Here is a 144,179-nt window from a genome sequence, read left to right as displayed (position 1 = left end):
ATAAGATTGAGGCAATACAAAACTGGCCACGACCCCTGAATAAAAAGCAGGTGAGAGCCTTCTTAGGGATCACTGGGTATTGTAGGAGGTTTATACCCAATTTTGCCACCATTACAGTCCCACTGACTGACCTTACCAAAGGAAAACAGAAAGTCATGGTGGAATGGAGTCCTGAAGCAGAGAAAGCTTTCCAGGAGTTAAAAATAGCATTATGTACACAACCAGTTCTGATGACCCCTGATTTTGACAGAGAGTTTGTTGTACAAACTGATGCATCAGATGTAGGCATACGAGCGATCCTGTCCCAAAGCAAAGAGGGTGAAGTACATCCAATTTTTTTCTTAAGCCGGAAATTAAATGTACATGAGAGAAACTATGCTATGGTCGAGAAAGAAGCATTGGCCATAAAATGGGCATTAGAAAGTTTCAGGTACTACTTGGTGGGAAGGAAGTTCAGATTGATCACTGACCATGCCCCTCTGAAGTGGATGTCAGATAACAAAGACAGCAATGTGAGAATAAAAAGATGGTTCTTGGTGTTACAAACCTTTAAATTTACAGTAGAGCACAGGCCAGGAAGCCAGCTGGCCAATGCAGATGCTTTGTCATGTATCCATTGTTATGAAGCTGCAGTTGTTCTGCCCCACAGGTCGAAACAAAGGGGGGGGATGTGTGATAGAAGCACTGGAGAAGTGTGGAATGGCTTCTATATTTGTCCCAGATTCCTGTCTTATGTGTTTTAAAACCCCCAGGAGAAGTCTGTTAGAAAAGCAGACTAGTAATGTCGGCTTCTGTGAAAAGCCGGAATGGGTCCTGGTGGTGTGGATGTGAGGAGAGGGAGGGCTCCATCCACAGGCCATTCCAGGTCTTGGGCCTTTCAGCCTTGTAGCAGGCTCATCAGGACTTGCACCTGGATGTGGCTAATATATGCTGGGTCTAGTTAGGGCTGAGTGTCTCATACCTGGAAGAGTAGGCCTGCAGGTTAGCTTGCTCTCAGACACTGCTGGCTACAAACCAGAAGGTACTGTGGACAGAAATTTATTTAGTGTTCCGTTAGTGAGGGAACTTGATGTCTAGTTAGTGCCCAGCCGGGCTAGGGTTTATTTTGTGTTTTGTTTCTTTGATTCTTGATATTGCAGAATAAAAACTGGCGCCGACCAGCTTGTACGAAAACACACGAGTGGAGTGCTATTTCCTGGCTGCTGTGTGTAACGTGGTGTCAGTCTACTCCAGGAGAGGGACCCCCTACCCCGACCTTGCCATATATATATATATCTCTCACACACACACATACACACATATATATATATATATATTTATATATATATATATAAAAAATTAGGAATGTGCGCCAAACCCCATGTTTTGATTTTGGATCTATATCTCCTCGTGTTGCCAATATCGCCCCACACGTGTTTTGATTTTGGTTTTGGATTTTTTTTTTTTTTAAATTATAAAAACTGCTAAAATCACATAATTTGTTTGTTTGTTTGTTTTTGCTCCTACAGTATTATTAACCTCAATAACATTAATTTCACGCATTTCCAGTCAATTTTGACCACCTCACAGCTCACAATATTGTTTTTATCCAGTTTAGGCCCAACATTTGCACCAATCTAGCTGGCTGACTCAGCTACGTGGCAGCAGTGGGCGGCACAAACAAGTGGCAGTTCAACTTCCAACATGGCACATCAGGAAACATATGTTTTCATTAATCAAGAGGCCTGAGGGAGTTGGAATATGTATGTAGTTGAAGGCAGGGAAAGAAAGATTTGATTAGTAGTAAATTTTATAAATTTTTTGATTCCAAAGCAAATTTATGAGGGAAGAGGGGAGGCATTTACAAAAAATAAGAAACCTTGAGCGCAATGCCTGCTGCTGCTGCTGGGAGTGGATTTTCATCCCAGAAGGGGACCAGGAAGACTACTAATAGTACTTTAAAAAATAATTGACTGGTAAACAATCATTTGCAAGGGGAAGCAAGTATGACAGCATTCACTGTTGCATAGTGGATCACCGACGCCATAACAGCTATGTTGGTATTAGATGTGCGTCCAAAATCCGCCAATAATGCAGTGGGTTTTAGACAGTTAATTGAGGTCCTGTGTCCCCACTACCAAATCCCATCAAGATTCCACTTCACTAGAAAAGCAATTCCCAACCTATACAGGGATTAAAAAAAACTTCATTAGTGGCTTCCAAAATCCGTTGTACCCACTGTCCACTTAACCACAGATATGTGGACAAGCTGAACAGAGTAAATGCAAGATTTAAGATACAAGGTTTAAGTCATACGTTGTGTCTGTCCAATGGAAACAGATCTGAAGAGATGCAAAGAGCTGTTGGTAAGCAAATTGTCAGCACAAGTGGCACGTGATGCAGCGATGGCTTCTCCTTTAGTTTCTCCAGCTAGTGCATCTGCCGAGAATAAAATAAACTTTCCCAAAAGACCCGCTGGTGATGCAGATGAGTCAACACAAAACATAAAAAGTTTTTGGATGGATACGCTGCAGATGATGTAACAGGTAGGAGATTCTTAGATGGTTAAAGTTCCTACCTCTACTTACTCTGGCTTTACAAAGGATATAAATGACTTGACAATTGTTGTCCGGATTTGGGGAGAAATAATTCCACACATAAGAAGTGGATTTTTTTGTTGACAATAGGCTTTTCCTTAGGGATAAAGGAAGAAAACACCAGCGCTCATAGTATGTGACACATTCAAAATCATTGTTTCGAGAAAAATGCAAGAGTAACTGAATAAGAGTTGTAGTATTTCATGATATTGAAAAGTAAAATCTAAAAATTGGTTACAATGAGGTAAAAAAAAATAGGATTTTTGTTATGATGGGCAATAACTATTTCTTCCACTGGTGTCTGATTTACACAAACAACATCCTCACCAACAACATCCTTATTAGCGTCAGCTACACAAATATCCTGCTCATCCTGGTGCACTTCCACAGAAGCATCCTCGATTTCTATGTCAGCATGTTCACTTGTGCTTACGTCATCATAAGAGGCAGAACCACCAGTCATAAAGGCCAAGGCCTTAGCCTTTCCTTGCCACTTCATGTGGTGAAAGGCATATTGCCAATTTTTTGTCTTTCTGCACTAACTTTCCCTTTGATGTTTTTTCTTTACTACTGTAAAAGATTGGTTCTTTATTTTAGATGCCCTGACTTATGCCCTGTATGCCCTTGGGCATCGGCTTTAGTAGATGATGTAGATGGACTAGAATTGTCTTGACTGGTGGCACCGGCAGCAGCTCCAGCACTAGTATGGGGTTCCTGCTCTCCTCTCATCTGATCGTTCTCCATATCAACAAACATGAATGAACTGAAGTGGGGTACGGCACACACATCAATTTGTACTAATTACACTGCGATATCAATGACCAACAGTGTCACAAGATTTTTTTATGAATAAGAAAAGAATAACACACTGCGATGCCACTTAGTGTCACAAGATTATTATGAATAAGAAAAGAATAACACACTGTGCTGCCAATTACAGTGATGTCATTATGTTTCATATATAACGCATGTTATTTAGCACTTTGTTGTGGTCTTGTAGTCGGCGTGTAGACTAATCATTTATTCACGATTGAGGAAAGAAATGAAAAGTTGAATATTAGACTGCGCTACCACTTACAATGTCACAATATTTTTTAATGAATAAGAATAAACACACTACGCTATGACTTATAGTGTCACATTACATGGACAATAAACTGTGGTCTAGCCTGCAGTGTCACCAAACAATCATAGCACAGCTAAGCTGCTAACGCACACATGCAAGATGGAGATGAGCACCCCTGAATGAGACAGCAGCCCCTTGATGAACAACACAGACAGTACCCTTTCTTTATGGACAACAATGCACCCCTGCTGAGTGCGGACAGACTACCTGCAGTGCAGAGTCACAAATACGTGGACGACAAACTGTGTATCACTAAACAATAATAGCGCAGCAAAGTTGCTAACGCACTCACACAAAAAAAAATATAACTTTTTTTTTTGTGGATTGATATTAATTTAATTTCACCTTTTTTTTTACGCTGGGGAAGAGCACCCCTGAACGAGGCAGCAGCCCTTTGATGAACAACACAGACGCGAGTGCGGACGGACCATCTGCAGAGTCACAAATACATGGACGATAAACTCTGGCAGTGTCACCGAACAATAATAGCGCAGCTAAGTTGCTAACGCACACACACACAAAAAAAAGAAAGAAGGAAAAAAAGTACTTTCATTTTTTTTTTTTACACTGGGGAACAGCACCCCTAATTGACAGAGCACCCCCCTTGGACAACACAGCACCCCTTTATGGACTGTAGCCCTAGCCTGAAGGACAGGACAACACAGCAGCAGCCACAGTTAATTGACAGGAAAAGTGAAGTGACGCAGCAGCTGCAGCACCCACAGAAGGAAGCCCACCTTTATATACTGTAGCCTAAGCCCCTTTATGGACAACACAGCAGCAGCCTTCAGCCCAAGATCCTACACGTCTGCTAGCTTCTCTCTCCACAGCCGGAGTGAAAATGGCATCGATCGCAGGGACCTTTATATAATCCAAAATATGCGAGAATCCAACAGCGGGAGGATGAAGTTTTGCCTCATTTTGAGATCCGAGTCATGCGGGAAACCTCGAGCCACGTTCTGATCTCGGTCCGGATCTCAAAGTTCAGGTGGGAATATACTGTATATATATTGTAGAACGGGTACTTGAAATGAGGACTCCAGACAGGCAAGTACTTGGTAAAGCAGTGGCTTTTAATGGCAGCAAACACTGCACCTTGTCTGAGAGTTTTAAACCCTTCCTGTGCTGCTCAGTGATGAGTTGCAGCTGGGCCTGTGCAACTGTGAAAACATGGAGTTCCACACCTCCCTTGCTATAAACTGGACAGGGTTCACTCCAGACTTCCTTGGAGAGAGCTGATCCCACCAGAATGGGCAATTCAGGTGAGAGACAACCCTTTGGTGATGGCTGACACCCTTCAGTCTTCTAACTTCCTCCAGAGAAGAGGTCCATGTTTCTGTGTTGACCACCCGACTGATACTTAATGTCACCCTTCTCAGATGTATATCCTTTATTTTCCCTGAATGTGGCATGCACTGACAAAGGGACAAATAGTCTTAATTTCCTGTGGACACTGGGTTGTACTTTTCTCCGCCACTCAGTGGACAACATATCCCTCAAAGAGCCAGTGCAACATCCGAGCGGTCTAGCGAGAAGTACAGGGACCGGACTTTCTTCTTGCCAGATAGCTTGTCGCCGTGCCTCACGAATGCGATTTGGTCGCTGCTTTACAAACACTCCTCCAGGTGTATTTATCTTGTGCTCTATTAAGGCAGTGCACCCTGGCAGGGAAGAAAACGCATCCTGGATATTGGGAACTTAGACTTCCAGTTCTTTTCACTGTTTTGCTGACAAGGTGTCCACCAGTGGAACTTTTGTAGGATCAAGCGGACTAGAGTGGCCCCTAGGAACCTGAGGGGTGGCAGTTTCCAGCACATCTATGGCAACATCTGTATAGGGTATAATACCTCTGCCAATATTTTTGTCTGGCTGTAATCGGGCAAAGTGTTGCGGATTTCTTTCCTCAGACATTATTTGTGCAGAGGTTCTCCAAAGAGGACTGGCCATGCTTTTCCACTCTTCTCCCTTTTTTCGAGGTAGTGCCTTGGAGACTTTACATTGGTGTTGACTCTGTGGTTCCTTCACAAGCTCAACAAATCCTGGGAAATTGTGTCCCAATATGATAGGATAGGGGGGCTTAGGACCAACTGCTGCGACCACCTCGAAAGTGCGCCCCTATAGGGTGAGACTCACTCGTACCCAGGAGAAGTTTTCTGTGGATCCATAAACGCAGAGTACTTCAACTAACCCTGGCACCTTTTCCACTGGCCTGGGCAGGACAGCCTCTGAGATCAGGGTTAGCTCTCTCCCAGAATAATAGCTGGGAGTTCTCGGCCATTCAGTAACACAGTTTCCCACATTAATGGGGGTCGGGAATCTAGGGGTACCATTATTCAAAAAAGGTACGTAGCACCCATACTAGCAACCCCACACTCCATAGGCTCTGTTTTTCTGGTACAGTCCTGCCTTATATGACCTGGCTCTCTGCACTCATAGCAAATTACCCTAGCATCTCCAGCGGTGTTTCCTTGAGGAGGGGTGACAGTCGGTGTCACAGGCCAATGGGGTGCCATCTTAACGTGTCGCCATTCCCTGGTGTCTTTTCTGGCATTTTTGTCATATTTCCTGTGGTGTCATACTGCTCCAATACTGTAATTAATTCCACTAAATTCTGAGGATCAGCGTGTATGACCCAGCGCTGCATATTCCGCCCTAGGGTTCTAATACACTGGTCAACAACCACCGTCTCTACAGTCTTAGCAGCAATGCGGCCTTCTCGCTGGAGCCAACTTCCCCCTATCAGGCAAGTTCTGCAGCCTGCTTCCAAATAGGGACCCTGGTAGTAGGGCCCATTCATGGAAACCCTGCGTTTTCCCAGAAGGAGTGAGACCTGACCTAGCTAGAATGGCACTTTTGACTAGGTCATATTTCTCTGCATCGTAGAGGACAAATCAGCATAGACTTTCTGAGCCTCACCAGTGAGATAGAGGGCAAGTCTATCAGCCCAAGTATCTGCTGGCCACTTTAAATACTGTGCCACCCTCTCAAATATCAGCAAATATGCCTCTGGGTCATCTGAGGCAGACATTTTCTTTAGATACCCAGCAGCTGTTGCCTACCCCCCAACATGACCCGTTCCATTAGGTACAAAACACTCGGCTCCTGGACTTTCAACCTGTGTTGAACTAGGTAATTGATGAGACAGGTGTTTCACCACAGGTGTCTGCAATCATAAATTAAGAGGGAAGTCCAGGAGCAAAGCATTTTGGACCTCATTCAGAGGCGGTCGGAGGATGCAAGCGGTCGCTCAGAAACTGGGCGGCTGCTTGCATCCTGACCGCCCGCCTCTGTTTCGGTCGTTAGGCTGTGGGTTTACACCCACAGCTCTAACGACCGCTCGGGTGATGGTCGCGATGGTCAGAGGGTAGGGTCTCACTTGTCGTAAGCCCCGGAGAGCTTCTGGCTCTTTCAGAGCCGGAAGCTCTCCACTGACATCACTTGTGATGTCAGTGGGGCCTCCCCCAAATGGTAGGCGTTCCCATGGGAACGCCTCAGTTTGGGCTGCCACCCCCCCGGCCTGCCTTCCAAACGGGGCGAGCTGTCAATCAGTATCGACAGCTCGCCCCCTTTGGAAAGAGACCCGCTACGACCAGCGCTGTCAGTCGTAGCGGGTCTCACGCATGAGCATGAGGGAGCCAGCTCCCTCGTGCGCATGCACACTGGCCAAACATCGAGGCGGTCGTAGACCGTACAGCCGCCTCTGAATAAGGTCCTTTGTACCTAATAGAATGGGTCATGTTGGAGGGTCTGCTGTTGTGCCCACTGACTGGGTCACTAACTGTAACATTTGTTCCTCTGTCTTTTGGTGAGAGGCCAACAAATTTACTATAGTGTGGAGGGGTTAAACAGAACACAGGAAAAAACTTTTTTTGTCTCTTTCTGCACTGCAGTAATTAAACCTCAGGATGTGTCTTGCTTGTTCAAACAACAGGTGAAATTAATTAGACAGCATAAACACTAGCTGGTGAACACACTAATCAGGATTTTGATATGTCATAGACACCTTAGTAAAAACAAACAAAAAGAAAAAGTAACTTGTTTCCCTCAGTATACACATAAACTGCTTTTTTTTCACTGCAAAGCAGGTTACACAATGTCCTTATTATAACTGCGTTTTTTCTGGTTTGCCAACCATATAATGTTTTGCCTTGTCAGTTCCTTTGCTACGCCATAGGTGTTTAGCGGTTGCACTCCCTGTACGGGCCACCAAATGTAAAACAGGTACTTGAAATGAGGACTCCAGACAGGCAGGTACTCGGTAAAGCAGTGGCTTTTAATGGCAGCAAACACTGCACCTTAGCATATGTGAGCATAGGCCTGGATACACACAGGCACATAACAGAAAATAAGCAAACATAAAAGGTTCCAGCACTCCTTGTGCTTAGCAGTCAGCAGTGGCTTGCAGCCACAATTGGCCATGCTCTCCCAGCAAAGCCTTTGGACCCTGGTACTACAAGACTGTAGCTAATACCTGGCCACTAGTCAGCATCGAGGCCATGAGCAACAGGCGTGTAAGAGTTTTAAACCCATCCTGTGCTGGGCCTGTGCAACTGTGAAAACATGGAATTCCACACCTCCCTTGCTGCAAACTGGACAGGGTTCACTCCAGACTACTAGAATGTGTGTGTGTGTGTGTATATATATATATATACACACACACACACACACACACACAGCAGGTAAAACAAGTATTGAACACATCAACATTTTTCTCAGTAAATATATTTGTAATGGGGCTATTGTAATGAAATTTTCACCAAATGTCAGCAACTACCCATGGAAGCCACACATGCAGAGAAATCAAACCTTAGATGTCCATAAATTAAGTTATGTGTAATAATGTCAAATGACACAGGGAAAAAGTATTGAACACGCTTACTGAAATTTATTTAATAGTTCATACAAAAGCCTTTGTTGGTAATGACCACTTCAAGATGCCTCCTGTATGGAGAAACTAGTCGCATCCATTGCTCAGGTGTGATTTTGGCCCATTCTTCCACACAAGGAGTCTTCAAATCTTGAAGGTTCCGTGGGCCTCTTCTATGAACTCTGATCTTTAGTTCTTTCCATAGATTTTCAATTGGATTCAAGTCAGGTGATTGGCTGGGCTATTCTAGCAGTTTTATTTTCTTTGTCTGAAACCAATAGAGAGTGTCCTTGACTGTGTGTTTGGGATCATTGTCTTGCTGAAATGTCCACCCTCATTTCATCTTTCACATCCTGGTAGATGACAGCAGATTTTTATCAAGAATGTCTTGGTACATTTTTCCATTCATCCTTCTTTCAATCGTATGAAGTATGCCAGTACCGTATGCTGAAAAACATCCCCACACCATGATATTCCCACCTCCAAACTTCACTGTTGATATGGTGTTTTTGGGGTGAAGTGCAGTGCCATTTTCCCTCCAAACATGGTGTTTTATGGCATCCAAAGAGTTCAATTTTGGTCTCATCTGGCCAGACTATATTCTCCCAGTATGTCACATGCTTGTCCAAATGTTGTGCAGCAAACTTTAAACGAGCTTCAACATGCATTTTCTTCAGCAATGGAGTCTTGCGTGGTGATTGTGCATACAGGCCATGGCGGTTGAGTGCATTACTTATTGTTTTCTTTTAAACAATTGTACCTGCTAATTCCAGGTCTTTCTGAAGCTCTCCACAAGTGGTCCTTGGCTCTTGGACAACTCTTCTGATAATTATTTTCACTCCTCTGTCAGAAATCTTGCGAGGAGCACCTGGTTGTGACTGGTTTATGGTGATATTATGTTCTTTCCACTTCTGGATTATGGCCCCAACAATGCTCACTTTTAGAAATCCTTCTGTAACCAATAAGGTTGCGATGGTCTGGAGAAAGCTCTTTGCTTTTACCCATGATGAGATGTTTCTTGTGTAACACCTTGGTAATGAGACACCTTTTTAAAGGCCATCAGTTGGGACTGAACCAGCTTATATTAATTTGCACTGACAAGGGGCAGGATTGCTTTCTAATTACTGATAGATTTCAGCTGGTGTCTTGGCTTTTCATGCCTTTTTGCACCTCCCTTTTTCATGTGTTCAATACTTTTTCCCTGTGTCATTTCACATTATTACACATACTGTAACTTAATTTATGGATAGCTAAGGTTTGATTTCTTTGCATGTGTGGATTTCATGAGTTGTTGCTGACATTTGATGAAAATTTAATTACAATAGTCCCATTACAAATATATTTACTGAGAAAAATGTTGATGTGTTCATACTTATTTTACCCGCTGTATGTGTGTGTATGTGTGTATATATATATATATATATATATATATACATACAGTATATCTATTCAGACCGGCACTCCACACAATAAGTAGGTTCTGCTCCTAACGCCAGTGCCCTCAGAAGCAATGGACACCAACAATCATCTGGACTATTTAATGGAACATGTCACAAAGAAAGATCAATGTTTCTGGGCCCACTTGCTTACTTAAATAATAAGAAGCCCGCCAAGATTTAAGGCCCCACAGCGTTATGGCTGGTGTCCCACTGGAATGATGTCACTGCTCTGCCTCGTCAGCAGAATGTAAACAAAGGAGAATAGTGCTGTGCAGTTTAGAGAAACAGACCCAGGATACAGAACAGAGGAAAAGTAGGGAAGGTTAGACTGGAAGCAGTGTTAAAATACTTAAAATATACTCTGCTTGCTGAGGTGAATGAATAAACCTCACAAAATTTTTAAGCAATAGAACAAAGGGGAAACTAATGTCCATAACGCAGATCAATGTGCTCCTGCAGCCTGACCAAAGGAGCAACCAGTCACGATGGATGTGATGGTGATCCCAGCCTGCAACATTGGTTTCAGTGCTGGGATCGCAATTGCAGCAAAAAGGTGTCTGGCACCTCATTCTGCATTTGCATTGGAGATGGATGGATTTGCACAGCCATTTGTGTGCGGCTCTACAAATCTGTCTATCTCTGTATCAGGCCCATAGATCAGTGGCGTTCCTCCCTCACTCTGGGGACAGTGGCAGGTGGGGTGTTTGACTGGGGTGGTACACCTGTCAAACCGGAATGCAGGTGTCCTAAGGCGAGCTCAGGGAGGACAGAAACCTACCGTGGAGCAGAAGGGCTATGGTGCGGGGAGGGCTAGAGTGCACGCGGCAAAGCCACATGATGCAATAAAAGAGCGTGACCTCGTCGGTAATGGGCATGGTCTCATGGGAAGGGGTGTGGCCTTGCAGCCGAAACCCTGTTCTGCGTTCTTATCGCTCAGGGGTGGTGGTGGGTGCCGGAGGTGAGGACTGCCCTGTGTGCAGTGTAGGATTCCTCACTGTGACAGGAGCCGAGTGCTGCACTTAATGCTACCTGGCTCCTATCATTGAGGAGGAGTCAGCACCTTGGTGTCACCCCTCAGTGGGTGACACCCGGGTGCGGCCCGCACCCCCCTTGTGACGCCACTGCCATAGATCGTTTGATCCTTTTTAGATAGACACTAGTTAGATAGGATAGACAGATATAAAATACTAATATTTAAAGATAGATCATAGATAGATCAATCGATCATAGGGCCTGCTTCAGAGATGTATGTTAATTCGATGATGCACGTACATCTCCGATTGTCAGGGGTCTGCACCTGAGCAGGACCCGTTTTGCGCATGACCCACTTGGTGCGGCTCTGCAAATCTGTACATATCTGAATCAGGCCCTTAGATTATTCGATTGATTATATAGAGATACACATCAGTTAGATAGATTAGATAGATAGACTCTACGTCTTTTGCTGGGTTGCTAGTTATCGTGCCTGGCGTTGCATGGGTTTTCTACCCCACCTTTGTCTCATCTCTGTCCTCACCCACACCCCACCCCATATTCCTGTCTCACTTCTCTACCCCTCCATCTCCATGGTGCTTACCTCCCCCTCACGGTCTATCTCACCTCCCCCTTTGTCTAACTCTCTTTCTTATATAATAATATTCCATTGGATGAGGAGCACCCTCAGCATGTTTGGGGGGGCACAACAGTGTTGAATGGAGAAGACAGAAAATAAAGGTGCCCATTCATTAACAATAAATAGGCCCATGGTCGGATGATCAGCAAAATGCAACATGTAAAAAACCATTGATTTGCCGATTCTGACCCAAAAATGATTGGAAACGGTGAGTTATAAATCTCTAACATTGGATTTTACTGATCATCGAGAGTGGGAGATCGCCGATTTGGATTGCAACAGCTATTTGCCTTTACTTTTAGCGCCATTAGGTCTTTTCTTCCTCTGTTTTTTTTTTTGCCGATATCCTGCTTGGGTGTCGAAGGCATAAACAGCATTGCACTCACATTTCTTAAACATGAATCTTGTGGGTTTTCCAAGCACCTAGTGGTTGAAGTTGAGAAATGTGGATTTGTAATTATACTGTTTATTTCCTTCATTATAGTGCAAAATCACACTACTTAAAATCCTACTGTCATAGTGCAAATTCACACTGCCAACAAGGGCGGGCACAACTGAGATATATGCATGTATAGAGTATAGCAGGCACATATTATCTTGCCTCTAAATTATTTCCAGGTGGGCCTTCTCCATGAAACAAAATGTGAGGACAACAGCTAAGCAAACTACATTAACTACCTTAACTACAACATTCTACTCATGGCAATGATTAAGGATGAACCAGAAAAGTAGGAGATCCAGGACAGGTAAATTATTATTAATTACTGGAAATTATCAGGCTAGTTCTACACCTTAGAGGCATGATAATATGTTCCTGCTATATATTGATACCTAAAAAATATGTATATTTACTATGGACTCTTCTACTTATGCGACACTGTGATTTGTTATTGTCAGATACAATAGGGTGCAGTATAACTATCTGTCTTTAAATATTAGTATTTTGGACACGTCATTTGCCAAGTTAGTAGTTATCGTGCACAGTCCTGCAAGGATTTTTCTCACGTCTCTCATCACAAGTCCCCTTCAACGCTTTGCCGTTTTACTGTCTCTCATATCTATCCCCTCTGTTTTCCTTGATCTCATCTCTGTAACCCTCACCCCTGTCTAGCAACTCCCTGTTTATAATAGCAATTCCTCTTACCACCCTTCACACTGTCTCCTATCTTTATACCCCTCCCCCATCTCACAGTCACCTCTTCAGGTGAAGAACCACAGTCTAGCCTGACAATTACCAAAAATGAAATATTATTATTACTGACCTGTACTGCGTCACCAATTCTAGTTATTTATCTTCTGCTCCAAGCTTCGCTCCTCTGCTGTCACCAGAGGAAGATCCAGCTCACACTGACATTGGGAACAAATCTTCTAAACAAAAGAGTCGCATTGTTCTAACATGAATCCCAGGTGATTGGAGAACTACCCCCAAGATTCTAGGTTTTGAAAAGCGAGAGCAATGCTGTTTTTGATTTTGACAGAAAAGAAGGATTTATGGTCTACCTTGTTAAATTCTTTTCTTCAACTCCATAGGGGGCACATGGATTACTCTGGGAATAGCCTGGAGAGAGAGAGTCTGGGCCCCAAATAGTTACTCATTTTCTTCCCAGCAGCCCCCAGGCTCCCTCTGCCCTATACCCAGCCACCGGCCAGCCAGTTTAAGTTAGCAAGCCAATGGCAGGAGCGAGGAGAAGGAAAACTCTCACACACACAGAACCCACATCAGAGAAAGGTGCGCCAAGAACCGGCATCAGATGACATAAACCTCCTAAGCCAAGTGTGCCAGAGTGGGCGCCCTGTGCCCCGTATGGAGTTGAAGAAAAGTATTTAACAAGGTAAGACCATTAATCCTCCTTTCTTCTTCCTCCACTTTGCTTTTGCTATTCAAAAAACATGTGACTAAATCTGTTCGGTACATTGTAATTTTGTCTCCATAATACTGAAAATTCTGTTTGCATTGCCTTTTTGCTTTGCTTCACATTTATCCCCTTTAAACATTCTTTATTTTAGTAATTAATTACTGCACCCACTTCTTCTCAAACACTTCTCTTTATATTTCATTTGCGTAGCTGTACTCATACATTTAGCAGCCCTGTTCTTTTACCTGTATTTTTGAACATTTAACTACACTGTCTCTATACCACAGGGTTGTCTTAACAGCAGTGTGGGCCCTGGGCAAATCAATGCACTGGGGCCCCTATCCACCCGGGAAAAAATGTAAATGGTCAATAAAATTAAATCCTCCTGCATGCCCATCAGACCTTCCACACATGCAGAGAGACTCTGTCTGACTGGTCTGAAGCTGGTGGATGAAGTGAAAATGGGGACTGAGGTGAGTACTCGCAACTGTAGGGGGGAGGGTTAGTGGGCCCCTTCAAGCTTCGGGCCCTAATGGATGAGATGGCCCTGCTATATCACCCAGTCTCCACTCCAGTTTTCATTCCCCTTATTCCCTCATCCACACAATGAACACCTTTACTTCAACCACCCCCTTATTCACTGTCTATATAATCCTTTACTTTACCTATTTTTTCCACCCCTATCCTCCTCCTCTAGTCTCCTCCACTTGTTGTTCCTATTTATCCTCTCCTCAGTCTCTTTTCCACCACTCTGCTTCTCTCCCCCACCTTTCCTGTTCCTCCATTCTCAACCACCTCCCTCCATGGCCTTGGTACCCAACCATTCAGCCCAACTGCCGGGATGTGTTAGGTTTAGGGTGCAGGAAGGGGGAGTTAGGGTTAGGCACCACCTGGGGAGGGGTAGGGGGGGAGAGGGGGAGTGTTAGGATACTTACCAACCCCTGTCGGGATATTGAGGATCGGGGTGCCGCTGTCTTCTGACCATTGACATCCCGTCCAGAGGTATATCATAACAATTCCTGGTCGATATACCGACCACAGGGATTCCGGCGCTCAGAATGTTGGCGCCGGAATCCCAACACTTGTCAGAATCCCAGAGCCGGCATCATGAACGCCAGAATCCCGAAGGTAAGTTGGGGGGAAGGTTAGTGTTAGGGGTTGGGTTTAGGCACTAGGGGGAAGGTTAGGGTTAGGCACTAAGAGGGAGGTTAGGGTCAGGCAAAGGGGAGGGATGGTTAGGGTAGGAAAGGGGGAGGGTTAGCATACTGACCGACAAGTGTCAGTATTTTAACCCAGTCGGGATGCTGGCGTCGGGATTCTGACTGCCGGGATCCCGAGTGTCGGCATCCCGTACCCATCCCCCACTCCCTCCTGTCTCTGCCTGTCACCTCCAGGGCTGCCAAGTGAAGTCCCGAGCCCCAGTACGGCAACCTCACGGGGGGGGGGGGTCTAGCATGTGAGAAGCACCTATTCACAGCAGCATGGCATAGCTCCAAGCCGCTGGGACAAAAGTAGTCACTATTCGGATGGTGGGACAGTCCTATCATAGCTGCATTTTTAGCTGAATGTATTTACTGTAGATGTTATAATGAAACAGACAAAAATGAAAGTGCAACACCTTTATTTTATACATTTCTCATGCAAATAACATAAAAATAATTTTTTGTGTTATAGATGTAGATGAACATTTAACTTAATGTTGACATAACATCAGGTCATTTTGAAACACACATTCCACAACATATATATATATGTATAATACAAGAGTTCGGCACTCAGACGAAAAACGCAGAGTGTGGGGTGCCTTCCTAAACAGTTAATATATAATACATTGATCTTCCTCACATAGGAAGATCAATGGATTGTATATATATATATATTAGGGGTGTGCATCGGCCACTTTTCGTGTTTTGTGTTTTGGTTTTGGATCTGGATCTTTCTTCGTGTATTGGATCTGGATTGGTTTTGCCAAAACCACCCTTCCGTGTTTTGGGTTCTGGGTTTTGTGTTTTGGATCTGTATTTTTTTTTAAAAAGCATAAAAACAGCTAAAATCACAGAATTTGTGGGTTTTTCTTCTCCTATGCTATTATTAACCTCAATAACCTTAATTCTACTCATTTCCAGTCTATTCTGAACACCTCACACCTCACAATAGTGTTTTTATGTCCAAAAGGTTGCACCGAGGTAACTGGATGACTATGCTAAGCGACACGAGTGGGCGGCACAAACACGTGGCCCATCTAGGAGTGACACTGCAGTGGCAGACAGGATGGCAGTTTGAAAAACAAGGCCCCAAACAGTACATAATGCAAAGAAAAAAAAGAGGTGCAAGATGGAATTGTCCTTGGGCCCTCCCACCCACTCTTATGTTGTATAAACAGGACATGCACACTTTAACAAACCAATCATTTCAGCGCCAGGGTCTGCCACACGACTGTGGCTGAAATTATTGGTTCATTTGGGCCCCCACAAAACAAGCTGGAAATTAATCTGTCCCTGCACAAACTGGCTCTACGGAGGCAAGATGTCGTCCTCATCCTCCTCATTCACCGATTCCTCACCCTCTTCAGTGTTGTGTACATCCTCATCCTCACAGAGTATTAATTCGTCCCCGCTGGAATCCACCACCACAGGTCCTTCTGTACGTTCTGGAGGCTGGTCTCCCTGGAAGAGTTGATAATTCATTTTTATGAACATCATCTTCTCCACATTTTGTGGAAGCAACCTCCTACGCCTTTGGCTGCCAAGGTTCCCAGCTGCACTAAACACTCTTTCGGAGTACACACTGGAGGGGGGGGCAACTCAGGTAAAATAGAGCCAGTTTGTACAGGGGCCTCCAAATTGCCTCTTTTTCCTGCCAGTACAGGTACGGACTGTCTGACATGCCTACTTAGATGCTAGTCGCTGCTGCTTTGAGGATGCAGGTGCGGCTACAGCCCGCACAATTCATAAAGACAGAAAAAAAAAGAAGATTATTTTATTTTGGTTGGAGCGCACTTTGGGAGTTACACCACCCTTTAACAGACAGACCCATGCTTGTCGCTGCTGCTTTGAGGATGCAGGTGCGGATATAGCACACACATTTCACAAAGACAGAAAAAAAAGAATTTTTTATTTTTTGTGGAGCGCACTTTGGGGGTTTACCACCCTTTAACAGACAGACGCACACTTGTCGCTGCTGCTTTGAGGATGCAGGTGCGGCTACAGCCCACACAATTCACAAAGACAGAAAAAAAAGAATTTTTTATTTTTTTTGGAGTGCACTTTGGGGGTTACAGCACCCTTTAACGGACAAGCCAGCCGGCCCTTTACTTATGACACAGGCGCATGCTTGGCGCTGCTCCGTTGTTGATGCACGTGCAGCCACAGTGCACACAATTCACAAACACAGAATATAATTCCTCCACCATTCTGTCAGTGGTGACAGTATCATATGCAGTGACAGTAGACATGTCAGAAATTGTTGGCACGTCCTTCAGTCCGGACCAGATGTCTAAACCGGCCCTTGACTTATGACACAGGTGCATGCTTGCCGCTGCTGCTGTGTTGATGCACGTGCGGCTACTGTGCATACATTTCGCACACAAACACAGAAAAAAAAAGAATTGTTTATTTTTTATAGAGTGCACTTTGGGGAATACACCAATTTTTAACATATGGGACACAGGCGCACTCTTGGCGCTGCTCCTTTGTTGATGTACGTGCAGCCACAATGCACACAATTCACAAACATATAAAATATATATTTTTTTGTTTGGAGTGCACTTTGGGGGTTACACCACCCTTTAACAGACGAGCCAGCCGGCCCTTTACTTATGACACAGGCGCACGCTTGGCGCTACTTTGTTGATGCACTTGCATCTACTGCGCACACAATTCACAGACACAAAAAAATATTTTTTTTTTGGAGTGCACTTAGGGGGTTACAGCACCCTTTAATGGACAAGCCAGCCGGCCCTTTACTTATGGGACACAGGTGCACGCTTGGCGCTGCTCCTTTGTTGATGCACATGCAGCCACAGTGCACACAATTCACAAACACAGAAAATATTTTTTCATTTTGTTTGGAGTGCACTTTGGGGGTTACAGCACCCTTTAACGGTCAAGCCAGCCGGCCCTTTACTTATGACACAGGCGCATGCTTGGCCCTACTATGTTGATGCACGTGTGGCTACTGCGCACACAATTCACAAACACAGAAAAAATATATATTTTTTGTGCACTTGGGGGCAGCACCCCTGATGGACAGAGCACCCCCTGGACAACATTACAGCACCCCTTTAGGACTGGGACACTGCACAGGACTTGGGAGTGGACACAGCCCCTATGGACAACTGACTGCACAACACAGCCCAGCTAGCCCCTATGGACTTTGGAGGAGTGGACACAGCCCCTATGGACAACAGCAGCACAGCACAACACAGCCAGCCCCTATGGACTTTTCAGGAGTGGACACAGCCCCTATGGACAACAGCAGCACAACACAGCCAGCCCCTATGGACTTTGGAGGAGTGGACACAGCCCCTACGGACAACAGCAGCACAGTGCAGCACAGCTCAACACTACACTGCACTACATTACACTACACAGCCCAGCCAGCCCTAACTCCCACCCTCCCTCTTCACTGTCCACAGCCGAGTGAGAAAATGGCGCAGACGCGGGTACCTTATATAGAATCCAAAACCCGCGAGACCCGGAAGGATGGGATGATGACGTTTTGCCTCGATTTCAGATCCGAGTCAGGCGGGAAAAGTCGAGCCTGACTCGGATCGGTCTCGGTTCGGGGGGGCTCGGGGGGTTCGGATTTCAGAAATCCGAACCCGCTCACCCCTAATATATATATATATATATATATATATCAAAGCTTTCCAGCTCTCATCCTAACCCACTGCTCCATGGTCCTTTCTCACTATCTACCCCATCTGTGTCGCCCCTGTCTGTCTGTCCCTCCCCTTTAGAATCTAAGCTCTCACGAGCAGGGCCATCTTCCCTCACGTGCTTCCCATTCACTCACGTATACTATAATTTACTCCTAACTCCACCAAAAGGCACCTAACACTTAGTTGCTGACCCCCCTGCTGATTATTTCTGTGTTATGCAGCAATGTTTATAAACCTGCATTGTTTTGTACTATTAATAACTGGTTTTCTTGTGTGCTAAGTTGTTTATGTACTTTGTAAGGTGCTGTGGAACCTTTGTGGTGCCATATAAAGGATAATAATAAGTATGCCACACAGTAATGCCCCTTACACATTATGCCACACAGTAATGCCTTTTACAGATTATGCCACATAGTAGTAGTGCCCCGTATAACACATTATTCCACACAATAGCAGCCTCTCGCCTCCCCCTGTGTGCCATCAGCAGCCAGCAGGTGTAGATTTGGTGCCATGCCACCAGCTAATTACAGCTGGCGCACCGGCAGGCAATGGCAGACATGGAGAGATAGTGCTTGTGTAATTTCAATCTGGCACTGGTCGCGAGCCAATCAGAGTTTATGGACCATAAGTCAATCAGTATCCGCCACTGCTGATTGGCTGCCAGTGTATGAGTGCTGATTGCCTCATGACCTGTGGCACTGTCTCTCAATGTCTGCCTGCCGGTGCGCCAGCTGTAATCAGTTGGCAGGCTGGCACCAAATTAACGCCGCTGACATTCGGGCCCCCCTCGGTGGCCCTGACTGGACCGGCCCACCTTGTGTGCGTGACTGGGTTCAGAGGGAGCGGCTGCCACAGAGGCCGCTCGGGCACCATAGCAGCTGCACCCCTTGCACCTACTGTAGTTTTGCCACTGTTTGCATGTATGTTAGCAAACAGTGGGGTTCTTTTCAGGATCAATGAAATGGGGTTATAGTCAAGGACAATGCTGCAGGTGTACTTCAGGGTCCTGTCTTCAACCCGGGCAATGCTGTGTATCCCAGCTAGTGTGTGTGTGTGTGTGTGTGTGTGTGTGCGCGCGCGCGTGCGTGCATGCGTGTGTGTGTGTGTGTGTGTGTGTGTGTGTAATAGATATACCACTCTTGGGTGTACAGCCTGCTCTGATATACAGACAAATTGGTGCATTCAACCATCCAAGGTGAGCATATATCAGAGCGCGACCGCACTCCCAAGAGTGATATATCTATCTTATAAAATGATCCCTGTTGTGACCAATCAGTTCTACATGGAGAATGATGTAGGGTGAAACGGATACAGAAGAGCTGATTAAAATAGTTCAGAATAGGCTGTTTAGTCTGTATTATTTGTAATGAATAGACATTTAACTGGATAACAGTGTAAATGAATAAAACTGTTGAACATTCAGAATAGGCTGTTTAAACAGTTGAACATTAATGGCTACTGTCACTTTAATACTGATTCATTTTGGAAAGAAAGCGTGTTGAATTGTACTGGCAGGAAGTGCTTAATATTTCTTCAGGGTCAAGGCTGGCATGCCTACTCACTTTTTGCTGTGCTGGATTCCGAAGTCCTGTACAAGTCAATCTTTTTTGAGGATTGGTGTCAGGTACTTTTTTTAGTTTTTTCTGTCAGAAATGTGTATTTCTGTAAATTGGGCAGTGATGTGCTGCTTTTCTGTGAGCAGTGTGTCTGTGAGAGATGCTATTGTTTACACTTGTGGAGTGATACAGTTTAGGGATGGACATCAGCTTCTGATGTTTCACAACCATTGATGTTTTCCTTCCGATTGTAGTGTGTTCACCATTCGATGGCAGCTTTTGGATGGTTGCCAACATCGAATGGTGTAGAAGCAATTGCCATCTGATGTTAAAATACAGCTGACATCAGCTGTTTAACATTGGGAATGGCTGCAGGGTGCTTTTGTGCATGCGCTAATCATATAAATGTTTTTTTCCATCAAATCCTTTTGATGAGATGGTTAGTTACCTTCGCATCTATAGTTTTGATGGTCTGCATACATCTCCGAAGGTTACTGATATGCGCATGCACATGTGCAGATCAGTGGACACGACAGCGGTCGCAGTTTCCCCTGGGCTGCAGCATGATTGATATGCTGCAGCCATTTGGGGGCGGGGGGAGGTCAGCGACAGTGAGCGTTTAACAACGGAGGAGTCCCCCGTTTTGTATGCATGCCATGGCCACGCAGATATCCTTGCCCTGACAGAGGAGTTCTGGCTGCCATTCTGAGTAAGCTAGGTTAAACACTACAAATCTCGGAACAAAGTCTGGGGTATGCCACATATCTAGAATTGCATTAATAACACAAAATAGCTAATTTTTGTTGCTTATTTCACTATGAATATTCCAGGTAAAATAAAATAAGAAATAAAAGCAATGGAATAGTTACAAGCAAATCTGCTGATGTTTGCTCTTAGCTTCTAGCACAATTCAGCGAAAACAGGTTCAGAAGCTGCCTAAGTTAGCTAAATAACCGAATAACTATGTCATTGTTTATGACGTCTCTATTTGCTACTTTTTTTTGATAATGCTAATATTACATATTTACATTAAACTTTGATATACTAAGTAAATTACTTCTCCATGCTATGGGCCTGATTCAGAGCCGCTCACGAGCGCACAGCGCTCGCAAGCGGCTCGATGTTACCCCACTGTGCATGCGCCACGTCCGGCGTGCGCATGCGTGAGCCCCGTTCAGCGACTGCAGCTCAGTCACTATGGGGCTCGATACAAGACGGGCAGCTGTCGATGGTGAGTGACAGCTCGCCCCGTTTTGTAAGCGTTGCACAAATGCAGGCGTTCCCTTAGGAATGCCTGCCATTTGTGGGAGGCCCTACTGACATCACTACTGATGTCAGTAGTGGGCTTGGCCTTGTGGTAGCCGAGACCCTACCACAGGGTCTCGTCGTAAAGCCGATGGTTGCAATTATCGCGACAGCCTCCCGCCCGCTCGCACAAGCTGTGGGAGGTCTCCCACAGCTTTGCGTGCGGACAAAGAAAAAAAACACGCCCACAGTGAGCGGGTCTGAATCAGGGCCAATATGTATTATCCTGTGGATTTGTGTCTGCATTGCCTTTTCAATATTCAGATTATCTTTTATTTGTAAGGTGTCACAAATGGTTGAAAGTGCTGTATATTGGGAAATAAAAGAGAAAATACTTACCAGTATCTAAAAAAAAAGCACAGAAAACAATTAATAAGGAGGCAGAAACAAAAAGTTTGGCACTAAGTTGGGCGTAGATATGGTAGAACAGGCAGTGAGTCCTGGGCCCCACAATTTCTGATGGCAGCCCTGGATGTGATATAAGAGCTGATAGGTTCGAATAAAGAGGTGAGTCTTATTTATTTTATTTTATATAAGGGCACATTTGAAGCATTAGAGAGTGGAGACTACTAATATGATGTTGGAGTGTACTCTACAGTTGGAAACAGCATGGGCAAAATCCTGGAGGGGACAAAGCAAAGAGATCATGAGGGGGTAACTCAAAGGTGGGAGTAGCTGCAGTAGCATCTTTATGGTAATGCATCAGCCTATGGGCATCCTATTGAGATGCCCACTGACTGTGGTGCAAATCCAATGATGTGCATACAAAGATCAGCACACCACCGGACATTGAACTGGCCTATGGCAGGCAAAGAATGTCTGACTGTGGTCGCCGGTGTCAGTGCAACTGCGCCTTTAGACGCAGTCGCTGACATTGATATGCTCATGACACGCCCGTGTCTGTTAGCCACTCCCCCAGTTGCCACCCAGAAATTGCCATTACTTGCATGTATCTGAATGCAATTTCGATCTGCGTTTCTGTGCTGTATCCATCAGGGCACAACTGCAATGCATCTCAAAGAGAAAACTACTTGCGCCTGATACCGGTAGTGAAGCAGTGGTCATTGGCAGGGTGGAGAAGGTGGGAGGGAATGTAGATAGAAATTAGTTTAGAGATGTAGGGTGGAGAAGAGTGGTTGATGGCCTTGTAGGCCAGCATGAGGAGTTTAAGTGATTGTCAGAAAGGGTCAGGTAGATTGATAAGGGAGTGTAGGATTTATTGAGAATTCAGGTGGAATTTGGCAAGATGTTGCAGAGGTGGAAGAAGCAAGAATGGGAGAGGGACACATTATTGGGAATTAAGGAGAAGGAGGAGTCAAGGATGACACAATGGCAGCAGACATGAAAGAAGGAAGAGAGTGTACTTTGGGCCGTACATCAGCGCCACGATTCCCCGATGCCAATCCAATATGATCAGTGAACAAAAATGCAGATCCACAGACATTGATGATCTACAATCCATCAGCAGATAGGGGAAAAACAGCATGTTGAAAATTCCAGACTCCCCGATCCTGATAATTTTTTGGTCTGGATTGGCGAATCAAGGAGTTCCAACATATTGGATTTCCCTGATTCCCTGACCCCAGCAGAACAAATGGGGCAATCCATTGTAGATGTATGAGCCCCATTACAGATAGAGAGAGGAAAGGGGACATGAGGGGACTCTGGAAAGGGAGGGAAGGTATAGGTAAGAAACCCAGGAAAGGGGAGGGGGATTTGAGATAGAATACAGAAAAGGAGTTGTTGGTGAGGTAGGAGGCAAATCAGCATTGGACAGAGGACGATGGAATTGAGAGTTTGCAAGAGAAGAGTGCTGTCAATCGTATCAAAGCCAGCATAGAAGTAGAGAAGGATAAGTGCGGAAAAATTAACCTTAGACTTAGCAGTGAGAAGATTGTAGATGACTTTGGCTAAGGCCTTTTCCTTGGAGTAGAGAGAGCAAAAGCTAGATTAAAGTAGGTTAAGGAGGGAATGAGCGGAGAGTAAGAAGTTTAGATGGTTGTAAACAACCCACATTAATAATGAGTAAACAGCAGAGGTAAGTATTCACTATTTGTAGAACAATACAGCCTCTTTGAGGCAAAAAAATGTGGTGATGGGCAAATAAGAGCTAAGAGAGCAGAATTAAGTGGTTGGGGCAATGGCATCAAGGTCATGCCTGGTGGTGGTAACTTTAGCAGAGGAGAAAGGCGAGAGGAGGAGATGGCAGTCAGACTTAGGGAATAGGGAGGTGTTGAAGTCAAAGTAGTAGGAAAAGGCCAAATCAATAGAGTGGGCAGTACTCTGGGTAGAAGAGGAGTAGGCAGTGGGGTCAGAAGGATTGTCAAAAGGGATGTTAAAGTCCACTGCAATGAGAGAGGAATGGTACAGTAGGAAGAGTGAGTGAACCAGACAGCGAATTATCAAGAAGTTTGAAGACAGGACAAAAGAGGTGGTAGATGACGACCACGCAGAGGTGGGCCTGGTGGAAGAGGAGGTTAGAGTGGAACTTGAAGAAGGAGAGGGTTCAAGGGGAATAACCTGGAATTGCAGCAAGGTTAACTACTGTGTTGTACGTACTCAGGGCCTGCTCCAGCAAGGAAAACGCAGTTGCTTATACGCACGCAAACGGTCGATTGTTGCATACTGCGCATGTGTATGCATCGTAGTGCGCACGCGAACTAGCAATTGCAATGGGTACTGCGATTGCAGCGGCTACGCAGACCCCCATGGCTGAGTGATTGACAGGAAGTGCCGTTTGTGGGTGGTGACGCGGGGGGGGGTAGTCGGGCAAACGCAGGCGTGCTAGTGCGTTGCAACGCCGTTGCAGGGGCGTGCATTAATTAGCCACTGCAATACCATACACAGCCTGAGGCCTCATAGCGTGTGCTGAGTTAGCAATTCCTGAGTGAGGTCTGACCCGCCTTAACTGTGCGTATGGGTTTGATGTTACTCGATGTCACCAATTGTTTTGTTATGCTGCCCAAGTATACGGATGTGAGTAAAGGGAAGTGGGCATCCTCATGTTAGGCTGAGATCGCATTGCGATTGCAAACATTTGCATAACATCGCTGATATTAGCAAGTGCGTATAAGCATTATAGCGATCCTTGCTGAATCAGGACCTCAGTTCTCCAAGTGCTGGAAAAGGATAGGTCCCCAAAACAGAGATGGTGATTACAAGGGGGTTGAATGATATAGAGATGAAGAGATCATGGAAGTTATTGTGTGAAAGAGCGGGAAATGTCATTCATCAGTTTACAGGATGTACCTACCGGCTCTGGGTTGCTGGTTTTTCTCTGGGCAAGGCTGGTGAGTTCATGAGAGTGAACCCGTATAGGGATGGTGAGGGCTGCCATCTTTCCTATACCTACATGTTGCGGCATATTTCTTATCTTTGTAAGTTACACTCAGCTGATTGGGACATCATCTCTCCCTAGCAGTCAAGCTAAACCTGTTCAGCTGGCACTCCAGTGTCAGATCTCCAGCATCTCAATTGTAGTCCTGTGTGTTGCATTCCGATATTTCCAGCAACTTTACACATATCACCTATATTTCAAGATCTGTGTATGCTGCTCGCGTTTTGGGGGTGGCGAGAGGAAGCTTTACAGAAAACCAGGTAATCTGCCCCATTTATTGGGCGTGCCAAAGCCATTGGCTGTGTCCTTGGACACCGCTTCACTTGTCCCGGCTGTGTGCCTAAGGGTTAATCAGTATGTCCGCTTGGTTTAGCCTGTGCTTATTTTTATTCCTGGGTGCACCTCTCCGTGGATTGGTTATGTTCAACACTATTATTTGATTACTGGGGTAGGATGATTTGAAATTTAGTGGTATATTCACTAAAGTGTGGGTTTACAAAAGTGGAGATGTTGCCCATAACAACCAATCAGATTCTACTTATCATTTATCTAACCTTCTAGAAAATAATAGCTAGAATCTGATTGGTTGCTATGGGCAACATCTCCACTGTTGTAAACCCGCACTTTAGTAAATATACCCCTTCGGATCTATGCGGATTTCTGTTTTTTGTTTTGTTGTTTAACCCAAGGGTTTCTCAGATGTCCAATGGTCACGTAGCGGATCACAGAAGCCGGCAGTGGGAGTCTTTTAACTCAAGATGTCTCCTGTGGCTTTTGCATATTTTAGCACAGCCCTTGCATACAATGATGCGGCGACAATGCTAACTACGTCCATCTCTGAGTCAGGCCCTGTGTGCTGTAGTCCGGATTTCTAGGCTACACAGCTGTATGCTGTGCTATAATGTCTCCATTATGCTTCTGTGAGCTGTACTCCAGTACTCACAACTACACATTTGCTGTGCTCAGTCCAGTATTACTATTCTTGAATACATCTGTGTATTCTGCTAATTTACCATTGTGTGCTGTTTTCCAGTATTCCACTGACCAACAATTTGTGTTCTAGCATTCTGTACACCACCACTAATTGTGGTGCATCAGTTTAATTTCTGTTCAGTCTGTTAATACACTTTGTATTAAGGTTCCATTTCCTACATGGCTACTTTCCAGTAGCCCCCAGCTTCCTACTCAGTCCAAACAGCCATTCTCTAATACCTCATATCTCTGTGATGCCTCCCTCCATTCTCCCTAAAGTCATGTCTGGTGCTCACTTGTGCTCACATGCAGGATATCAGCAGCGTAGTCCAAGCCTCCTTGTGGTAGTCCCTGTCCATTTCTCCACTCTTTTCACTTCTACATACATCTACACCTGCAATTTCTTAAAGTCAGTAGTTTATTGTTTCCTCCTCCGCTCTCCCTGTTTCTGCCCACCCCTTAGACTATAAGTAACGCATGCAGTTCCCTTTCCCCTTTTTATTCTCTTTGTAATTATGAAATAATTATGTATATATGTAAAGTTATGTACATCTCTTTGTATTAGTTTGTACCTATGGGATTTGTTGTATTTTAGCCCCTGTGTATGGCACCATTGGACCATTGTTTCGCCATGTAAATTAATGGCAATAATAATTTTTACTTTGTTTCTGATCCATGGTTCTTAGCAGGTGGGCTGGTTGCACATGCTTGCATAGCAAACCTCTTGTTTTAATAGTTTCACCAATGCCTTTTTATAAAAACTTACTTGCATAACAACTAGGACGGTCTGTCTAGTGGATTCAAACTCATTGTAGGAAATTCAATCGTTTTTGTGCGTGGTTGGTCCTTTGCACGTCAGTCAGAGTTATACAATTGTTTCTGCCGACAGGCGCAATGCATGATTTCTGAGGTGGAGAGCAAAAATCAACGAATAGTCCCTCTTTTGGGTGCCCAAACTGCTGTACAGTTACAGTCAGGCAATGACTGTCAGCATAATGCAAATACACATTGGAAAAGATTATTCATAAATATGGCCATAGCTTAACAAAGATGATCTAGTTACAGCTTTAGTAAGAACATTGGATTTAGTGCTCCTTTAAGACTGTGCTTACCGTACGCCACTATAAGCATGAAACACAGAGTAACTACGCATTCCCTCAGCTTACAGTAATCATATGACGGCCAGCGTTAGAATAAATCTAGTAACTATATATAACCATTTTACAGAGACAAATAGGTGCATTCATAAAAAAAAATCTGACAAATCACAGTGAAACATATAAATTTGTGACTGTATTGCAAAATTTGACCAAGCGATGTCATCTGCACCGTTGTCACACAAACCCTAAACTTTCCACACTATTATTCCACATAAACATACACAAGTGTGGGGGGAATAATTGGATAAATAATGTCCCCACCTTTGCTATCCGTAGATACCTCAAACGACATGTAGGCATGAGGAACGGCGGCTACGAGGCCGCCTGTCTCAATCCCGACACTGGAATCCCGACAAGAGATTTAAGATAGGCGTCGAAATACTGACGCCTATATTAATCCTGACACCGGAATCCAGGAGGACACGTGCCCGAATTAAGGTAAACCGGGGCGTCCTTATTGTTAGCCGCAGGGGGGGAGGGATAGGTTTAGTTGAGTTAGCAGGGTCAGCATTAGGTTTTTTGGGGGGTTACAGTTAGGCACCCCTAGGGGGTAGGGTTGGGGTCAGGCTCCACTGGGAGGGGTTAGGGTTAGGCACTAAGGGGGGAGGGTTAGATTTAGGCACGAAGAGGGGAAAGTTATGGTTTAGGCACTAACGGGGAGTGTTAGGGGGTAGGGTGCGGGGTGGGGAGGGTTAGGGTTAGGCTACAAGCAGGGAGGGTTAGGGGGAGAAGGGGGGAGGGTAAGTATACTTCCCAACATCGGGATGCCGCTGTCGGTATTGTGACAGGAGGCATCCCAAGAGCCGGCATTCCATACCCATTCCCATCACTACGTATCCTACCTATTAACAGAGAAAGTAGAACATTGGGCCTTAAAAAGCCCTGAATGGCTATTTTGTTTTACATATGGTTTTCTGATTATTTCATCTAACACCGCAATTGCACAGTCCAACTACCTCTAACACTTGCATCCTGCTTCACTGCTCTTCCCTTCCCCATGGCTACTCATATAATGAGGATATGCTTCCATAAGGCCTGTCCTGTCTGGGGCTACATCCGTACTGTGGTTAATGTATGTACATTTTTGAGAACTGGACAGGGCATTTTTAAACAAGTTGTCTAGTTAAATGGCAATATGACCTTCCTATTTTTATATACTATATTGCTCTGCTGGTTGCTCACATTGTCTTGTTAAGTTGATATAAAAGATAATTCCCAGGTCCCTTTCTTTGTTGTTATTTACCAATATCATGCACCATACCTTTCCAGTCTAAATGCATGACCTTACATATATAAACAAGCCACCCAGATTGTGGAGCTTACAAGTGTCTGAAATCACTTCTCATGCCGCTAATCACAACCCATATTAAAAAAGAAACATTTATTCTCTTTTGATGCTGTTAAATAAAGTTATAAGCACATAATGTAGAATATAATGATTATAATAATGAACATATTTTCTGGGTGTTATACATTAAGGCAAAATTGGGAACCAGCCCAGTTGTAAATTTACAGAGTAAAAAATACAAAGAATAAACATTGCACATTACACACTAAAGTTTCATAAAGTGAAATAAGTTTAAACAAGTGAGGTTAAAGTAGTATATTGTAACCAATACATATGAAAGATTAAATCAGAGTATTTTGCATTCACTACACCAGCAAACACAAATCATGACAACTTTGGTCAGCCAAGCAGTGTACTCAAGGACAGTGACTATTATTATAATTCAGTTCACACCATCACGTTTCAAAATATTTTGCATTGGCAACAAAATATATGACTACTTTATAGGTTATTTGATCACGTAGAGTTATTGGATTATCAGTGTTATGCCTGATGTACCATTGTTGCCATCATTGCAAGCTGTGTTCAGCAACACTTATTCATTACTAGATTTAGTACATTTTAGATTTTAAATGGGTTGCCCAGTTTTGGACAAGATCTGCGCTTTACTGCTTTCAGAAGTACAAAGAGGGTGATCCCTCCCCCATAGGTGCACGTTTTATTACATGTACCTTGGATTTGGACAGTGTGACTTGTATGCAAGAACTGACAACTGATGATGACACAATCTATTGAAAAGGATAAGAAGGACAAAGGGTATACAATTGGTTAGGGTTAGGCACCCCTAAGGAGGGTTAGGGTTAGGGGGGTTAGGTTAGATTAGTTGATACTTATCTTACCACGATCGGGATTTCAGCGCTGTACGGCTTCCGCTGCCGGCTCTGCTGTTTTGTCGGGCTGCCGGGATTCGAACTCCCGGCCATGCGGCAGCCGGGATATCATACCGATTCCGGACAAAGTCTGTGCCTGTAGCTGCATTTGGTGCAGCCTTTGATCGAGCATTATAATGGTGCCAAAATATATAAATATTTCACCTTTCCCAACTAAATAAGAAGTGACATTCTGAGTTATATGTTAAATAAATCATATAACATTCAGTAAAGTCAGCTCCTTCTGTAAACCATTCAGTCTTACTGCAGGTAACGGCGTGGGTTCAAGGTTATGCTGACCTTCTAAGGGAAAGGCCTTTTGTAGGGAGTTATCCTAGTATATTAAAATGTTCACATAAAATTGCCTATTACAATTATTATAGATGTTAATTCTCCCTATGTTTCTTAAAGTGCAAATATATTATTAAACTACCTAGAAATACGCATGTTTAACATGGGTGATATTATATAAAACTAAACTCAGTTCATGCTGTGTCACAAGATAACTCAGCATGTCCAGATGATTTAATAAAGACTCAAAACACATGATTACAGTGATTATTGATAAGTAAAGGCCCCCATACATCAGAGATTGATTGCAGCAATCGTGCAATTTGCAATCGATTGTATATAAAAATCTTTCCCTTTTTCAATCGATTGTGGCATCTCTGCAATCAGCAATCGATTGTGGCATCTCTGCAATCAGCAATCGATTGAAAAAGGGAAAGATTTTTATACACAATCGATTGCAAATTGCACGATTGCTGCAATCAATCTCTGATGTATGGGGGCCTTAAGTTTGGGTTGGTGATTGAACATTCTGCATGTCTTTTCATTAACTTACCTTATTAAAATGGTGACAAGATGGAATTATTACATTTGTATGCCCTTTTATTCAGAGACTATCAGCAAGCGAGCACTAAAGCACAAAATGCACATTTTCCACTTTTACAAATTATTTTGCATACAAAGTTACTGGCACTTTCACTATTTCGTGGGAGAGATCACTGTTATTTCTATGTGACTAGGGAGGTATTTATCAAAGCTGGGAGAGAGATAAAATTGTGAGAGATAAAGTACTAACCAATCAGCTTCCAGTTTACATTTTGCAGGCTGTGTTTATAAAATGATAGTTAGGAGCTGGTTGGTTGGCAATTTATTTTTTACAATTTTATCTCTCTCCCAGCTTTGATAAATACCCCCCTAGATCACACAGCCCACCAAGAACCTCTGCAATCTGGCTGACCCAATATGCGCTAAGTAGCCCTTATCCTTATGTATCAATGCCTATTTCCCTGTAGACTGTAAGCTTGCGAGCAGGGCCCTCTTGCCTCTATGTCTGTTTGTCATTACCCAGTGTTGTTCTATTACTGTTTGTTCCTAATTGTAAAGTGCAATAGAATATGCTGGTGCTACATAAGTAACTGCTAATCATTTCTGATATGTGCTCATGGCTTTCTCAGGATTACGTCAAGGTCCCAGGTTTTCATGGAATAGGTTTATATTTTTGCAAAGGTTCGTATAAAATTAAGGATGTGCATATTTACCAAGCATTAGGATTATAGGAAACAGTTAATTTATGTTAAGGATTAAGTCTATCAGGCCCTGATAGAGCCTTTCAGAGTCTTCCACATCAAGGTTTCTTTGATAAAAATCTAATGATGGGACTACTGCGCTGATGGTGCCAGGTACAGCTACTCTGTATTATATTCATTTTCAAACAGCATTATTCAGATCTTTCATTTACCAACTACCTAAGAGCAGGAGTATTGCAGTGCTGCTAATGACCTGATCGGAAATTCCCTTCATTTCTACTGAGTGATATATTTATTAAGATCCTGCTTCAAAATATAAATGTCTAACATGAGAACCATCCCATGACAGTGTTGCCATAGGATATTACTACACCATAAAAACTGCTGTGCTCCAAAAAGGGAACTAAGTAATCTGGATGTATTTCACGCTAAAAACAAATCCTTGGGGAAAAAAAAAGTTATGTTTTTTTTTTCTTTTTAAAAAAAGGTTATACAGTTACAGTATTTGTTTCACTATAGTAAACATAATTGAGCTAAGAAACTATCTGTAAACAAAAAAGGGTCCTTTACATATTGATGGTGTTTTATACATTTGTATTGTTCATCTAGATCCCATTCCAATGGACTGCTCAGTGTTGGTTGCCATCCCCTTGAGTGGACTGAGCCATTACGTGTGTTTAATTGAACACATGGTAACTGGTCAGATCAGCAGCATTTGTTTGTGTACTGAATGGATTGTCTTCCAAGTTTCATTGTATCATTAGAACCATTCGGATGAGGATCCAAGGGAGGGATTCTTTGACCTGAAGCAAAAGGTTACAAAGTCACTTAATTAGGTACTTAGAATACTCATGTTCCTGGGTTAATATTCAGGAACACATAAGTGGATACGTCATAGTTACCATGAGATGCTTAACTTTATTATTATGTGACTCTAATTTTTTATATCTCTTCTTGAATACATATTCAATTATATAGCAAAGAGAATAAAAATAGATAGTGAGAAATACATCCAATGTATAGATTTAGAGGAATTGTACTCAATAATAACAAATAACTTTTTCATGGCCAATAGTTGATAATCCGTAAATGTCCCTAGAAATTATAGATAGCTAGCAACTATGATTAAATCTCTATATTTTAAGATGAAAAGTAACAAAAATAATGTCATTATGCTGGCATTTAATGACAGTTGGTATGACCTTGACCCCTCCCATCTGTGTCAGTGATGTCATATGCAGAAAGTACCAGCATAACACACATCTATAGTATGCTAACAATTCTGTTATTTCCCATACTTACTCATCACATTCCAAGTCATGATGACACCACAGACACGATTGAAAATTACCTAATCACAGCATTATCCACAACCAAAAATGTTTAGCAGTAAAAAAGAAAGGAAGAAAACACACAGGGATGCACAGGCCCAGTACAGAAAGAAAAAACACTCTGTAGAGAAGACAAAGTGAGGTTGTCCTAAAAAGTACAATAGTAAGATGAAAAGAAAAAGGTAATACTAATATGTTGATAAAAGAAATAGACAGATGAGGGGGATAGAGAGAAGGAGAAAAAGAGGGGAGGAGTTCCGAAGAGAGAGAGGAGGAAAGAGAGAGAGAGACAGAAGGAAATAGAGAGAGAAAAAAACTCCCAGGCAGAAAAATTATCTAGCTATAATATACAACCATGGTTTTTCCCTCCTGAACTTATGTTGATTTTCACAAATCTTGTCCTGGAAGCTGTTATATTGCTTCCTAAGTCAGGATATAATGAAACGCGGCATGTCTGTGGCATCTCGTAGGGTTGAAGGTGTTGCACCTAGGCTGTGACAAACAGCATGTGGTATTGATGGGCATCGACCATTGATGGTTGGCATCCATCGATGGTTTGCCAATGATGATTGATGGTTTCGCCATCGATGGCAGAGGTCTGAGTGTTCACCACCATTGTTCTCCCATGACATGGCTTGAATAGCTCTACCCTCTTCCCCAATGTCAAACACCAATAAACCTGATATGTTGGAGAGTCAATCTGTAAGGGCTAGATACAGGAGAAGACATATCTGTCATGTATTGTCCTGAAATACCCATAGCTAACACCTAGCAGAGAGTTAGGGGTATATTTACTAAAGTGAGTGTTTTTAGAAGTGGAGTTGTTGGCCATAGTAACCAACAAACAAAAATAAAAATGGCAGCTGCTCAATCAATCTAGCAGTACTAATCAGGTGCATGAAAGGGAGGGGTCATACTAAGTAGAGAAAGGAGGGGGATTTAACCCCCTATTGTACCTCAGCACACTGAATAATACCTGCAACAATATATGAAGACTATATGGTCATAGAAATTCAGAGATATTAGTTGCATGCATTTGCAAATACATGGGAGGCTGCTGGGCCACATCACGGCTTCTCTGTTACCAGCAGTCCCTAACACTAAGGGGTTCACGTCCGGGGCGCAGTGCACCCCAAAAAACGTCCAGCCCAGGACCCCCCCAGGGCATCACACGAAAATGGAAAAAGAGTGACAGTGCAGTGTAAAGTATAGCTGAGTGTGAGTAATCATTAAGTGTGAAATGAGAGGTTAAAATATATGTGAAAAATACATGAATAATAAACAAACATAAAAGGTGATGTGAAAAGCAACTATGTGTATTAAGTGGTGATGCCCTGAGGAGGCCCAGCCAGACCAGTCCCGGGGGCCCTACGCCCAAACGCTTACCCCTGGGCTGGACGTTTTTTGGTGTGCACTCGCCCCGGACGTGAACCCCTTCGTGTTAGGGACTGCTGGTAACAGAGAAGCCGTGACGTGGCCCAGCAGCCTCCCATGTATTTGCAAATGCATGCAACTAATATCTCTGAATTTCTATGACCATATAGTCTTCATATATTGTTGCAGGTATAATTCAGTGTGCTGAGGTAGAATAGGGGGTTAAATCCCCCTCCTTTCTCTACTTAATATGACCCCTCCCTTTCATGCACCTGATTAGTACTGCTAGATTGATTGAGCAGCTGCCATTTTTGTTTGTTTGTTATGAGTTGCATGAAGGAGCCAGCATTAGTAGGGCATGCTGGTTCTAGTAGTGCTAGTTGGAGTTCCCAGGGGTGACTCCCAGGTAAGCTGGCTCTCAATTTGGATGCATTTATGTATGTGCCTTTATCATGAGGCCTTACATTTGACAAAATTATATATGTGCCTTTATCATGAGGCCTTATAATTGGTATATTTTACATTTGGGGTAAGCGTTTGGGCGTAGGGCCCCCGGGACTGGTCTGGCTGGGCCTCCTCAGGGCATCACCACTTAATACACATAGTTGCTTTTCACATCACCTTTTATGTTTGTTTATTATTCATGTATTTTTCACATATATTTTAACCTCTCATTTCACACTTAATGATTACTCACACTCAGCTATACTTTACACTGCACTGTCACTCTTTTTCCATTTTCGTGTGATGCCCTGGGAGGGTCCTGGGCTGGACGTTTTTTGGGGTGCACTGCGCCCCGGACGTGAACCCTTTAGTGTTAGGGACTGCTGGTAACAGAGAAGCCGTGACGTGGCCCAGCAGCCTCCCATGTATTTGCAAATGCATGCAACTAATATCTCTGAATTTCTATGACCATATAGTCTTCATATATTGTTGCAGGTATTATTCAGTGTGGGTTAAATCCCCCTCCTTTCTCTACTGGCCATAGTAACCAATCATATTCTAGCTATTCTCTTCTAGAAAGTGCTAGACAAAATGATAAGTAGAATCTGATTGGTTGCTATGGGCAACATATCCACTTCTAAAAACCTGCACTTTAGTAAATATACCCCTAAGAGTCTATACCAGTGGTTCCCAAACTGTAGGGGTCATTCAGGCCCGCTCGCGAGCAAAGGTTGATGTTGTGCGAATGCGCATGCGCACTCCTGTGACTGACAGCACGTCCCCTTTGGTGGGCGTGCCGGGGTGTGGTGCCGCGGGCCGGAGGGAAGCTGCTGCCATTTCTTTTCTCTAATCTGCATTGCGTATAGAGCCGGAGCGGAGGCGGGACGGCGGTTAGGCACTGTATACTAACTATAGGGAGGGAGGGTGGGAAACAGCTATGAGTGGCACTGGCAATATACTAACTAACTATAGGGAGGGGGTGGGGGAACAGCTATGAGTGGTACTGGCTGTATACTTAGTATAGGGAGGGGGAAGGAGGAACAGCTATGAGTGGTACTGGCTGTATACTAAGTATAGGGAGGGGGAAGGAGGAACAGCTATGAGTGGTACTGGCTGTATACTAAGTATAGGGAGGGGGAAGGAGGAACAGCTATGAGTGGTACTGGCTGTATACTAAGTATAGGGAGGGGGAAGGAGGAACAGCTATGAGTGGTACTGGCTGTATACTAAGTATAGGGAGGGGGAAGGAGGAACAGCTATGAGTGGTACTGGCTGTATACTAAGTATAGGGAGGGGGAAGGAGGAACAGCTATGAGTGGTACTGGCACTGTCTGTATACTAACTATAGAGAGGGGGGTGGGGGAAACAGCTATGAGTGGCACTGTCTGTATACTAACTATAGGGAGGGGGTGGGGGAACAGCTATGAGTGGCACTGGCTGTATACTAAGTATAGGCAGGGAAGGAAATAGCTATTAGTGTCACTGGCACTGTCTGTATACTAGCTATAGGGAGGGGGGTGGGAAACAGCTATGAGTGGCACTGTCTGTATACTTTATACTAATTACGTAAGTTTTACCCAACTACTTGGGTCAAAAAGATACTGCTCGGTAAGTAATTTGGCATAGGGGTGTCTTGAAAAAATGAAGGAGACCCTAAGGGTGCCTTGAAATGAAAAAGTTTGGGAACCACTGGTCTATACTAAGGTGTATATTATTTACTAACATGCACGTTTTTAGAAGTGGAGTTGTTGCCCACAGCAACCAATCAGATTCTACTTATCATTTATCTATCACCTTCTAGGAGATAATAGGTAGAAATTGATTGGTTGCTATGGGCAACAACGCCACTGCTAAAAATCCGCACTTTAGTAAATATACCCCTAAGAGAGAGAGAGAGAGAGAGAGAGAGTCATGGGAATACACAGAGGCTGGCAGTGTAGAAATGAGAGGTCAAGAAGCAGTGTGTCAGAACCCAGGAAGGGAGAATTTCAGCTCTGTTTTCCACACTTGTGTGTCACTGCCTCTTCTCTCCACACGTGTGTGTCACTGCCTCTTCTCTCCACACGTGTGTGTCACTGCCTCTTCTCTCCACACGTGTGTGTCACTGCCTCTTCTCTCCACATGTGTGTGTCACTGCCTCTTCTCTCCACATATGTGTGTCACTGCCTCTTCTCTCCACACGTGTGCGTCACTGCCTATTCAATCCACATGTGCGTGTCACTGCCTCTTCTCTCCACACATGTGCGTGTCACTGCCACTTCTCTCCACACATGTGCGTGTCACTGCCTCTTCTCTCCACATATGTGTGTGTCACTGCCTATTCAATCCACATGTGCATGTCACTGCCTCTTCTCTCCACACATGTACGTGTCACTGCCTCCTCTCTCCACATGTGTGTCACTGCCTCTTCTTTCCACACGTGTGTGTCACTGCCTCCTCTCTCCACATGTGTGTGTAACTGCCTCTTCTCTCCACATATGTGCGTGTCACTGCCTCTTCTCTCCACACATGTGCATGTCACTGCCTATTCTCTCCACACATGTGCGTGTCACTTCCTCCTCTATCCACATGTGTGTGTCACTGCCTCTTCTTTCCACACGTGTGTGTCACTGCCTCTTCTTTCCACACGTGTGTGTCACTGCCTCTTCTTTCCACATGTGTGTGTCACCGCCTCTTTTCTCCACATGTGTGTGTCACTGCCTCTTCTCTCCACACATGTGCATGTCACTGCCCTTCTCTCCACATATGTGTGTGCGCCCAGAGGTGCCGAGAGTGGGGCGGGGCGGGTACTAATTACCCGGGCCCGGGCTGCTGAAGGGGCCCGGCGGGGGGCCTGGGTCAGCGCCACTCCCCCTCCCTCTTAAATCACAGCAGCCCAGCACACGCTGTTGTGTGCTGGGCTGCAGTGGGAGACTGCTCGCAGCCACAGCAGTCTCCTATGCCTGTGGGGGGTAGTGATCACGCTGATTGCGCCCCCCTGTGGCTTTACTCCGGGCTGGGGGCTCACAGCGCTGCAAAAGTCTTTTTTTCATTTAAACAAAACCCAAGTGGACGTGGCCACGGCCCTGTTAATAGACCACGCCCCCTCCTTTTACCCGGACCCGGCCAGCCTCTCAACGCCCCTGTGTGCGTCAATGCCTTTTCTCTCCACACAGGTGCCTGTCACTGCCTCTTCTCTCCACATGTGCATGTCACTGCCTCTTCTCTCCACACATGTGCGTGTCACTGCCTCTTCTCTCCACATGTGCGTGTCACTTCCTCCTCTATCCACATGTGTGTGTCACTGCCTCTTCTTTCCACACGTGTGTGTCACTGCCTCTTCTTTCCACACGTGTGTGTCACTGCCTCTTCTTTCCACACGTGTGTGTCACTGCCTCTTCTTTCCACACATGTGTGTCACTGCCTCTTCTTTCCACATGTGTGTGTCACCGCCTCTTTTCTCCACATGTGTGTGTCACTGCCTCTTCTTTCCACACATGTGCATGTCACTGCCCTTCTCTCCACATATGTGTGTGCGCCCAGAGGTGCCGAGAGTGGGGCGGGGCGGGGCGGGTACTAATTACCCGGGCCCGGGCTGCTGAAGGGGCCCGGCGGGGGGCCTGGGTCAGCGCCACTCCCCCTCCCTCTTAAATCACAGCAGCCCAGCACACGCTGTTGTGTGCTGGGCTGCAGTGGGAGACTGCTCGCAGCCACAGCAGTCTCCTATGCCTGTGGGGGGTAGTGATCACGCTGATTGCGCCCCCCTGTGGCTTTACTCCGGGCTGGGGGCTCACAGCGCTGCAAAAGTCTTTTTTTCATTTAAACAAAACTCAAGTGGACGTGGCCACGGCCCTGTTAATAGACCACGCCCCCTCCTTTTACCCGGACCCGGCCAGCCTCTCAACGCCCCTGTGTGCGTCAATGCCTTTTCTCTCCACACAGGTGCATGTCACTGCCTCTTCTCTCCACACATGTGCGTGTCACTGCCTCTTCTCTCCACATGTGCGTGTCACTGCCTCTTCTCTCCACATGTGCGTGTCACTTCCTCCTCTATCCACATGTGTGTGTCACTGCCTCTTCTTTCCACACATGTGTGTCACTGCCTCTTCTTTCCACACGTGTGTGTCACTGCCTCTTCTTTCCACACGTGTGTGTCACTGCCTCTTCTTTCCACACATGTGTGTCACTGCCTCTTCTTTCCACATGTGTGTGTCACCGCCTCTTTTCTCCACATGTGTGTGTCACTGCCTCTTCTTTCCACACATGTGCATGTCACTGCCCTTCTCTCCACATATGTGTGTGCGCCCAGAGGTGCCGAGAGTGGGGCGGGGCGGGGCGGGTACTAATTACCCGGGCCCGGGCTGCTGAAGGGGCCCGGCGGGGGGCCTGGGTCAGCGCCACTCCCCCTCCCTCTTAAATCACAGCAGCCCAGCACACGCTGTTGTGTGCTGGGCTGCAGTGGGAGACTGCTCGCAGCCACAGCAGTCTCCTATGCCTGTGGGGGGTAGTGATCACGCTGATTGCGCCCCCCTGTGGCTTTACTCCGGGCTGGGGGCTCACAGCGCTGCAAAAGTCTTTTTTTCATTTAAACAAAACTCAAGTGGACGTGGCCACGGCCCTGTTAATAGACCACGCCCCCTCCTTTTACCCGGACCCGGCCAGCCTCTCAACGCCCCTGTGTGCGTCAATGCCTTTTCTCTCCACACAGGTGCCTGTCACTGCCTCTTCTCTCCACATGTGCATGTCACTGCCTCTTCTCTCCACACATGTGCGTGTCACTGCCTCTTCTCTCCACATGTGCGTGTCACTTCCTCCTCTATCCACATGTGTGTGTCACTGCCTCTTCTTTCCACACGTGTGTGTCACTGCCTCTTCTTTCCACACGTGTGTGTCACTGCCTCTTCTTTCCACACGTGTGTGTCACTGCCTCTTCTTTCCACACATGTGTGTCACTGCCTCTTCTTTCCACATGTGTGTGTCACCGCCTCTTTTCTCCACATGTGTGTGTCACTGCCTCTTCTTTCCACACATGTGCATGTCACTGCCCTTCTCTCCACATATGTGTGTGCGCCCAGAGGTGCCGAGAGTGGGGCGGGGCGGGTACTAATTACCCGGGCCCGGGCTGCTGAAGGGGCCCGGCGGGGGGCCTGGGTCAGCGCCACTCCCCCTCCCTCTTAAATCACAGCAGCCCAGCACACGCTGTTGTGTGCTGGGCTGCAGTGGGAGACTGCTCGCAGCCACAGCAGTCTCCTATGCCTGTGGGGGGTAGTGATCACGCTGATTGCGCCCCCCTGTGGCTTTACTCCGGGCTGGGGGCTCACAGCGCTGCAAAAGTCTTTTTTTCATTTAAACAAAACTCAAGTGGACGTGGCCACGGCCCTGTTAATAGACCACGCCCCCTCCTTTTACCCGGACCCGGCCAGCCTCTCAACGCCCCTGTGTGCGTCAATGCCTTTTCTCTCCACACAGGTGCCTGTCACTGCCTCTTCTCTCCACATGTGCATGTCACTGCCTCTTCTCTCCACACATGTGCGTGTCACTGCACCTTCTCTCCACATGTGCGTGTCACTTCCTCCTCTATCCACATGTGTGTGTCACTGCCTCTTCTTTCCACACGTGTGTGTCACTGCCTCTTCTTTCCACACGTGTGTGTCACTGCCTCTTCTTTCCACACGTGTGTGTCACTGCCTCTTCTTTCCACACATGTGTGTCACTGCCTCTTCTTTCCACATGTGTGTGTCACCGCCTCTTTTCTCCACATGTGTGTGTCACTGCCTCTTCTTTCCACACATGTGCATGTCACTGCCCTTCTCTCCACATATGTGTGTGCGCCCAGAGGTGCCGAGAGTGGGGCGGGGCGGGTACTAATTACCCGGGCCCGGGCTGCTGAAGGGGCCCGGCGGGGGGCCTGGGTCAGCGCCACTCCCCCTCCCTCTTAAATCACAGCAGCCCAGCACACGCTGTTGTGTGCTGGGCTGCAGTGGGAGACTGCTCGCAGCCACAGCAGTCTCCTATGCCTGTGGGGGGTAGTGATCACGCTGATTGCGCCCCCCTGTGGCTTTACTCCGGGCTGGGGGCTCACAGCGCTGCAAAAGTCTTTTTTTCATTTAAACAAAACCCAAGTGGACGTGGCCACGGCCCTGTTAATAGACCACGCCCCCTCCTTTTACCCGGACCCGGCCAGCCTCTCAACGCCCCTGTGTGCGTCAATGCCTTTTCTCTCCACACAGGTGCCTGTCACTGCCTCTTCTCTCCACATGTGCATGTCACTGCCTCTTCTCTCCACACATGTGCGTGTCACTGCCTCTTCTCTCCACATGTGCGTGTCACTTCCTCCTCTATCCACATGTGTGTGTCACTGCCTCTTCTTTCCACACGTGTGTGTCACTGCCTCTTCTTTCCACACGTGTGTGTCACTGCCTCTTCTTTCCACACGTGTGTGTCACTGCCTCTTCTTTCCACACATGTGTGTCACTGCCTCTTCTTTCCACATGTGTGTGTCACCGCCTCTTTTCTCCACATGTGTGTGTCACTGCCTCTTCTTTCCACACATGTGCATGTCACTGCCCTTCTCTCCACATATGTGTGTGCGCCCAGAGGTGCCGAGAGTGGGGCGGGGCGGGGCGGGTACTAATTACCCGGGCCCGGGCTGCTGAAGGGGCCCAGCGGGGGGCCTGGGTCAGCGCCACTCCCCCTCCCTCTTAAATCACAGCAGCCCAGCACACGCTGTTGTGTGCTGGGCTGCAGTGGGAGACTGCTCGCAGCCACAGCAGTCTCCTATGCCTGTGGGGGGTAGTGATCACGCTGATTGCGCCCCCCTGTGGCTTTACTCCGGGCTGGGGGCTCACAGCGCTGCAAAAGTCTTTTTTTCATTTAAACAAAACTCAAGTGGACGTGGCCACGGCCCTGTTAATAGACCACGCCCCCTCCTTTTACCCGGACCCGGCCAGCCTCTCAACGCCCCTGTGTGCGTCAATGCCTTTTCTCTCCACACAGGTGCCTGTCACTGCCTCTTCTCTCCACATGTGCATGTCACTGCCTCTTCTCTCCACACATGTGCGTGTCACTGCCTCTTCTCTCCACATGTGCGTGTCACTTCCTCCTCTATCCACATGTGTGTGTCACTGCCTCTTCTTTCCACACGTGTGTGTCACTGCCTCTTCTTTCCACACGTGTGTGTCACTGCCTCTTCTTTCCACACGTGTGTGTCACTGCCTCTTCTTTCCACACATGTGTGTCACTGCCTCTTCTTTCCACATGTGTGTGTCACCGCCTCTTTTCTCCACATGTGTGTGTCACTGCCTCTTCTTTCCACACATGTGCATGTCACTGCCCTTCTCTCCACATATGTGTGTGCGCCCAGAGGTGCCGAGAGTGGGGCGGGGCGGGTACTAATTACCCGGGCCCGGGCTGCTGAAGGGGCCCGGCGGGGGGCCTGGGTCAGCGCCACTCCCCCTCCCTCTTAAATCACAGCAGCCCAGCACACGCTGTTGTGTGCTGGGCTGCAGTGGGAGACTGCTCGCAGCCACAGCAGTCTCCTATGCCTGTGGGGGGTAGTGATCACGCTGATTGCGCCCCCCTGTGGCTTTACTCCGGGCTGGGGGCTCACAGCGCTGCAAAAGTCTTTTTTTCATTTAAACAAAACCCAAGTGGACGTGGCCACGGCCCTGTTAATAGACCACGCCCCCTCCTTTTACCCGGACCCGGCCAGCCTCTCAACGCCCCTGTGTGCGTCAATGCCTTTTCTCTCCACACAGGTGCCTGTCACTGCCTCTTCTCTCCACATGTGCATGTCACTGCCTCTTCTCTCCACACATGTGCGTGTCACTGCCTCTTCTCTCCACATGTGCGTGTCACTTCCTCCTCTATCCACATGTGTGTGTCACTGCCTCTTCTTTCCACACGTGTGTGTCACTGCCTCTTCTTTCCACACGTGTGTGTCACTGCCTCTTCTTTCCACACGTGTGTGTCACTGCCTCTTCTTTCCACACATGTGTGTCACTGCCTCTTCTTTCCACATGTGTGTGTCACCGCCTCTTTTCTCCACATGTGTGTGTCACTGCCTCTTCTTTCCACACATGTGCATGTCACTGCCCTTCTCTCCACATATGTGTGTGCGCCCAGAGGTGCCGAGAGTGGGGCGGGGCGGGGCGGGTACTAATTACCCGGGCCCGGGCTGCTGAAGGGGCCCGGCGGGGGGCCTGGGTCAGCGCCACTCCCCCTCCCTCTTAAATCACAGCAGCCCAGCACACGCTGTTGTGTGCTGGGCTGCAGTGGGAGACTGCTCGCAGCCACAGCAGTCTCCTATGCCTGTGGGGGGTAGTGATCACGCTGATTGCGCCCCCCTGTGGCTTTACTCCGGGCTGGGGGCTCACAGCGCTGCAAAAGTCTTTTTTTCATTTAAACAAAACTCAAGTGGACGTGGCCACGGCCCTGTTAATAGACCACGCCCCCTCCTTTTACCCGGACCCGGCCAGCCTCTCAACGCCCCTGTGTGCGTCAATGCCTTTTCTCTCCACACAGGTGCCTGTCACTGCCTCTTCTCTCCACATGTGCATGTCACTGCCTCTTCTCTCCACACATGTGCGTGTCACTGCCTCTTCTCTCCACATGTGCGTGTCACTTCCTCCTCTATCCACATGTGTGTGTCACTGCCTCTTCTTTCCACACGTGTGTGTCACTGCCTCTTCTTTCCACACGTGTGTGTCACTGCCTCTTCTTTCCACACGTGTGTGTCACTGCCTCTTCTTTCCACACGTGTGTGTCACTGCCTCTTCTTTCCACATGTGTGTGTCACCGCCTCTTTTCTCCACATGTGTGTGTCACTGCCTCTTCTTTCCACACATGTGCATGTCACTGCCCTTCTCTCCACATATGTGTGTGCGCCCAGAGGTGCCGAGAGTGGGGCGGGGCGGGTACTAATTACCCGGGCCCGGGCTGCTGAAGGGGCCCGGCGGGGGGCCTGGGTCAGCGCCACTCCCCCTCCCTCTTAAATCACAGCAGCCCAGCACACGCTGTTGTGTGCTGGGCTGCAGTGGGAGACTGCTCGCAGCCACAGCAGTCTCCTATGCCTGTGGGGGGTAGTGATCACGCTGATTGCGCCCCCCTGTGGCTTTACTCCGGGCTGGGGGCTCACAGCGCTGCAAAAGTCTTTTTTTCATTTAAACAAAACCCAAGTGGACGTGGCCACGGCCCTGTTAATAGACCACGCCCCCTCCTTTTACCCGGACCCGGCCAGCCTCTCAACGCCCCTGTGTGCGTCAATGCCTTTTCTCTCCACACAGGTGCCTGTCACTGCCTCTTCTCTCCACATGTGCATGTCACTGCCTCTTCTCTCCACACATGTGCGTGTCACTGCCTCTTCTCTCCACATGTGCGTGTCACTTCCTCCTCTATCCACATGTGTGTGTCACTGCCTCTTCTTTCCACACGTGTGTGTCACTGCCTCTTCTTTCCACACGTGTGTGTCACTGCCTCTTCTTTCCACACGTGTGTGTCACTGCCTCTTCTTTCCACACATGTGTGTCACTGCCTCTTCTTTCCACATGTGTGTGTCACCGCCTCTTTTCTCCACATGTGTGTGTCACTGCCTCTTCTTTCCACACATGTGCATGTCACTGCCCTTCTCTCCACATATGTGTGTGCGCCCAGAGGTGCCGAGAGTGGGGCGGGGCGGGTACTAATTACCCGGGCCCGGGCTGCTGAAGGGGCCCGGCGGGGGGCCTGGGTCAGCGCCACTCCCCCTCCCTCTTAAATCACAGCAGCCCAGCACACGCTGTTGTGTGCTGGGCTGCAGTGGGAGACTGCTCGCAGCCACAGCAGTCTCCTATGCCTGTGGGGGGTAGTGATCACGCTGATTGCGCCCCCCTGTGGCTTTACTCCGGGCTGGGGGCTCACAGCGCTGCAAAAGTCTTTTTTTCATTTAAACAAAACCCAAGTGGACGTGGCCACGGCCCTGTTAATAGACCACGCCCCCTCCTTTTACCCGGACCCGGCCAGCCTCTCAACGCCCCTGTGTGCGTCAATGCCTTTTCTCTCCACACAGGTGCCTGTCACTGCCTCTTCTCTCCACATGTGCATGTCACTGCCTCTTCTCTCCACACATGTGCGTGTCACTGCCTCTTCTCTCCACATGTGCGTGTCACTTCCTCCTCTATCCACATGTGTGTGTCACTGCCTCTTCTTTCCACACGTGTGTGTCACTGCCTCTTCTTTCCACACGTGTGTGTCACTGCCTCTTCTTTCCACACATGTGTGTCACTGCCTCTTCTTTCCACATGTGTGTGTCACCGCCTCTTTTCTCCACATGTGTGTGTCACTGCCTCTTCTTTCCACACATGTGCATGTCACTGCCCTTCTCTCCACATATGTGTGTGCGCCCAGAGGTGCCGAGAGTGGGGCGGGGCGGGGCGGGTACTAATTACCCGGGCCCGGGCTGCTGAAGGGGCCCGGCGGGGGGCCTGGGTCAGCGCCACTCCCCCTCCCTCTTAAATCACAGCAGCCCAGCACACGCTGTTGTGTGCTGGGCTGCAGTGGGAGACTGCTCGCAGCCACAGCAGTCTCCTATGCCTGTGGGGGGTAGTGATCACGCTGATTGCGCCCCCCTGTGGCTTTACTCCGGGCTGGGGGCTCACAGCGCTGCAAAAGTCTTTTTTTCATTTAAACAAAACTCAAGTGGACGTGGCCACGGCCCTGTTAATAGACCACGCCCCCTCCTTTTACCCGGACCCGGCCAGCCTCTCAACGCCCCTGTGTGCGTCAATGCCTTTTCTCTCCACACAGGTGCCTGTCACTGCCTCTTCTCTCCACATGTGCATGTCACTGCCTCTTCTCTCCACACATGTGCGTGTCACTGCCTCTTCTCTCCACATGTGCATGTCACTGCTGTCATCAGTATTATTATTTTAGAAATTCTAGTTACAGTGCAGTTTTAGCTAAATTTCAAATAGTGATGTCGGCAACCAATATAATGCTAGACACAACCTTTGTTATAAACGGTCCCCACCCGAGGAGTTTCACTGCACTCATGATGCCCAGCTGCCAGCCTGCTGCTGAAATAATGTGGGTGAAGTCATGATTATTTGCTACAATAGATTCAAATTGCAAATTGTGGCCTCCCAGCAGCACTGTCCTAATTCTTCACATGTTGTGGTAGAAGTAAAAGCTAAGTGCCCATATATCAGAGAAATGTAAGATGAAGCATTTACTTATGCCTTGGAAGACTTCTTCAACATTGATGGCATTCTTTGCACTAGTTTCAACAACAATTGCTCCAATAGATTCTGCATATTCCTTGGCATCTTTCATCGGTACCTCCCTGAAAGGAATAAGAATACGGGATATAACAGTTGTCCTGCTTACATTTAGTTTATAGTCACAAAATTTCTGTTTAATTTGAAATGTTTTACCAAATACAAGATCCATTTATTGGGTACCCTGATAGATCTGTGCCTACATACTCCCAAAAATGATTACAAAAACTACCGTGTGTACATTTGTTTCCTAAAGGTGCGTACACACTAGACGACATTTTAAACGATTTTTGCCGATAACACATCGTTACAACAAATTTGTTTTATCATCCAGTGTGTACGCACTAGATCGCTCATGATGCGCGTTCCCGCAGGTCGCTAACGACATCCCCAGTCCTCTGTGCTTGCAGCTTCATCTGGGGATGTCGTTAGCGATGCCATGCAGCATGGCCCCGCTCCCCCCCCCCGCCGTCGTTCCATTGTTGCCGGCATCGGCAAGTGTGTATGCACTTGCCGATGTCGGCACCCTCGCCACGTCCGTCACTGACCAGGTCGCTGGGTACACACATCGTTTAGTGTGTACCCAGCATTAGATGGTTATTGTGCAAAACAGGATAAACGCCAAAGTTCAAAGGGATTTTTGGCCTGATTCAGAGCCGGACGCTATTTGCGGACGGTCGTTAGAAAAAAGGGGCTGGATATTTAAATTGAGCGCTCGCTCTTTGCGGTCTGTTGACGCCTCTATGTCTGAGCGAGTGTTCGAAAAATGCACTCGCTATTTTGTAAAGACGCCCCTTTGCCGTTCGCATCACACGTCATCTCCGGTATTTATTAGATTAATCGGGAACATCGAAAGGCATCTGAACTGCTCGCAGTGCTTGCGGTAGGATTTTCTTACCGCTATCACTGCGAGCAGTTCAGGCTAAAAGACAACCAAGTGACGTGGTCGATGACGCTCCTTTACTAATTATGCACTCCCATTAAACGCCCTTTTGACCGTTAGGCACGCCTGCGTTCGGATCTCCACTCCCCCGTTTTCAAGCACCTTCCCCTGTTACCACCCACAAACGGTGCATTCTGTCAATCAAATTAGCAGCCCCTCGCTGTTTTACAAGCGCACGATTTCCGATCGCAATGACTGTATTACGCATGTGCATTACGACCCATACGCATGCGCAGTTTTGCGAACATCGCTCAGAGCGAACGATCGGCCGCTTACGAGCGGCTCTGAATCAGGCCCTTTGTCTCTCAAACCATTTCTGTTTTCTCTTGTTGGAATGTAACCTTACATTCTACTAGTTGAAAATATAACGTAGGGATGGGCATATATATCTAAATATTGATAACTGCTCCGAAATCTTATGCTCCTTCCGGCCACTCTTTGGTACGATTTTGCAACAGGGTAATCAGGGTAGTTTACCTTTGCCCTCGTTCTAGGACATCTGCTCTGATATGCAGCTGTCTCTGTGAAGTGTAACCGCTAAACTTTTGTCGCTAATAGTAGCAGCGAGACTTACACTGCCTGGTAACGTCCCAGTAGTGTTTGCACTCCAGACCCTCTTCCAATAGGTAGGAGTTGATAACAACATCTGAAAGTGCCATTTGCTACCGAAGTCAAGCTCCAAAAACCTTATTTTTTGCAGCTTCATAAACCCATCCACACCATCAGGGCCGGCTCTAGGGGTGTTCGACCAGTGCGGTCGCACAGGGGCGCCACCCGTAGAGGGTAGCACCCCTCCCTAGCATCCCGATTTCAGCGGGACAGTACTGTCCCGCTGTTCCACTCACGGGCCGAAGTGGCCAACGGGTGGTCAAATCGGGAGGCTGGGGACCCCCACCGCCGCAGCTGTGCGGCAGTGCTGGACCCCCAGAGAGTGAATGGATGCCGCGCGACGGGAGAAGGCTGGGGGAAGCCCAGCCAGTGACGGAGTGCCGGGCTTTACCCCCAGCCTGACGATATTTGGAGGCGTGCTATGCGGGCACGCCTCCAAATAACGTCACACAGAGGGCGTGACCTATGGTAATTAGGCCACGCCCCCAAATTCGGTTAGGGCACTCTCTCAAGAGCCGGCACTGGGTGCTCAATACCCTGGAGCCGGCCCTGCACACCATCCCCATACACATCTGCGATATCTACTGCCTTACTACTTTAATAAATAGAGATGTTACTTAGAATTACAACTTTGATAAACAGGACCCTAAAATACAATCATCTGTGATGCAGGTAGTTTGTATTGAAAGTTTGCTTTGCAAATGTGAGGCTGCACCTTACCCCTCCATTACTTAGTATGTTGAACAAACTGCTCAAACACCCCCTTCCCCCTGTACCAGCTGACCCAGCATCTCCTACAAAAATTAATTATTTGAAAGCCTGCACACTGTGCACACACAGTCTTGGCCTGCCATCTTAAAGCCTGCATCTTACCGGAGTTTGAACTGGATTCGGACTTTTGCCTAATTTCTAACTTCAAATTAAACAATTTCTGAAGCACTGCAGCTCAGGAATGCTACTACCCCACCCTTAATTCAACTCCCCTGAGACTGGGTTCGGGGGCAGTCTCATGCTGCAGCAGGGTTGGTCACTTTTAGCTCCCTCCTTCCGGGAGAGAGCTGTCGGGCTTCATCAGCGGGGGGCGTGGCCGGGTAAATGATGCAAAAATGGGGGCGGGGCGTGGGCTTGACAGCACGCTCTCGTCATCGCGGTCTCGTCCCCTCTTCACAATGCAGAGAATAATGGCATTGTGAAGCAGGGGGCGGAGCCACAATGACGCGATTCAGCGCGAATCGCATCACCGGCCCCTCCGCAGCCCGGGTTTATATGGTAATTGCGGGGGGGGGGCAGACGGGTCACCAGGGACGGAGAGGCTTGCCTGCCTTTCTGGGTTGCCAGGAGTGGCACCCGATTTTTGGGAGGCTCCCGGCCGAATCGGGAGGGTAGGCAAGTATGTGCTGCAGCCTATTTACGTTTAACAACTGTTGGATGCGACAAGACCGCACACTCGTGCGAGGGAGAGGCAAGGCTCAGGTTGAGTCACGCGGCTTATTGCAGTTTACTCCAATATTTTTAACTTTACCATAGCATTATAGTGCTGTCACCATTGGTTTAATTCTGTATTTTATGAATTTTTATTCAGATTCTATTTATTCTATTTTATTACTATTTTTTTCTTCTCTCTGTCTGGATGTTATACCTAGCTAATTGCACACCCTGCCAGATGCAGTGTGCCCCAGATGGCTGCCTCGGATGGTACTTTCTTGGGATATATTTATTCAGTGCGTATCATATTACACGTTTCAGTCACCTGTATGTCACCTGTATGTCTAAAGGTGGGTACACACCTGACAGATATATCTGCAGATGATGGTTGTTCATGCACACTGAACGGCCATCATCTGTGTCTTGCTGCGGGTCCCGGCGACCAGGGGGCGTGTCCCGGCAGGCGGGGGACGTGTCCCGCCCCTTTCTTGTGACTGCCGCTGTGTTTGTATGGGCGGTTGCAGACCGCCCGTACACACCTTCCGATGGACAGATATGTCTGCAGACTTATCTGTACATCGGCTGTGCAGCACAGCCAATGCGATATGTCGGTGAACGCCGACGTTCACCGACATATCGCGGGTACACACTGCACGGTGGGCTGCAGATACATTGGCCGATCTATTGATCGGCCAATTTATCTGTCAGTGTGTACCCAGCTTTAGTTACTTATATGGCTTATCTCACACATTGTAATGTTTGTAGTGTGCCCAAGATGGCTGCCTTAACTGGTACGCCATGGGTGGGATAAAATATACTTGGAACTGATGGTCATGTAAGGGCTCTGCTTCTACCTTTAAGACGCTGCTACATTCCCATTTTGTGTGATCTCTAGGCATTGCCTATGTACATTGCCAAAATGTCTGCCTCGTCTGGTACTTTTCGTGGGTGGGTTTTGTAACCTGTGGAATTTATTACCCAAAATGGCTGCACCAACCCTGCATTATGTTAATTGTCCCTGTTATGTTCTCTATGTTCATTGTTTTTCGGTTTGTTTTCTACTTGCTGTAATACTAAACCTCTGTGCTATGCCTTGATGCTTGTAAAACGACTTTGAGCCCTGCTGGAGAAAAGCGTATATAAATAAAATTATTATTATTATAGTTTGGCGTTGATCTGTACTGCCATTTTCAGTTACTACACATAAGTAGTAAAGTGATTTTACGGGTAACATGAAGAACACATCACATATTGGTATATATGGTTACAACAAGTAACCTAATGCGTTACTAAAGTCTCATATAGCTATACTAAAATCAAATAATTGAGCAATGGCGAGGTTGTTTCAGTAAAACTTATAGATGACAGGATAAGATAATAGATAGCCTTATATTTACTGATAAGTATTTGAAGGTGCAACAGACTTTAGGCCCCCCATACATCAGCAATCGATTGTGGCAATTCTGCAATTTGCAGATAATTGTATAAATATATCTGCAATGTATGGGCTTCACAGATTGCAGATTGCAACCAAAAAGTGATTGGAATTGTTAAATCAGTTTGTCCAACATGTTGGATTTCACAGATGGATTGGGGCTGTAGATAGCTAGTCTATGGAGATAATCAGCATATTTGCAGACCGTTACTAGTAAAATGATGGGCCTTTCAAGATTGTCAGATCTGTGCTTGCTGACAATGATCTGCAAATCACTGAAAAAGATCTGTAGTGTATGGGTGTAGATTGCTAGATTGGGAAATACTAAAATCGGGCAACAAATCTTCAAATTGTTCAATTGTGGTTTTCAGATTGCTGATGTATGGGGGCCTTAACCTATTCTGTTTTGGTCTATCAGGTGAATCTTGATTGACTTGGGAGAACAAATCAGCATATTTTAGTACTTGAAAAATAGTGTATCCTAGAATTCACAGACAATAGGGGGTATATTTACTAAAGTGTGGCTTAATAGAAGTGGAGTTGTTGCCCATAGCCACCATTCACATTCTACTTATCATTTATCTAGTACCTTCTAGAAGATAATAGGTAGATGCTGGTTGCCATGGGCAACATTTTCACTTCTATAACCCACACTTTAGTAAATATGGGGTCTATTTACTAAAGGCCCCCATACATCAGCAATCTGAAAACCACAATTGAACAATTTGAAGATTTATTGCCCGATGTTAGGATTTCCCAATCGAGCAATCTGCGCCCATACACTACAGATCTTTTTCAGTGATTTGCAGATCGATTGCAGCAAACACAGATCTGGCAATCTTGAAAGGCCCATCATTTTGCTAGAAACAGTCAGCAAATCTGCTGATAATGTTCATACACTAGCAATCTACAGCTCCAATTGATCTGTTAAATCCAACATGTTGGATAATCTGATTAAACAATTCCAATCACTTTTTGGTTGCAATCTGCGATCTCTGAAGCCCATACATTGCAGATTTTTATACACAATCGATTGCAAATTGCACGATTGCTGCAATCCATCTCTGATGTATGGGGGCCTTAAGCCTTGGATGGAGATAAAGTATCAACCAACCAGCTCCTAGCTGTCATTTTCAAACAGCCTCTGACATGGTAGTTAGGAGCTGATTGGCTGGTACTTTATCTCCGTTCACTTTATCTTCATCCATGGCTTATTAAATAGACCCTATACACCGAAGGGAGAAATATACTGCTTTTTACTTAGGCACAAATTTAATCAGTGAACAATATGTGGTAACGATATAGAATTATCACACATTTATCAGATATCATTGTTTGATGAGAACCTAGGTTGGGTATTAGCATTAAGGGTACTGAACATTAACTTATTTTGTTTATCATGCACTTGGAGCAATTACACTCATTTACAACTAAAGCTGGGTACACACTAGGTCAAACGTCCGACCCGCCGACCTGACGATTGGTAAGTGTATACACACTTGCCGGTCATCTGCCTAATGTGCTGGGCTTGATGGCTCAATTGGGATGGCATTTAAGTTGCCCGCCCAGTTGAGCTGTCAGTCACCGCCGGGTTCCTGCAGCATGTGTTCATGTGTTCAGGCAATTGGCGTGTCGCCCGTACACACCAGCAGATGACAGATATATCTGAACAGCAGATCGGATATGTCTGTAAACGATGTAGCTCACAGACATATCCGCTGTACACACCCAGCGATGCACTATAGATATATCTCCTGTTCAATGGAACGGGCAATATATCAGTGTGTGTACCCAGCTTAAGACAAAGGGCCTGATTCAGACCCACTCGCGAGCCGCTGTCCGCTCGCAAGTGGGTCGATGGTGTGCACTGCGCATGCGCACGATGGAGGGAGCTCCGTCGTACGCATGCGCGAGACGCGACGAGCGAAGGACTTTCCTTCGCTCGTTGTGTCTGATCAAAGGGGGCGTGCTGTCGATGTTGATTGACAGCACGCCCCCTTTGGTGGGCGTGCCTCCCAGACGGAGGCGTTCCCAAGGGAACGCCTACCGTCAGAAGCCGGCCCCACTGACATCACTAGTGATGTCAGTGGGAGTGATTTTGGCTCTGATAGAGCCAAAATCACTCCTGGCCTTGCGGTTGAGAAACTCAACCGCAGGCTTCTGCTCGCACTGGCGATGGTCAAGACCATCGCGACCATCATCCTGCATGCTCGTATATGCTGTGGGTGGTGACCCACAGCTATACGAGCGTCCAGGAGGACGCTCCATATTTATGGAGGTGGGCCCTGATTTAGAGCGAGCGCTCTGGTCAGAGCGTCCGGCTCTGAATCAGGGCCAAAGCTCTCTTCTTACTAATGTTTTTTTACATTTTACCTGTAAAAAAAATAACAGTAACAGCAGAACATTCCCCAAAGGGCTAATCCAAAAAGCGATTAGGCTTTTCAGTGGTCAGTCTGATAGGGATAAACATTTTACATATGGAAACGTTTTGTCTACTATGGATATCCAAAATAGTTAATACATATGACTAGGGGCGTTTCTAGAGAGGAGGGGGCCCATGTGCAGTCACCGTCACGGGCCCCCTCCTCTCAGTCCGGCGGCTGCGCAGCCATCGCCGCACTTATAGACTCTGGGCACTAGAGTGTGTCCAGAATCTATAGCGCATGTGCAGGTCACCGGGAAAATGGCCGAATATGGCCATTTTTCCTCTACTGTGCATGCGCAAACGATGGGAAAATGGCCACGATGGCCATTTTCCAGCCAATTTTACAGCGCAGACACCGGCGCTGACGTGGGACTCCAGAGAGGTAAGTATACTATGGGTGCAGCAGGGTGTGCGGTGTGGGCCCCCACTGGACCCAGGAGCCCGTATGCACACCCTGCACCCATTATAAATATGCCCCTGCATATGACCCTTTTGGAATGACAGTATTGCAATCAGGATGATTGTCCCAATATGCAAAGTGCTTGGGAGGTGTTGTTCTGCCACACACTGTGGAGACAGGTCACTTGGCTACACTCATCTATGACATGGCCACAGCGCCAGTCCTGATGGCCAGACCTCTAATGTTGAGAGATACGGTTAATAAGACATGTTTTCATGGGATGTAGTTGGAATCCTGGCGCACACAATGCCGGCGGTCAGAATCCCGGCACTGGAATCCCGACAGCATTCAGAAACCAGGCTCCAGAATCCTGACAGTGAGCATTAGGGTTAGGAGGGAGGCTTAGGTTTAGAGTTAGGGATAAACCTCGCAGCTAATTGCATATACCAGTGGGTCTCAAACTCGGTCCTCAGGACCCCATAAAGGTCATGCTTTTCAGGTCACCCAACAGATGCACAGGTGTATTCATTACTCACTAAAGCATTTTAAAAGATCCACAGGTGGAGCTAATAAGACCTGGAAAACATGCAGTGTTTGAGGTCCTGAGGACCGAGTTTGAGAACCTGTGGCATATACCATCTGCACGGAAGTTTTACAGTTTTTATCTTTATTTTATTTTATTTTGGGAGGTCACAGTTACAATGAACACACAGGGATGTTCTTATAACATTTTAGTTGCCTTAAGATATCATCCATTAGTGTGACTATCACATGCTATATTAACTAGTCATATGATTTGTATTGTAAACGGCATAAATTCAAACCCATGTAATATTTTAACATTTTGTTAATAATGTTTTGGGTGGTTATACAAGTTACTTTGGCGTGACTTTTGAAGGATTATTATTTGTTTGGACATCATCTGCTCCTGAGTACTATGGGCTGTATTTTACATGGACATGCACATTTGTGATTTGTTACCATTTCCATTTGTTGCACAACTGTATACATATTGATTTACTTCATTTTGTGTTGTTACATTTTTAACAATTTAAAAAATGTGGCGAACGTAAATTAGTCAACGCAGCTTTATTCAGAATTAGTAAAATATCTCCAAGTAAATCTACATCATAGTTTTTATTTATTTATTTTTTTCAGATTTTTTTTCAGAAATTATTTGTTTTCCAGCTGCCTATAATAAAGGTTCTGATACTTTGTAGTATGGAATGAGAAATTGTCAGATCTTTTCATGCTCATGATCACTTATTTTAAGCCCTACTTTGCATTACAATAAACACATATAGATGTATAGAGGTGTAGTGCTCGAGAAAATGACACTTAAATACTATGCAGAATAATTCACTACTAGGCATTGCTTAAGCACATAATTACTACGAAATTATACCTAGTACCTGCATAGGTTTTAGCAAAAACAGAAAGGTTTCAGGATTGCATTGCCATTCTGTTACTTTACTCCTAGAAATACTAGTTTCATAGTAGTAAATGTGTATTATGAAAGGTATCCTGTGAAATGTGTGGATTCTCTTTTAATGATATATTGCAGAAAATAATGAATGCTAAATATTGAAAAAGGATTGTCCCTATCCCCACACAATTCCACTCCCCTAAAATGACTTTTGAGACAATTGTCCCGAATGAAAATCAGGTACAGCTGAGAAGTATGCAATTCCGATTCATAGTTTTTGTACTATTTAAGACTCAAATTAAATCCTTATAAAATTTAAAAAAATGTGAAGATTTAGGGCCCTGTTTATCAATATTATTTTTACTAAAAAAATGTGAAAAAGGGTGTTTTCACACCCTTTTCACATTATTTTAGTATCACATAAATGTATTAAAGGGCAATTGGAGTAGTTTTCGTGCAAATCTACTCTAATCCCTTCAATTCGCATATTTTTAGTATGCAGATCGCATTTCCCATACTTGTGATGGGAAACTACGAACTACCTGGCCTCTGCGATCAACTTTGTGGTCTAAATAGACCGCAAGCTGATTAATAAAAAAAGAAAACCCAAAAAATGTTGCTGTATCCAGGGGCTGTTGATCGATGTTCTGGTGAGGTCCTCTGGGGCTGCAGTCAGCTGGTCTCCAGGCTCCTGACCCAGTCAGCTGCTCTATGCCGGTATCTCAGTTTGCAGCATCCCAGAGGACCTCACCGGAGCAGCGATCACCGGGCAAGTAAGTGTAAGCTGAAAAGGGAAGGTGGGATCGCGGAAAACGGGGAAGGGCAAATAGGGGTGATCTCAGTTGGGGGAGGGTTGGTGAGTCGGCGGCGCATGCTTGGACATCTCACTGAATTGTTTGCAAACAATACAGTGAGAAATGTGCGGAGGGGATCCCCAGGGATAGAGCTTTATTGCAAGCTCTGTCCCTGCAAGGGATTTTTTGATGCATTCCTATGATATTTCCTAAATTCACAATGCGAATTTAGGTGAAAATCTGAAACGCGGATTGTAGTAAATAGGGGCCATAGTATACGTTTAGGTTAACCGAGTTTAACATCATAGAAGTTGGTGGCAGCTTAACTAACTTTCCAGAGGTGAATTGTAGTTAATTTGCATTAAGTCACGTAGAGTTCTGTGGGGAAAGTGACAGGCATATTAAGGATTTGTTACATTAGCGACTTTGCTTCCAAAATACAGGTGTGTGTCTGGGTTTATATCAACACAAATATAATATTATTATATTCCAAAGGCTGCAATTCATAAAACATTTATCACATAAAAAAAAAAACATTCATGACTACAGTCAAATACATTCAAAACATCACATAAACAGAAACAATCACCTTTCATACAGTATGACATTATAATTAAGTTGTCAGTCTGCAATTAAAAATAAGTAGCTGAAATGTATCTAATAAAAGAACACAATAATCCAGCAGGTTACTCAAATCAAGCTGCAATCTGCTGAAGTATAGAAGTGAATGTCTGGCATGAAAGTTCATCAGTAATAGTTTGCAGAATAAATAACACAGGGGAACATTAGTGGAGCAATTCCTGGCTTGTTAAAGCACTATTGTATTTAGCCTCCTGTTTGGTCCCCTGAGGGAGCACACGTGGCCAGTGTTAATGTCCCCGGATCCAGTACACTGTGTACAAAGGGCCTGATTCAGTGCCGGACGCAATTAGCGCTCGCTCGTCCAGAAAATAGGGGTGGCTATTCAAATCAACCGTTCGCTCTTTGCGGTCTGTTCACGCCTCTAGGTCTGAACGAGCGAACAAAACGTGCGGTCGTTTTTTTAAAAAATACCCCCCTGGCCGCTCGCATCCTACGTCATGTCCGCTATTTATTTGATTAATCGAGTACATCGACCAAGGTATGAACTGCTCGCTATTCTTGGGGTTGGTTTTTGCTACCACAATTTTGCGAGCAGTTCTGGCTATAAAATAACCCAGTGACGTGGTCAATGACGCTGCTGTTTTAATTATGCACACCCATAAAACGCCCGTTCTGACCTTTAAGCATGCCTGCGTTCGGATCTCCACTCCCCGTTTTCAAGCACCTTCCCCCGTTACCACCCACATACGCCTACTCCTGTCACTCAAATTATCAGGCATTCGCTATTTTGCGAGCACATGAATTTCGACCGCACTGACTGGTTCGCGCATGTGTATAACGATCCGTACGCATGCGCAGTTGGGCAAACATCGCTCGGAGCAAACGAGAGGCCGCTTACGAGCGGCTCTGAATCAGGCCCAAAGTTGTCAAAATTCACTAATCCTTCAAATCAGTGCACTTACCCAGACTCCTTATTTAGGTAATAGAGCAGACACTAGAGTCAGTGGAGGTATTAAATAGCAAATTATATATATTTCTTTCATATAAGTGTAGATACACACTTATTATATTTGTCTTTGGATTTAAGGGTGTTAGCAGGACACCCTTTGTTATCAACTGCTGATCTACCCGGGTTAGCACCTCTACATAAGCGCACTGGAATTTTGCTTTTGAACTTCCAAACACATAACCGAGAGGTCGGTCGCCTTTCTGTCACCTACCCTACCCAGAACCACCATTTCACCTCAAGATTGACAAACTGACTGCTGCCCTGTCCTGAAAGCAGAGCCAAGATAAACTACAATTTAATATTCAACTCCCCACTCTCATGTGTTTCTATGGATGTCATGGTCCATTCTGCATATAGCATTTAGTTGACCCAAGTTCATTTTGAATGAGTGCCTACAATAAGTAATAACACAGTGCATCAGCTGAAAAGAGCAAAGCGTGGGCCTCTTCTAAGTATGCATGGTATGACACATGGGTCACTCAGAAGAGCCCTCTGATCTCCTCTTTAATGTGAATGGTGGTGTGGGGGCCTCGTAGTGGTCATCAGCCACCCTCACTTGTGGCAACATGGTGGCCTCACACCCTACATCTCTGGTAGTTCCACCACTTACTACAATGTACAGCAACTGTATCTTCCTGAAAGGACCATTATATAAGGAAGTCCCTAACCTTTACAGATAAAAAACAATCTTATTTGTGTCATCTTCGTGGCCTCCATTAGGCTATTGCCTACTAATGAACAAGTCAGTTGTTTTATACATTTTGTTTATTGTTTAAAATGTTATCTGTCCTAGCGGGTTGGGTATGAAATCCCAGCTGTCGAAATGCCGCTGGTCAGAATACCATAGGAACGAACCATAAGTGTTTTCCTAATCCCTACCCTAACCTTCGTTCCCCGGTGCCTAACAATAATCTCCCCCCCTAGTGCCTAAGCCTAACCTCCCCCTCCTCGCACCCTAATCCTAACACTCCCCGGTGCCTAACCCTCCCCCTAGTGCCTAACCCTAACACCGCACCCTAACCTCCCCCTAGCACTCCGATACTTACCTTCGGGATGCTGACGGTCGGGATACTGGTGCCGGGATCCCGAACTGTCGGGATTTCGGTGCTGGTATTTAGATCGTCTGTATCCCGCACGCTTCGATGCCAACTACATCGCGTCCTACCAATATACATTTATTATAGCAGGATAAAATACTATTTTGTTTGTATTAACATGTAGTAAAACTGTAAACTGATCACCTCGGACTTTAAGATATTTTAAATTTTTCAGGTGAATTTATTTCCATTTTGTATGGTCCAGCAGTGAAATATACAATAAGACTCCTACAGAAAGGACTTTCCTAAGTATACTAAACCTATTTAAAAGTAAAGACTAATCTTTGTATCAAATCACTCATATTTAAGTATTAGGCCCACAGAGCTAATTCTGGTAACCAGCACACAAAACAGAGGCCAATTTGGTGATCAATTGAGGACCCATCTGGGGACTTATGTGTAATACAGATGGCAACTAGCTGACAACTGGAATTGTATAGAAATAACTGTAGAGATTAGATGAGGTGCACTTAATGCGCTCCGCAGAACACCTTAATTTTGCACCAGGATATATAGTTGGTTCATACAGTGCACTTCAGGGTGCCCGTCTGTCCAAGTAGCAGTGTCCCTTATGCAATGCCACATGTAGCAGTACCCCTTATGCAATGTCCCCAATAGTAGTGCCCTTATGCAATGCCTCCAGTAGTAGTCCCCCCTGTTGTAGTGCCCCTTATGCTGTGCCCCCAGTAGTGCCCCTTATACAGTGGCCCCAGTAATGCCCCTTATACAATGCCCCCTATAGTGCCCCTTATGCAGTTCCCCAGTAGTAGTGCCCCTTATACAGTGCCCCTAGTAGTAGTGCCCCTTACACATAAAACACACAGAACAGAAAACTATACTTACCCGAAACCTCGCTCCTGTACCCGACACCATCCGTTCCTCCCACTCGGCACTATGGGAGAGACGTCATGTCTTTCCCTTCACCCACTGCAGGAGCCGGAAGGCAGAGCTCTTGAGTGAGCTCCAGCCCGGCGCCGGTCCAGGATGCAGCAGCCAATAAGAATCTGTCTGACTCTTATTGGCTGCTAAAACAAACACACCGACGCCGAGTAGTACACTCACTGTCAGTGTAGTGCCACGGACAGCACTGACCTATACAGCGCCCGGGGAACAACACCACCACCCCATCCCCACCCATCCCTACCGCTGCCGGGTCAGACAGAGCCCACTCGACCCCTCTAGTTGCACCACTGAACAGCATATCACATATGGCAGTTGTGTATATACATTTGTTATTACATTGCTAAAAGTATTCCACATCTTTCCTAAAGTGTAACATTGATCCTTTTAAAAATGCAGAACAATAATTTTACCCCACAAAATGGAAACTTGATTTTTTATTACTCCACAAAACAGTACGCGCACTCCACAGTTCAGTAGGAACACCTTGCCAATGCCTTCCCCCTAGCCTGTGTAACCTGTGGCTCTTCTGCTACCATGGTACATAAAAGTATGTGATTTGGAGGTAATCTAAGTGCTATTTGCAACAAACAGTGGATCCAAAGCCACTTTTGCACTGTGGAGCAGCCGATTTGCACTCTGTAAATTACCTCCATTCATGCTAAATTAATTATTACACAGAGTCAGAAATACAGATAGCATAACGCAGATACTGTAACAGTATTCAGCATGGGCTGGTTTAGGCTGGCTATGGGGGTGATAGTGGAAAGCTGCGCTACTTAGTAATAGTGGATTCCCAGCATAAGCTGCTAAATCTCTGTGGGCCTGATTCAGCAAGGAACGTAGTTGCTTATACGCACGCAATTGGTCAAATGTTGTGTACTGCGCATGCTATGCATCGTAGTGCACGTGTGCGAACTAGCCACTGCGCTCGGGACTGCGATCGCAGAGTATACGCAGACCCATGGCAGAGTGATTGATAGGAAGTGCTGTTTGTGGGAGGTGACGGGGGTGGTCGGGCGAATGCAAGCGTGCCATTACGTTTCAACGCCATTGCATGGGTGTGCATAAATTAGCCACTGCGAAACCAGACGCCGCCTGGGGACTCATAACGTGCGCCGAAGTCAGCAATTCCTGAATAAGGTCTGAGCTTCATTAACTGTGCGTAAGGGTCCGATGTTACTGACTGTTTGTCTATGTTGGCCAAATATACAGATGTAATGGGAAGTGGACGTCCTTATGTCAGGCTGTGATCGCAATGCGAATGCAAACATTTACATAGCACCGCTGATTTTAGCAACTGCATTGCGTGCGTATAAGCAGAATAGCGATCCGTAGTGAATCAGGCCCTGTATCTGCATCAGAGACTCTCAGCCCTCACTGCAGCACATACCTGGGCAAACATGCATAGCTCATCTCACCTGTTTATCTAACAACCAAACAAGATCCAGCCAAAGAGCAGGCCATCTGGTGATGACCTATGACAGGAAGGTTCCCACAGTGTAAAATGTTTTAAGATCCATAGAAAATAATTAAGTAAAATAAAGCCTTATAAGCAGGGCCGTTATAAGAGAGGAGGGGGACTGTGTGCACTCCTCATGCGGGGCCCCCTCCTCTCTCTCTGGTGGCTGGCAGCCGACTGACGCGGCTGGTCAGCCACCGGAGCATTAGTAGACTCCGGGCATAGAGTGTGCCCGGCGTCTACTGCGAATGCGCAGAACGCCGGGAAAATGGCCACGGCGCCCATTTTCCGGCATTCTATGCATGCGCAGTAGACTCCGGGCACACTCTAGTGCCCGGAGTCTACTGCGCATGTGCAGAACACCGAAAAATTGGCCGCGGCGGCCATTTTTCCGGTGTTCTGAGCAGCAGTGACACCCGACGCGGGACCTCGGACAGGTAAGTTTAAAAAAATTATGGGTGCAGTGTGTGCGGTGCGGGGCCCCCCTGGACCCGGGGGCCCGTGTTCCCTGCACACACTGCACCCATTATAGATACACCACTGCTTATAAGCCTGTAGCCCTACAAGCTACCTGTGCAGGTGGTGCTATGCCAGCTCGTTATCATGGAACTCTTTCACAATAGGACTTTTCAAACTAGTGGACAAGGATTGTACAGTGACTACATAAGAGACCCCTTAAATGGACAATATCATCGCAGACTTTACTACCTGATGTCCGAGAGATCACATTTGTTTCCAGCAATAGCCATAACAATGTTCTCTGGGCCATGTTCCTTCAGTTCCTTCACCCATTTCTTCAGTGTATGGAACGAGTCCTATATACAGTAAATAAGATCAGCCATTTAGTTCCCTGTTCTCTAATAAACACAAACTATACAGAGTATTAATTGAGAACGAAATTAAAGCACTAATTAAAAAACTTCAATATAGTTATCTTTGCGCAGAAGAAATAATGACAGTGAAGTGGAAATGTAAATAGAAGTTTCATATAACATCAAACAACAATACATGAAAGAAGCCCATAAACAATAATGAATATATCATTATAGATAAAAATAACACATATGAAATTGATGCATGTTCAAGTAAATTCCAGATAATCAGCTGCCCGTAAAACAGTCTTTACACAGGTGAACTAATGATCAAATAACAATTTCTATGAAGCTGAATAATGGGATTATCTTAAATAAATGTTCCAATGATGTAAGCGATACTTACAGCAGTTTGCTATGCTGCTATGAAATCAGTATGATATACCACCGGCTGGTGGAAGCCCGGCAGGGGTGAAGATCCTGAAGCTAAAAAAGGTAAGTACAACTAATCTTATTCTGCCCCTTAACCCTAACCCTCCTTTAGGGGTACCTAACCCTAACCTCCCCCCAAGTGCCTAAACCTAACCCCCCTTCCCCGCAGCCTAACCCTAACCGATCCCGGGGGGCTGCCTTACCCTAAGTCCCCCCCGGGAGCCCCTAACCTAACCCTCTTCCCCCGCAGCTGTCCACATCCGGCGCCTGGCTTACCTTCGATCGGTATGCCGGGTGTCGGGCTCCCGGCGTAGGTCTAATGACAGACGTCAGGATTTCGACACCAGTCATTAGTACCTTGCCGGGATTAGACAGTCGGGAAGCTGGCGGTCGGCATTGCAAACGTCGGCTTCCTGACTGCATCCCGCTGCGATGCATGTCTTCCAGGAACAGTAGCAGCACAGGTATCTACTACAGAATATTAAACTAACCAAATAATAGTTATTATATATTGTAGTTATTATTGCATATTTAAAGTAACGAAGGGATGCATGCCCCAAGCGATTATTTCACAAGGCAAATAGTTCCTGGCGCTAATATAGAATATAAATGATAATTTGTAAAAATATATATTGCAGGTTGAAATAACTCTCATGGTTAAATGTTGTAAAAATAAATTGCAGTACAGCGCATGGTTTGTATACCGCTGCTTAATCAAAATAGTAGTAACAAATAGTAACATCAACGGTAAAAAGCATGAGTGCTAGAGTGTAGATGGTATTCATAAAATAGCCATAAATAACATGTAACACACAGAAATAAACCAGTAAAAGCATGTATTTTTTAAAAATGGCTCCTGATAATTACCAACTAGAATATGTTTATAGTTCTTTTATGAATTGTTGGTGTGTAGCACAAAGACAATTTCAATACACCAGGCAATTGCGGGATAATAAAGCAGGTACTTTCCCTATGTTTACCCTAACTTCAGGAGGGGGGTCTATTTAAAACTTCTATTTTGGACCATGTTTGCTTAAATTACATGCGTGATAACAATCACGATTCTTGGAAAATTCCTGTGTTGTAGTCCGGTCTATGGAAAGTACTTGCGAGTTTGGCCGATGGTGTATTTATTTCAATTTGTGTTTTCACCCATGTTTTGCAGAGAGAATCATGATTTCTCACTCGAGTTTGCCTTTAGTAAATTTGCGAGTTTAGAAAAATGGACAAACACACCCAAGAATGCAATCTTGACTAAACTCAATTCCTAATAATTTTCCCCCAATGGGCTCTCCTGCTCTGGAAAGTCAGAGGTATTGCAAGACACAAATGACAGCTCAGATAAGTGAGATTTTCTTCTTTGTATGGAATTTCATTTAACATATATGATGCATGCAGCTGTGTGAAAAATGACTAATATGAAATCAATTATTTAGATAACTATTTGCTCTGATATACTATATATGATTGTTATAAAATGTGATAGCTAGGGGTAAATTTACTAAGATTCAAGATGATCCCGATTTTCAATGAGATTAATCTCACTGGAACTCGCCAAAACGTGGGTGATTTGATCAAGTTTTATCTCTCAAATTTACAGGCATTGAGGCAAATCGAGTTGGCCGATGGTGAAGCAGAATGAGATATCTCTCCTGAGTATCTCGTTTTGCAGGAGATTACTCACCCAAGATTTCAGTGTTTTCTCTCTGCAAATCTCTCCTGAGCTAGCAGCCTGCACATATCAGTGAGACATGTGCAGGCTGCTTGTGTGCTAGTCCTGTAAAAAACGGGTTAAATAACCAGCCCTTGACTTCTCAGCTTGTCCTGGTACCTAAAATTACGGGGAACAAAATTAGCTTTTTTCCACCATAATTTAGCTACCAGCACCAGGCTGCAGGGTCAGTCCTGGTCTTAAATATAGGGGAAAAAAATTGCGTTAATACTAATTAACACTTTATTACCCCGTACCCACCGCTCCAGGGGTGCGGGGAAGAGCCTCGGGCTTCAGACCAAGCCTGGGGTTTCAGGAGAGGGGGTACCCCTTTTTTAGGGGGTCTCCATCTCCCCTGAGATCCCCAGCTTGGCCTGAGCGGCTTGGGGTGATAATGCTATGGCCCTGGAGAACCAGTAATAGGGTCTCTGGGCTGTGGCATTACTCCCCGGTCGTTTTGGGTCCGGTGCTGGTTTTAAATATAGGGGGACCCCTACGCAATTTTCCCCCCCTATATTTAAAACCAGGACTGGCCCTGCAGCCTGGTGCTGGTACCTAAATTACGGTGGAACCCTACTCGTTTTGTTCCCCATAATTTTAGGTACAAGGACAGGCTGACAAGTCAAGGGCTGGTTATGCTTTTGGGGGGGGACCTCACGTAATTTTTTTTTAAATAATTTAACCCGTTTTTAACTAATTAAAGGCAGAAGCATACACAAATCACAATGATTTGTGTATGTTTCAGGCTAACTCGCAGCTCAGGAGGTGGAGAGTTTGAAAAGTGATTTGGGCAGAGAGTTTGCTGTCATCTCACCCTAGCTTGTCATCCCGATTCTTGGTAAATCTGAGAGATGTATATTTTAGGTGAAAAGTACTTCCGATTTACCCGATGGTGAGTTGATTCGAATTAACTATCTCCCCCGAGTTTTACGAGTGAGAATAGAGAAATCTCAACCAATCTTGATTCTTAGCAAATTTACCCCCTAAGCTGTACAATGTGATTAGAAATCTGTGCTAAGAAGCTGGGAATCTATGGGCCTCATTTCAGAACAAACCTAAACACCAGTAGCATATTTCATTAAGTATCGCAGTGATACAAATTAAGATGCCACTGGTATTCAGCACTACTTACCTTGCCAGCGAGGTCCAGCGACACCACCCTTGCCATCGGTGTGCTCCGCTCAGCTGTTGGTAGCCTATCACTGCCAGCGATGGGCTTCTATGTCATGCGCATGTGCATGACAGTTTCACCCGGTGGGGACCCGCCATTGTCTGGAAGGCTTTGCTGAAGCCAGAAAGACTGTTGCCGGGTCCCCACTGACGGCAACGGGGACCGTATTGCTAAAGGTGTCATGTATCATTGTTAAATGCGGCCCTATGCTATGAGGTTGGGATTCTACACAATGAGACTTGAACTTGAGAATGCACAGAATGTGGTCATTCAATATATTGATGCCAGGAGTTTATGCTATAATTCTGTGAATATGTGCAGTTTGGGGAGATCGCTTGTACAAGCCAGTGGCTGCTGGTGTAATGCTACATTGTGGGGAGGGCCTATTGCAGGAGCAATATCTCAATGCCTTAAGTTTGAATAAAGATAATATAGATTATTAAAGTGCACAATCAGGCATCGTACAGTGGGCATAATTCAGAGACAGACGCAATGACGATTGTTATGCAGATCGAGCGATTGTTTGCCACTGCGCATCGTTATAAGCCATACTGCGCACGCGCTGCAATTGTTTTGCGGTTACGCACGCGCAGAGGATCCATACGTAAAGTGAGTGACAGGTAGTCAGCATCTCGGGGAGGTAACCAGGGTGTGATCAGAATAATGCAGGTGTGTCTGACCATTCATATGCCGTTACATGGGCGTGTATATAAATTAGCCATTGCAATTACATACGCAGCATGAGAGCTCTCTTTGTGTCAGGGGATCTGCAGTGTTTGTGGCTGGTCAGACATGCGGCAAGGCCAAGATGGCTGCTCGATGTGCGTCGATGTTAACAATATTTACGCAGATAAGCTGTGTCGTACGCATATGAGAAGACACCGGTGGGCGTCCTTATGCTCAGATAAGCTTTGGAACTATTAGCATATTTTCGCAGCTGCATTCTGTTTGAAATCGCAGCTGCGATCACATTAGCGTCCATCTCTGAATCAGGCCTAGTGACCGTACATATGATTTGCTGATTTATACATGTTTCCTCCATTATGTTATTAGCTTTCAACTGGTTTGAGCATCACATTTGGGGAAAAGCGTTGAGAAGATAATGTGATCATCAGTCAGACATATCCGTCTCTAATTGTGTTTCTGAACTTTTATTTTAAGATTTTACCCATTTATGTCTGTAAAAGGGCTTAGGGCCTGATTCAGACCCGGTCGCTATCTGCGTACGCTCGCTAGATGCGTATGCAAATTTTTCAAAGTGACGCCACGGGAAGCATCACTTGCCAAGGCATAAGCACGCCCACCATATCTAAGTGAGTGGCCACTTTGTGTATGCGTAGGCCCAATCGCACAGGCAGAGCTGCCCACCAGCAACACGTCATCTCCAGGAAGTGTATTAAAACATTGGTACATAAAGCACCATCGGATGCGAACGCAGTGCTTGAGGTAGCTTTACCCTACCACAAGCATTGCGAGGAAATCAGTGTAAAAAAATGGCAAGTGACGTGTACTATGACACTGCCTGTTAATTATGCATGCCACTACAACGGCGATGAAACACCCAGGCACGCCTGCGTTCGCATCTCCAACCCCCCGTTATTAGTGTCCCGCCCCTGTTACCACCCACAAACAGCCTCTCCTGTCACTCATTACCCTGGGCTGCCTTTGCCGTGTTTAGTTTGCGCACGCTCAGAACGAAGCGTGCGCATGCGTGTATGTAGAATGTTGGGCCGCTTGCGAACGCACAGCACGAGCGAGCGGCTCTGAATCAGGCCCTTAGGTTATGATTCAGAGGCGCTCGCTATTTGCGAGCGCTCGCTCTGAATCAGGGCGGATTTTAAAAAAAAAATCTGCCTCCAGGCCACTCGCGTAGCTGTGGGTGACAACCCACAGCTTGTGCGGGCGGCCTGGTGACCACCGGGCTTGCAATGAGACCCTTGTGGTAGGGTCTTGTCCACCGCAAGCCCCAGTGAACTTCCTGCTCTAATAGAGCAGGAAGTTCGCTACTGACATCACGTGTGATGTCAGTAGGGCCGCCCACAAACGGCAAGCGTTCCTTCGGGAATGCCTCTGTTTGTGCAGCCACCCCACCGACCCGCCTACAAAACAGGGCGAGCTGTCGATCAACATCGACAGCCGCCCCGTTTTGCTGCGAGCCCCAAGCGAGTGAACTTCTCACTCGCTCCGGGGCTCGCGCGTGCTGACTGCCCGACCATCGACCTGCTTGCGAGTGCTATGCGCTTGCAAGCGGGTCTGAAACAGGCCCTTAGTCCCCACATGTTTTGACTCCAGAAAAGTATATTTAGTCTTTTATAAACCATACATATATATCCATGATTACCAATTATTTTATATCAAACGTAAAACAGATTACGAAACAGAGAAAACACAATTTGATAAAACTTACCTGCTTTGTAATGTCATATACTATAACAGCAGCCGCTGATCCTCTGTAGTACATAGGTGCCAATGAGTGGAACTGCAAAAATAATAGTATTGAATTAAGGAATAGATTTTATTTTTTTTAATAGCATTTAAGAGAGAAGTCTGTTTTAGTGTCCAGAGCTGCAAGAAAAACCATACATAAATATTTAGAGCAGTGTGTCTCAAACCAGTCCCTATGCACCCAGGGGCGCCGAGAGGGGGAGGGGCTGGTACTAATTACCCGGGCCTGGGCTTGCTGGAGGGGCCCCGTGGGGGCCCGGGTCCGGCACCGCTCCCCCTCCCTCTTACATCACAGCAACCCAGCACATGCTGCTGTGTGCTGGGCTGCACTGGAAGACTGCTCGTGGCTGCTAAAGCAGCAGTCGGAGCAGTCTCCAATGACTATGTGGGGAGCTGATCGTGCCCCCAAATGGCTGTGCACCAGGCTGAGGGGCACACAGCGCCCCCCTCCCCAGCACGCAGGGGGGGCTACAAAAATGTGTTTTTATTTTAAGGGGGCGTGGCCAAGCCTCCCATGACTAGGCCACGCCCCCTGTCATCTGGGCCCGGCTGCACCCCTGAAAGCACCCTAAAAAGAGCCCGTCCCATCAAAAAGGCTACAATGTGTAATGCCATCTAAAGCTGGTGCTAGCTGAGAGGCCCGCCAAGAGCCGCGGCGGGCCCGGGTAACAGGTTGTGCCCCCCAAAAATAGTATTTTTCTTTGTTTTTCTCTGCTCTGTGGCATAAAAAACATATAACATATATACACTAGCTGAGGGGTGCCAGCTGCAGAAAGCTTGGCTTTCCGGAGCATGAAAAATTGGTAGTCCCCAAAGAAAGCTACAGTATGGGGATTACTTTTGCAAATGAAAATAGAGGGACCGCCATATATTTATCTTATACTGGGGGCAGACACTTTATGTTAAATGACCCCTTTACTAAATAATTAGCCTATTTCTACATTAATAAATAGGTCTCTTATTCTACTTGTCTGGGTCAGTAATTATTCTGTTTCCACAGAGAAATCCTGAAAACTTGACCTGTTGGGGTGCTTACAGACTGGAATTCAAACACTTTGCGCTATAGTTGGGGAAAAGGAAGTTCATTAGCAAAAAAGCTAAAACTGCTATATAATTAAAAAATATATAATACCTCCTTATTCTTGCCAACCCTATTATATTTTTAGTGGGCAATGTTATATAAATGTACTAAAACCACCAATTTCTTATGAAGCATTGTTCATGTATATGAAAATAATTCAATTAAGAGCAATCTTTAAGACATGGTATAAGATTTGTAAGTATTAATTTTTAAGAAGAATACTCAACCCAGACAACAGGTGTTAATGTATGTTATGTGTATATCAATATATAGTATAAAATAAAGTCCCTGCTAGGCATCTGTCTGTTTGTTCGGGCTAATCTCGAGAACCATTGAATGGGTTTTGATTCCGTTTTCACTATTCTATAGAGCATTTGTCGAGGAAGGTTTTTTTCTCATGGACAACTTTACGTGGCCCTATTGTGTGTCACTTCAAAACTAAGGGTCTGACTCAGACCTGCGCGCGAGCCCCGGAGCGAGCGAGAAATCACTCGCTCCGGGGCTCGCAACAAAGCGGGGCGGCTGTCTTTTTGTGTTGACATCAGGAGGAAAAAAGACTAATGTCATCTACAAGGCAATCTTATAAGGCCTATCGTCGTAAATTCAAAATTGCTCCGATGCGAAACCAGGACGGGTCACTAGTTTTAATATAAAAAGGATTACCTATTTTTTTGCAACTAAATTTATTTACTGGATATATAACTGGCTGCGTTACATCATTGCAAAGTCAAAAAGTGGATGTAAAGTGGATTTGATTATAAGTGATAGAGTTTATATCATACATCTAGCCATAAAATACACATGTGAAGGGTAAAATCGAGGTACAGAAGGACCTCTTAGAGGGAAAGCACACGTTCCAATTTGAAGCATTAGAACTGCCTCTATATTCTATAAAAATGTTCAACAAAAACCAGTAATGGTACGTGGGGGAGAGGAATTCCCAGAAAAGCATGGAGTGCTGGGAATGATTCTTTACCATACTTGCCTACCTTTTGGGACCTTCCCTCCAGGAGATCACAGATGGGGAACTCCAAGCGACAGGTACTGGTGGAGTAGCATTGTAAATTGCATCAACCATGGCCCTGCCACATGTTGTGCAATGCAGTGATTCACAGCGTTACACAGCAGGAGGCAGGAATACATTGAGTATCATCAAGCCCCAGCACCGCACACTTCTCATTGGAAATTAGCAGGATCTGGGTGGTTGCAGTGCTATCCCTAGATTCTGAGAGCACTTCCCAACATGAATCTCCCACACATTCTGGGAGAGTAGACAAGTATGTCCTGCACTGAATGAGAGTAAAGCTCACTTTAAAGCTAGAAAAAGAGCCCACAGTGCAAATGTCATTCTATGTCATCATGCACCTATTTTTGTGAAAAGGCAAACGGTTATATGATATAGAAAGCAGAACTGGATCAGAGCGCCTAGAAAGTGCCTCAGAGTATGGAAATGTGTATAAACTGCTAGTGGTATTTAAAATACACATACATATATAACAGATGTATGTAAAAAAGTTAAACAGATATAAACATGCCGCGTGACTGATTTTTAAAAAACTAGATATTGCAAGTGGATGAATACACATAAATAATATAAAATATTAATTTATTAATAATACATTGAGGTAGGATATACACATAAATAGCATATAGACAAATTCGAAAAAACATATAACAAAATCAGACAATAAAATAATAAAAGCATGGGTAAGAACAGTCGCAATAAAGTGCTATAGAATCATGAATGTCTTATCTGATTCCTTGAGAGGAAAATATCGATGTGGTACAGGCTCCTTTATACACATTTCCATACTCTGAGGCACTTTCTAGGTGCTCTGATCCAGTTCTGCTTTCTATACATTTCCCAGGGGCTTACCACCCTTTAGTTTCTATTGGATTGAGCTGACACCCCATACCGGTTGGGGAGTGCCCGTCTTGTGTTTTAACACGTATATCCAGTAGGGGTACCCCACTTTTGTGTTATTGGTGCCCCCAGGAGAATATTTATTCATTTATTTATATATTTATTAGTTTGGAATTTTCACAGTAAATCACAATCACTGGCGCTTGAAGAATTCATTAGCTACGGTTATATGACATATTTGCCTACGTTTGAAAAAGCTTTTCAGGGAAAACGTGAAAGCAGCACTTATGAGCGCGGCGGTAAAGTGGGCATGTACTGTTACATCTGAGAGGCGTGTCATAAAATTGACTTGCATCCAAATGTAAATGAGCCCCAAAGCAGTTAGTAAGATCTACTTGTTGATTAAAACACACTGATACTTTTCAGACAATGCATGTAGCCATAGGGATCATTGTGCATTATAACCAATGCAGGGAAATTATACTATAGATCCCATTTGAATGTATATATCTGTTATATATATATATATATATCAGCTTCATAATGGGTGTAAGATGCAATCAGGGAGATTGCTAGACTCTTCAGGGAGACAGGGAGATTGCTACTATTTCAGGGAGTCTCCGTGACAATCAGAAGGGTTGGCAAGTATGTTACATGGATAAGCAGAGTGAGGAGGATGCACTATGTACTGTAGCATCTCCTATATATTGGACACCTCCTTGGTAAATACAGTATAGACACACACATGCAAGCGTGAGATTTTTTTTGCCGGGGTGTACAGATATTTAAGTGAGATTCAAGGGATGAATAGAGCTCATATTGGTCCCAGTATTGGAGGCTCACACAAAGCATTTTTTCCCTACAATACAGCCTATACTTTTAGTGGGATATCTTAGCAGGTTATCTTAGTTGGGTATCCTTTGTACCCTTTGAGCACATTTTACATGCAGAAGGGGATTTTAAGGCAAATTACTAATGTAATTAAAACTGTACAATAGTGAGACATATATAAAATACATGTGAAAACTTATGAACTATTGGACAAATAATAAGACCCTTCACACATTTATATACCAGAGATACTCACACGTTCCTGTCCAGCAGTGTCCCATATCAAAAACTTGTGCAGCTCATTCCCACAAGGCACCGTTTTAGTCATAAATGATGCTCTGGAGGAAAATAAAAGCTAACATTACTAACAGGTACCACAAGGGAGCAGTCTAATCCTATATGTAAAACTAGCATTACTAACAGGTACCACAAGGGAGCAGTCTAATCCTATATGTAAAACTAGCATTACTAACAGGTACCACAAGGGAGCAGTCTAATCCTATATGTAAAACTAGCATTACTGACAGGTACCACAAGGGAGCAGTCTAATCCTATATGTAAAACTAGCATTACTAACAGGTACCACAAGGGAGCAGTCTAATCCTATATGTAAAACTAGCATTACTAACAGGTACCACAAGGGAGCAGTCTAATCCTATATGTAAAACTAGCATTACTGACAGGTACCACAAGGGAGCAGTCTAATCCTATATGTAAAACTAGCATTACTAACAGGTACCACAAGGGAGCAGTCTAATCCTATATGTAAAACTAGCATTACTAACAGGTACCACAAGGGAACAGTCTAATCCTATATGTAAAACTAGCATTACTAACAGGTACCACAAGGGAGCAGTCTAATCCTATATGTAAAACTAGCATTACTGACAGGTACCACAAGGGAGCAGTCTAATCCTATATGTAAAACTAGCATTACTAACAGGTACCACAAGGGAGCAGTCTAATCCTATATGTAAAACTAGCATTACTAACAGGTACCACAAGGGAGCAGTCTAATCCTATATGTAAAACTAGCATTACTAACAGGTACCACAAGGGAGCAGTCTAATCCTATATGTAAAACTAGCATTACTAACAGGTACCACAAGGGAGCAGTCTAATCCTATATGTAAAACTAGCATTACTGACAGGTACCACAAGGGAGCAGTCTAATCCTATATGTAGCACATGAGTGCACTTTACTGAGAACATATGGTCAGTAGGCTATTATTATTATTATCCTTTATTTATATGGCGCCACAAGTATACATTGCTGCTATAGCGATTAAAACACTCACAATAAGCAGCAGGGAGTGGGCAGAGACGTGTTAGGTGCCCTTATGAGGAGTAAGGAGTAGAAGAAAGTGTAGGGAGAAGCACATGAGGGAAGAGGTCCCTGCTCGTGAGAGCTTACATTCTAAAGTGGATGGGCAGACAGACAGGCGTGACACAGAAGGGGAAGATAGGGAGGAAAGAGCATTATGTGGGTTAGCAAGGCCTTGATGAAGTAGTGGGTCTTGAGAGCCCGTTGGAAGATGTGTAGTGAGGTGGAGAGTCTGATAGGGAGAGGAAGAGAGTTCCAAAAATAGGGAGCAGCACGGGCAAAATCTTGGAGGTGGGAGGAAGTAATCAGTTGGCATGAGAGGCGGCATGCATTTGTTGAGCGAAGTGGACGGGCGGGAGTGTGAAGGGAGAGAAGGTCAGAAATGTATGTGGGAGAGGATTGGGTGAGGGCTTTGTAGGCAAGTGTAAGAACCTTGAGTTGGCATCTGAAGGGGAAGGGGAGCCAGTGTAGGGCTTGAAGGAGAGGGGAAGCAGATATAGAACGTCTAGAGAGGAAGATGAGCCGAGCAGCAGCTATACTTTACCTCTACATACTTCATACATTCTACATGTTAATATATTCCTTAAACCTAATCACAAATTACAACTGCAATTTCTTATTGCATTATCCCATTCACAAGTAGGCAATGTTTCAGACAGACTTTTATCAAGCTATTATATTCCCTTACATCCTAACAATTTCAGGCTGGGGAAATGAATTGCTCTGTAATTTACTTACCCTATAGTAGGGCTGATATTGTGGTCAAAATGGTCTTGAACAAACCGGCAAACTATGCTTGATTTTCCCACCCCTGTGTCCTGCAAAAAACATTGAGAGATTTAAATCAAATTGTATCATTAACACAGAAATATACCGTGTATACAGTATGTAGGAGCGTTAGCCAATAAAAGACTAACAACGCTCCTGCAAAAGGTCGGATCGAGAGGTCGCATCGTATGTGCAGTTTAATATTTAGGGGTCTATTTACTAAGCAGTGTTAGGAGACAAAGTGAAAGGAGATAAGGTGCCAGACAATCAGCTCCCAACTGTCATTTTCAAACACAGCCTGTGAGATGGCAGTTGGGAGCTGATTGGCTGGTACTTTATCACTTTTAAATCTGTCTCCTAACACTGCTTAGTAAATAGACCCCTTAATTATTCATTGAAGAACATACACACAGAGCAATATCTAGCTAGTCCATCGTGCCAGGATGCGAGCCGTCATATTATTGGTATCTCGAATATCCACATGCTTCTTTATTGTATACGTTTACTTAAACTGTGTTAAAGTGTTTGGTGAGAAGTACTGAATCTTTGTCAATCATGTGATCATGTATAACTTCTGAGGACTTCTTAAAAAGACAATGAGAACACTACCTGCTGAAATTAGTGTCTAACATACAAAAACCTCTCTGCACTCCTCTTGCAGGTACTAACATGCGTAGCAGCACCTACTGTACCTCTCCAACTTAACTCACTCTCTCAACAATATTTACTGTGTGCCTCTTATGTCTCTATAATGATGGGGAATACCCTAAAGAAAGTAAATCATACTTGCCGACAATCAGCTCCAGCCTTCCGGGAGGGAGCTGACTGTCGTCTAATAGCAGGGGGCGGGGCCGGGCATTGGGGGCAGAGCCGGGAGTGGGGGCGGCCATTTGGTGGCACACTGGGGGCGGGGACGGGGGCGGGGACGCATGATCGCGTCATCGTGACTCCGCCCCCTCTGCACAATGCTGTTATTTTCAGCATTGTGAAGCAGGGGGCGGGGCCACGATGCGGGGGTTTCCGTTTTTGTCAGGGGGGAGGTGGGGAGGGTCTCAAGCTTCCGGGAGGCTTGCCTGCCTTTCCGGGGGGCCGGGAGCGACACCCGAAAATCGGGAGGCTCCCGGCCAAATCGGGAGGGTAGGCAAGCCTGAAGTAAATAGACATCTGCGCTCCTACTGTTGTGATGTGTGTTGTATAGCTGTTATCCCTACTAATATATAAAAATGAAATGTATGTTTGTTGCTCAATCATGACAAAACCTTTCAATCGATTGACTTGAAATGTGGCATAAGAATAGTTTAGAGGCTGATTCGAACATATGCTATGTGTTTTCCCACTGAAAAGCAATGACAAAAAAAATAATATAGCATTACAAGAATATAGTAACTCTATCTTTTCCCAGTAGAGTGCTGAGCACTTTCCAGTATAGTTTGCTTCTTAAAAATATCAACTTAGGCTAGAGCAGCAAAAGATTGCTCACAGCGGAGAAACTTCTGCACAAACACAAATGAGAGTGCACAGGCAAGCTCAGCAACAAATGAAGCTTCCAGCATCTGAGACTATTATGAGACTATTATGCGCTGATAGGCTGCTGCTGACTATCAAACCTCATTTTAAGCATTCCAATCAGACAAACAGCACGATGCAAGGCATCAGCAGCAATGTGTTACACGCATTAATTTGAAGAGGGCTAATTGGGCTTCTATGCTAAAGGCAGAATTTCACTATGATCCTTTCATTAAATACAGCGCTCATCCTCTAAAAACAATCTGGGAGATGGAGGAGGAGTGCAAACTATGTAACGGCACAAGATTATATACTACCAGTCTCGGAAAAAGCATCAACGAGATGTCCTATGCTACTTTATTAAAAAAAAATTTACACAGATAACTTTTAGGGAACATTCCAAGGGCTGCAGTGTACTTTTTAAAGGTCTACACCCCAAAACCCCAATTCTGCACTTTTTACGCCACCTGTTCTATGTTGAAAAGTTATCCCTGTTTTTTGACAAAGACTTTTCGCACCTGCACCTGAAATTGAATATAGGAAAAAGTGAAAATGACAAAAATTACATCATCGGTGATAAATTATCGCCGATTATGGCTTTTTGCAGCCTAATTGAATATGGCCCTAAGGCGTATACTTACTAAAATGAGAGTTTTTAGAAAATGGAGATGTTGCCCATTGTACCCAATCAGATTCCACTCAACATTTAACTAGCACCTTCTATATCTAGAAGATAACAGTTAGAATCTAATTGGTTGCTATGGGCAACATCTCCACTTCAAAAAACTCTCACTTTAGTAAATATACCCCCTGGAGTGCACTTGATGCACTCACAAATTCATCAAACTAAAGTAAAAAATCCCCATTTAAAAGATTACCCACACACTACAATCAACTAACACAGTGGTTCTCAAACTCGGTCCTCAGGACCCCACACAGGTCAGGTTTTCTAGGTCGCCCAGCAGATGCACAGATGTATTCATTACTCACTAACACATTTTAAAAGATCCACAGGTGTAGCTAATGATTTCACTTGTGAATCTGTGAGGAGACCTAGAAAACATGCTCTGTTTGGGGTTTGAGAACCTGTGAACTAACACAAGCTTTTTCAAACACTGACTGCTACTGCTTGGTTGACAGGTGAAGGGGTAGTCCTAGGCAGCAAATCACTGGAGTCCCAGTTTTGTCTATTACCCAAATCATGCAGACCTGGAGGTTGGAAAGGATACCACTGGTAGGCAGTGACCAGGGCTGGCTCCAGGGATTGGAGCACCCTGTGCCGGCCCTCAATAATGAGCCCTTGGGGGCGTGGCCTAATTACCATGGGTCACGCCTCCTATGTGACATTATGTGGAGGCGTGCCCGCATGGCATACCTCCAAATAACGTCAGGCGGGGGTAAAGCCCAGCACTCAGTCACTGGCTGGGCTTCCCCCAGCCCTCTCCCATATGCGTGCGGCATCCATTCACACTCCGGGGGTCCGGCACCACCACACAGCTGCGGAGGTGGGGGTCCCCAACCTCCCGATTTGACCACCGGTGGGCCACTTCAGCCCGCGGGTGCAACAGCAGGACACTACTGTCCCGCTGAAATGCGCCCCTATGCGACCGCACTGGTCGAACACCCCTAGAGCCGGCCCTGGCAGTGACGTAACTAGGGTGTTTGAAGCCCAGGGCAAGTTAAAAAACAGAGGCCCCCCCACCGAAAAAGTGGGTGTGGTCACATGCCACAAGGGTCATGGTGACTGGAAAATAGGGGCGTGGCAACATGACACCACCGTTTATCTTCACTCTGGGAACATTCCTTTCCATTCCATATGCACCTTAATGTAACAAGTAGTAAAGCCCCTGTAGTAGACCCAGTAGTGGTCCCCCCATGCAGTGCCCCCAGTAGTAGTCCCCCCTATGCAGTGCCCCAAGTAATGGTCCCCACCATGCAGTGCCCCTTATATTGTGCCCCCCGTAGTAGTCCCCCCTATGCAGTGCCCCCAGTAGTGGTCCCCCCAATCCAGTGTCCCCAGTAGTGGTCCCCCCTATGTAGTGCCCCAAGTAGTGCCTCTTATAAAGTGCCCCAGTAGTAGTCCCCGCTATGCAGTGCCCCCAGTAGTGGTCCTTGTATAGTGCCCACAGTAGTAGTCTCCCCTATGCAGTGCCCCTTATATATATAAGGACAAAGACACACACACACACAAAAAAAAACACTTACCTGAATCCCCGCTCCTGCGCCCGCTGCCATCCGCTACTTTGTCTTCCAAGGCAGGCCTGCTCTGCACTATGGGAGAGATGACATGACGTCCCTCCCATCACCCACTGCTGGAGCCGGAAGATGGAGTTCATGAGTGAGCTCCATCCCGGCTCCGGCAGTGGATGCAGCAGTCAATTAGAGTCTGTCTGACTCTCATTGGCTACCAAAATAAACACACTGACGCCAGGTAGTACGAGTGTACTAGCCGGCGGTGGTGTTTGTTACTGTATAGTGCGGTCCGCACTACACTGACCAGTGTCCTGGAGCGTGGCTGGTGGCACCCCCATCCTCCGCCGGTCCGATGGCGCCCAGAGCATGAGCCCTGCTTGACCCCCCCTAGATATGCCACTGGTGGTAGGGTTGTTATATTTAAAAACTTAAAATCCAGGACACATTAATTTATACATATAAAATACGACAGAACTCGTCAGGATCCTGCCAGTGTAGTCAACCTATTACATAAACCCCATAATATAGGAATAAGATTATCATGAAGGCAAAATACAGGCTGTACAGATGTGTCCTCATACATTCTTTGTGCAGTCGAGCCAAAAAGCTCCTCTTGGCATGCCAGGTTCCATACGACTCTGCTAGGACAGGGTGTTTCGCCTGAAAATAGAGTTGCAGTGCTATTTTTTACTTGTCTACTGCACTGTACTATTTTACCTTGTACTGTGTTATTGTTTTGCCCTCTGTACGGCACTGTGGACCACATGTGGTGCCCTATAAATGAAGTGTATTATTATTATTATTATTAATAATTTTGGTTTTGATAGGAGTATTTGCATGAACCATGAATTTATTGCAGCATTCTTTTGTTCTGAAGAATCTTGTGGTAAAGCTGCACACAGGACAGTTTTAAAAAATGAGTCTTCTCTATTAGACTGGCTCCTACTGTATCAATGTCTCATATGTTTCTCTCATCTGTCCATAGTGAGTTCATGGTGAGATTACACGTTCCACTGAAGGGTTAGTTACTGGCAGTGAGAACTGAAATTGCACCACAGATAAAAGCACTGTAAGATCAATTCCTTTCACAATGAATGTGTTGAAAATATGAACCCATTTATCTTGTAAGGATAGACTGGCTTCTGCCACTTTCATTTAATACACATTTCAACTATTTGATACTGTAAAAATATTGTTTTTCATCAGTAGTAATGGAAGAAATTTGCTGAACCACTGCTAAAGATTATCTAGCGCCAGACCAACCTATATTTTCCTTTGTGGTTAGACCAAGCCATGAAATATTACCTAATTCCTCTGTAGAAATTTGAGCTACCCACTTTTCAGTAAAGGGCCTGATTCAGAGATGGACGCTGTTAGCATCACTTGCTAACATATGGTAATGCAGCAGGAGGCATCTGTAGGAACAAGACACCTCCTGCCAATATCATCAGTTGCAATGGCCGCAGTAATCGCCCATCTGAGTAAGCTTAGGCTTACTCAGAATGGGCAACAGAACTGCTCAGCCAGGGTCAAGCAGCCTGCGACCCTGGCCCCAGCATTCCTGTCTGGTTTCACTCTCTTGTCCCAAGTCCTGGTGCTAGGCCCACCTGCCACAATGACTTCTGCAGCCTCTAATACACACAGGCAGACACAGTACTCACCAGCCTTTGCCAGCTTTGCTTGCCACTTCACACTGTCCTCACGTCGCATGCAGCTATCTTGTTCTGACTATTGTAGTGTCACACTGCACGCTGTCAGTCCATCCCAGCAGGGCAGGCATGTGGTGTGGACTATGCAGTACAGCAGCAAAGATTTGGTGGATAGGAAAGCAGGCAGCGCAGAGGGGGCTTCACTAGTCTAATGCATGCCTGGGTGCAGGGGGGAAGACAGGTTCAGGAGGCGATATGGACCCTGTAGCAACTGCACTTCCTGCACCCACAGCAGCTTCACCCTTGCGATGGATGCTCGTTCCATCTCAAGTTGTAAATCCTGTGATTTGAAGGGTGAAAAGTGAAATCACTGACAAATGTGTCTTGCAAACCATGTGGTTTAGGCCAAATCACTTGTGGCTTAGGCCAAACTGTCTGATTAAACCATATGAGAAACATCTAGTTTTACAGCACATTATGTAAGAACCCAGTGCATACTTACCTACGCTCCCGGAAGTTGCAGGACACTCACGATTTTTCAGGTTAGGATGGGGAGATAATACTGGGAATCGTGGTCCGTATGGATGGGGAGGAGCTAAAATGATATATAATTTTAGCCCCGCTCTCTCCCCACAGGCCTAATGACGTGAGAGCCCAGCTCCGCCCCTCTCCACTTCTCCTGGAGAGGTGATAAAGCAGTAGGCAAGTGGGGTTCCATCTATTTTCCTATAATTAGTACCGGGCTGAACCAGACAGGGTGGTAATGCTATAGCAGGAAGCGTGGGGTCCTCCTGACAAAGCATTCACCAGCCTCAAACTGGTCAGAGCTGGCAATTCAGATCACACTTTAATAAATCTAACGTTTTTTCACAAATTCAGAGTTGCATGTAAGTCAACCACAATGGCACCAACATTGCATGCATGGCAACAAATGTGCATATTCACTCGTATGTAGAGTTGTACACATCTAAGCGACTGCACCACCTCTGTTCATACACATGGTTTTGACATGCCCTCAACAATCCCTTGCAAATCTATACTGATATAATAAGAACGCTGTGCCTGTCGGTTTGTTCCATGTTGGCGCAAAAACTACTGAACCGATTTTCCTGAAAAATCATTAATGCAGGAGATGTGTAGCACCATAGATAAGGAAATATAATCCTGGCGCTAGGTAGTGATATTTAATACACACAAAATAAAAGCAGCTGCCTTCCTGAAAAGAGGAGTGCCAATCCTCAATTCAATCAGACAGAAAAAAGAAACACTAAATACAATATGTAATTATAATAAAATGTACACAATGAATACTCCTGGGAGTAAATAACATAACATATTAAATGCAGAACACACCAGACATAAAAATAAATCTAGGATTAGATATAATCGGTCCACTGTACAAGTAAATGGTGAATGATACTTTAAAGAACACTGTTGCTAAAAAACAATCAAGTCTCTTTTAAAGAAAACTTTTGCCAGATAGTGAAGTTTGATGAACAAGTTAAGGCCCCCATACACGGTGCGATAAAGCAGCCGATCCAGCTGATTGGTACGATTTGGATGCTATATCGCACCGTGTATGGACCTGATGTCGGACCGAGCACGCACCCGTGGGGCCGTACATCGCACCTCCTGATCTTACTGCAGGTTCAGTTGATCAGGGGATGCGTTGTACGAACCCATGCAACGCTATGTGGGAGAAGGAGGGAGCCGGCATATCGGGCGGTCGGCCACCCGATTGCACCATGTGTGGGGACCTACCGATATGTTGGACGTCAGATCCCCCGTCGCGTCGCACAGTGCCTATCGCAGGGCCGTAGGGAGGGTGGTGCAGCCGGTGCCACACACTTCCCGGCGCCGAAAGTCTGCAGGAAGAGACCTCCGGCAGTGGTGCGCTGTGCACGAAGAACGTCGGTGCAGGATCCCACCCTCCCTCCATCCCCTGGAAGGAAAGGTAAGCGCTCAGGGGGAGGAGGGGGGCGGAGAGGGAAGGCAGTGCTGCACAGGGCGCACTGCCGTCCAGATACGGCGCTGGCCTATCGCACCATGTGTGGCCAGCTTCAGAGTTAACCAATGCTCTCAGATACATTTTCAATGTATTTAGTCACAACTATAGATAGTATATACCGTGGAGACTCTATATGCGGTCCTCATTAGTCTCTATACAGTTGAATAGCAGCAGTAGGAAATATATACCGTGGAGACTCTCGATGCAGTCTTCGTCAGTCTCTACATGGTAAATAATACACTCCAGGTAGTGTTTTGCTAAATAGCAGTGTTAATTGATATAGTTACCATCAGGAAACTTGAATAGGTCATAAGCAGAGGTTGTCCTGGAACGAGAGCCCACCGGGACCAATGATGCAGACGCCAGATGGCAGCCCCCGCCGGGGTTCCTGTGTGACGCTAACACCTCCTGTTATCTGCGCCGTGATAGACAGGGCTGTAGTAAACTGTCAGCACCGGTGTGGTCTTCTGAGAGCAAGTGGTAAGCCTTATATCTAATCCTACATTTTTTTTTATGTCTGGTGTGTACTACTGCATTTAATATGTTATTTTATTTACTCCCAGGTGTGGCACCATGCATGCAGCCGGTAAGGGGTTGGGAGGACAGGTGTTTCAGGTCTGCATTCACTTGAATAGGATAGGCTACACAGCAGTCTGTGCACAGGGCACACAGTAACATTGCTGTGAGTGGTGGGTGAAGGGGCTGCTGCCACCAGTCTGTATAATGCTGCTGGTCACGTGGGCCGCTCCAGCAACAGGGCGCCTATGCAAAGCAATACAATTATAACACCTCAAATGAAAAAAAAATGTTGGCAGAAGCTATTTCATCGTGGCAAAGCCGTTGGCAACAGCTAGTTTAGCTATAAACAGAATTTACGTTTGAATGCAACGTTGCCACCAAGCTAAGGCCCCTCAGTCACAACTGGAAATGTGACTTTGAATCACCCATAGACGAATGCGCTCAGCAACAGAGCATGCATAGTGTGAAAACACGCAGGACCCGTCCACAAAATGGACATGCATGCAACGCTGCACAGGCCCCAAAATCCCCACAAAAGTGTACAGTTCATAAATTTACCCCATGAATAATAATAAAGTATGAAGTCATATTTGTTTTGTTACATGGTGAATGAATTGCCTAAACTATTGCTGAATGTTTATTTTCCTATATATACACACACTTCTGCTGCTATAACGTATTCAAGTATTCTGCATCTAACATGCAAACAAAGTGACAGTGATTTAATATATATTTGTTTCATGTCATTATCTACATATTGTAAATGGTAAAATAATACCAATTTTCTTATTCGAGTCCATTAATTAAGTTGGTAAATTATGTCTATGGCCCTCATTCAGACCCACTCGCAAGTGGGCGTACGCACGTTCGCCGTATGTAAAAAAATATTTAAATTCAAGCACTCGCTCGTTTTTTCCTACGCAGCTAAAAATCCGCCCCAAACTCAGGCGACCCCTCCTCTGACTAACGAGCGTGCCAAATAGCGAGCGTACATCCCCAAAATGGCTTGAAGGGAACGCACGCACAAGTACAAACCGGAAGTGGGACTGTCAGATTCCGATTACCTGCTCGTTTTTTCGGCCTACCTCCCTCAATCGTATCATGCCAATCAATGTATCAATTAGCTTAATTTTTTATTTTTTTTCAACACAATGCAATAAACTTTAATCTTGTCCGTGTTTGTATTTGCTCGCAGAATACGTACGGCTGAAACCTTCGCTTTTATTGTTCCAAAGACATGTTAGCCCCAATTAAACAATTGTTCTATTTGTTTGTCTCCCCACAATTTTTCTGTGGTTCATTTCTTTATTTAAATTTGCTTACGCATGTCACTGCATCAAGCCAATCATAACTCTCAAGACATTTGTGGCCCTGTCGAACACATGACTCATACACTAACCAATAGAATTTGTCCTGTTAATTTCCCAAATACATTAGCCAATCAAATTTTTTTGTGGTGCTTTATTAAAAATATTTTGTAAAAAAAACACCATTGCCATCATGAGATCCGCCGCATTCACCAGGCGCGAACTGCTGGTGCTGACGGAGGTGATGGACAGGAGGATCACCAGTCAGCCTCCACCCATCTCCAACAGGCGCAAGCGTTCCGCATATGCGGAGGTACGTCGACGCCTGCGCTCCTTCGGCTCACGCCGACATATTGGCCAGCTGGAGCGCAGGTGGTCGGACCTGCACCGGCGGATGCCCCGCTTGCTGGCATGCTTTCGCATGCAGATTGCGGAAAGTAAGTGTTCTGGACTGTGGTTTTCAAGTTTATCTTGTGGGCCCTAACTGCGTGTGCATGTTTTCATGTCTGTCCTATTGAGTCATTGTAGTCATATCTGCATGTGCATGTTTTCATGTCTGTCCTATTGAGTCATTGTAGTCATATCTGCATGTGCATGTTTTCATGTCTGTCCTATTGAGTCATTGTAGTCATATCTGCATGTGCATGTTTTCATTTCTGTCCTATTGAGTCATTGTAGTCATATCTGCATGTGCATGTTTTCATGTCTGTCCTATTGAGTCATTGTAGTCATATCAGCATGTGCATGTTTTCATGTCTGTCCTATTGAGTCATTGTAGTCATATCTGCATGTGCATGTTTTCATGTCTGTCCTATTGAGTCATTGTAGTCATATCTGCATGTCTGCATGTGCATGTTTTCATGTCTGTCCTATATATATATATTTTTTTTTTTGGTTTCCTGTTGAAACTAACAACAATTTTTTGGTCATTTTTTAGGGGCAAAGCAAACACTACGGCGGCATCGCCACACAAGACGCCGGTCCCGGCCCCTCTCTCCAACCCCCAATTCCTCTATTCCCCCCTCCTCCCCAGACCCTGTGGCCGAAATTTCTGCCCTACTTCCCCTCCAGCCCAATTCCCCCTCTCCTCCATCCGTCCCTCCTCCAAATACCCCCTCCCAGGATGGCGAAAACACCTTGCCCCTCGGGTTGGGGAATGTAGCCACCTCCGAGGTGGTCCAGGGAGTGGCTTCTGGCTCTCTCGTTTTGGAGAACGGTATGTTTTTAAAGTTTATTTTGGACACCACAAACTGTTTGTATGTAATCATGTGTCGTCCCCATTTTTTTTTTATTTTTTTCGCCTTAGGGTATTTTTGGGGGTTGTCTTTACCTGTTCCTGCTGATGTCACCATACACATATCACACCTGTGTGCCTTTTTTTAGGGCCCTTGTATTTTTGGCATACGACATTTTGGGGTTCGGGGTTTTATCCGTGTAATTTATTTTTGGCCCACAAGCTTGTAAGTTTGTGTTTGCTTGTTTTATGTTTTTTTACAATGTTGCTTCATTATCGATTTATTAATCCCCAAACTTTTGTCACCCACAGAGGAACAGAGGCGTCGGGAACAGATTGAGAATTGTGTGGGCCGTATGCGGGAGCAGGTCACCGGGCTAATGCAGGCCCTTGACCATCTGTTGGTCCTCCTTCGGAATTAATTTATTTTTTTTTTTTAAATTGTTTCTTAATAAATCTGTTTAAAATCAAGCTCTGTCTCATGCGTTTGGAGTAAATCCAAGATTCTTTACACTGACATAAGTAGACTCTTCAAGCAAGGTTTGCCCCAGAAACTCACTACAGATTGTGTGTTGTATTTTGAATGCAAACAGGCACAAGAAACACCTCCCAGTACCAATGTCATTTTCCTTTTTTGTGGTGGTCAACATGATAGTTTACACCATTTTTCAGGTTCCTATTTGGTGGCCAAACTGCTTAGGACAATCTTACGAAGGCAACTGATTGTACACGATTCCTTGTTGTGTTGGTTAGTACCCCGAAAACATATTACATTTTAGCTCCACTTGCTTCATTACTGGGTTACCCCTTAGGTAAAATTAACGTTTGGGATTTTGTTTACACTTGCTTCTAACGTGCCCAAAAAGGAAACAAATTACACTCTCCAAATATTTATTCACAACAGAAATCAAAATACAAAGTGGTCACTCACAAACAAAACACACAGTGATAATCAGAAAAACTCCACATACCAAAAACACTAAACAAACACACAACAAATCAAGAACTGGTTGATGAAGGTCCATGCCCACATGATTTCACAAATATGGTGTTGCAATATTGGTGTCAGAATATATTCCCGAAGTTTCCACAGAAAGGTTTTTGAAGGGTAGCAGGAAGTAGTCATCGTGGGAGTGCCAAAGATTATGCAAACAAACAGAAGATGGTGCAAGAATTAATATAAAAAAAGATGAACGTTAAAAAACTGTAACACATTGGGTATACACACTGTTGTTTGATCAATAATTACCTAAAATATCGGGCCACCACATCATCGCGTATGGCCCCCCCACATACTGACCTCCGACCAACCTCGGAGGGGCCATCCTCAGGTAAGGCATCCTCTGGCTGCATTGGAACACCACTCCTTATGGCGATGTTGTGAAAGATCCCACACAGGACCACAATTTTCGAAACCATATCCGGCAAATACATGAGCTCGCCACCAGAGCGGTGGAGGCATCTGAATCGGCCTTTTAAAAGGCCGATACAGCGCTCCACCACTTGCCTGGTGGCTGTAAGTGCGGTATTAAACTCACTTTGTGGACCTGGTGTGGGAGCCAAGTAAGGAGTGAGCAGCCAGGGCATGCAAGGGTATCCACTGTCTCCTGTGAAAAAGAATAGACAACATCAGGATCACTGTGTATCAAGCTTAACATTGTTATGTACTAAAGGTCTACACTTACCCAGAAGCCACGCATCACCAGCTTGTAGGTTTAATTTGTGCCATATCCCTGATTGCCGGATGACGAAGGAGTCATGTGCACTTCCTGGTAATTTTGCATTCAGGGACAGGATCTGGAGGGAGGCATCACATACCACCATTACATTCAGGGAGTGATAGTGTTTCCTGTTTCGAAATATGGCCTCCAGCCGTGCTGGAGGCTGAAGTGGTATGTGAGTACCATCCACAACCCCTATGATGTGTGGGAAGCCAGCTATTTGGTAAAAATTGGCCTTGGCCACACTAAGGGCACCCATATCCAAAGGCATTTGAATAAAATGATGGAGGTGCTTGAAAAGTGCCTCCATCACTGCCCTCAGGATCCGGGAAAAGGAGGATTGTGAGATGCCTGCCACTATTCCCACCGTTGTTTGAAATGATCCTGAGGCACAGAAATGTAACACCACCATAAATTGCGTAAGTGGTGGTATTGCTGTAGGACTGTCAATTTGCCGCTCCAGATCACTCTCTATTAATGAGAGAGTGTCTATGATGATTTTGGGAGGAAGACGGTAGCGTCTTAAAACCTCATCATCGGGCATTCCAAAAAGGGTGACACGTGTTCGAAATATCTGGGGCCTTGCACGCCTACGATGCCTACGCCTGGGACGAGATTGAGGTTGGTCGGCTTCCGGGAGCATGGCCAGAACAATCCGCCCTAGATCAACCTGAAATGGCAAGATTGTAATGTAAGGCTTTGGACCCACCCCAAAAGAAAATTCAAAACAACTTAGCTTGATGATACCATCCATTGCTGCTTACATGCCGGGGTATTGTCATGATACGTCCAAACTGAAATTAATCACAAAAATTATTTGAAAAATTTCACTCTATGCATTTTTGTTTCTAAATTTTGTGATAGACCAAACTTAAAATATGCGAAACACACATTTGGCAAAAGAGCAAAACGACATTGCACACAGTACATCAAAATGGGTTGAAATGTTTGCCCAAAAAGCGAAAGGGCAACCTCAAAAAAATAAAAATTATTAATAAGCATTTAAAAATGCGCAAATTAGTTCGCAAATACAAGTCACAATAGTAAGTAGTAAAAATGCGCAAATTAGTTCGCAAATACAAGTCACAATAGTAAGTAGTAAAAATGCGCTAATTAGTTCGCAAATACAAGTCACAATAGTAAGTAGTAAAAATGCGCAAATTAGTTCGCAAATACAAGTCACAATAGTAAGTAGTAAAAATGCGCTAATTAGTTCGCAAATACAAGTCACAATAGTAAGTAGTAAAAATGCGCTAATTAGTTCACAAATACAAGATAAAAAATGGACTTACCAAGAGCAAATATATAAGAGTCCAAATCAAAAGGTCTTTGGGTCCGAAATTAATCAAAAGCTAAAGTATATGAAATTATTGATCCAAAATTTACAAAAATGAAGAAACACAATGAAACAACAATTGATCAAAAGTTAGACTTCACAAAACTTACCAAATCAAGTAACGAGGTAAAAAAAATAAAAAACAAAAAAGAGAACGGAAAATAAAAACGCAAATCTACCAAACAAAATAATCTCCAACCGCCAACTCCTTTATACGCAAACAATAAACTCCAGCCAAGGTATCCTCCAACAATCCAAAAACGCCACCTCGACTCGAGACACACCAAGCCATAAATAGTGTTTCGTTTCCCGCACAAATTAAGGAGGGATCATAGGAACGCACAATCAATGATGCGGCCGCAAAATAAGGACGCATGTATAAATACGTCACGAAAACACATTAAAATTCTGGGGTATTTCTTGATTGGACCTCAGACATGGCGACAGACCAGGGAAACAATGCCCAAGAGTCAGGCGGTAAGTCTTTCATGCATTTTGTATCAATGATTTATTTGAAACATAAGATTGGGCAAGTTGTGATTTTGAGAAATCTGAATATTTACACAAATAGGTGAGGAGGATGACATGGAAGAGGCTGCCGGGCCCAGTATTCCGGCCAAAGCTGCCAAAAAAAAAGGCAGCCACATTTCACAAGAAAGGAGATGGAGGTTTTGATCCAGAAGTGTGTGGACATCCTGCCACAGGCAGACAGGAATATGAGTCTAAGCCAGAAGGGGAGAATGTGGGAAGAGGTAGCCGTTGCTGTCAATAGGGTGGGTGATTATGTCCGTCTAGCCCGGGATGTCAAACGGCGGTAAGTAAACACTTGCCCCCCCTAAAAACAAACACCATTTTAAACAAAAGGATAATGGCTTCGATTTTTCCCACAGATGGGGCAACTTCAAATATCGCCTAAAGCAAAAACTCGCGGACAGGGCTAGGCATGCAAGGCGGACAGGTGGGGGTCCCACCCCTGTGTCATTGGAGTTGATCGATTTAGAAGAGCTGGCACAGGGGTGTGTGCAGCCTGTGGAGGTGTTTGGCGTGTCCAACATGGATACGGACATGCCAGACTTTGCGGCTCCTCATGTTGTCCCAGGTAAATCTTTGGATGTTATCAACTATGAAATGTTATTGTGCCAATATGTAGATTCTAATGTGAGGCTTTTCTCTTTTTTCCTAACAGAGACACAGGCGGATGAGTCTGTTCCAGAGGGGAGCCTTGGCCGTCGAATTTCTGCTGGCTCGGCAGGGGAGGGACCAGTACATCCGGCTGAGGACCCTGCAGAAACCAGTCCAGGGCAATCCCCCTCGCAGGCAGTGTCCCTCCTCACAGAACTCAATTTCAAATCGGATTTCCATACGGAGATTCTGCAGAGGATGGACGCCAGTCTGCTACGGGTGGCTGAGGCCCTGGAGCAAAATGCTGCGGCCAACGTGACCATTGGTCAGGCCCTGGCAGAAAATACCAGGGCCAACATCCGCATCGCCAATGCCCTGGAGCAGCTCATTCGCCAGCACATGGTGGAGCCGACCTCCCTTCCTGCCGGAACATCAGGATCCTCCACCTCTGGCACAACATCAGCCAATCCTCCAAATGTGCCTAGCCCTGTGCCTAGTCCAGAGGCCACAACATCTGCCTCTGGACAGGCCAGCCCGATGACATCCCGGACCCGGTCTGGCGCCCTCCCTCCCCCATCCAAACGGGTGAAAAAACGATGACAGCAATGGTGACTTTTCCCACAATCCTTCTGTGCTTGGCTCATATTCCTTTCTGGTCAAAACTTCCCTCTCCTTTCTTGTGAAATGTTTTTAAATTTTTTTTGTATGTTTATGTCAACAGTTATGTTGGGCCATTTGTTTGATTTTGGGACATATCTTTGGCAAAAAAAGATGATCCCAAATTTTTAATTTTTTTTTATTTTGTTTGAGCAATAAATTGAAACAAAAAATCTGACATTGGATTGTGAAATTATTGTACAAATGGGTTAAATTTAATCCTGGACCAAAAGGCAAAAACTGGGAAAAAAAAAAAAAAAAAAAATGGGCTCTTTAAGGAACGTTTAAAAAATCATATAACGAGGCAAATTCAAGAGGCAAAAATAAAATGGTGCGAAAATTAAAACATGATGACATTATTGTTACAATAGGCTCTAACCACCAAATTGAGGGCAAAATAAACCCTCACAAATGTACGCAAATTGATTGTGTCATCCTGACATTAGCAGCTCTGATTTCCACCTGCGTACGGTTTTGTGCTATCCCAAAAAACTGATTTCAAAACACATACCAAGCCGGTTTTCAATCCAACACTAATTGCTTTTCAGCCCTCCCGCGATTAATCGCAACAACATCGTGGAGTCCCGGGACGGAGGAGAAGGCCATCGCCAATGTGGTCGAGTAATCCAGACCCTAAGCTGTGCGAGCATTTTGAAGGGAAAGAGGATCATCCAGTGACGTATGAGTCGGTCCGAACACATTTTATGCTCGCATTTGCTAATGTATGTATGCCCCAAAAACTCCTCGCCACGCCTGCGTTTTTCCATCTCCACCCCCGTCAACACCCAAAAACGCCCTGTTCTGTCAATCACATTTGACAGGTCACTTCCTGTACGCTATTTGACGAACGAGACCAAAAAAGCTCGCAATCTGCCGTACGCACATGCGCACTGTTACACCGACGCATGCGCGGTTATTCAACATCGGAACGCAACGAGCGTACTGCTGTTTGCGAGTGGCTCTGAATGAGGGCCTATATTTGTTACAATAGTATATTGTTCAAGCACTATAAATGTAGGATGTAAGAGGCATAGGATATTGATTTTGACGGTCTAAGGGGTATATTTACTAAAGGTTGATTTTAATCTATTTTATAAATGATTAAAATCAAACAACATCGATGTTGTGTCCCTAAAACCCAGCGTTACCCAGCATTTGAGTGTCGGGTCGTTTTGCAGCTCTCAGTCTGACCCCCCCTTTCACACAGAAAAGCAGATTACCGGGACAAGCATTTCTACCCAGTGATTTGCTGATCAACGCGGGTATTTCTTCTGTGTGAAAGGGTTAACCAAGGTCAAATTTCGACCCAGGTTGAGCCTTTCACACAGAAAAAGGACCTGTGTTGATCAGCAAATTACCAGGTAACAGTGCTTTATCCGGCAATTTGCTTGTCTGTGTGAACGGGGTATGACTAATTCTTAAACAACAAATAAAAAATTGGCTGTTAGTAAATTTGTAATTTAACCCCAGAAACACAACATCGATGTTGATTGATTTTAATAAATTTGAAATCAATCGTTTAAAATAAACCTTTAGTAAATACTGTATACCCTAACAATGATTTTAGATTTTCCTGTGATGTTGCTATTGAGAAATGGACCTTGAAGGATAGTGTGCTAAGGTTCTCTAGAGTTTTGCTGATAATTCTGTGCAGTTGGCTTTATTTTGTAAGCAATACTTTTTAGTAAAGATTCTGGTTTTGCTGAGCTCGCCTTAAATTAGATTAAAAGGACATTTTTTTTAGCTTTAAAATGTGTTTTTCCACTGCTTTTATATTATATGCTCAGATTTGTCATTTGTTAAGATAATTATTTAAACAAAAGGTGACTTTTTGCTGTTTTACGTAGTATTGTGGCAGCCTTTCTTTACCGATATGTTGTATCATGTGGGTGATTTCATCCTTCTGGTATAGACATGCGTTTATATACTCTGTCTATCAGTTAGTATAAACAATTAATGCATAGAAATTAGGGGTGAGCGGGTTCGGATTTCTGAAATCCGCACCCCCCCGATCCGAGGCCGATCCGAGTCAGGCTCGACTTTTCCCGCCTGACTCGGATCTGAAATCGAGGCAAAACGTCATCATCCCGCCTTCCGGGTCTCGCGGGTTTTTGATTCTATATAAGGTACCCGCGTCGGCGCCATTTCCTCACTCGGCTGTGGACAGTGAAGAGGGAGGGTGGGAGTTAGGGCTGGCTGGGCTGTGTAGTGTAGTGTAGTGCTGTGCTGCTGTTGTCCATAGGGGCTGTGTCCACTCCTCCAAAGTCCATAGGGGCTGGCTGTGTTGTGCTGTGCTGCTGTTGTCCATAGGGGCTGTGTCCACTCCTCCAAAGTCCATAGGGGCTGGCTGTGTTGTGCTGTGCTGCTGTCCATAGGGGCTGTTTCCATTCCTCCAAAGTCCATAGGGGCTGGCTGGACTGTGTTGTGCAGTCAGTTGTCCATAGGGGCTGTGTCCACTCCAAAGTCCTGTGCAGTGTCCCAGTCCTAAAGGGGTGCTGTAGTGTTGTCCAAGGGGTGCTCTGTCCATCAGGGGTGCTCCCCCCAAGTGCAAAAAAACCAAATATTTTTTCTGTGTTTGTGAATTGTGTGCGCAGTAGCCGCACGTGCATCAACAAAGTAGTGCCAAGCGTGCGCCTGTGTCATAAAGGGCCGGCTGGCTTGACCGTTAAAGGGTGCTGTAACCCCCAAACTGCACTCCAAACCAAATAAAAAAATATTTTCTGTGTTTGTGAATTGTGTGCACTGTGGCTGCACGTGCATCAACAAAGGAGCAGCGCCAAGCGTGCGCCTGTGTCCCATAAGTAAAGGGCCGGCTGGCTTGTCCGTTAAAGGGTGCTGCAACCCCCAAAGGGCACTCCAAACAAAATAAAAAAATATTTTCTGTTTGTGAATTGTGTGCACTGTGGCTGCACGTGCATCAACAAAGGAGCAGCGCCAAGTGTGCGCCTGTGTCATAGGTAAAGGGCCGGCTGGCTTGACCGTTAAAGGGTGCTGTAACCCCCAAAGTGCACTCCAAAAAAAAAAATATATATTTTTTTTTGTGTTTGTGAATTGTGTGCACAGTAGCCGCACGTGCATCAACAAAGTAGCACCAAGCGTGCGCCTGTGTCATAGGTAAAGGGCCGGCTGGCTTGACCATTAAAGGGAGCTGTAACCCCTAAAGTGCACTCCAAACAAAATAAAAAAATATTTTCTGTGTTTGTGAATTGTGTGCACTGTGGCTGCACGCGCATCAACAAAGGAGCAGCACCAAGCGTGCGCCTGTGTCCCATAAGTAAAGGGCCGGCTGGCTTCTCCGTTAAAGGGTGATGGAACCCCCAAAGGGCACTCCAAACAAAATAAAAAAATATTTTCTGTGTTTGTGAATTGTGTGCACTGTGGCTGCACGTGCATCAACAAAGGAGCAGCGCCAAGCGTGTGCCTGTGTCCCATAAGTAAAGGGCCGGCTGGCTCATTTCTTAAAGGGTGGTGTAACCCACAAAGTGCACTAGTCTCCAACAAAAATAAAAAATTATTTTCTGTGTTTGTGTGCGCCTTAGCCGCACGTATATATCAATATAACATAAATGGAGGACCAAACTTTCTCCGATAAAAATAAAATAGGGAAAGATCAAGAACCACTTCCTCCTAGTGCTGTTGCTGCTGCTGGGAGTTGTTCATCATCCCAGAGAGGAAGTAGGAACACCACTACTTTTACTAAACAATTGACCCTCCAACAGTCCTTTGCGAGGAGGATGAAGTACGACAGCAGTCATCCTGAAGCAAAACGTATAACTGAGGCCTTGACTGCTATGTTGGTGTTAGACGTGCGTCCGGTATCCGCCATTAGTGCAGTGGGATTTAGACAATTGATGGAGGTAGTGTGTCCCCGGTTCCAAATCCCATCTAGATTCCACCTGCATCCTCAAAGCAGCAGCGACAAGTGTGCGTCTGTCTGTTAAAGGGTGGTGTAACCCTCAAAGTGCGCTCCACAAACAATAAAAAAATTCTTCTTTTTTTTTTCTGTCTTTGTGAATTGTGTGGGCTGTAGCCGCGACTGCATCCTCAAAGCAGCAGCGACAAGCGTGCGTCTGTCTGTTAAAGGGTGATGTAACCCTCAAAGTGCTCCAAAAAAAAAATAAATTTTCTGTTTGTGACTTGTGTGCGATGTAGCCGCACGTGCATCAACACAGTAGCAGCGCCAAGCGTGCGCCTATGTCATAAGTCAAGGGCCGGTTTGAACATCTGGTCCGGACTGAAGGACGTGCCAACAATTTCTGACAAGTCTACTGTCACTGCATATGATACTGTCCTCAAAGCAGCAGCGACAAGCGTGGGTCTGTCTGTTAAAGGGTGGTGTAACCCTCAAAGTGCGCTCCAACCAAAATAAAATAATCTTCTTTTTTCTGTGTTTGTGTGTGAAATGTATGCGCAGTAGCCACACCTGCATCCTCAAAGCAGCAGCGCCAAGCGTATGTCTGTCTGTTAAAGGGTGGTGTAACCCTCAAAGTGCGCTCCAACCAAAATAAAATAATCTTCTTTTTTCTGTGTTTGTGTGTGAAATGTATGCGCAGTAGCCGCACCTGCATCCTCAAAGCAGCAGCGACAAGCGTGCATCTGTCTGTTAAAGGGTGGTGTAACCCTCAAAGTGCGCTCCACAAACAATAAAAAAATTCTTTTTTTCTGTCTTTGTGAATTGTGTGGGCTGTAGCCTCACCTGCATCCTCAAAGCAGCAGCAACAAGCGTGTGTCTGTCTGTTAAAGGGTGGTGTAACCCCCAAAGTGCGCTCCACAAAAAATAAAAAATTATTTTTTTTTCTGTCTTTGAGAAATGTGTGGGCTGTATCCGCAGCTGCATCTTCAAAGCAACAGCGACAAGCGTGCGTCTGTCTGTTAAAGGGTGGTGTAACCCCCAAAGTGCGCTCCAACCAAAATAAAATAATCTTGTTTTTTTCTGTGTTTGTGTGTGAAATGTATGCGCAGTAGCAGCACCTGCATCCTCAGAGCAGCAGCGACAAGCGTGCGTCTGTCTGTTAAAGGATTACATTGGTGACAGCATCCAAGTAGGCATGTCAGACAGCCCGTACATGTACTGGCAGGAAAGAGGCAATTTGGAGGCCCCTGTACAAACTGGCTCTATTTTACCTGAGTTGCCCCCCCTCCAGTGTGTACTCCGAAAGAGTGTTTAGTGCAGCCGGGAACCTTGTCAGCGAAAGGCGTAGGAGGTTGCTTCCACAAAATGTGGAGAAGATGATGTTCATAAAAATGAATTGTTAACTCTTCAAGGGAGACCAGCCTCCAGAACGTACAGAGGGACCTGTGGTGGTGGATTCCAGTGGGGACGAATTAATACTCTGTGAGGATGAGGATGTACACAACACTGAAGAGGGTGAGGAATCGGTGAATGAGGAGGATGAGGATGACATCTTGCCTCCGTAGAGCCAGTTTGTGCAGGGACAGATTAATTGCCAGCTTGTTTTGTGGGGGCCCAAACGAACCAATCATTTCAGCCACAGTCGTGTGGCAGACCCTGGCGCTGAAATGATTGGTTTGTTAAAGTGTGCATGTCCTGTTTATACAACATAAGGGTGGGTGGGAGGGCCCAAGGACAATTCCATCTTGCACCTCTTTTTTTTCTTTGCATTATGTACTGTTTGCGGCCTAGTTTTTCAAACTGCCATCCTGTCTGCCACTGCAATGTCACTCCTAGATGGGCCACGTGTTTGTGCCGCCCACTCGTGTCGCTTAGCATAGTCATCCATCTACCTCGGTGCAACCTTTTGGACATAAAAACACTATTGTGAGGTTTAAGGTGTTCAGAATAGACTGGAAATGAGTGGAAATTAAGATTTTTGATGTTCATAATAGCATAGGAGCAGAAAAATCAACACATTCTGTGATTTTAGCTGTTTTTATGCTTTTTTTAAAAAATAATACAGATCCAAAACACAAAACCCAGAACCGAAAACACCGAAGGGTGGATTTGGCAAAACCAATCCAGATCCAAAACACGAAGAAAGATCCAGATCCAAAACCAAAACACGAAAAGTGGCCGGAGCACAACCCTAATAGAAATATTAAATAAAACATAACCTCTAAGGACAAGAGGGAAAATCTTGTATGCAAAAAGAAAAGATGTCCCGCAGACATGTTTACCTTTCAGCCCTTATGTTGTAACTACTGGCTAAATGCCCAAACTCGCAAAGTGCTTTGTCTGCTAGATTATTTTGTTCTTCAATGGGTGAAGGCTGAGAAACATCCAAGAGCCAAGAATTCTTCATAAACAAAACAGAATTGCATGCATGTTACCAGGTCATGGAAGGGAATGAAGGTTACAAAAGATGTAAACATATCCATAGAACTGCATTCTACAAGTCTATACAGTATCCCAAAAGCGGGCCTGGTGCAAAGAACACACTAGGGGTGAAACCAGGTCATACCTGCTGACTTTGGATCATTACACTCTGGGAGAATCTAAGAGGAGGGGGGGGGCATGGTGGCATTGTACACAAATCAAGTCATCAAGCAACCCACCAACCACCAGAGCTTGGCCTACACTCTTGTCCAGGAGAGTTTCCTGAAATTTGCTAGTCTCCAGGACATTCCAGAAAAGCAGGTATTTATGACCTAGGCAGTCATCTAGGGTGCCAGGTTTTCGGAGGTGCCCAAATCACTTACAGATGTAACATGATATCACTCTTTCATAATCTTTATTGTCATCACTGCACCTCATCACTATGTGCTGACCACTGACACTGAGGGGCAGCTGCCGGCTGCTGCTGCTGCTCTCCACTGCCTGGTTCTACAGCCAAAGAGGAGAACATGTGCTTCACTACTACTGCTCCACAGAAAATAAGAAGTTGGGAGGTAGTGATGCGGCGCCTGCCGACAGGAAGTGGTTGTGTTGCCGGGTGCACCCAGGGGGCAAGTGTCTTCCATGCACATAATATATGCAGCAGCTTACAGTATATAAACAACAACATTTGGAACAGCAAGAGTGCAAACATTATATACAGTAAGAATAGCGTCCCATCACAAAGAGATTACAATTTGATTGGACAGTATAAGGCTGGGTACATATTTAGACGATGGGTTGGTCAGCAGATAGATCCGCTGTCAGTGTGGCAAGCTATACACACTTACCAATCAGCCGCTCGATATGTCTGGGCTGACATTACAAATAGGCAGGCATTTAATTTGACCGCCCAGTTGTGATGTCAGTGGTCCCTGCAGCAACTGTATAGGTGGTCAGCGGGTCACCCGTACACACAGCCAAATGTATCAATATAATTGCAAGATATAACGGCATTGGTTGTAATGCAGAGCCGACCTGATAGGTCTGTGAACGACGTAGATCACAGACATATCGGGTGTACACACCCACTGATGCACTCGCGATATATCACTCGTCAATAGTATGAGTGATATATAGCCGAGTGGACCCAGCATTAGATATAAAATGTCATGTATATCTGTTTTCTCTGGCACAGCTACTGAACATTTGGATCATAGAGCAAATTGGTAACACACATTCTGTTTTGTGTAGTCAGATTTCCCTGATCCCAGTTGTTCAGGTGCCCCAATGAACCTCTGGATTGCAGTGCAGACATGTACTTCTTATTTTTGGGTCAAACCCTGTGCCCAATTCCCATTTCCCTATAGATTACTAGCTTGCAAGCAGGGCCCTGTTACCTCTCTGTCTGTCTGTTAATACCAAGCTTTGTTTTATTACTAATTTGTTCCCAATTGTAAAGCGCAATAACATTACGGATGGATTAGACTTTGGTAGTAAAGTGGATAACACGGTCAGAGAGGAAGGAGGGTAACAGAGGAGGAGGAGGGGACAGAGAAAATAGGGCCTGACTCAGTATGGATCGCAATTGCGATCGCAGTTGCGTAATCACACGCAATGCAGCAGCTATGAAAATATGCTAATGTCTGCCACAGCTCAGCCAGCAAAAACACCCATTGCTGCTATCTCACATCCGTAATACCTGGCAGTCCTGCATATACATTGGTACCATCGAAGCATATCAGCCCATCACGCACAATTACAGCAGGTCTGAACCATCGCAGAAACTGCAAGTCCCGTCACTCAAGCTGCATATGCCACCGCAGTTGCTAATTTATGTGGACCATGAAACGGAGTTCAAACGGACAGGCACGCCTGAGTTTCTCCGACCACTTCCCTGTCACCACCCTCAAACGCTCACAGCCTGTCACTCGCTCTGCGATGGATTCCTCCCTGCGTCCGTAAATCGCAGTGCGATCACCGCGCACACACAATGCAGGTTTTGTGCATGCGCAATGGCTAACAATGGCTCAATCTGCCTACGCAGTTGCAATCACTGCTGAATCAGGCCCTGAGTTAAAGGTACAGTAGTACGAATCTCTGCAGTCCTACCGATTCCGTACGCTGAGTTTCATAGATGTCATCATTATCAGCGCGCATTTGCACCAGCCCTATCCCTAATGCAAATGATTGGTCTGTAGGACTGGGGTCCCAAACTGCAATCCACTGTAAAGAAATGGAATAAAGGTGGTGGACAGCACCATCACTGTCAGACCCTGCCTCTGTAAAGTTTATCCTCCATTATCACTTTCAGTGTCTCTGTGATCATATAGACTCCCACAGTATGAGCATTTCTGTCATCATACACCTTTGCACAGCACTGTAGCATCTGTTTGTTCAAATAGACACTAATAACTTTGACTTAATTCAAAAGACGCCGCATCTGAGAATTCCGCAGGGGAACAAGCAGTGGGTTTTTTGCTGTTGTATTAGGCTGGGTCTTTTGGCTGATGTGAGGACATTGCTAGGCTTCAATTCATCATGGACTGCTGCAAATAGTGTCTATTCCCAAATGAGTAGGTCCACAAGGGTTTGCTTAGCATTAGAAGGGGACTGTGTGCACTTTCTGTGTGTCCACCCTTTCACGACAGTGCATGCGCCAAAGACTGGTACTGCGCCAGAGTCTACTGCACATATACATTCTCTAAGAAAAATGGCACTTGCACCAAATATATCGCCAAGCGCAAAGGTGGCAAAAATAAGTAAATGTAATGGGTGCAGTTTGGTCGTTTCGGGCGCACCACATATAGATATGCCACTGGGTGTACAGTTCTGCATATGAGTGGGTCTCTGTGCTGTGGTATCTGTGGTGCAATGTTAGCACCATGGAGCAAGTTAGGTCTGTGCAAGAGGATTATCCTCGTGCAAAGTCGGTTGCAGTGCAAAGGTAATGTTTCCATCTCCATGCCATTGCTTTCATTTAGTTTAGGGCACAGGTTCTCAAACTCGGTCCTCAGGACCCCAAACAGGGCATGTTTTCCAGGTCTCCTCACAGAATCGCAAGTGAAATAATTAGCTCCACCTGTGGATCTTTTAAAATGTGTCAGTGAGTAATGATTACACCTGTGCACCTGCTGGGTGACCTGCAAAACGTGACCTGTGTGGGGTCCTGAGGACCGAGTTTGAGAACCTCTGATTTAGGGAGAGATGTGTCTTCCAGTTATTCCAGTATGTTTGATACTTACATGTATACGGATGGATGAACTCCAGTTACCTCTGGTTTTTGGGCGGCCGGGAGTGCCACCTGATTTTCCTAATTGGTCCGAAAAATTGCTTATGTGTTGTTAATATACCCACAGTTTATGCAACCAATGGGTCTATGTATTTTTGTTTCGCAACAGTGTGTAGTAAGCTAAATTTCTTTGCATTGAATAGTCTTCTTCTTTGACTGTTTGAAATGTTGTGCAGTATCATTCTAATACTGAGCATGTAATAATTCACATTATTATACACAGTACATACTCTTATGTTCAGTGTACTGTACTGCACAGCATAGCAAGTCATGTATAAAATACACACTGATTATTACCAGGCAGGACTTTCATATACTGCCATTTTCTGTGCACTTATATTATTTGCCTTTTTCTAAGACAAGTAGAGAAGTCTGAAAATGTGTAGCATTTAAGAGACTATTTCCCAGATGGAAATGTTATCTGGAAGAATTTCCAGGAAGCGCATCATTTGCCTGCCCCCTCTGATTGAAACAAGCAGGACTGGGTTAGAAAGTAGAGAGGGGGAGGTGAACCAGACAGGAAACTCGCCTAGCAGTTAAACTGCTCATCCCCTGACTGCTCCGTGGTCTTTTTTTGCTTGTCCTTAGGCAGGGAAATTATTTACATCTGATATTGCAAAATTTCCTCTTGTTGCGCCTCCCTGTCCATCTCTGTGCAGAAATTACTGTGTGTCATTCAAGAATAACAGAACTGCCATTTAGACACAAACGTGACCTAGTATTTCCTAATTCTTTTTTACCAGAATCAACTAGTGATTCTCTGCAAACCTGTACACAAGTTAGAGGCCAGTGGCTATGCTGTTTGTCATAAAACAATTTGTGTACATTTTGTGAATATTAGATATATGTTGCAACCATAGTTTACACTTGTTTAATTGGAACCTATGGGGACACAGGCTTTGGGGTATATTTATTAAGTGCAGATTTTTAGAAGTGGAGACGTTGCCCATAGCAACCAATCAGATTCTAGCTATTATCTTCAAGAAAGTGCTGGATGAATGTTAAGTAGAATCTGATTGGTTGCTCTGGGTAACATCTCCACTTCTAAAAACCCACACTTTAGTAAATATACCCCTTTGTCTCTGCCCATATATTAGCCTGTGGAAAAATCTTGTGCAGAGAACATTGTAGGGATGATAGATTAGGATTACTATGCCACTTGGCATAGTTCATTTTGCTTGAATTCACACTGAATATTGGGTGCTCGCATATACACCCATGCAGATTAATGCCTGCTGCCTCTGAATGCTGCGGAACAGGGGCACTCTAACGTGGCAAAAGTACGATAAGGTGAAAACATGCAGACCCGGAAAATTACACTGAAAGCTGTTTTATTTATGAACAGTTAGGTGCAAATAGCAGATGATGACAATAAAAAGCACTAGAAAACTATTTTTGATTGGCTGTTTGTGAATGCTCCGCTGACAATAATTGGTGGGAATTGTTCCTGCTGTAATATAGGTTTTGTAGCTTAAATTCATGTGATGAAAATAAATAACATATGTGGCTTTAATATGCTAAAATTCCAATAAAATCAATACACATAAAATATAAACTATAAATGCGAGCAAATATCTCACCCTAGTGAAAATCCACACAAACACAATACCTGTTCTTATATATACATCTGGATATATAAAGATAATAGTAGATGGTAGTAAATATCCCTTTCACAGTTTGGAATGGGACTGTCCAGTATATATTTACCAAATCTTTACACAGATAGGGGGGTATTCCGATTGACATAAGAGTTCCATATGCGGCACTAGGAGCCCTCCAAAGTTCACAGGATCACTTGATGGGTGAGACCAAATTTCTAACGCGTTTCGCTGTGCTGAATGACAGCTTTTTTACATTTTGCCTCATTTTCAGATCTCAACTTGGCAGAAAGAAGTGGAATATGGGGCTAATTCAGATCTCTACACAAATGCCAATCGTTGCGCAGCATATGCGATTGCTAGCCATTGTGCATGCACGAAAGCTGCACTGCGCACGTGCAGCTATTGTATTGATACACTTGCACAGAGGATTCATTCACAAAATTAGTTGTTGACAAACACAGGCGTGTCAGGCCCATTTAAACTAAAGATGTGCGCCGACCCCCGTGTTTTGGTTTTAATTCGTCGTCAGGCTTTGGTTTTGCCAAAATCGCCCTCACATGTTTTGGATCTGTATTTAAAAAAAAAAATAATGCTAAAAACAGTTAACATGGCCTGTTTTTATTCCTACAATATAATTAACCTCAATAACATTAATTTTCAGTAATTTCTAGTCAATTTTGACCACCTCACAGCTCACAATATTGTTTTCAACTTTTCACCTATATTGGTCAAAGGTTGCAGTGAGCTGCCTGGCTTAACTAAGCGACAGAGCAGCGGCACAAACACGTCAGTTTAAAAAAATATAGCACATCTATGAAACATTGCAGCACAGCAGTGTCACACGGGATGGCAGTTTAATAAAGGCAAACATGGGAGTTAAACCACAATTTGAACTGCTAAACACATCCGAATCTGTAAATTGAAATCAATAAGCATCAAACCAACGCTGTCAGGGTATATACAAATGCCTGATGTCCAGCTGCGCATATCTGCTCCATCTACTTCCACCTATATAGTGCCAGTCAGTGGCAAACACAAGATTTCTTGAGGGGGGTTTCCATAGGTTTGATTTTAGAGTAAGTGTGGCCAGTCCATGAAAAAGGCATAATTAACACTTATCCAGCTTTGCGTCATGCAAAGTGTATTGTGTGTCATAATTCCAGCATAAACAGGACCAGCGATCAAAATAAGCCATTAAATGCGGCAGTAGGGCCATCCTGCCTGAGCTGAATGTTTTTATTTCAGATGTGGGCACCATTCCAGAGAATTGGAGCAAGTCCGGGAGTCTGGGGGAGCAGCAGAAGAACCTAGCATTGCCCTGGACATATATGTACATATTGGTCTTGTTATGCACTGGATAGTGTATTATTATACAGTATTAATTAAGCTTATAGATGGTCTATAGCAGTGCACCCCTAACAGTGCATGTTTTCCAGATCTAGTTGGTGCATAGGTGTATTTATTACTGGCTGACACATGCTAAAAGATCCACAGGTGGCGCTAACTATTTCATTTGTGATACTGAGAAGAACATGCAGCACTAGTAAAATTCTATTATATTACTATTTCTATTGTGGTCATGGTGTTGGTTGGGGAGGAGGGTTTACAGGCAACCTGAAACGCTCCTGCGTTTGCCTGTGGTGCCAGTCACCTATATAAACAGTGTCAACCTCTCCATCTCCAATGCCAAACTTCTATACATAACAGTACCAGTCACCTCTATATATACTCCTGCCCACATATATAGTACCAATCACTTCTTTCTCACCAACTTGGTGACCCCCACAATCACCTGTGTCCACCTGGTGCCCCTGATGTGTGCCCCCACCCTCCCTTGTGTCCCCTCACCTTGGGCAGCTCTTGCAGCTGTTTGGAGTCCAGGAGCAGCTCCTCCAGGCTGCGGCTGTAATGGTACACCTCCTCAGGTACAGTCTGCCGATTACAACACCACATGGGGATGCACTTCAGCATGGAGGCCCCGGCCCTGCCCCGGCTCACACCCGGTCCCCGCCTCACACCCATGGCGCTCAATATCAGAAGCCATTCTTTTTGACAGGTCCCTAAAAACGTCAACGTCAATACCCCTGGGATCCAATGCACTGGCAGCCGGAGGATACCAGTCACCAGATACTAGTTCTCTGAACTTCTGCCTCTTGGATCCAATCAGCAGAGCTGCTATCTGGTCACTGGTTGGCTGAGAGACAGCCATTCTCAGCCAACAGCAGCCTGTTACCATGGTACCGGCATCCTCTCCCACGGCCGCTCCCAGAATACCATTAGCGACTATGCAGGGCCGGTGCTAGTTTTCTAGGCACCCTAAGCAAAGCTTCACGCAGCCACCCCTGCTTTCCCCCGTGCATGTGCTGTAGTGACATATTTTTTTATTTATTGTTACATATACACACACACATATATATATATACATATATATATATATATATATATACACACTGTATATATATATATATATATATATATATATAAAACTACATACATACACAATACAGACACACATTTTATTTTTATACATACACACTTGCAAGTAGCAGTTACTGAAGTGTACATATATACGCACCCATATACATTTACATAGGTATATATATGATGCATACACACATTCAAATACTAGATACTAAAGTACATACATACACACTCATATACAGATACTAGATGCACATATACATAGGTATATACACACTGTAGTAGTGCCCCTTATAACACATTATGCCATGCAGTAATGTCCCTTACACATTATGCCACACAGTTATGCCTTTTATAACACATTATGTCACACTGTAATGCCCTTTACACATAATGCCATACTGTAATGCTGCCACACTTTAATGCCCTTTACACATTATGCCACACAAAGTAATGCCCTTTATAACACATTATGCCACACACAGTAATGCCCTTACACATGCCACACACAGTAATACCCCTTACACATTATGCCACACTGTGATGCCCTTAACATATTATGTCACACACAGTAATGCCCTTCATAACACATTATGCCACATACAGTAATGCCCCTTACACATTATGCCACACTGTAATGCCCTTTACACATAATGCCACACTGTAATGCATTTTACACATTATGCCACACTGTAATGCCACCACACTTTAATGTCCTTTACACATTATGACACACAGTAATGCCCCTTACACATTATGCCACACACATCCGCACTTTAATATCCTTTACACATTATGACACACAGTAATGCCCCTTACACATTATGCCACACACAGTAATGCCCCTTACACATTATACCACACTGTAACGCCCTTTACACATAAAGCCACACGGTAATGCCCTTTACACATAAAGATGCACTGTAATGCCATTTATACATTATGCCACACTGTAATGCCACCACACTGTAATGCCCTTTACACATAATGCCACACTGTAATGCCCTTTACACATAATGCCACACTATAATGCCCCCCTAACTCCCAGTGACTCACCTCCCCCCCAATGACTCACCCCACCCAGTGCCAGATTAAGGTCCACATGGGCCTGGAGCTGAAATTTATGAATGGCCTATTGTGTGGCGCTGCAGGGGAGTGTGATAACTTCTGTGGCAGTGTGACCAGTGATGTGGTCTACACAGGGGGCATGGCTATGTCCATGGGGGCAAAACTTGCGCCTACCTTTAACAAATTTATAGTGGAGCTATAACAAAAAAGTTTTGTTTCTTTTGTGAAAGTGCAAACACAGCTGCCATCCGCGGCCTGCGGCACCTCTGGAGGTTATGATTGATCATAATCACCCCTCATAGATGCAGCAGCTCCCTATATGCATACACACAGAGACATATATATATATATATATATATATATATATACACACACACTGTATATAAACACTAATATATATATCAATGGGTTGGGTATGGGTTTCCAGCGCCGGCATCCCGCCAGGGTTAGGATAACAACACTTACTGGTCAGTATCCTGACCCTCCCCCCTAGTGCCTAATCCTATAGTGCCTAATCCTAACCTCTCCTCTCTGCACCCGTAAACCTAACCCTCTCTACTTAGTGTCCAACCCTCCCCCTAATGCTTAACCCTAAGCCCGGTACTTAGTCAGAATGCCGGCGGCCAGGATGCCGGGACCAGGATTCTGACAGGTGTCAGGATTCCAGCGCTGGCATTGTAAGCACCGGAATCCCGACTGTCAGTATAATGACCGCATCCAATACCAGTGAAGGCGACACTCTGACTGCGATTGTGGATCACACAAGACCCCAAGATGCTTTCAATGTTTCAGAATTCTTTACTTAGGTTCTTTAATCATGAAAGAACCTAAAGCCAGGTACACACTAGGTCGACGTTGGACTGACCCGCGACCTGCTGATTTTTAAGTGTATACACACTTGCCAATCATCTGCCCGATGACCTGGCCTTGACAGCTGCACAGCAGATCGGATATGATTTCGTTCACAGACATATCCGCTGTACACACACGGTGATGCACTATGGATATATCGCCTGTTCAGTGAAATGGGGGATATATCTATCAGTGTGTACCCAGCTTAAGTAAAGAGTTATTGTATTTTGAAAGCAATTGGATGTCCTGTGTGGTCCATAATCACCATCAGGGTCGCATTTATTGGCATAATTGTGTGGATGCCAACCTATTGCAGAAGTTGGCAATTAAGGAGGACACTGGCGCAAATTCTATTTACGAGCATGCAGGGGCGTTTTAAGAGAGGAGGGGGCCCGTGTGCACTCCTCGTGCGGGGCCCCCTCCTCTCTCCCTGGTGGCTGGCTGCCGACTGACGCGGCTGGCTAGCCACTGGAGCATTAGTCGACTCCGGGCACTAGAGTGTGCCCGGAGTCTACTACAAATGCGCAGAACGCCGGAAAATGGGCGGGGCAGCCATTTTTCCAGTGTTCTGAGCAGCAGTGACCCCCGACGCGGGACCTCGGACAGGTAAGTTTAAAAAAAATATGGGTGCGGTGCGGGGCCCCACACCGCACACACTGCACTCATTATAGATACACCACTGCGAGTATGGGAGTGCCAGGTTCAACAACTGATCTATATATATATATATATATATATATATATACCCACACATATACAAAAACATATACATATATATATTTACATACATGTGCACACATATACAAAAACATATACATATATATATACACACACACACATTTTATATATATATATATACACACACACATTTGTGTATATATACACATATATACATACACACACATACACACACTTAATAGATGCCAGACATTACACTGACCTGTGGGAAGGAACGCTGGTTAAGCATGCTGGCTTCTTCTCACAGCAGCTCAGCCTCTGCACTCTGCTCAAAAGGCTAACCTTATAGTTTAATTTCATTGCGCAGGGAGGAGGGGAGTAGTGGCCCCTTGGGTGAAACGGCTGGGCTTCAGATGACCCAGGGAACCGGAGCCAATGTCACATGGCCAGGGAAGCTAGTACGACCGGGGGGGGGCGGAGCTTCGGGCGGCATGGGGGCAGAGCTTCGGGCGGCATGGGGGCGGAGCCTCAGACTGCAGGGCCAGGGAGAGAAATTGGACAGTCAGTGATGGAGCTTCGGACTGCCGATGCGCGGAGGGGGGTGAATGGACCAGACTTCGAATCCTCCATCACTGCAATGTCGGATTCAAAGTAGTGCAGACAGTGTTCACAGGGATTTTTTTTTCCTGTCTGCACTGCGTTGGGCCTATTTGAATGGTTGGCCTGGAGCTGGAGCTCCACCCGGCCCATTAGTAATCCGGCCCTGACCCCACCCCCCAGCACCTCATCTCCTCCTGTGTCCCTCCAGGCTCAGGCTGCTCCTCCATGTCTCGGTCTTCTCTCCCCAGTGGCCTCTCACAGTCCCAGAATGCAAGGCGCGGCCGCGACGACGTCATGCGGTGTGCCACAAGGCATTCTGGGAAACAGTGGGAGGGAACAAGTGGCCATCATGGCACCACTGGATTAAGATCTCAGATGGCGGCACTGTGAATGGCAAAAGCAGATGGGCGCCATCTAACTACATCTAACAGCACCATCTAACTACATCTATCGGCGCTGGCAAGGAGACTGTGGTCGCACTCTCAGGCTGCAATGCCCTGGGCAATAGCCCTGCTTGCCCACCCCTAGAACCGCTAGTGGTCATTTTATTCCAATGCACTGCATGCACATGAACATACACAGAGAGGGGAGATGTAACAAACTGTCAAAGAGAAAAAGTGGAAAAGTTGGCCATAGCAACTATCATTTATCTAACGCCTTTTATAAAATTATAATTAGAAGTTGACTGGTTTTTACGTAGAGCTTCTCCACTTTTTATTGTTTGTAACATCTCACCCCTAGCCTGAGACACTATAGTGTGCATTCTATAGGTGTCATAAACAAGAATAAAAATTCATCATCTATTCTTCCCATCTCCATTACCTCTGGCATTATATTTTAACACAAATCCATGACTAACCACAGGTAGATATGTGAGAATGGCTTGGATACTGACAGGAGGTATACAGGTCAATGGAAAACTAAAGCCATAAGACTACAAAGCATCCAGAGGTTTGGCAAGTTCACTTTTAAAAGAAACCGGCTAACACTTGAAGTGACAGACATTTTTTGAGTTAATCTTCTATAAACACCTGAAGGTTAACTGTTTTTGTCAGCTGTTCAATATAAGATTCAAAGCTTCTAAACAAATAAGTCATGAACACAGAAAAGTAACAGTACCCTTTGAATAATGATAGTAAAATAATACATAAAAATTGGATATTTATTGGTAAAAGAGGACAACTATTTTGTGGTAATATGTTGTGAGCAATGAAAAATCATATAAAAACGAAATAGAATCTTCATCTGTAAGATCAACAGTGCTTTCTGAGTGGTCTCTTTTGTGTAATATGAAATGCCTTTTACTCTATCACTCTGGGATCTGTAGTCCTGCACTGTATATTACAGGAGGCAGGAGAATGCATAAATATAAGGAATGGGCCTGTTTCTCACCGGCAAGTTGGAGTTTAGCACACAGTGTGATGTAATAAGTGAACATTTAAATGACCGCCCTTATCCCTTTGTCTAATAGCTTCTCACTCGCATCCTTCTATAGAAAAAGAGCGTAAACGCACTCACCCCCAGAAGACAAACTTTCAGCTCTCGTATAGCCATCCTTTAAAAGGACTTTTGTTTCCTATAACACATCATCGGGAGAGATTCAGCACACAGACATCTCCCAGGCTCCGCTTGCATGCTCATGTGGATCGCATACAAATAATTCCCTGAGTTAACAAAAAAGAGAGAGAGAGAGAGAGAAAAAGAGGAGGTTTTAATTCCAACCAAACAAACGGAAACCAGGCTGGGCTATTTATGGGCAGCCCTGTCACATGGCCTGCAGACAGTTACACATTTACTGCTTTCGTAATCTCCCAAAAATGCTGCACATTATACAAAAAAAACTTTAGGGATGTACAGTGAGTGGGGAGGATACCTGAAGTGCTAAGAGAACTAGAGGACTAAAACTGAAGCTACCAGTGGCTATCCCTTATTTAGGCACCTTTAATTTTTTGTTTTATATAACTCTAAGCATGAGCCAGAGTAGAAAGTGACTGCAGTACAGGATAAGGGCGGAGAAGGAATTCACTACTACAATATTATCTCTGGAAAACATTGCACAGTCCAAGCCTTCCTTTGTTTCATTGTAACATATTAGGAAAACTATGATATAGTGTTGTATTTTGACTATTTCATATTCATATTTCCTTGTTGGTCTAAAATAGTATATTAGTTCAACTAAAGGATCAGGAAAGAACAGATAGCAATCACAGATAGCAAGGTCCACTTTGTAGAAGGTTACACTATGGGCTTAACTCAATTGTGATGTTTTGGAGTTGCAACGGCAGTAATATGCAAATACTAGTTCCATAGTTTCACGCTGGAGAGTGCAAGTATTGAGGCACCCACTTCATACTTGCCTACTTTCCCGGAAATGGCCCGGGAGGCTCCCAAAAATGAGAGGTGCTCCTGGCCACCCAAAAGAGAGGGCAAGTCTCCTGGAGCCAGCTGCCAGCTGCCTGCAGCTGCCCACTTGCCGAGTGGAAGTGGACCATCCAGAGAGCAGATGAATTGCTTAATCATGGCTCTGCCCCCCCTTCACAATGTCTTTTACCAGTCCAGTGAGAGAAACTACATCTCCCAGAAGGCTACTGTGAAAAGGGGGCAGAGCCTAACAGGTATGTGTCTGGAAACTTAAAAACCCCAGAACAGAGAGGGAAGCATCCTGAGAGAGATGGAGCCCCCACAAACCAAGCTACCAATGAGCTTAAGGCGGCTAACAGTGTTGTTAATCATCACAGTTGGAAGATGTAATTATCCTCATCATCACCCTCACTGTTAATATAATCATCACACAATATAAGTTCACCCCCACTGGAATCTACCATTACAGAAGTCTCTGTACTTTGTTGTAATTGGTAGCAAATGTCTTCCTTGTAGAATGGGTAGTTCATTGTATGAACATCAGTTTTTCCACATTTTTGGAAGTAGCCTTCTATAATGATTGCTCACAAAGTTCCCAGCTGTGCAAAACACTCTGAGTACACACTGGAGGGTGGCCAGCTTAAGTACACCAAGGGGCTCCAAATTGCCTTCTTTTCCTCCTAATATTCAAAGGGACTGTGTGACATGCTAATTTCTACATTATCATTAAAATAATCCTCCACCATTCTATTGATGTTTACTGTTTCAGATTAATTCACGGTAGTGGTGTCAATGATTGTGGCCAAATTCTTGAAGCCAGACTATAAGTATTAATGTTTCATTCTACTGGGCTGAGTTGACTCATCATCATCACCTCTTGGAAATGGTAGTTTTTTTTTCCTGGCTGCAGCATTTGCAGGAAAAACTGAAGCAGGAGACATTGTTGTGTCATGTGCCACTTGAGCTGACAACTTGCTTGCAAGCAGCTCTTTGCATCTCTTAAGATCTGTGTCAGTTGAAAAGAAAAACATTATGTATGTCTTAAACCTAAGATCTAGCATGGTTGTCAAAATGTACTGATCCAGTTGCAAGATGTTGCAAATTCTGTGGTCCTGGTGAAGGGAAAAAAATCAACAACTTGATCTACAAGTCCAACATACTTAGTGGAATCACTTAGTTTCATCTCCTCCTTCAGCTTCTCTAGCTGTTTTTCCAGTAGTTTAATTAAGGGTATGACTTGACTCAGTCTGGCAGTGTCTGAACATTGAGTATTCTCCAATGTGCTGGAATAAGGTACCCCCCCCTCCATATCTCATGGGTTTATATGTAGGCTTGGATGGCTTGTTACTGTTTCTCCAGTAGCTGAAGCATATAAATTGTGGAATTTCACCTGGTTACTACCTTTTGCTTCAGTTTGTGTCATGGCAAATTATGTGCTTTTTTGCAGCCACTGCAATCTTCTACAGTACATGTGGTTGCTGAATACCAAAAGTGCCCAGAAATTTTTTGGACCACAGTCAGCATGTCCTGCACGCACCTGTCAGTTTTTAAGATATTATCAACCACCAAATTTGTTGTGTGACCTCGTCCTTACTGCCCCAATCAGTACCCCTCTGCTCTGCCCCTACCTACCCCCCTGCCTCCACAGAGATGACCAGGTACATGCTGAAAAGTACTGAAAAAAACTCCAAAGAGATCGAGAAGACCAGCCAAGCATGGCATTGCAAAAAAGGTAAGAATACACGAATTGCTACTTAGCAAAGCTATAGATCGCATCAAACTGATGCAATCTATAGTGAAAAGTATGAATGCAGTACCACAAACCTGCATGAATAGACCCCAGAGATAAGCAAGTTAACCACAGTTATTTAGCTGCACCAGTCCATGTCCCAGGACCTGATCATGATACCTGCTCAAAAACGGCTGATACACAAAATCCCTCCTCAGAGATGCATTTAAACTTGCTCCACTCAGCTTCAAACTGCCACTTTCCAGCAGGTTCTGTTCAAAGTTCCTCCTGCTCTGCAATGCCTCAAGACTGTCAGCTCTCTCTGCCCAAACCAACAATCCAGAGACATTTTTCTTAGTATCACCTTCTCTGGACTTGTCACACAGCTCAGACTCTCTCAGGATGCTCCCCTTTCTCTGTTCTGGGGTTTTTAAGTTTCCACACACATACCTGTTAGGCTCTGCCCCCTTTTTACAGTAGCCTTCTGGGAGATTTAGTTTCTCTCACTGGACTGGTAAAAGACAGTGCCCATCTCTCTTCTTACTGAGGCAAAAGTTATTAGTAGCCCCTGGGTGTAGCTGCAGCATCCCCAGGTTACGGAAAATAAAGTATAATAGTATATCTAGCATTAAGCATACAAAGTTCTATTATATGGGCTGAACAATACTTAGGTTAAGTATACAATGTTAAGCCTCATCAAGTGATCAAGTAGTCTATTTATATATATATATATATATATATATATATCAACAAATACTTACTGGAAATAGACCAACAACTTGCAGACACCCCTACCTACAGCAAATTAGCACATAATCTCACAGATGCATACCAGAAAAAATTGGTCACCACCTTACAAAAAGCTTTCGATGATGGATTGATTCCTAAAAAATTGATGGTGACACTACTTCATATATATCCGGTAGTGCCAATTCTATATACCAACCCTAAAATCCACAACGATGAGCACAACCCACCCGGTAGACCAATCTTCCCTGCAAGGGACTTGCTCATGCAACCAATTTCTCAATTCCTGGATCACCTGTTACAACCATTTATAATATAACAAAGTACCTTTTTAAAGGACACTACACAGTTTCTGTTGAAATTGAAGGTGATGACATTTATTTCACCTGGGGCTATGCTATGCACTTTAGATGTCAAAAATCTTTATACAGTGATTCCACACACGGCAGGTCTAGAAGCCGTAAAAAAAAATTTGACTAACAATCACATCAACTCTTTTGACATAAACCTGTTCCTACAACTGTTGGAAATGACCCTGACCCACAACTATTTCGTACATAATGGCAAATTCTACATACAGCGCACGGGTTTTTTTTCAGCAACATCGATATTTCAGCCAAAATAGTCATGTACACCAGATACATAGACGATTTGTTCCTTATCTATTCAGGCACGGAGGAAGAATTATTGCATCTCATTGAGAACATTAATCTGCAGGACAGTCCAATTATGCTGACATGCCAAGTCAGCAACAAAGAAATCAATTACCTGGATGTCACAGTCAAACTCATTAACAATGAGTTATGCACTAGCCTATATAGTAAAAAGACAGGTCGCAATACCCTCCTTCACCACAGCAGTTGCCACCCTCCAGCTCTCAAAGACTCACTGCCTAAATCCTAGATGCCCAGGGCGGCTCGCATTACTAGCGACCCAAATGATCTAGAATGTTCCCTGGATCTAATGTGTGCAAAATTCAGAGCAAGGGGCTATTCAGAGGACAGTGTTAAAAACACCAAACAAGAAGTGCTACGCATACCCCGTGACCAACTTTTATCTCCAGTCTTGGATACTGACATTAGTACATCTAGAATTCCCTTCATCACAGACTACACCCTAGCAAGCCCTGTATTACCTAGAGCCTCTAAGGCACTCTGGCCAATAGTGCCTGGGGACAAGGATTTACCTATTTTCAAAAAAAAAAAATTGATGCCTGCTTACAATAGAGGCAAAAACTTGAAGGACATTCTAGTTAAATCCAATGTGGTGTCGGAATCAACGGGTCGAGTTCCTTTTATACAAAAAAGAAACCTGGTTGCTACAAATGTGCCTCTTGCACAACATGCAACTATATGGAAAATGGACATTATTTCAAACACCCTCATACCGGAAGAAAATTCACCATCAGTCATGTATTGACTTGTATGTCCCAATTTATTATTTACATCATCATCTGCCCCTGCGGCTTATACTATGTGGGACAAACCACGCATACTTTCCGTGAACGTATGGCCCTCCATAGGTCAGCCATTCGGGCTGCCCTCAGTGGCAAAGAGATGGATCAACCTGTCGCTCGGCACTTCAAACAAGCCAATCACCAACTTTCCAGTCTGAAATACAAAATAGTGGACCATATCCCTATTGACATCTGTGGAGGAGACCGTGCTAAGAAACTGAGTCAGCGTGAGGCCAAGTTGATACATCAATTAGACACCATCAGTCCCAGAGGCCTAAATGAGAAATTTTCATGGAACATTTTTTTGTATAAAGACTTTTCTGTAATCAGAGTTTTTTGCAATTTTTTAGCATATTTCCTCTAGTACTTTTAACTCTTTTGCCATTCAGCCTATTAGTTATGTCTTTTTACATACATTTTTCATTTGGTTATTCTCTAAACCAAAAATATTTTCTTTTCTGTTATCACTAACCCCCCATTTTTTCGATTATCCATGCAATATTGCACGTACTGTTTACTGCTTACATTACATGTTTACTATTACCCATTTTTTTCTCCCCCTGACAACTTTTCCCTTTCCTCTCTTTCTGTGCACCGGTTTCCCTATTCCCCCTCTTTCTCCTCCCCCCCCCCGTTTTCCCCTCTTCCCCTCCCTTCCCCCTCCCTCACTTTCTTCATCCACTCCCTTTCTTTTCCCTCTTCTTCCCTTCCCCCCCTTTCTCTTCCACCCCCTTTTCCCCCCTACCTTCTTTTGTTCCTTTTCCTTGCTCACTTCACTTTTTTTCCCTTGCCATTGTTTACCGTTTCCTCTCTCTTGTTCTCTCCTTATTTACACTCTTTTTTGTTCCTCCTTTTCCTCTCCCCCTTTTTTCCTTTCTTTGTTTTCCCCCCTACGTTCCTTCCCCCTTTTATTTTCCTTTCCCCTTACCCTCCTGACCCTGACCTCCACATTATGTGCGGTGATTGTCCAGTTCGTCTGTTAGCGTATGCATTTATTATACATATAAACAGTGCTCTCCAGATGACCTCGATCTTTATTCTCAGATCAGTTTGTATGTACAGCCTTTAGGGCTTGTTTCCTCTTATGTGTTGCATTGTTTCTACTATTGCTGCTATGTCTCTATATCAACATTTATAGTATCCACAACAGCCTTTTACATTATTTGATTGATGACACTTCACGTAGTTACATATTTCCACACTACACATTCTTTTACATTTCACATCCTTAACACGGCATATCATTTATCAGCTCACTTCCAACACCTTTCTTGCACGTTCTCTCATTTTCTACAGACATCACTAACATCACACACCACTTTCTGTTTCAGTGCGGTAGCTTCCAGTGACGCGACCCGCCGGGCGTCCCGGTTGCTAGGAGACGGCCCTGGAACTCTCCACTTCTGCCGGATGTCCCCGCCGGCCGGGCTGCTGGAACACGCTGCGCTGTAACTGCTTGATTTCAGCATTTTCCCTATAAAGGTAAGCACCCTTTCCACCTTCTTTTTGGTATGTACAGTCCTGATGAAAAGGTTTTAGAGCCTTTTGTTCATTTAAACACGTTTTGAACTTCATTTTTGTGAGTGCCGCCTCCTTCTTTTCCTCACTGGCACGGTGCTGGCATGCACCATCATAAGAGAAGTCTACTTTTTAAATTAATGTTAGGATGGCACCCCCCAATTTTTTCTAGATCCTGAGTGCCGAATTTCTGGATATTTATATATATATATATATATCTTAACGATACCGGATTAGAACCTCTATATACCCCTGCCTATGCCTTCTAATATCCTACCTATAAACCTCTAATGATGACGCTAATTTGAGTACGCAGTCATACTGTAAATAAACACTTAACCTGGAATCTGTGGTTCCAAAGCACAAGTATTATTCAAGTAAAATTACAGTCAGTTACATGCTATTGATCCAGACACAATTCGGCGCAAAGGAATTATAGAGACCCAAGTACAGTATACATACACAGCGCTTCCGGACCAGATTTTAGGCATCAGCAAGAAACCCCTCGTCTATCAGCATTCAGCACGAAGACTAAAGACCCAGTGTTGGAGCACACATATTTATACCCCCCAGGAATAGACAACACAATAGAGAAGTTTGTTGCTGATGCTATTGGTTCCCAAGGGGGATACATCTGTTACAGAGCATTTAACAGGCTGATTCAAGTAGACACAACCCAGCCTCCAACAACTGAGGGTCCCTAGATTCCCGCCACATGCAACATCCTAACAGTTATTCATATTATATACATTTTGTTGCTTGAAGTCTCTGCGGTCCATAAGTTGAGAATACATGATGCGATCTCCACACCGACGATACCAAAATACTGTGGAAAGAGTACGCATCAGTACAAAACCAAACACGGCTTACTTAGCATGTATAAAACCTTAGTTACCAAATAATCTTTATTTCACAGCATTTATACTAAATGAACAAACTTAAATCTTATACCTTAAAGCTTATGGAACCTTGTACGTGGATATGTAATGTGTGAGTATGCTGGGTTTGATATAAAGACGCTAATTAACTGGGGACAGATGCGTGCGCATTTAGCTACTAAACGGTGTTTTCATATAGGATCTTATGCATTCGCTAATATGCGACTAGTTAACAGCGCAATTGTGCGTATTACTGTGTATATGAGAAATGATGAAAGATGCAATCGCATGGTGCTAATAGTAATCTTGCCATATGTACTTAATTGTGAGTTTATCTAAAATGGAGCTGGGGCGGTCATTCGCAAAATGGCATCTTGCAATTTCATTTCCAAGATGGCGTCTCGCGGCCAGTCGCAAGATGGCGTCGCCGTGATTTAATTTTAAAATGATATTGTCTCAGCCAATTATCCAGCTTCGACAGTCCACCCTTTGATAGCAAACAACATGCTATCACAATCTACTCTTTGAATTTAATTTAGGCTTACATTTACATATTATTTAGTGTTATTGTGGGATGGCACAAGGTGGTTCTTAATCCATCAATAATGTGTCTCTGGGTGGGGGCATAAAACTACTATTATACGCACACCGCGGATCTTGGAAGATCATGTGAAAAGTGTGGGATTGCACGAGTCTTATAAAAGCAGTCTTGAAGGGGAATTGAGACTTTACATTATCTGAGGTGTTCTAAAAATAAGATTTCAATAATACATTCTATGCACGTCTAAATATAATACATCAAATGATGGTATTTCCTAGTTCAGGGTTGTAATGCAGTTCTATATTTACCTCGGTATTCATATTGTCATTACTGACCACCATCATAGTTTCGTTCTTGCGTTTTACTCTATTTTTACACTTTCCACACTTCAACACAATAGGAACACACCGGACACATATGCCAATTATTATGATGACGATCAGTATAAGGATCAAGAATTTGCCTATGCTGGCTATCACTTCCTGAACCCATTTCCCTAGACCTGAGAACCATTTCACTGGGTTCAGCCATGAAACCCATTCTTCTATCTTTTCCCCTACTTCAGCCACTGAAGCGTTATGGTTCTTACGAAACTCCCATTTTAGCTGCAGAATTTCATCCATCTTTCGGTCTATCACTTCCTTAGGGTCGCTGGTATCATTGGTGACATAGGTGCAACATTTTACTCCAAATTGGGTGGCTAACGTTACGCAATACCCTCCAGTAAGAGCAGTTAAATAATTCAACACTAGCCTGTGTTGCACCAGTTCCTTCTTGTACGCTTGCAATTCTCTTCCTATATACCTGAATGTGTCATCGTACATCTCGGTGATATTATCTATCAATTTAGCAAGTTCCTGAATATACCTAAAATTTAATGTACCCCGAGCAATCCTGGTGGGATCCAGTGCGACTAAAACTTGAAAGCCAGTTGTCTCACTGATTAAATGAGTGGCTTTATGCACGTCACCAGGTATCATATTTCTTTTGCCTCTGTGTTCATATTGTGTGTGAAGATATGGTGACGGTGTGTTTTTATGTATACCAAGCATTTCAACATGTGTGAGGGTCATAACTTCTGGAAGTATTCTTGCCACATAACATAACAATTACAATACTAAGATTACACTCCCCTGATTTGGTATAGCACTCCTCCTCCTGACTCCACTCCATCAGCACTGCCATCAGCTCACATTTACTTTATCGGTCCCCCATCACAGAAACTGGGTATCTCCAAACAGATCATCACGACAGAAACTCTGGAAGAAAGAACTAGGATGACCACAGCAGACTACTCCATTGCTGGAAGCACTGATCTACACATTTCTTTAGCTCAATTATCTCACCGTCACTTTTTTAATCCTTCCGGCACAAGCTCGCAATCGACAGGTCCACTTTATCAGCCTTGTCTCCGCCTTGTATCTCCACCGGTTGGTTAACCTCCCTATAGTGAGTGGAATGGACCCAAGTATCTTCCTCGGCCACCCTTTGAGGGTGTGGTATCGTCAGATACGGACCTCTCCACTGATCAGTCAAACAAGCTGAGCTAAAAAAATTTGGATCATAACAAATTCTCCAGGTTTGACATTATGACAGTTTGCATTAGACATGTTAGTCAATTTTGGTTATTCTCACTCATCTTCGCGAGACCCTGCACAGTAACATCATTATCAGATTTTCACATGAGGCTGGCCGTTTGAACAGTATCTAAAAAGGGGGGGGCAAATAAAGGAAAAGACAGTCTGGGATAATCTTAGTGTTGTTACCCATCACCTCACACATGTTCTTAGAAATGTCACCTGTAAAATAAGTCCCCCTATCATTTTTAATAATTCTAGGGATATAGGCCCTCATTCAGAGCCGTACGCTCTGAGCAGAGCGCACGCTCTGAATGAGGGCCGGGCTCCATTTTCATGGAGCGTCCTCCTGGATGCTCGTATAGCTGTGGGTCACCACCCACAGGCTATACGAGCGTGCATTGTGATGGTCGCGATGGTCGAGACCATCGCGACCATCGAATTTGCGAGCCGGAGCCTGCGGTTGAGGTTTTCAACCACAAGCTCGGAGTGATTTTGGCTCTATCAGAGCCAAAATCACTCCCACTGACATCACTAGTGATGTCAGTGGGCCGGCTTCTGACGGGAGGCGTTCCCGTGGGAACGCCCCCGTCAGGGAGGCACGCCCCCAGCACGCCCACCAAAGGGGGCGTGCTGTCAATCAACATTGACAGCACGCCCCCTTTGATCGGACACAACGAGCGAAGGACTTTCCTTCGCTCGTCGCGTCTGGCGCATGCGCACGACGGAGCTCCCTCCGTCGTGCGCATGCTCAGTCCATAACATCGACCCACTTGCGAGCGGACAGCCGCTTGCGAGTGGGTCTGAATCAGGCCCATAGTATCTGCATACAGTTTCCTGCAATTAAATCCTGTTATTAATAGCTACTGCTCTAAATAATGCCTGGGCCACTGGGTTGGATAGTATTCCAAGTATTCGACCTTAGCCTGGCTTAGCTGCCGTTTATCCTTAGCAACCTTGTGTCCTGTGAGTGGGAGATAAAGCTCAGCAGTTTAATATCATTTAAACATGACCTAAAATACAACAATAAATCGTCCACATTTTACATTAGAACAGATCCATTGATAGGTTGAAAAGATAGTAAACAGTCATATAAGGCCTGGGAGAAGATACTGGGGTTGCCTATGAACCCATGGGAAACTCTTGTTCCTGTGTGGTGTTCTTCACTTTGCAGTTCTTATGTGTCCCACTTGGTGACAGTTAAAACATATTTTTGAATGGAGTGGATGAAAGGATTGTTGTGGGAGTTGAGCAAGAGGGAAAGATGGTGGGTATGGGTAAGGATAAGGGTATTGTGGGAGGTATGAAGTTTGTGGGTAGTATGAGGCCTGTGGTTGTGTATGATAGGTGGGGTAATGATGTGTTTGTTGTGTTGTGGGATTGGTGAGGATGTGTAACTGTTCAGGTGTAGGTGTGGGTGCAGGTGTGTCGGTTGGCTGTGATGTTATTGCTATTCCTTCCAGAGCTTGGATACTGACAGCCATTAGTTTTCGCTCTGGGTCTCTCTCTTCTTTGTGATATTTTTATCATGTTCTATGGCAGATTCTATGAGTGTATCTATTGTGACTCCCCTCCAGCCAGGTTGTGAGGTCTGAACCCGAGTCTTTAAGTCATCTTTCAGACCATCCATTAGTACCGTGACTATCATTCCCCTGTGGTGAGTGCTATCTTTAATATCTTCTATCCCAATGTACTGGGTGATAGCTTGCAGAGCCCGATCGCCATAATCTTCTGCAGTTTCACTCTCCTTTTGCTTAATGGTGAAAATTTTGTTCAAGTTAACTACTACTGGAAAATATATACCCAATTGAGTTACAATGCGGGGAATGTTACCTTGGTTTACTTGGTCTGTTAAGGGAACGTCACCATCCAATACACAATCCGTGATAAATTTTATCACGTCGGTATTGCGTGGTAGACAGGCCCTTAACACCACATGCCAATCTTTATTAGTGGGCTCATGTGAACTAACCAAATTTCTCAAAAATCTTTGACATTTGGCTAGTTCCTTTTTGGGATCAGGGAAATCATTTATGATGGAATTTAGGGCCTGATTCAGAGCCGTTCGCTCTGAATCAGGGCCCTCCTCCATGAAAATGGTGACCACCCACAGCTATAGCGAGCGTCCATGATGATGGTCGCGATGGTCAAAGACCATCGGGCTTGCGACGAGACCCTGCGGTAGGGTCTCGCTGCCGCAAGCCCAGGAGTGATTTTGGCTCTATCAGAGCCAAAGTCACTCCCACTGACATCATTACTGTCAGTGGGGCTGGACTCAGACGGTAGGCGTTCCCATGGGAACGCCTCCGTTTGTCCACCACGCCCCCGGCACGCCCAGCAAAAGGGGCGTGCTGTCAGTCACCATCTACAGCACGCCCCTTTGGTGCGAGACCCTGAGCGACGTATTCCTCGTCGCTCGCCGGGTCTCACGCATGCGCAGTCTAACTACATCGACCCACTAGCGAGCGAACTTTGCTCACGAGCGGGTCTGAATGACCCCCTTAGTTCTGCTCTTGTCCAAGGACAATGCATTACCACTTCCCTCATGGGCACTATACCGTTCGCACCTGCATTTCCATTTGGAACGGTTATTGTCCGAATGGGATGCAGACCGGTAGCGCTGCTACCTTTGACCTGGTTACCTGGCTGGGGGTTTAATCTGCTGCTGCTACGTACGGTATGAACAACTTCCTCTACGGGTGCAGAGGGTGTTAGCACTTCCCTTGCTGTTACTGATGGAGATGGCGGCACCGCTCATGATTGTGGTGATGCAGCATCTATCATTTGCACAGCATGGTAAATGGAAGACATTACAATAGGCTCATCATCCACATCATAAACATTTTCTTTATGGTTGCTTAAGAGAGGGTACAAATTGCTTGTTACATTTTTATGAGTATTTTGGGTAACTGTACTTGCACCTCCATCCACATAAGGTGGGGGAGGTGAGCATGAACTGCTGGCAATACTCTCCACAACGCTACCTTGCCACACGTGCACGCCATTTTGCGGCTCGCCCGTATTGCAATTTAGCGTCGCGGATGTATTCTCTGGCAATGTGCTCGCGACACTAGTTTGCGTCGCTTGCACATTTTTAAGCCACGCATCCCCTTCATGCTGCCACAGTTTTAAACATTCATAATATTTAACCTTTTTCTCTCGGGAGCGCATCAATGTGATGTGATCCCGGACATTATCTAACACATCTTTATCAAAACTACCAATTCTGGGAAACGGTCTAACACTCTTCGTCATTTTAAACCATACATCACAATAGCTTATTGCATAAGTACCGTACTTAGTATGCATAATACGACGAGCCGATCCAATCGGCGCTTTCATTAGCAGCACATCATTGTCTAACATCTTCTACTGTTTGCATGGCCCCCATTCTGAGACAAAATCCTATGCTTTTCAATAAAGATTTAAACTGGTGAAAGACAATCAAGATATTTTCACTTACCTGTGAACAATTTAAGTCGGCGGCGCCCACACACCTGGATAAGATTTGAAAAAGGCAACTTCCACACCCAGATAAGATTTAGTAAGGCAACTTCCACAACTATGGAAGTTTGTATGTCGGCTACTTCCATGCACCTCTCTACAACAAAGACAACATGTACACCTGCTACTGGGTATAGAACGGTAAAGCTACTTACCGATCAGATAGACTAACCCTTGCACCTAGCGCTTAAGGATCATACGATACCCTTAACTTTGTTCAACAAATACTCACTGTTACACACTTTTTCCTGCGCAGAAAAATACACGTTAACCCAGATATTGATAACAATTGAAAAATGTAAACCTCAACGGCTTTATTTAAACACGTGGCAGCACGACCGGAAGTATGTATACGCTATTGTGCGACCAGTCGCATACATAATAATGCGACTATCACACAACCGTATGACAACTTTTTAGCTGCGTACACAAAAGTGCGTCTTTACTGCACAAAACTGCGACTCAGCCACGTACTCAATACTGCGGCACCCCTCTAAACGTTAGGTTCTATCAACAAAGGAAAACAAACTTTTTCCTCTCTTGTCCCTGGATTCTAGTCAGCTTCATTGGCTCACACGGAAATGGATAGCGATCTTTCAGCACAAAGTGGTTGCAGGTAAATCCTGCATGTGGCCACTCCAAACTTTGCTAAGATATCGATAGCCGTATGTACCGTGTGAGTAGGTAAGTGACTTCACTACGAGCCCCTAACTAACGATACCGGATTAGAACCTCTATATACCCCTGCCTATACCTTCTAATATCCTACCTATAAACCTCTAATGATGACGCTAATTTGCGTACGCAGTCATACTGTAAATAAAGACTTAAGACCTGGAATCTGTGGTTCCAAAGCACAAGTATTACTCAAGTAAAAGTACAGTCAGTTACACGCTATTGATCCAGACACAATTCAGTGAAAAGGAATTATACAGACCCAAGTACAGTATACATACGCAGCACTTCCGGACCAGATGTTAGGCATCAGCAAGAAACCCCTTGTCTATCAGCATTCAGCACGAAGACTAAAGACCCAGTGTTGGAGCACACATATTTATACCCCCCACAATAGAGAAGTTTGTTGCTGATGCTATTGGTTCCCAAGGGGGATACATCTGTTACAGAGCATTTAACAGGCTGATTCAAATAGACACAACCCAGCCTCCAATAACTGAGGGTCCCTAGATTCCCGCCACATGCAGCATCCTAACAGTTATTCATATTATATACATTTTGTTGCTTGAAGTCTCTGCGGTCCATAAGTTGAGAATGCATGATGCGATCTCCACACCGACGATACCGGAATACTGTGGAAAGAGTACGCATCAGTACAAAACCAAACACGGCTTACTTAGCATGTATAAAACCTTAGTTACCAAATAATCTTTATTTCACAGCATTTATACTAAATGAACAAACTTAAATCTTATACCTTAAAGCTTATGGAACCTTGTATGTGGATATGTAATGTGTGAGTATGCTGGGTTTGATATAAAGACGCTAGTTAACTGGGGACAGATGCGTGCGCATTTAGCTACTAAACGGTGTTTTCATATAGGATCTTATGCATTCGCTAATATGCGACTAGTTCACAGCGCAATTGTGCGTATTACTGTGTACATGAGAAATCATGAAAGATGCAATCGCATGGTGCTAATAGTAATCTCGCCATATGTACTTAATTGTGAGTTTATCTAAAATGGCGCTGGGGCGGCCATTCGCAAAATGGCGTCTTGCGATTTCATTTCCAATATGGCGTCTTGCGGCCAGTCGCAAGATGGCATCGCCGCGATTTAATTTTAAACTGATCTTGTCTCAGCCAATTATCCAGCTTCGACAATATATATATATATATATATATATATATATATACATACACAAGTATGTGTGATGTCAAGCATAATATGCAGACCTATATCTGATTCCACATATAGGCCCGTATTCAATTAGCCGTGAAAAGTCCTGGACTTTTCGCCTGTTGTACTTTCAACCGCATTCACCTGTTTGGGATGTGAATTTGTGGCATGCGTGTCCCTGCGTTTCGCCCTATTCAGTTGCAAAACAGGCGAAAATGCAAATAGGCGAATGCATAACAGGCGGAAAGTACTGAATAGAATGGGGGAATCAGTCTGTACCCCAAAATAAGATGCACGGACACTGGAAATCATTACAGATGTGTACTATTAGCCCTTATAAAAGCACTTTGTGTCCTTAATTTGTGTTAAAATCTTTCTAGAAACTTATCTGTAAAAGTGGTGAAGAATGATATAAAACAGTATTTGTTGGTTAAAATAAACAATGCAGTCAAATCTGGGGTACTTGAAAATGGGTGCTAGCATATTTTTGTGTCTTTTTTTAAAAAAAGTGAAAAATCCACCTGCTGCAAGCACCTGCAATCCTAAAAACACCTGGCCTATCCAAATAGCCCCCCAAGAAACCTATTTCGCTAGTTTATATCCTTGTTCCCCCCACTTTTTTCATTTTTGCCACAAAAATGACTTGTCTTTTTTGGGGTTTCCTGTTTTTTTGGGTTTTTTTGCTGAATTGTTCTTTTTAGGGGTGTCCAAAGGGTTCTGAATCATTTCCCCACATTTGCACCCCAAAATGTTTTCCCCCTGCGATTCATTGGAGAAACTTTTCCGCCTATTTCAGTGCTTGGACGAAAACGTCCTGGAATTGAATTTGGAGATAAGACGCAAACAGGCGAAAAGTGGCAATAGGCAAAACTTTTCCGCAGATTACCACTTTTTGCGTCTAATTGAATCCGGCCCATAATATGCAAAGCCATAAATGGTGTTGAATATGCAAAGCAATAAATGTATATTGAAATACTTGTGCCAAGTGTACAAAGCATCTGGTGTATAGTATAATTGGCTGAGCCAAGCCTGGTATCAGGGGCGGGCTGGCAAGGCTATTGCACGGGGAACTTTGGCACAGCCGCAGTCTCCCCACTAGTGCTATCTAGCCTGGCTGCTGGGTGCACAACCAGGGGGCAGCCATGGTTCTGCCATGAGTGTCAGAGCTAGGCAAAGCACTCCTCTTCTAGGAGTAGTCCTACAGAGAATTTGCCCAGCATCCCACATCAATAGATGATGCTGGCAGTGCTCGTGTCTGTCAAGCTGTAGCTGCCTCTCCCTCCTCTGGAGAGACAATAATTGTGAGAACTGGACAGATGCAGGGGGGCTTTGACAAGAGTGACACAGAGGGCTGAGCTGGAGAAATGCAGGGGTGTGATCCTGAGAGAAAGAAGGGGAGCTGGAAAGATGCAGGGGATGAGCTTGAAAGATGCTTGGGGCTGAGCAGGATGCAGGGGGCTGAGTTGGAGAGATGTAGGGGGCTGAGTTGGAGTGATGCAGGGGGCTGAGCTGGAGAGACATTGGACTGAGCTGGAGAGCTGCAAGGAGTGAGCTGGAGACAGGGGATGAGCTGGAGAGCCGCATGGAGTAAACAAGAGTGACATGGGGCTGGATAGACAGAAGTGGAGCGGGAGAGGTGCATGGGGCTGAGCTGGACACAGGAGACTGAGCTGTAGAGATGCACTAGGCTGAGCAGGAGAAACACGGGCTGAGCTGGAGAGAAGCAGGGGCTGAGCTTGAGAGATGCAGAGGGATGAGTTGGAGACGCAAGGACCTGAGCTGGAGAGAAGCAGGGGGCTGAGCTGGAAAGACACAGGGGCTGATCTGGAGATGCATGGGGTGAGCTAGAGAGATGCAGGGGGATGAGTTGGAGATGCAATGAGCAGGAGGCTGAGCTGGAGAGATGAAGGGTGGGTAAATAAACTAGTTGTAAATATGGTGCCAGATACAGGCTAGAGCGTATAGGGTATGTTAGGCATTGTAGTGCACCACCTAGTATTTGCACATAGCCCTGGTGGTGTGCAGCGGTATTGGTTAATACCTCCATATAAAGCTGTTCCAGCATCCCTGCACTGCTACCCATTTGCAGCATATACTCACCATCTGGAGAACTGTATAGAACCCCACTCCGCTCAAGCCCAGCTGTATATGTATATACCAGTGTATATGTAACACTGAGTACAGCTGTACCTACTATATCTATCAATAAACCAACACCACTGGTTAAGTAACTGGGCTGTTCATAGTTTGAGTAATCAGCTGGTGTGTGCCTACATAACTCTGCAATATCTGCATCTGTACACACATCATTTCCAACATCTCCTGTAGCTTTCTCCACCAGTCTCTCCATTTCCATATTGTTCCCATTGGACCATAAGCCTAAAACCCCACCTGTCCTTTTTTTGCTTTGAAACTATCCCTTTATCTACATCTTATAGTCATTTATTAACCCCCTCAAGGTTATTTCCCAATTCCTTGACAACTTTCACGTGTGGTTTATTAACTTTTTCTTTTCCCCTTCCTACTCATTCTGGGTGACATTAAATTTCAAAACTCCGGTGTCTCTGCTGCCATAAAATGTCTTTAATTTACAATACTTCCTCCTTTGGTCTCCAGCAGTGGACTTCATCTCTCACCTAATGTGTTGGACACTCTCTTAACGGTGCCATCTCCTGCTTCTTCAACAGCTCTAGTTCCTCCAAGTTGGTCTTACTGCTCTCTGACACCAACCTTATTTTACTATTTAGCCTCACCTCACTTAATGTTCCTCCCCTGCAGCCAAATCCACATACTCATTCTAACCTCTATACTTTCAAACAGATCCATTTGCCATCTATCAAGCATTTTGCCTTATAATTACTCTGTCCTATCCTGTTTCTATAAAACACTCACTGCGGGATGTAGTCAAAATGCCGACTGCCAGAATCCTGACACTAAATACGCCTATCATCAGCCCCACACAGAAACCCGACGCCCGGCATACTGAACATAGGATAGCCAGGCCTTGTGACCTGTTAGCCGCGGGGGTTAGGTTTAGCCACCTCCGGAAAGACAGGGTTAGGCACCCCCCCCTCCTCCGGGAGGGTTAGGTTTAGGTTAGGGGAAGGGGGGGTTAGTGTTAGGCACCACCGGGGGGGAGGTTAGGGTTAGGCACCCCCCGGGAGGGTTAGGTTTAGGGTGCGGGGAGTGGGGTTAGGATTAGGCACCATGGGAGGGATTTAGGGTTAGGCAGCACCCCCGGAGTCTTAGGGTTAGGCACCCACATAATAGGCTTAGGGGTGGAGAGGGGAGGGTTAAATATACTTACCATCCAGTAATTATGATCTGTCAGGCTTCCAGGGTCAGGATTTCTGTCGGTATTTCATACCCAACCCCTCACTGCAGCCCTAGACAATGCAGCTCAAGCAACCACAAACAATCTCCAACAGATTCAATCAAATAAAAATCTTTATCTTTTTAATATTGCATAAATTGCTTTGTTGCTCAATACTTTTTTGGCTCATATACTTTTTGGCTCACATACTTTTTTTTACTTTTGCCAATAGAATTATCGACTATAGTAAACAAAGCTCCTCCATAGTTATGTTTTACAAGGTAGCCACGGTCCTTATAAGAAATGGAATACCAACACATAGTTTAACTTTTAGATCCATCATTTCCTGCAACATATCAGTGTTTAGAAACATCTGCTTGTGGTTAGAGGTTACAGCATCCCCTTTCATCAACAAAGTCTGAGGAATCTTCTCTACCAATGCAGGCTTCTATATAGATGAAGTATAAAAAAAAAAGATTTTCGAAACTGACAGTAATTTACATAATAACTGAGCTTTTATTTATTTGTGAGGGATCAGCAGACACATTTCTTTACAAACAAATTTCACTCACATTTCATTTTTATGAACTCTGAATAATATAAAAATTAAATGAAATGCCATCTAGTGGCAAAACATTACTAGATTTATTTTCTAGGATGTTCTTCAGTTCATTCTAGTGACAAAAACAAATAAAAAATACTTGCTATATTATCAGGTTATTATTATTTTTACTATTATTATTGTCAGTACACTTTCCTAATGTTTTCTTTGTGTGGGGTATGCATTTCCAACAAGGCAAATTAGGCTTGGTGGCCCACTAGTTGATTTCCAGGTAACTTTAGTGGTCGACTTTACGTACGGCACCTGTAAATAGTGACATAAAGTGTTTTTTATCTGATGCTGAAAGTGGTATTCAATACTAAATATCATTTTTAGAAGTATCCAATTTATTTTCGGTACACTTGCTTCATCATCTTATGGCCCATAGATCACTAATGCTATTACAGTGATAAGCCAAAAACATACTGTACGTATAACCTATACTTTAGTATTAAAAATTTTAAATCCATTGTCACATGACACATAGGTAAAAGTTACCAGTAAAACATTAATTAAAACACAAATTAGCAATTAAAGATAATCTGCCAGATTTTTTAAAAGTATGTCTCACATAATGGGCTGATGCAGAGTTTTGTGGTCTGATCTTTTAATTTTTTAAGGCTGTAGGCTGCACATGCTCCGCTGAGCATATGCAACTACAGTATGAGCAATGAGGTGAATGCAACTCAATAGCATCTCAACTTGCAGCTGCAGGAGTGTAACTGGGGGCAATATTGTGTTTGTGTGCAGTCTAAGTTGAGTTAGGGTGTGTCAGATGGATCTCTTGCACCAGATATAGGCAGTGGCGTAACTAGTGGGTTTGGCGCCCAGGACAAGGGAATAAACGGCGCCTTCCCCTAATTACCTAATTACCCCACAGGCCTAGTGCCCAACAACCTTGTGGTCTAGGTAGGAATTATCGTAGCCTACCTGTCCTCAGACAAAGTTTTCTGCCGCTGGCACGTCCTGGCCAGCGGCGGTCTCCTGTCTTGAGCCCGACGTCTTTTGGCCTCTTCCAGGGCCGCCGGAGCTCTTCCCGTGACGTCTACACCCTCCGCCTGCCGCCGAACTGACTTTTCCTCCCAGAGGCATATGATATCAGACGCCACAGGTGGAGCCAGCCATGATGCGGTGAGTCGTGATTGGCTTGCCGCAGCCGCATTCTATTGGTTGCTGGTCAGCAAACTATAATTGGCTTGTGGTCGGCGCCAAATTCAAATAGCCACAGGTCTCGCAGCCGGCGCTAATCGTCACCCACCACTGGGAACAGTCCGGTGAGATGTGTCCCACCGGAGTTCCAGCGCTGGGATCAACCTTTGATCCCAGTGCTGGACATTGCAGAGGGGGGCATGTGCCCTACACGCACCCCCTTGTTAAGCCACTGTATATAGGGCTGGTGCAAATGCAGGCTGATAAGGATGACGGCTACTTCAACAAGTGGATTCATTGGGGCAGTGCGCCTGCAAACGGTAATGCAGCCAATAGTCCCCTCTTTCAACAAAGTGCTCCCTTAGCAGTTAATGGCTGGTGATCACCAGACAATAACAAACTATATTACGCAAAGCATTAATAAATAAAGAAAAGGGGACGGGGGGTTTAATGCCCAGCAGGGCCGGATTTACCACAAGGCAACAGAGGCGGACGCCTAGGGCCCGGTGGGTCCTAGGGGGCCCACCTCTCCCGACCAGCAAGATACTGTATGTAAAAATATGTGTTTTATTATTAAACAGATATTATTATCCCCTCCACCTGCCGGTGGGGCCACTGTATGGCAGCTGGGTGAGCGGGTGTGCGTGAATCACTGGCTGGCCGCTGAAGCAGGCAACCATTAGCCTCCAGGGGGCATGGTGTGGGCGGAGCCACCAGCAGTGATGTCGAGTTGGGGTCGGGTGCCGGCACAGTAATGTATTGTGCGTGCCACTGCCCAACAACTTTAGCCCCGACCACAGAACACAGGGACAACAGAAGATGATGGGGGTGCCACTATTCAAGATCCACAGATGGCCACACTCTACAGTAAGTGTGATGCCATCTGACCTGTGCTCCTCCTCCTCTCTATATTTCCTGTCAGAGCACCTCTGCCCTGTTCTCTTTAGTTTACTATGTGTGCCTGTCTACTTCAGTCATATATGTGTATATATCCATGTCCCCCCTCAGACCTCAGCATGGATGTCTCCCTTCAGGCCCCCAATATACAGTCAGGTCCATAAATATTGGGACATTGACAGAATTTTCAGATTGTGGCCTCTATTCACCACCACAATGGTTTTGAAATGAAACAAACAAGATGTGCTTTAACTGCAGACTTTCAGATTTAATTTAAGGGTAACTACATCCAAATCGGGTGAACGGTGTAGGAATTACAACAGTTTCAATATGTGCCTCCCACTTTTTAATAATGGGACTATCAACTCAAAAGCTATTTCATGGACAGGTGTGGGCTATTCCCTCGTTATTTCATTATCAATTAAGCAGGTAAAGGGTCTGGAGTTGATTCTAGGTGTGATTCTCAATATGAGATCCAAAGAGCTGTCACTATCAGTAAAGCAAGCCATCATTAGGCTGAAAAATCAAAACAAACCCATCAGAGAGATAGCAAAAACATTAGGTGTGGCCAAATCAACTGTTTGGAACATTCTTAAAAAGAAAGAATGCACCGGAGAGCTCAACAACACCAAAAGACCTGGAAGACCACGGAAAACAACTGTGGTGGATGACAGAAGAATTATTTCCCTGGTGAAGAAAAACCCCTTCACAACAGTTGGCCAAATCAAGAACACTCTTCAGGAGGTAGGTGTATATGTATCAAAGTCAACAATCAAGAGAAGACTTCACAAGAGTGAATATAGAGGGTTCACCACAAGATGCAAACCATTGGTGAGCCACAAAAACAGGAAGACCAGATTAGAGTTTGCCAAACAACATCTAAAAAAGCCATTACAGTTCAGGAACAACATCCTATGGACAGATGAGACAAAGATCAACTTGTACCAGAGTGATGGGAAGAGAAGGAAAGGAATTGCTCATGATCCAAAACATACCACCTCATCAGTGAAGCATGGTGGTGGTAGTGTCATGGCATGGGCATATATGGCTGCCAATGGAACTGGTTCCTTTGTATTTATTGATGATGTGACTGCTAACAAAAGCAGCAGAATGAATTCTGAAGTGTCTCGGCCAATATTATATGCTTATATTCAGTCAAATGCTTCAGAACTCATTGGACGGCGCTTCACAGTGCAGATGGACAATGACCCGAAGCATACTGCAAAATCAACCACAGAGTTTTTTAAAGCTAAAAAGTGGAATGTTATGCAATGGCCAAGTCAATCCCCTGACCTGAATCTGATTGAGCATGCATTTCACTTGATGAAGACAAAACTGAAGGGAAAATGCCCCAAGAACAAGCAGGAACTGAAGACATTTGCAGTAGAGGCCTGGCAGAGCATCACCAGGGATGAAACCCAGCGTCTGGTGATGTCTATGCATTCCAGACTTCAGGCCGTAATTGCCTGCAAAGGATTTGCAACAAAGTATTAAAAAGTGAAAGATTTAGGATTGTTTAGTTTGTCCCATTACTTTTGGCCCCTTAAAAAGTGGGCCATAAGTGGGCCAAAAGTGGGCCATATAGAAACTGTTGTAATTCCTACACCGTTCACCTGATTTGGATGTAATTACCCTCAAATTAAATCTGAAAGTCTGCAGTTAAATCACAACTTGTTTGTTTCATTTCAAAGCCATTGTGGTGGTGAATAGAGGCCAAAATATGAAAATTCTGTCAATGTCCCAATATTTATGCACCTGACTGTATATGTCTCCATGCCACCCTCCAAGTTACCAATGGTTATGTCTCCACGCCCCCTCCCCCACCTCCAGTGTGGATCATACACACTGGAGGTGGGGGGAGGGGGACATAGAGACACACAGTGTATGTCTACATGTCCCGCTTCCTCCACCCCCAGTGTGTATGTCTAAATGTTCCCCCTCATGCCATAGTGTGTGTGTCTCCATGTTCCCCTCTCCCCAGACAACAGTGTATACTGTATGTGTACTCACTCCATTAGCCACAACTGTGTATCTCTACATGTTCCCCCCACAGTCACCAGTGTGAATTTCTTCATGTCCACCTCCCCCCAGGTACGAGTGTGTATGTCTCCATGTCCCCCCCCAGTCGCAGCTGTGTATGTCTCCTTCTCCCCCCACGTCACACGTGTGTATATCTCCATGCCTCCCCCCCAGTCACAGCTGTGTATGTCTCCATGTTTCCCCCTCAGTCACAAGTCTCCATGCCCCCCCCAGTCACAGGTGTGTATGTCTCCATGTCCCCCCAGGCTTCAGTATGTCTTGTATCATCATTGTGTGTATTTGACCTTTGTGTTTCCTTTTTCCTTTGCTTGTGTATTCCATTACTTCTCCTATTATATCTATCCGCCCACCTAATTCTATCATTTATCCCCCACAATCAATTTTTTTCCTGTACCCCACCCACCCACCTTTCCCCTGTGCCCTTCACAAACCACATTACCTCTTGCCCTGCTGCTCCTCCAGCCGCCCACTTTCCTCTTCCACTTGTCCCTTCTTCACCGCTCACCTTCCTTCTCTTCTGCTGAAGGTAATGGAATCCTGCTGGCTGATGATCGAAAGTGGCATGGAGAAACCTGAACATGGCAGGTAAGCACAATCTTCTGTTTAAATTATTTTTCCCTATAACACTACTGTCGCTGGTGAAAACCCTGACGGCAGTAAAATTTGCCAGTTTTCACCAGCGAAGCTTTCCCATATGAACTGCACAAGTATGATGGCAGAACTTGTATAGCCACAATACCTGTTCTTCAAGCAGAGTAAAGTCACTTAAAAATGCTTTATTCCTTGAAGAAAGCATTTTTAATGTATAAAGGTTTTGAATTGTTTTGTCTCCAATATGGCAATGAAAACCTTCCTTGGTAAGGCGGTAAATTAACCCTTACCATTTTTTTGTGCAGTGATGGGTGAGGGGGCCCAGATCAGTAACTTGCCTAGGGCCCGATGAAGTGTAAATCTGGCTCTGATGCCCAGACTTCCCTTGTCATGGGGCATTAAACAACACTGGGGAGCCCTTATTTTCATGTGTGAACTAGTCTATTTTTACAGTGTCTTGTCTGGCTCCCATATTATATCTACACATTTTATACATTTCATAAAAAGTAAAAAAAAAAGATAAAAATACTTAGAAATTTTCAAGTGGATATTATTATTGTTATTATGAAAACCTACATGTAAAATCCAGGTTTTTGCTGATTTCAAAAAGTGGATTAATGGCAAAACATTTCTTGTAGGTGGCTAGAAACCCCCCCCACACATTTGCACTTAGGGCCTGATTCATTACAGATCGCTATCGCGATTACGCACTGTATTGGGATAGCAAAATGGCTACTGACAGCCATTTCTATTCATGGTTCTTATGTGTGTATCAGACATGAGGTGGTGTATCAGGCATGAAATGGTACAGGAATGTGGAAAGCAGACAGGCCATAAATCCACAAGGCGTTGTCTACTGCGATGTACGCTTGCATTAAGTTTTAGAAGTCCTTATCAGTAGTTAACCAATAAAGTAGTTTGAAGTAGGTTTATGCCCATATTAGTAAGAGTTAGATGGGTATGACAAGTAGGATACTATATAAGCAAAGAACAAAGAAGCTTCCAGTGACCTGCCCTATGCCTGGACTAGACTGCAAGTAGTGGCCAGGAAATTGTTCGTTCCAGCTCTCCATTCTGAGAGACGAGGCTCCTGGATCGTGTAACCATTAATATTCCGAAGCTAAGTAACTATTATTCTTTTATATATTGTCATTTGTTGTAAGAAATTATATATTTTTTCAAGATACTGGTTTGTGTGGCTTAATTAACCTTCTGTATCCAAGAACCTTATTCCGTTCCACCGGGAACACGTACGCAGATGGCCGATTGTTGCATACTGTGCATGCGTATTTATCGCAGTGCAAGTGCACGAAGGTATCACTACAACTGTATTATGATAGCAGAGAACATGCAGACCCATCACAGAGTGATTGACAGGATGTGAGCATTTGGGGGTGTTGACAGGGGGTTGGTCAGCGAAACGCAGGTGTGTCAGTGCGTTTGAATGCCGCTACAGGGGCGTGCACAAATGATCCACTGCAATGGCATACGCAGCTTTAGCTTTCACTGCGTTGCGACGAGGTTAGCAATTTCTGAGTAAGGTCTAACCTTGTTTTGGCAGACTTGCAAAGTATTACAGATGTGAGAAAGGGGAAGTGGGTGTCTTTATATTGGCTTGTGACGGCATTGCGATTGCAAACATTAGCATATTTTCACAGTGGGTCTGCTTGCGTAATCGCAGCTGTGATTGCAATTGCGATCCGTAGTGAATCAGGCCCTTAGTTCACTTTCTTGCAATTTCAATGAAAAAAAAATCACTTTTTGACCATTTTGGGTAGATTGCTTATTTCTCCTCACACAACAAAACCAAATCAATGCTAGTTTCTGGAAATACAAAGCAAAAAAACAAGCTACGGTTTGAATGTGTTCTGCATAAATAATTACTGATGTTGATGATCATGTTGAAATGTGACCAGTCCAAAAAGTGGCAAAATAGTTTCAGCAGCAAAGGGGTTAAATGGTACTCACACAGGTGACTTGAATAGTAATAATGCTTGGCAAAACCCAATACTCCTCTGGGCATTGGAGCAGGTATTGTAAATAATACAACCTAGCCTCAGATCCCATGACATGCCCTCGGGTTGGCACTCTTAAATAGTCAAATCACCAAAGCCCATGTCTACTAAATAGTGGTAGGTCAAAGAGCAGTAAAATGACCTTCCAATGCTGAGGTGCACAGGAGACGCAGCAGAGATCCTACTACATTCTTCATTAAAAATAGTTTTGATATAATAAATTGATAATATAAAAAATGTTCTTTCACCTCCAGCTCACCCCAGGAACACGAAACAGTCACTGATGTCACACAGATTTACTGTTGTTCTAACCTATGAAAAGGAGCCAAACCTGCTGTGACAGTCTTACTATAGAACCATGCTTTTGTGATTCACTGTTTATCAGTAACTTGTCAGCATTGACTACTATTGTTGCTACTTGGCCAAGTATGTCATTAACTGACTGTGAGTATCTATTACACAAATGGTGTCCCAGTTTTCAGAAGTAAGTAATTACTGCCACCCAGTGGCATAACTATGGAGGGTGCAAGGGGAGCTCTTGATATGGGGCCCAGCGGCTTAGGGGGCCCGCCGGCCCAGCAAGCAACCCACTGCACTGGGCAGCCTACTGAGGGCTGTCTAGCTGTAAATCATGTTCAACATTGTTGATTGAAGTTTCTGCTCCAGTGTCAAGCATGAATTTCAATATTTTGTTTTTTATTCTGGCCATTATATGGGGTCTCCCTGAGGAATCCAATATGAGATGGCATGTTGGAGTCAGATCTTTAGGGACCCCTAACCATCAATCTAGTTGCACCAGACTTCCAGTAGGGACATCTGTTGTGCGAATTGCTATCACTGCCTTTTGTACTGTGCAGTTGTTCACATGCTCTAGGCATTTCTGTGTTTGCTTTTGTAGAGGTCCCGATGTATGTGGCTGCACATAGGTCGGTTCTTCTACTTGTCCTGTGTGTGTACCCAACAGTGCAATGCATTTTTGCATCTGGTCTATGGGTGGCATCTGTGTTTGAGTATGTGGGTTAACAAAAGTTGGGTCTTCTACCTCTCTGTTATAATAAGGCTTCATTTTGAATCCATTATTATTGCCCAGGTTGTTTACAAACTCTCTGTGTGCCCCTTGTGGACAATTACGTTGTATATGTCCATACCTTAAACATGCATGGCAACGCACCTTACTCCATTTCTCCTGTGGTGTAGCTGTAAGAGTAAGATGTGTTTGCCTGTATGTCAGTGGTGTAAGTTCATCCCAGATGCCCGGAGGCAAGTTATAATTTGGTGCCCCCCCATCACAGCCGCTGACCCTGTAATGTAGCAATTCGCATGCAGACAGGCTATAGATAGAAGGCAGCAGCTGATGGTCTGACATGGAGCTCTCCACTAGTGTATGGTGGCTTCTGAAGGAAGGGGTGTCATGTATTGGGGGGCCGTAACTGTACACTCTGGGTACATAGGGCCTGATTCAGAGCCGCTCGTAAGCGGCCGCTCGTTCGCTCCGAGCGATGTTCGCACAACTGCGCATGCGTATGGGTTGTTATACGCATGCGCGAACGGGTCATTGCGGTCGGAAATTGTGTGCTCGCAAAATAGCGAATGCCTGCTAATTTGAGTGACAGAATAAGGCATTTGTGGGTGGTAACAGGGGAAGGTGCTTGAAAACGGGGAGTGGTGATCCGAACGCAGGCGTGCCAAACAGTCAAAACAGGCTTTTTAAGGGTGTGCATAATTAACAAAGCAGCGTCATCGGCCACGTCACTTGGTTGTCTTTTAGCCTGAACTGCTCGCATGATTGCAGTAGGAAAATGCTACCATGAGCACTGCGAGCAGTTCATACGCCTTTCGATGTACTCGATTAATCTAATAAATAGCGGAGATGACGTAGGATGCGAGCGGCCAGGGGGCGTTTTTTTAAAAATAGCGAGCGCATGTTTCGTTCGCTCGTTCAGACATAGAGGCGTCAACAGACCGCAAAGAGCGAGCGCTCTATTTAAATATCCGGCCCCTTTTTCTGAATGAGCGAGCGCAAATAGCGTCCGGTTCTGAATCAGGCCCATAGTTACAGACCTAAGTGTGGTGAATTTGTTGTGGACAATGGAGGAGGTGCCCCTTCAGAGCTGGAGATCATCGGCAGGAGCCTCCATTGTCTCTCATAGTTCTGCCCCTGCTGTATGTGTTACCATAAGTTGTGTATCGGCCATCTTGTGATCTGTGGTTTAACACAACATGGTCCCTGGTCTTTAGAGATCTTTTGTTTTTCAATAAATCTTGCCTGTATTCTTCTATAACCATCGCTGCATTTGCAAGCGTTGATTCTTTAGATGCACTTAAGCGAATTGCTGTCAATGTATTGTGATGTCTTGGGGTTAATTAGCTCGGCAGAGGGTGAATGGGTACAGTGTTTAGGTGCTTAATTAGGGACCACACACAGCTTTCAGGTGAAATAAACAAGGTGATGCTTTACTGCCAGCATATGAAATCAGGAAACAGAAAATAACAACCAAACCTAGCCCATGTTTGGGGCAACTAACTCCCTTCTTCAACCCTATCTATAAGGGAGCAGCTAGTCTGCAAACAAAAGACCAGGTCAAGTCAGCTTAGCCCTGCTTCCTGCAGATTAACACAGGCTCCGGCCTGGTCTTTAGTTGGCTGACACAACTACACACACATAGTCTGTCTCTAAGCCTTCCCTGTATCCTCCAGGTTAGGCCTTGGCTTCCTCAGCCTGCAGCTCCACTGCCTTCTCGTCACAGTCTAAGAGTTTGTGATCCCCCCTTGCCTCCTGCAAGATTCGGACACCGGCCTCCTGGCCTCCCAATGGCTCGCTCAGCTTCACTGGGCTCTCTGACTGATCTGCCTCATCAGCCCACACCTGAGCTCTCTCCACCAGGCAGCCCTTACACAACTTCCCAGACTCCTTTTCTTCTCTGTGTGGGCGGATCTCTCCTGCCCCACACAGAATCTGCTGCTCCCCAGTGCCACCTCTGGTGATACTGCCACAGTACGTAAATCTTTCCACAAACATGTGTTTCATGCCTTGTGGGACCCCCATACTGTGATCTTTTGTCACCCTTCTATACATAGCTTCAAACCTACCACATAAAGACACAGGCTCATCGTGTATGGTCATGTATGGTGGGTTTAAAGTTATATTTGGTTACTTCCCAATGACCTGTTGCCAATTTCATGAGAGCAGAAAGTCTCTCTTCTTTATCATGAAATACACCATTTTTGGAAGTAATCTTCCCAGTTGCGGCATACCTCTGGTTAAGGTGAGTGGGCAACCATAATTTAAACAACTCCATGCAATATTCTGGGGCAACTTTAAATGTGTCACAATGTCCCTCAAAAGTAGAGGTAAAGGGGTCTATGCTGGGGTCATACTTTGGGATTTCCTTATGAATTTTTAACAGGAATTGCATCTTCTCCATGCTATAATTTCTATAGGGAGTGTGCAATCCAGTTCCATTACTGTGGCCTATTTGGAAAATAGGAGCAGACTGTACCATTTGCCAGACATTGCTGAGTCCAAAAACAGGGTCATCAACATGTGCATGTACATTAGATCCACTCCCAATGGGTGATGGATAGTAATTTAATGTCTGCACTACAGTGTACCTGGGGTCACCCACTGGGGGTGTAATACCCTCGGGGGAAGTATTGGGAATAGTATATCCCATGCTTCCCATCTCATGCCTCTATTTTCAGTTACACAGACTTGTTTTCTAGACACCATATTGGATAAAACATTTATAATTTTGTGCATATTTGTTATCATTTAGGTTTTATTGGTTAAGTTATTCTTTAACTCTGCAATTACAGCTTCATTGGATGCTGCTTTATCTTTGACTTCATTAATCTCTGTATATAGTACTGCTAACTCTAGCTGAGGTGCATTTGTTGAGAGTTACAGGGTTAAATGTACTGTTTTTGCACAATTTTTTTTTAAAATTCATACTCACCTGTTCCTTTGTAGAACTCATTGTCTGTCTGTGATCTGCGTTATTTATCACCGTGGTAAATCTGACCCCCTTAAGTCACCAAGACTTAACTTGCTGCGTGCAGAAATCCTCTTTAATTTTGGGAAGACAAAGAAATAAACAAGTATCCAAGGAACTTTACATTTTTCTAGGTTCACTGTAATTAATTGTATTTTTTTTTCTAGTATTCATGCGAAAGCTTGTTATCTGTCCAAATTTGTAGAAAAGACTTACAGTAATAACACACTAGTAACACTTCTGTGTACTTGTTACCTGTCTCTGGCTTTTCTACCAAATCTTTGGCCTACAGATTAACCCTGATTCACCACTATCCTAGTCTAAAATTACAATTAAAACAGTGTGGCTAGCTCGCCAATATTAAAGGATCGTAATATCCTCTTTGCTTTCTTATACTGTTCCTTGTTTTATAACTCTTGGTCCCTTCATTTAGTGCTTTCACCACATGAAATAACATAACACACACACAGAGTTCTCTGTATATTTTTAGTTTATCAAAGTAGGATTGCACAGTACATAACCCTGCTACAATAAACTACAAAACAATATATTCAATTACACACATAAAATCCAGTTTACATATATATATATATATATATATATATATAATTGTGATATAGTCGGGGTAGGGGGTCCCTCTCCTGGGGTAGATGGACACCTCCTTACACACAGCAGCCAGGAAACAGCACACCAGTCCAGGGTTTTCGTGCAAGCTGGTCGGAACCAGTTTTATTGTGCAATATAAACAACAAAATAAACAAAACATAAAAATAAATCCTAGCCCGCCTGGGCACTAACTAGACAGGTTATTCCCTCTCTGCAAGTGGCAGGGCCTACTGCCTTACCACAAACACAGCACTTCCAAATAACACAGTGTCTCTGAACAAACCTCAGCATCTGTTCTCCCCCAGGGTATGTGAGACACTGAACTAAAACCTAACACAGCTTATCTGAGCCACTTCCAGGTGCAATTACTAATCAGCCTGCTCTCAGACTGAAAGGCCCAACACCTGGAATGGCCTGTGGATGGAGCCCTTCCTTCTCTTCTCACATCCACACCCCTAGGACCCATTATCCAGCTTTTACCAAAAGCCGACACTTCTGGTCTGTTTGGCATAACAGACTTTTCCTGGGGTTTTTAAAACACATATGATAGGAATCTGGGACACACATATATGCCATCCCAGACTTCTCCAGTGCTTCTATCACATATCCCCCCCTTTGTTTCGACCTGTGGGGTGGGACAACTGCAGCCCCCAATCAATGAACACGCGACAAAGCACCTGCATTGGCCATCTGGCTTCCTGGCCTGTGTTCGACTGTAAACTTAAAGTTCTGCAGTGCCAAGAACCACCTTGTTATTCTACCATTGCTCACTTTGTTCTTTGTATTGGCATAACACTTTTCCTGGGGTTTTTAAAACACATATGATAGGAATCTGGGACACACATATATGCCATCCCAGGCTTCTCCAGTGCTACTATCACAATATATATATATGATACTTATTGTCCTTGTGATTACAGGCCTGGCTTGAACCTTTCCTTTCAGCAGTCTTCAATACATGTGTCCAGCCGCAGTCCATTCACATATATATAGTGTAACCTGACACAGGAAACGGGGGTAGTGATCTGTTTCTTCTGGTCAAATGTGTGTGTGCGAAACAACTGGTCCTTTCAGCTGGCTGAGCAGAGAAAGGAGGGGGTTGGGAGAGAGGGCTTTGGGAAAAGACAGAGCTGGGAATAGAATTCTATAACACACACATTATATATATATATATATATATATATCTATACAGTATGTAGATTATATATATATATATATATGCATATATATAAATATATGTAGAAATATACATGTAGATATATAAGTACATCTATATATACACAAAACTAACTGAATTTCTGCCAATCAAACTTAAAAAAGCAATGAAATTCCGATCATTAAGGCTGACGCCTTAATGGACGTGTTCCTTGCGCAATACTGACATGGTATGCCATCACACCCTGTGGTTAACTACAGATTCAACACTCTCACAGAGTGAGATTGCTGTCACTCACAAAATGGTGGAGCTGCTAATTCACACAATTGTGTGCTCATTGGAATACACATAAGGCTCATTAGATTCAGCCTTAATATAAGGGCATGACTGTGCCCTTATAATATATATATACACATGTGTATATAAATATAAACATATGTGTATATATATTAATAAGTGTGTTTTATATGCTGAATATATATAAAGTGTATATATATATATATATATATATATATATATAATAATGTATGCATATACATATGGGATGTAGTCAGCATCCCAGCAGTTGGGATGCCGGTGGTCAGAATCACAGTGCTGAAATCCCAACGGCAGTCAGGATCCTAGCTCCTGAATCTCCATCGCTGAAATCGCGACAGTATTAGGCTTGAGGTTAGGCACTAGGGGGAGGGTTAGGGTAAGGATGAGGGGGGAGGTTTAAGGTTAATCTGTGGTTAGGAGGGTTATGGGGAGGGCTAGGGTACTTAACTGCAGGTGTTGGGATGCCGCTGTCGGTATTCTGACTGCCGGGATCCCATACCCAAGCCATACAAATATATGGGTTAATGACTATGATGGAAGATGATGAGGGGATGTGAAAACGATAGACTGAGCAAGTTAATGTGTCAAAGTAGCTTATTGGAAAAGCCACAATATCCCAATGATCTACTCCACTGTAAACCATTTAGTGCAACCTGTGTGCTTTTAAATGCTTAAAAAACACCTATTGTTGTACCAGTTGGGGGAGAGAAGGCGGACCGGAGTAAATTCATAAAATATATTTTTAGAAGAACTTTATTCACTAAAGGAAACCTCGCAACATATATAAATACATCAACATTTTCACAGCTATGTCTGTTGCACAATGCAACAAAATTGTATTTCTTGGAAAACATTCAGGGGAATATGTATAGAACCTTGGAGAGACATAAAGTTCAGGGAAATAAAGTATCAACCAATCAGCACCTAAAGCTGGGTACACACTATACAATAGTGTTACTTAGCAACGGCGTGTTGCGATGTAACAATACAGTTTGGTTTTACCAATGAGACTTGTTCTTACAGCCGCAATCAGTTCCAGCCGATACCTCCAACCATCGGTCTCATATGATGCCTCCAACATTGGACTCATTACAATTAAGTTATTCAATTCTTCAACATCAGTCCCAAACCGATTAAGTTCATCAAATCATCAACATCGGATTCAAATCCATCAAGTTCTTCAATTCATCAATTCAAACTGATCCAGCTCTCAATCCAACATCATCGGCCCCAATCCGAAACTGCCCATTCCTTCAGTATTTTATGTACAGTTCCATTTCAACCTCCTGTTCAATAAAGACATTCTATTCCTGTTCTCGCGTTCGGCCCCATCATCCACTGCCGTATCTCTACCTCCTCACATCTATATATGAGGAAGCCCTGGTTCAAGCCACCTAAGTTCATTCACGCCTCTCAAATCTCCTCTTCAGGCTTTCACGCCTGTTCCAACTCAAATCAACCCTCAGGTGTGACATCATTGCTTTAATTCTGAAATATAACTATAACAACACAGTGAGGTGGTGGATTCTGATCAATCTACTGTGCGTTGTACATCCGCCCAGAGTTTTATTAACTCCCTGGTATACAACAAGAACCACAGCAAGTCGGGATGCACTTTGCTGCCAAGAGTCATGGCCCTCTGAGATAGCACGTGGTGATCGAGAGGGACACTGGTAAAGCTGAGAGTATGTAGAAGTATATTACACTTGAGATACCACAATACTGCATGGGCAGTGAAATGAGAGGCACTGCAGGTACAGCGAGGTGAGAGACACTGTTGAGGTGCTGCAGAAGCAGCGAGGTGAGACATTGCCAAGATGCTACAGGGGTAGTGTAAAATAGGAACCACTAGCTAGGTAGCAGACTAAAACCAAAATGGCACACATGAGGGGATGTGGCCTCGCTGCATTGAGGTCCCGACCCCTTTCGAGCACAACTTCGGCACGTGTGATGGGTTGGTTTTGACTTCCTAGTTTCCATTTTGGCTTTCTCATGACCTGATTCTGCTTATCCTATTGTACCGCATTGACTACCTGGTTTTGAACCATTTCTAACTACTACGCTCCAATATGCAGTCTTTATGCCTAACTTTGTACCCATCAGTATACACTGGTGGCCAAAATTGCAGACACATTTTGAAATTTGAATGTTTTTCAACTTTGAATACTTATAAAAACTGTTTCAGTTCATGCAGTGCAATGGTTCATATATCAAATGAAAGGAAATTTAATGCTGAATTCAACACAATAAACATAGGTCAAATATTTTAATTACAAGGGAAGTCATGCTACTTTCAGTCAAAGAAGCACAGATGCGTGAGATTCAAGAAGCGGATTGTAGTAACATCTACTACCAGCCAATCGGAATCGTCGTTCTGAGGACCAATCAGCTGTCATTTATGAGCTGGTGCAAGGTCATGTTCAAAGGAGGGAAAGGTCAGTTTGGCCGTTTCATTTTGCAGAATAAAGTTGGTTACTGAAATGCAATTAAGGTTGGATGTTTGTGTATTGTTTAGAGCTATTGACGGTGTAAAAAATAAATACAACAATGTCGTCCAGGCAAAGTGGTGACTGGTCACCCAGGAAGAGATCCAGGATTGTGGTGTTACGTGAAAATGGTCTTTCGTATACAGCAATTGCGAGAGAAGTTGGTGGGAATTTGATAATATCAGGTGCACGAAAGTTTTATTTACGCTATCAGGAAACACAATCTACACAAAACAAAGGAAAAAGCCGGAAAATGTGCACAACAGCTGTTGATGATAGGAGAACAAATCAAATTTGCGTCATGGACAGATGGATGTCATCTGCGGCAATTAGCAGGGAACTGAGTGCAACTGGTGTTTTTGTCAGTACAAGAACGGTACGGAGAAGACTAACGGAGGTTGGCCTAATAGGTAGGATTCCCCGAAAAAAGCCATTGCTGATTAAAAAGCAGCATCAGAAACGAATACAGTGGGCAAAAGAACACATTGCATGGACAGAAGGTCAATGGAAACAAGTGATATGGAGTGACGAAACTAAGATATTGATATTAGGCAGTGATTGGAGAAAATATCGAAGACGTCGCATCGGGGAAGTGGTACATCCAGATTGCATTCAAGGGACAACAAAGAATCCTACAAGTGTTATGATCTGGGCATGTATGACAGCAGATGCTGTAGGCCACATTTATGTCATAGATGGCACACTGAACAGCAGAAAGTACATTGACACCATCCTACAACCAAAACTTCTACCTTCTATCAGGGATCTTTTCCCAGATAATGCCCCATTTTTTTTCGCAGCAGGATTAAGCTCTCTGCCACACTGCATGGATATGCCAACAGTGGTTCACCGAGAATGACATGCAGGTGGTGGGATGACCAGGAAACAGCCCAGACATGAACCCCATAGAACATTTGTGCTTCTGTTTGAAAAATCTGGTACATCTGAGGCGTCCATCCAATAAAAGACAATTAATTGAGGCTATAATTGTCTCATGGCACCACATAATAAAGAAGGAAGAGCTCCAAACATTGGTTGGCTCAATGCCACATCGCTGTGCTGCTGTCTTGAAAAATAAAGGATACCCAACGAAATACTGATACGACAGTAACAGCATAAGTACACAGGGATTTTCACCCTAAGTGTTGTTTTCACTGCATAACTTCCCTTGTAATGCAAATATTTGAACTCTGTTTATTGTGTTGAATTCAGCATTAATTTCCTTTCATTTGATTTATAAATCATTGCACTGCATGAAGTGTAACAGTTTTTATAAGCATTCGAAGTTGAAAAACATAAAAATTTCAAAAAGTGTCCGCAATTTTGGCCACCACTGTATACATAGGAACTGTTACAAGTCTTGGTCACGACTTGACACTTTCTGACAGTATGCCCAGACAGAACAGGGTTACTCCAGTTCTTCCTGTTGCTAGGAGATCGGCACGCCTCAGGAAGTGATGTGTTTTCCACAAGTGCAAACCTGATTGGGACTTCAGCCTATTTGTACTCACTGATCTATTGCACCTGTGCTGACTATAGAGTGTCTGTGAGTTCCCTCAGCCTGGCTGCAGAATCAGGTTGTTCCTGTTCTCCAGTTCACTGAACTCCCACACGGCTTCTTAACCGCTCCAAGTAGCTTCCGTGCTACCACCTATCTCCAAACGGCTTCCTGGCCGCATCTAGCAGCTCCCATGCTGCCATCGTTCACCATACGGCTTCTTAGCCGCTCCAAGTAGCTTCCGTACTACCACCAAACTACAAACGGCTTCCTAGCCGTATCCAGCAGCTCCCATGCTTCCAACGTTCACCATACAGCTTCCAGGCCGCTCCAGGTAGCTTCCGTGCTACCACCAATCTCCTAACGGCTTCCTAGGCATATCCAGCAGCTCCCGTGCTGCCAACATTCATCCTATGGCAATTTCCCCAACATCGGCACCATCGCTGCCAACATCGGCACACTTACAGCACCATCGGCTCTCAAAGCCATCATCAAACCATAGAATGTTTACCCACGGCAATTGCCCCAACATCGGCACAATCGCTGCCAACATTGGCACACTTGCCGCACCATCGGCTCTCAAAGCCATCATCAAACCACAGACTGTTTATCCACGGCAATTGCTCCAACATCGGCACCATCGCTGCAACATCGGCACAATTGCCACAACATCAGCTCTCAAAGCCATTATTAAACCATAGACTGCTTGTCTACGGCAACTGCCTCAACATCGGCACCATCGCTGCAACATCGGCACACTTGCTGCACCATCAGCTCTCAAAGCCATTATCAAACCATAAACTGCTTATCTACGGCTATTGCCGCATCATCGGCACCATTGCCGCACCATCGGCATAATTGCCACACCATCAGCATCACTGCCGCACCATCAGCACCATTGCCGCACCATCGGCACCATTGCCGCATCATCGGCATCACTGCCGCACCATCAGCACAGCTGCCACACCATCGACTCCCAAGCTATTGCCCAAAAAAACAAACTGTACTCTCACAACATCTTTACCATTGATATCCTTAAAATCATCAACTGTGTCAGTACTAACGGTACATTCTTTACCTGTTGAACTCCCCTGTATCTCCATATGAGCCGCTACTACCTCGAGCATATGTCCAGGCGGCCGCCTAAGTACCGGTAAACGTATCCAAGTTCTAAGGGAACAACGGGCGGTTGTTATTGGCAGAAGATCTCGCTAGCCGGGTTCTAGGGGTCTCACATGGAGCAGGCAGTGGGATTCGTAACAGGAACACAGTTAGAGGGCCAGAACCTGCGTATCAGGCCCAGCAAAACCCAAACCCCCTTGTGGGATCTATGGTGAAGGCCACCACACCTCTGTTCTGGGTCCATGCCAATCCTATTTGTATGGTCAGCATCCATTCCTTCCCAGCGAGAGTTGTGACATGAATAAATGATTCTCTTAACCTCAAATGCTTCACCATGCTGAGTCTGGATCTTGGGAGACACTTGTGTTGAGCTGTAAAATCACTTGATGATGAGTGGTTTGAGGAGAACAGGGCCCCCACATCCAGCCATCGGGGTTAAAGTGAACCGGAGGAGACGGAACCAGTTCCACCTCCTCCGGACACCTAACCCCGGTGCCGCACGGAGACACCAGGTGCCCGCTGAGATTGTAACCAGCGCAGCACAGAGATTGTCCCTCCCCGCAGCCAGATTGTCGCAGCGCAGAGATTGTCCCTCCCCGCAGCCAGAGCCGGAGACTAGAGCTCACTCGTGAGCTCCGGCTTCCGGCTCAGGCAGTGAACTATGGGAGAGACGTCATGCATCTCTTCTATAGTGCAGAGGAGCAGCGCCAGCCGAGCAGATCAGAAGGCAGCGGGAGCGGGGCTTAAGGTAAGTATGATTTATTTTTTTTCTCTTTAGGCTTTTCCACTGCTGGGGGGGACATTACTCGGGGGGGGGGCATTACTCGAGGGGGACATTTCTGCAAGGAACATTACTCGGGGAGGGGGGGATTACTACTGGTGCCACTACCATAGGGGGCATTACTACTGGTGCCACTACCACAGGGGGCACAACTACAGGGGTATTACTACTGAGGGCATTACTATTGGGCACAGACATGGGGCGTGACTACTGGGTGCACAACTACAGGGGTATTACTACTGGGGGTATTTATACAGGGGGCATTACTATTGGGAACACTACTACTGGGGGTATAACTACAGGGGGCATTGCATAGGGGGCACTGCATAAGGGGCAACACTCGTGGGGGCACTACTACTGGGTGCACTGCATAAAGGGCACGTAATAGGGGCCCCCACGTTTGTTGCCCAGGGGCCCCCACAGATCTTAATCCAGCCCTGGAGTAGATAGATGTGAAAGGAATGGGAATACATAGATATGGAGTCAAACACAGTTTATAGGAGAATGGCTTGATCACTTGCAAGAAGCTGAAGGGCCTGATGAAACGAATAGCAAACTTCATTGATGGTACTCGAAGTCACCGGTTACGAGTGGACAGATACTCCTGGTTTTATATTACGAATCCCTTAACTTTTCTTATCTGTGTAGAACCTAAAACGTTTCAAGGTTTTCTAAACACTGTTTTTAAACATCTGCCAGTTTTGGACAAGAAATTCAGCTACTGGAACAGGGGATGTGGACAAAGAGGATACGGACTATAAATTATATGGAATGGAATAGAGGAGTAAGATTTGTATTAGTGATTATTATGGGCAAAGGGCCTGATTCACTACCGTACGCAACTGCGATTACGAACGCAATCGGACGACTGTTGCATACTGCACATGCGTATGCATCACAGTGCACGTGTGCAATCTAGCCATTGCGATCGGGACTATGATCGCAGTGACTACGCAGACCCATCGCAGAGTGATTTCAGGAAGTGCCGTTTGTGGGAGGTGGCGGGGGGTGGTCGGGCGAATGTAGGCGTGCCAGTGCATTTCAACGCTGTTGCAGGGGTATGCATAAATAATCCACTACGAAGCCTGAGGCGTGATACCGTGTGTGGAAGTTAGCAATGTCTGAGGAAGGTCAGAGCTTGTGCAAGTGTGCGTTTAGCTGCGATGGTCTTCGATTGTACCGATGGTGTCTCAGTCTTGCTAAACATTACGGATGTGTAAGGTAAGGTAGGCTTCCTTATGTAGTACTAAGTAGGGCATTGCGATCGCAATTAATTAGCATACTATTGCAGTTGAGCTGCATGCGTAATTACTATTGCATTCGCAGTTGCATTCCGTAGTGAATCAGGCCCACAGTCCGCCCAGGGAAGTAGTTTGAACCAGTTATCCTGTGAGGAAAAATAAATCTGACTAATTTTGCCCATATTCTCCTATGTTTTTCCTCTGCTGTGTTGTTCTACCTAGCGCTGAGGTCCGCTCGCACTGTGACCGCACATCACTCCCGGATGACGCAGTTGTCCACCTGCACTGCACCACGCAGCCAGCTGGCTATGAGGTCTGTCCACACGGTTCCTGCTCTGTGCTTTCAGTGTGTTTATTCGGCATGCTAGCACTCAGGCTGCACACCAGAGTTCCCTCCAAACTCAG

At 44.9% G+C, this 144,179-nt stretch overlaps 1 protein-coding gene across 1 annotated transcript; it reads right to left on the bottom strand.

Moving 5' to 3' along the window:
- Nucleotides 1–29,653: 29,653 nt before the first annotated feature.
- RAB31 (RAB31, member RAS oncogene family) lies at nt 29,654–105,465 on the bottom strand. Its single transcript, XM_088469698.1, has 7 exons — nt 105,320–105,465; nt 71,737–71,816; nt 69,931–70,012; nt 65,861–65,932; nt 60,036–60,142; nt 44,776–44,885; nt 29,654–31,243 (listed from the first exon to the last, which is right to left on the bottom strand). The coding sequence occupies exons 1-7, from the start codon at nt 105,353–105,355 to the stop codon at nt 31,146–31,148; spliced, it is 585 nt and encodes a 194-aa protein (XP_088325824.1). The 5' UTR covers nt 105,356–105,465; the 3' UTR covers nt 29,654–31,145.
- Between the last annotated feature and the right edge of the window lie 38,714 nt (nt 105,466–144,179).

This window comes from Taudactylus pleione, unplaced genomic scaffold (assembly GCF_031769625.1).
Source record: "Taudactylus pleione unplaced genomic scaffold, aTauple2 ptg000093l, whole genome shotgun sequence".
Classification (NCBI taxonomy): Eukaryota; Metazoa; Chordata; class Amphibia; order Anura; family Myobatrachidae; genus Taudactylus; species Taudactylus pleione.
Note: the sequence above shows the minus strand (reverse complement) of the source record. Positions and strands in the feature narration are given on the sequence as shown.

Excerpts from the sequence above, each read along its gene's own strand:
- RAB31 (XM_088469698.1), bottom strand. The coding sequence starts at position 105,355 with ATGGCTATACGAGAGCTGAAAGTTTGTCTTCTGGGG. Across the intron at positions 70,013-71,736 it reads AATATCAGCCCTACTATAGG|AGCATCATTTATGACTAAAA; the intron begins GTAAGTAAATTA and ends ATTTTCCTCCAG. Across the intron at positions 65,933-69,930 it reads ACACTGCTGGACAGGAACGT|TTCCACTCATTGGCACCTAT; the intron begins GTGAGTATCTCT and ends TTATTTTTGCAG.